At 39.7% G+C, this 144,179-nt stretch overlaps 1 protein-coding gene and 1 long non-coding RNA gene across 2 annotated transcripts; one reads left to right on the forward strand and one right to left on the reverse strand.

Annotated features, from left to right (window-relative positions):
* Window positions 1-10,446: 10,446 nt before the first annotated feature.
* Window positions 10,447-15,093, reverse strand: LOC137204117 (uncharacterized). The gene is made up of 3 exons (XR_010933428.1): window positions 14,195-15,093; window positions 13,659-13,879; window positions 10,447-12,598 (listed from the first exon to the last, which is right to left on the reverse strand). It is a non-coding gene; the product is annotated as an uncharacterized lncRNA (long non-coding RNA).
* Window positions 15,094-15,270: 177 nt separating this feature from the next.
* On the forward strand, window positions 15,271-114,974 carry KLHL14 (kelch like family member 14). Its single transcript, XM_067701415.1, has 8 exons — window positions 15,271-16,238; window positions 43,001-43,122; window positions 91,371-91,460; window positions 99,482-99,560; window positions 106,771-106,961; window positions 107,043-107,201; window positions 110,168-110,325; window positions 112,852-114,974. Exons 1-8 carry the CDS (start codon window positions 15,310-15,312, stop codon window positions 112,990-112,992), a joined length of 1,869 nt encoding a protein of 622 aa, XP_067557516.1. The 5' UTR covers window positions 15,271-15,309; the 3' UTR covers window positions 112,993-114,974.
* Window positions 114,975-144,179: the final 29,205 nt, after the last annotated feature.

A 144,179-nucleotide genomic window follows, 5' to 3' on the forward strand; every position in this document is an offset into this window, starting at 1 on the left:
TGCTTAGGGGCAGAGCTGGACAAGAATTTGGATACTGGGGACTGATGTTGTCGCCTTTGAAATATTTATAGGTGACAGCAAATTTTTTGCTTAGTGTTGGCACCTACCACCCGGCACCCTACTCTTGGGAGATATACAAAGCCACTGAGCAAACAAGTGTATGTATTCCTAAATAGTAAAATCCACGTAGATCATAGGACACAGGTAATATTTCTTTCTCTACTAAAGCTATTAAGTTGATCCTAAACCATATTTTAATAGATTATTCCCTCTAAGGATGGGTACAGTAATTCTTAAGTTTTACAAAGTGCACGTATACAGTAATTAGATATACTATATATGTATATCTATGTATTTAGATGTGTATGTATGTAAATATGAAATTCACATGTACACATGAATGCATATATGTGTGCACATATATATATGCATGCATACATACAAAATCACCAGGTCTACCCTGGAATAGAGAACTTGACCACTTAAATTGTGATTCAGATGTTTCGATCAACAATACATTATTTTCCAAAATAATTTGGCAGTTTTTAAATCACTTTAATAAATTGCATTTTTATTAGGAGATGCATTTAGCTCAAATAAACCCTCAGATTCTGCCATTGGAGTAAAGATATTTGGGGTAGAGATTGCTAAATTGCTATCAGGAATCTGTATGATTTCAAGAAAAGCCAGGTTAGGAGGTAAGATACCAGAAGAGTTTCTAAATTTCTGCAGATTTCAGACCCATATCGATAAATGACAATGTGCTTAAATAATCAAATAGTCAAATTTTCATACAGTGCCAGTTCTTCCGTTGCACAAACCTCAAAGCATTTGTTCTAAGGAAAAAACATATGAGTGCAGAGGTCACCTTACACATAACAGTAAATATTTTGCTGATGAATGAATGAACGATGAATGCATCGTGGAATCCGTCAGCACAACTGGAACGTACAAGTCCAAGTCAATTGCCTGAGTGGCTCCAGGGAGCAAGTTGAGCTCTTGGGAGCCACCAGCTTCTTCTAAGCCAGTAGGGAAGGAGCCGTACAAACAGAAGGAAGCTCTGAGAGGCTCAACTCTTCGTTTCATGGAGAAGATTCCTGAAATACAAAGGATCTAAAAGGAAATCTTAATTCAGTCTTGCATCTTTATACATCAGAGAAATCCATCTACTCCCACCGCCTCTTCTAAGAGACTTGGCAGGATCCTCAAAGAAGCAAATGTGGGGTACACACAGGAGCAGATACACATTCTCTGGTGCATAAAATTACAAATATTAAAAAGCTAGCAATACCACAAACATAAATAACCCATGAAAATCACATAATTTTAACTAAATAACTGACAAATACACACCTCCCTAATACTCTTTTCCCTGAAATTTTGGCTTCATAGTTTTCAATTAGCATGATGGCAAAGTTTTTGTAACACTATTTTCTAGAGAAAAAAAATATTAGTCTTTCTAGTCTTTCTTTTAACATGATTGATCAAAATTTGGGTTTTTTATTGTTGTAGCTTAGAACATTTCTTTCAGCTTCCCAACTTGTATGTGTGGGTGATATGCATATTTGAGAGAAGCTCCGTAAGTTCTTTCATATATGAGCTGTAAGATTTCAAATTTTCTTGTGCAGAGAACCATCTTAAATACCTCCATGTTCTTCAGGAACTGTTTCAATGGTACACACTCATATGATAATATAACTTCCATTCCTACACCTTCTTATCTCTATTTTGTGTGAGTCAGCACAGTGGGAAGTCAGAATATTTCTGTTGGTCCTTCTTTCACTGTGGGGGACTAGCAACCACTTGGAAGTGCATACAATCCCTGACTTATGTTGGTTCGACTTAACAATTTTTCGATGACTTACAATTTTTCTAACTCACAGTGATACAAGCAACATGCATTCAGTAGAAATGTTACTTCAAATTTTGAATTTTCATCTTTTCCCAGACTAGTGACATTTGGTAAGATACACTCTTGTGATGCTGGGCAGAGACAGTGAGCTGCAGCTCCCAGTCGGCTACGTGACCACGAGGGTGAACAACCAATACACATGCAACCGTGCTGTACCCAGACACCCACTCTGTTTTTCACTTTCAGCACAGCAGTGAATACCTTACATGAGATATTCAACACTTTATTATAACGTAGGCTTTGTGTTAGATGATTTTGCCCAACTGTTAACTGGTGTAAGTGTCCTGAGCATGAGGCCAGGCTAAGCTGTGGTATTTGGTAGGTTAAGTGTATTAAATGCATTTTCAACTTATGGTATTTTCAATTTATGATGGATTTATTGGGACATAGCCCCACTCTAAGTGGAGGAACATCTGTAATGGTGAACACATAAATACATCCTACTATCTCAATCTGCACTAAATTCCTGGATCACCTTCCCTTTCACCATCTCTCAAAAATGTTCAATGTCCCTCCCATACCATCTGACAGGAGGGAAAGTCAAAGTGGAAATAGCAATCCACTGATTGCAATTAAAATGTCTTGTTTTTGCAGATTTTACACATTGCCAAGGCCCCTCCCAGAGATTTGGAAGGGGCCTGTGTAAGTGAGGGTCTTTCCTACTGTAGCCTTCTCTGATCACTGAAGTGGGGGGAATGCATCATAGCTAAATTGAGGGGCCAATCCCTCTAGCTTACTTCAAGAAATTTACCCAGGTTCTGCATTATGAACTGGGAGTGCATTTCCCATGCCTCAATCAGCATTTCAAGGAAACAGAGATTCAGAATTTGAGGTTTAGAGCTGAAAAGGAAGTTAGCAACTGTACAAACCCCCTCCCCACTCCATAGATGATTAAACTAAAATCCACGGAAAGTTAACATGAGGATGGCTTTATTTCTCAGTTCTCTTGTGAATTAATTATTTGGGGTTCACCAAACTGATATTGAGTGTTTTCCATGTACGAGACATTCTCCCACCAGATTCTCACAATGAGTTTATGGGATAAATGAACCTCATTTATCTAGGAGAAAACTGAATCTCAGTGAAATTGTTTCTGGACCAACTTTACACAATTAGTAAACTGTGTCATTGGGATTTTAACCTAAGCAGTCTCTTTCCAGAATTCACTTTCTTGACCACCATGCTATATCACCTGCAACTACCTACATATGTGTGATCTCCTACTGTGAGGAATATAAATAAGAATACTTTCCGCATTGTTTTTTCAGTTCACAAATTACTTTCACATATGTTAGCTTTCTTGATCATTACACTGCCCCTAAAACATAAATATTATAGAAATTATTATTATCTTATTTTACAAATGAGAAAACCAAGGTTTAGAGATATTAGGATATTTATATTACTAACAAATGGTGGAGGTGACCCTCAAATCCATTTCTTTCTATTCCAAGTCCCATGTTCTTTCCTACTATTCCTACAGGACATTGAACTATTAGGTGAACTGTAGCTACAACCACCCCTCACTACCCCTCTTATAGGAACTTCCAGTGGTCATCAGGATCAATGGCCTAGAGAAGCAAGATCGGACTAGGCTGGGATGCTTTGTCTTATAGCCTCCTCCCAATAGAGCTGTGTTTGAAGTCTCCCTCTCAGGCTACAGAATCCTGACATCTCTCCTATTGAAAAGATATTGGACTTTGAAAAGTCCAACTGAAAAGATATTGGACTTCTGTTGCAAAGTATTCCTTTGCTGCATGTTACCCTAAAAATGTTTGAAGTATAACCCTATTAATAGTAAACCTGAAAATTGTTACTAAAGGATGTATTAATAGTTTCTTCCTCCGTTGGAGCCCTTGTTTACATCCTTTGGGAGTTCAGTGTCCTCTCTGGTCTCATCCACCCCAAAGCAGGGACACTGTTTTGCCTGTTCTTCCTTCTCCTCATGTTTTTCCCACATAAACCATTTTAGTTAAAATTAAGTTGGCTGTTAGTGGATTAGAGTTAGGGACATCAGTATGAACTCATGTTGAGCTTAATATAGATACAGATGGTTACATATAGAAACATGTATAGATGTGTACATACAGCTTGCTCTGTCAGCTGAGAATGTCTAAAAGAAACACCCCAGTATCAACTATCAATCTAATGTCCAGATCTTTGTTCCTAACACCAGTCTCCAAAAAGGCAAACAGGGTCCCTGGGAGAAACTGTTGATTCTAGGACTGGGGGATGAAATAAACAAGATGAGCATGCAGTATTTTGCCATGCCAGGAAGGAAGGAAGGAAGGAAGGGAGGGAGGGAGGAGGGAGGGAGGAAGGTAATGATGGGAGTATGTCAAGGAATATAGAAGCCAACAGAAAGACTTGCCCATGGCCAAAGCTGAACAGTTCCGGCAGCAAAATAAATATAGTAGTATTGGATTATAACCCAAAGTACAAAATAAATATCCATGAGCCCATACTGATATAAATAAATGACTAAATGAAGAAAAATAGATACAGGAGAATGGACAAATCTTCCTTGCAGACAAATGTCAAATCTTTTGTGTAGGTGCTCCACCCTCAAGGAGATGGAGCCAAACTCTCCACCCCTTAAGTGTGGGCTGTGAATAAAACTTACATCCTCTTTATAGAAAGAGGAGTAAAAAATAAAAAGTACCTTTACTGCAAATACCACCTCAGCCAGGTGATCAGGTTTAACATCAACTAGATATTCTGTGATTAAAATAGGGCTTTACCTCTGTGGTCCTCCTTCCCCTAACCCACAACCCCAGTATTATCATGAGAAGAACATCAGACAACTCCCAATTGAGAAACATTCTACAAATTATCTGATCCATATCCCTAAAAACTTTCAAGGTCATCAAAAACAAGTGTGAGAAACTATATAGCCAAAAGGAGACTAAAGAAATATGACAACTTAACGTAATGTGTTTATCCTAGATGGGATCCTGGAACAGAAAAAGGACATTAGGTAAAAAGTAAGGAAATTTGAGTAAACTATGGACTTCATTCACATAAAACGAGATAAAACTGGACAAAATATTCTTGCAGATGGGATTTAAGTCCCCACCGAGAATTTAAATCAGTCCTATTGGTGAGCTCAATAAGATGTAAAGACAAAATGAAAAGATTTCAATTCAGATTTATCGGGTTGTATTAGCAGTGGCTGCCTGTTACTATCAGATTTTGAGAAAACGTATCCATTAGGTAGTCAGTTGTCTTTAAAAAGTAAAATAAAATGAAATACCCAGCAGAATTCTTTATTTGTCACCTAAGCCAGCCGACTCCCAAAATTTATCCAAACTGTCAGACAGTTCTTCAACAATAAAACTATTAATGCACAGAATTTGAACAATTTGAAACTTTACTGAAATACTATGAAATATTGTATTATAAAACGTAATGTAATTAAAAATAGGATTGGGTATACTGGAAGGCATAGAGGAGTAAAGAGGATATGGAGAAAGGGATAAGACAGAGCAACAGAGAAATATTATTCGAAAAATTGAAAAATTGGGAAAATTTGCACTAATCAAAGAAGCTGAGAGCAGAAATAAACAGATATTTCAAGGTATAAACAGGTCATCTCTAAGGAAAACTGGACCTCAGTCAAGATAGTATGTCCTTGTAATGATACAATGATAATTAATGATTAGGCATAGAAGTATTTGACTAAAAAACTTAGGTCATTTTTCTCTATTAACTATAAAAAAAAATTTCAACGGGCTGGTGAATATTGCAACACAGCAATACTTACCTTCATTTTTAAGAATCAGTAAGAGAAAGAAAAAATATTGCCACAAATAAAAGAAATATTTGAGGGTGGAGAAGGTGATTAGGATAATTTGCAAATCTGGATGATAACTCTTTATGATAAAGGTACATTGTCTTGCTTATAAGGAAAGAGTTCCATGCCTTTCTTTAATGAACATTTGGAATAGGGCATTTCTACAGTAAAACAAATACTTTCCCATAAACTCCAACTGTTTGAAAATTTTGATGCATATAAAAGCATTTATTATAAAAGGGTTTCATCTTCAAGGAATTCATGGAAAAGACTGACAAGTACAGGTTTCTGGTAACTGACTATACTGCTGAACTGAATGAATAAGCATTTTCAGAACTCTAATGGAAAACTGATGAATTCATAGAAGTGCTAACAAAAGATCAAGATGAAAACAATTAATTACATGGGACTGAGTGAACTGATGAGGGTGATTATAATTTTTGTGACTTTCTGTTTGAATTTTTAAAAAAGCATTTATTTGTGAATGTATCTAATATAATTTCTGTTGATACACTCAAAATACTTTCAATTTTGGATTTGTTGTTTGCGTTTGACTACTTCCAGAAAGATGACTGGGTAAATACCTGTGGCCCCAAGCCTCTGGGCGCTTTTCAGGGAGCGAAGAAGATTTTTCTTCTTCTATTATCTAAATCTTCATCTCATTCCACAAGTCACTAAGAACGTTCCCAATTGTTCCTGGGGACCATTCACTCTAGCCACTTCCCCTCAGCGCAAACCTATACAGTCGTTAAATGAAGGAAATGCTACCTCTCTCCAAATGTTCTCTCTCTCCATATGTGGGGAAATTGAGACCTGGAGAAGAACAGTGATTTGTCCAGAGTCACAGGTAACATCAAAGACAGAAGCTATAATAAGGACCTCCTGTATAGCACAGGAAACTCTACTCAATACTCTGTAATGATCTATATGGGAAAAGAATCTAAAAAAGAGAGGAAATATGTATATGAATGACTTATTCACTTTGCTGTACAGCAGAAAGTAACACAACATTGTAAATCAACTATACTCCAATTAAAATAAAAAAAAAGACAGAAGCTGAAGTGCAACAACATCTTCCCTCATCTCAGTCATTGGCATGAAGAACTATCGCCAAAGAGCTGCTTTTCAGAATCAGGAATATATTCTGCCATCTATCATTAAACTATCATTAAACATAAATATCCTTACTTTTTTAGAATCTCAGTTACTCAAGACATGTATGTGAAATGCCAAATGTCCCCAAAGATAAAAGAAAGATGACTTTTAAAACTATAGGTAAACAAACTGTAACATAAAATATCTAAAATGAAAAGTCAAAAATAGAGGTTCTTTCGTTAAAGTGACCAGTTGCTTCTTGAACAGCATCATGAATCATTGCACCCCTGAGAAAAGTAGATGTCATTACTCCTTCCTCCATCCAGTATTTGTTGAGCACTAGACATAGTGTGCAGAAAAGAAAAAGGAAGCCGAAAAAGAAAAAAATCTTTAGCTTCATATGTTTATTTTTTATTTAACAAACATTCACATGACACTATGTGTCTGGAACTGTTCTAAGCACTTTTACAAATACGTACAAAAATTTAAGCATCGTGAAACCCTAGGAGGGCGGTGCTGCAACTATCCTGATCCTCAAGATAGGTAAACTGGGCAGAGAGCGATTATTTGCCCAAGGTCACACAGATGGAAAGAGGCAGAGCTAGGATTCAAATGCAGGTGATCTGCTTACAGAGTCCAGGCTTAGAAATATGGTTCTGTGCTATGTACGCTTAGTAGTTTAATATGTCCATACAAGTAGCGGCTCTCTTCAAGGATTTAGAGCACTTTGCTGAGTGATGATTGCCATAGGTGAGATTTGAGGGCAGCACTCACTGAGGTCCCATCAAACTCTTATCTATGTGCTGTGAACAGTAAATTGTTTACTTTACAATATTATAAAGACTTTTATTAATTTTTAGATAATAGGTCAATATAATCAAAGAATTGAATAATACCACTTTAGTCAAATGCCAAACACAGTCTCTGATTATAACATACCTCCTTGTTCTTTCTGCAGTTACCCTGATAAATTTGAAAATTTACCTTTCATAGTCCATCAACATATTTATTGAATAACTACTATGGGCGAGATACAGAGTCAGGCTCCATGGGAAGTTTTACCAGGCACTAGGCTCTTTCTACCCTAGAAACTTATAATCTAGCTGAGATCATAAAACATATTTTCCTAAATAAGCAACTAATAATACAAAGAAGTAAATAATAAATGTGAAAAGAATATTACAGATAATAAGTGCTATAAGAAAGTTAAGAACCTGCTCCTTTCTGCTCCAGTAGTTCATTACACATACCCTTATTAGAGCAATTATCACAATGTAATTACTCACTTGCTGTGTGTAATTTACCTGCCTGTCTCCTCCATTAGAATGTTAGCCCCTCGAGGGCAAGAATGCAGTTTTATTCATCATTGTATCTTCAGTGTTTACCACATTGTCTGGTATATAATAACTACTTGGCATATGCTTGATGAATGAATAAATGTAGGTCACAGGAGGCAGGCATTTCTTCTGTGGCCAGTGTAGCAGACTGACTCATCTCTAGAGTCAGATTGTGGGGTCTGAATCTCAGCTGTACCTTTGAAATGCTGTGTGACCCTGAAAAATTTACTTGATTTCTCTGCACCTCATTTTGTTCATTGGTAAAATGATAGTAATAGAACCTTTCTTTATCAGCTAATTTTACTATGGAACATATCACCCCCAAAACGAATAGCTTGAAACGGCAGCCATTTAATTAGCTCAGCGTTCTGTGGGGCAGTAATTCGGGGTGTGTTAGTTCTTCCGCCTCGGCTAAGTTCAGTCACACAGCTGAGTTCAGTTATCAGGTCAGCTGGGCAATGGCTTGGTCCATGTGGTATCTCATCCGCCACAGGCTAACCTGGGCTTTTGCACATCGCACCTGGCAGGGTTCAGAGAGGGAGAGTTGAATTAGACAAGGCCTCCTGAGGCTCAGACTTGGAGCCGGCACAAAGTCATTTCTGGCAGATTCTGTTGGTCAAAGCAAGTCACAAAACCAGCTCACACTCAAAGGGTGGGGAAATAGACTCCACTCTTGATGCGAAGGGCAACCAAGCCACATTATAATGGGGTGTTTCTATGGGGAAGGATGGAGAGAAGTAAGTCAGAAAGAGAAAGACAAATACCGTATGCTAACACATATATATGAGACTGGGGCCATTCTTACAATCTACCAAATTCTCATAGGATTAGCAAGAGGATCAAGAAAATAAAACACCTGAATGATTTAGACTAGTGTCTACCACACAAGTAATAAGCTCAATAAGTATTAGCTATTATTAGTCTGCTTGAAGTTGCCAGGAAGTTTCACCTTGGAAAGAAATCTGAGTTCTATCTTGAGAACTACGTGCGGTTTCTATACGTAGAGCACCAAGGCCTCTGATAAGAACACAACCTAAGCGTTGGCACTGTGCTGTGAAAGCGGGTTGTGTTCAGAAAACAGCTAACAACACACTTCCCAGAAGCATTAGAACTAGATCCTGGGAACCCAGGATGCTGGACAAGGAGTTGGATTTGACCCCAGGGCAATAGCAAAGCATTGGCTTTTGACTACGTGCTACTCAATAGCACTATTTCTTGACTTTTATTGTTATTTCAGATTTTTTGTTCTTCAGTAAGCTCCTTGATGCTGATGGTTTGTGCTATCTCAGGCCACATCTACCCAAGATTTAAAATAAAACACTAGAAACTTGCAAGTTTTGTCTGGGTTTTGCCACTCCCTGGCTTTGGGGAGCCAACAGATCCCTCCTTCCTCCATTTCATTGTAAAATGGAACAATACCTCTCTCCGTCCACCCATTTTACAATGGTGGCAATCTGAAAGGTCAGGCCACGGGAAGTAGTATTTACTAACCGAAAGACACACGGGGAGGCCAGGCTTTGATATTGATATAATTGGAGGAGAACTCGTAAATCTTAAAAGAAAAGTCAAGAACCAGAGAAGTAAAGTTTCAACGTGGCCGTCCCTTCCTGTTAGGCAGCAAAATGCTTCTTGAACTGCTCTGAAGATAAAATTAAGTTCACCCAGTCCGGTGAGATGGTCCGGAGCAACCTGAACCACAGATTGTCCTGGGTCCCTGTCACCCTGAAGGCTGACCAGCCTGCTCAGAGCTGGGGGCAGCTCTCGTTAAACTGCTCAGTGCCAGCAGTTTCCGCATCTTTCCACTGTACGTAGTTTAAATGCAGATTCACTGATGAATAAATCTGATAATTCTGTCAAAGTGTGAAGACTGTTTGAATTAGATGACTACATGATCATAATTAATTTTTTTTATAAGACAATTCTGGCTCCTCTTATGTCATGTGAAATCCATCCCGCTGAGTACTCTCGACTAGTCACGTCCTTCCTGCCATTTTAAAAACAATAGTGGCAGAGATGCAAGCTGCTGGTAGTACTCAGCAGGACAGATCAAACACACAGATGCAATTTCTGTACGTTGAACAGTGAAGTAAGATAAAATTCAAATACTTACAAACGCTTAGTAGCTAGCAACCGATTTTTGCAAAATTGAATCTTTCATAACGGGATTTATTGTAAATAGTGTCATATCATTTGTGAGTTCTGCGATAATTTCAGTCAAAGCCAGGGCAAGATATTGGAGGTATGTAATTTATATGATATAAACACTAGTTTACGCACAGATTAAGAACGGATTTTTTTTATTATCAGTATTCTTTTTTTAATTGCTTACAAAATAGCCATAAGTGTAATTTTTCTCTGAATGTTAAACATTCTCAAATAGTGTAACTTTAAAATCGAGAAGAAAACAGCCTAACCTCTTCATTTTAACAGCTGTTTTAGAATTGCAACCCCCAACCGGTCCCCCTTCCCTTCCGTCCAGGTTGTTAAATAAGCATTACAATTGTAGGTAGTTAAAATTTTTGAAATGTGGCTTTTATATTGTTTGAAAACAGCAAAGGTCCTAGTAATCATAATTATATATCAATATCAATATATCCTATCAGTAAGTATATATACATATATATATAAATTCAAAACTAAGATACTGCGAGGTCTACAAAACAACCTTAATCCCTAATTCCTTTATGATAAAATGGAAATATGGCAATAATTTAAGCGATCAATACTCTTATTCACCTTTGGGTTTAGTTCCAAATACTTCATTGGAAGCTCATAAAAGATCAACGGCAAAAGCGTACCATAAAATTATACTTTGCGTGGCAGAGAGTTTGGTGACACTTCACACACTTGCTAATGAAACAGAAACCCCAAAAGGTGTTATATTACAGTCACACAGTCTTCCTGTTCAAGACCTAAATAAGAGAAATTAAAAAAAAAAAAAAAGAAAAAACATAGAAGGGCCAGAAGATTTGGAAGATCTGTTCTCTTTCCTTCCCCTGCTCTAATCAAAAAGTCCTTTTCTGTTATTTTATCATGTATTGGAGCTTTTTATTATAAATATGAATATGAGAATGCAGCATCTCAGCAAGATCTGAATAAAGTAGTCTTACCCTCAGATAATCTAGGACCTTGATAGAGAAAGGCCTTTGTGAAGGATAAACGCTTCGCTATGATCCTTCCTCATCTATTCAAGAGTAAATATCCCATATGCATGTTAATGTTGATCATTTTAAATGGGGAATTCCCGATTTCTGAACCAAAGAATTTTCAGGTTTCCCCCTCCCTTAAGCAGGTGTCTTTCCATCTCTCACCAATCAAAGGGTAAGGTAAAAAGGCAGGCTTTCAATGAGCTGATGTGTATTTTAATAAGTTTACTAATCAGAGTACATATCAATTAGAATGAATCATGTTCATACATTTAATAGCAAACAAAACTCAATCTAACTCAAGTCCAGCTTTCTTCCATGTTCATTTTATTCAAGGGCATACCTTCTTTTTTCTGCTTTTTTTTCCCCTTCTTTCTCGGACACCTCCAGCCCCCATTGACAACCAAAATGCAGGGCTATAAATGTAAGGGTGCAATACATCATGAGGTAAGTCTAGAGAACATGTCCTCTACCAAAATGCACATGAATCTCTGGTACAGCAAAAATTCCAGAGTCATGCTGGGGTTCTTTCTGCATGCTAAGCAGGGTCAAAAATGTGACCTCTCTGTGGCCAACCTTATATATCAGATAAGCTCCAAAGTTTAAAGGTTATATTTGTGAAATTGCAGCTGGCTTTCCTAGCACTTGATTCTAGCTCCTGCAAATCAAAGACTCCTAATTGAAAGGCACATCTGACAATAAGCTTAATCTTCCAGTAAAAAAAAAAAAATTGTAAGTTCTGAATCCTTACTGTTGAAGAGCTGACAGAGAAGTTCAGAGATGGCTGTATAACCAGGGAAAATATGTTTTCCAACAAGATCATAAAGCTTGAATGGTGCAGGAAAACAAATGTAAAGCAAAGGGCTGTCCTCTATTCTGTCTACTTCCCCCACCCCCACCCCCGTTGTACACTTAGCCACTCACCTCTTAGGCAAGGGCTCCTGACTTCCAAGTCAGACTCAAACCCCAAATACCAAGACACTATAAAGTGACATCTTGGCATACTTTGAGATCAGATTGTTTCTGCATTTCACAGTGTGAGGGGTGAGGGGGAGGTGAAAGGGAAAAGCAGCATACCAATGTAGTGAAATCTGGAAACAACAGCACATACACAGACACAAAAAGTTTGCATATTGCACAGAGCGCTTGAAGATCATAAATCTATGCATGAGAAAGACGTAGTGGAAATTTTGGGGGGGATTAGAGTTTATTTTTGTCATCTCTGTGAGACAGCTACTCATTCATCCAGATCACAGCTAAGAAAAAAGCTGGTCACAGAAATTAGCAGTTTCAGCTCAGCAGCGAAGTCGCCAGCCTGTGAAGGCAGAGAGAAATTGACTAATTAGCAATGCGCACTAAAACTTGACGGTTCTTTATAGAGAGAGAGAAGAGAGAGGGAGAGAGAGGGAGAGGGAGGGAGGGGGGGCTCGCTTTTTCCCCTTCTTTCTTCCAAAGATGTTTGAAATCGCAGTCATTTACGCTCGACAATTTTTACAATAGCCTTGAGCCATAATTTTGCGAGTCTCTCCAGCATCCATCCCCCTGTATGGTCTCTCTCTACTGGCCAAGCACGACCGTTTCTCTCCCCAACCGTGGATTTCCTATTACTCTCGTTACGACTCACTGAGCCCCAGGCCCAAGGATAATGATGTGTTGTTTCTTGGTAGCATAATTTGTCACACGTACATTTTTTCTTCTTCTTCTCTTGCAGAAAGCTCTGCTCCCTCTCTCTCTCTCTCTCCCCTCTCTCCCTCTCTCTCTCCCTCTCTCTTTCTCTCTTTTCTCCCTCTCCTACATTTTCTTGCTGTTGCTAATTCATGGTGATCAAATGATGTACGACAAAATAAATTGTAAAGAGTGACTGCCCGGAGTTGGGAACCTGAAGGTGTTTTCCCCCCTCCCAAGGAGAGAGCAAACCTTTAAAAAGGAAGGACAATTGATTTTGGGGGGGAGCTTAAGTGAGCCTTGACTTTGCAGCTGGTTGAAAGCAGGTAAGTTTCTGGCCTTGTGTCTGCCTTGTGTGTGTATTTTGTTGTGTCTTTTGGGTTGTTGGCCGCGTGGGGAGGGACGGGAAGGGAGTCTTTCAGAGGGGTGGGGGGTGATTGTGTGGCAAACGCTCATAAAGAATAAAACTCCTATTGCAAGAAATAAGCAGATGAGGGGGGAAGGCAAAGGAGGAGAGCAAGAAGGAAAGGGAATAGGAAAAGATGGGGTGGGGGGGAAGACAACGAAGCGGGGAGAGCGAGAGGGAGGTATGACCGAGTCCACTTAAAGGGAGAGACTCTGGGAGATGTTTCAGGAGAGCCAGAGCTTTGGGGGCGGGGGGGGGGTCGGATGCTGCTGGGGGAGGGAGCTCGCGGGAGATTAGGGTCCACCTGGAACGGGATGATAAAGTGAGTCGAGAGGAGCCCAGTCCGGTGGAAATAGGAAGCCGGCGATCCAGGACTGGCGCCAGGCAGGGCAGAGTGAGCCGCAGTGGAAGGCGCAGGTCCGGCGGGATCCCTCTGAGCCGGGCGGCGGCGGCGGCGGCGGCGGTTCTCCCGGGCTGGCGGGCGCGCGGGCCGGGTGTGGGCAAAGGGTCCCTTTCTGCTCAGCCCTAGAAGGTGCAATTACACGTTAAGGACCTGGCGCATCGATCTCGCCGCCCCCCCCCCCATCCTGCCCTCCTCCGCCTGGATGCGGGCGGCTCAGACTTTTTGCACAAGTAGTTCCAGGGCCGGGGGAGTCGGGGTGCCCGAGTTGGGGAGCTCGGGGCGGGGGGGCTGTGCTGAGGGGCTCTGAAGGAAGCTGCGGCTTCGGCGGCAACGCTGGATCCAGAGATCCCGCGCCGAACTGCGTGCCCCCCCACCATCGGATAGCCCCCAGCCCCTCCCCCAACACCTGCCGCTTAACTTGAACTTCTCATAGTTACAGGAGTTAAAGCCACTGCGCCCAGTGCCTGGGAGGGAGAACCGTCCACACGAATCCCATCGGGTCTGCCGGCTCTTGCTCTAAATCCACCCCAGTAGCTCCACTGCCTTCCTCCTCATCTTCCTCGGTGCCGCCCCGCGGGGGAAGGGGAGATACACGCCCGAACTTCCGCGCTTTGAAATGCAGGAGGTGGGGGAAGGCGGGGGAGAGGGGGTCTGGGGCTGGAGGGATTCTCCTGCCAGGTTTAAAGGCGTCTCTGGAAAATTAGCAAAACTGAGTGGTGACTGGGAAGCCAACAGTTTGCGAAGCAGGGAAGCAGGCAGGGCCGGGGTGAGGGAAATGAGCTAGAATTGATAAGGACAGCTCCCGCCTCTGCCTAGTCCCCTGAGCTGGTCCTCACCGCGCTCCGCTGCACTTTCCCGGGAGAAGAAAGGGCTTTATCTGCTCCCTCAGACTATTAGTCTAGGAGTTTCTCGGGGCAGCACGGCTAATCGAAGGGGTCCCCAGCTTTTGGAGGGCTAAGTATTGCCCGCCCGCACGCCTGTCGTGTCCCCGTTCCCACCCCCCAAAACTGGACCAACTGCGAAAAGCAAAGCTGCGGGCGCGAGTTGACCTGGAAGCTCCGCCGACGGTCGCCTCTGCGCTCTCGGGCCACCCCCCGGCTCCCCACTCCCCGGCCTCTCCCCGCCCCGGCCGGGCATGGACACGAGCCCACGGGGTGTCTCGGCCTCAGCCGCCACTTTGCCGTCGCTGCTGCCACCGCTGTCGCTGCCAAGAGCCGAGCCCGGGTGGTTTTAGGAAAGTGGGGGACGAAGTGTGTGGGCGGTGGCGGGAGGCGTAGTAGGGAGCAGAACGGGCGCCCGGACCCCGGACAGGGCCCTTCTGGTGGCGCTCACGGATCCAGCGCCTTCAGACCTCCTCCGAGGGTCGGGGTCCGGAGGCCAAGCTGAGCACTGATTGTGGTTCTTCGCCCTCCCCTCCCCTCCCCTCCACACCCGTCCCCACGCCGACCCCACCCCACCCCCTCCACTACCCTTCTCCCCTCCCTCCCATCCCCCACCCCTGTCTGCCAGGTCGGAGGAGGGTTTAAAGCCAGGTGCGCCGAGTCAGCTCGCCATGTCCAGATCCGGGGACCGGACCTCCACCTTCGACCCCAGCCACAGCGACAACCTGCTGCACGGCCTCAATCTGCTGTGGAGGAAGCAGCTGTTTTGCGACGTGACCCTGACGGCCCAGGGCCAGCAGTTCCACTGCCACAAGGCCGTGCTGGCCTCCTGCTCGCAGTACTTCCGATCGCTTTTCTCCAGTCACCCCCCTCTCGGGGGAGGGGTCGGCGGCCAGGACGGTCTGGGGCCCCCCAAGGACCAGCAGCCGCCGCAGCAACAGCCGCCGCCGCCGCAGGAGGAGCCGGGGACTCCTTCCTCCTCCCCCGACGACAAGCTGCTGACCAGTCCTCGGGCCATCAACAACCTGGTGCTGCAGGGCTGCTCGTCCATCGGGCTGCGCCTCGTGCTCGAGTACCTCTACACGGCCAACGTGACCCTCTCCCTGGACACGGTGGAGGAGGTGCTGTCGGTCAGCAAGATCTTGCACATCCCCCAGGTCACCAAGCTCTGCGTGCAGTTCCTCAACGACCAGATCTCGGTGCAGAACTACAAGCAAGTGTGCAAGATCGCCGCACTGCACGGCCTGGAGGAGACCAAGAAGCTGGCCAACAAGTACCTGGTGGAGGATGTGCTGCTGCTCAACTTCGAGGAGATGCGCGCCCTGCTGGACTCGCTGCCGCCCCCCGTGGAGTCGGAGCTGGCGCTCTTCCAGATGTCCGTGCTGTGGCTGGAGCACGACCGCGAGACCCGCATGCAGTACGCGCCCGACCTCATGAAGCGCCTCCGCTTCGCGCTCATCCCGGCCCCCGAGCTGGTGGAGCGGGTCCAGTCAGTGGATTTCATGCGCACCGACCCGGTCTGCCAGAAACTGCTGCTGGACGCCATGAACTACCACCTGATGCCCTTCAGGCAGCACTGCAGGCAGAGCCTGGCCAGCAGGTATGAGACAACAAAGCGGGGGGGGGGGGGGAAGAGGCGAGAGGCCGGAGGGAGGGGTGGGGGCAGGCAGGAGGAGGATAGGGGTGGGCTGGGCGGGAGGCTCAGGCAGGCTGAAAACAAACAGTTCAGACTGTGTGGGGAAAGTTGATTTCAGAGTCCCTGAAAGGTCAACAGGAAACTGGCCTCACAGCATCCCCGAGCTCTAGAAAGCCCACGTTCTCAATATCCCCAGAGCCGGAGATGTGGGACTTGCGGGCTGAAACTGACAGGCAGGTGGGGTCAAAGGCCAGGCAGTTAGAAGTACAGCCTTGGAGCTCTTTTTATCCAGGCTTCCCTCTACATCTCAAAATATGCTTACTTAAGAAAAAGGGTTCTGTGATGAGAAGTCCCCACCCCAGTCCCCCTCTTTCCTGCCTTGGGCAAGCAGAAGTGCCAGGCGATGCTCGAGGAGGAAAGCTTTCATTCATTCTGACACTCAAGTTATTGTCTGTTTTTCAGCGACTGGGGTTTGCTTAGAGCTCTGAAAGGCTTTGTCTTTTAGGGTCGCTGTTAGAAATTCTGGCATCCCATACCCAGGCAAACTTTTCTATCTTATGAAAAAGCAAAACCTTTCCTTACAGCAAAGCAAGAGGATTCGGGATGTCAGAGTGAATCCTGCCTAGTAGTTCCCATGTCAGAGGGAAGCACAGTTGAAAACTGAGAGGAGGGGAAGGTCATCTAGCTGCAGTTAGGTCTGTACGCCTGCTCTGAAGTCACAAAGAAGTTGGAGAGTTGTTATTGTTGTTGTTGTTGCTATTTGGAATGTGTCCCCTGTGTGTATTGAACGTGGGATTTCCTGTCAAAGTTGAGAGAGAAACAATGCCTTTGAAAAATGCTGCTGAGATTAAAAAAACAAAAAGACTGTTGGAATTGGCAATCATGTTTTATTGGCTCCAATTTTAAACGCCTTTTTTAATGAGCCCTAGCAGAGGGTTGCTTTCTCTTTTTACAAAAGAGAAACAGTATCTTCTCAGTTTCTCATGATAAAACATCATGATTCCAGATGCCAGGCTATCCCAGTCTAATCCACCTAAGTGCTATGTTAGAAAGTACACAGTTTAAGAATCCACCATGGCCTTTTCCCACTCAGAACGATGTCTTAAACATGGGGTCCACTTTCTGCAGCCTTATGGAATTAAATGTTTATTTTTTCCATCATGATGTTTCTACCAGACCTAGGTAACTAAACTTTTAGGAAACTGGAAGATATTCTCTACAGTTGTTTAGGGAGCACTTGTATTCAGGTGAGGCCCACGGGAGGCATGGGAAATCTTGAACTTAGAAATCTTGTAAGTTGATTTTTCTACTATTTTCAAGAAATGAATTGTAGTGTCAGAACATGACAGTTAAGACAATAACACAAACGAGGATCCAAACTCATGTGATTGAATAGTGAACACAGGAGTCCAAGCGACAATAACATGGAATGTATTTTTGTTTTGTAAGAGTTCCAATTTGCCTAAAAATCAAGATGGTAAGCTTAATGTGACAGGCAAATGTTACCACACCAAGGAACATTGGTGATCAATATTCTGTTATTTTAACTTTTGTGACTTACAAATATACTTAACTTAGCATGTATCATACTATTAAGTTATAGTCCTGAACATACATTCATTCATATTTTTTAAATGTACAATCTAGTATAAATTCAGAAACTCAGAAGGATAATAAAATTAAGATTTAACTTGTTCTAAGAGTAATTTGGGGAAATAAGCATTATAAATTTGATCCAATAAGTAAGCTTGAAGTCCTCATTGCACTTTTACCTGATAAATATGTCCTAGGTTTCAGTGTTGGAAGAGTTGACTTTCAAAATGCAAAATCCATTTCCCACCTTAGTCTGGATTTAGCATGCCAGCTGGGGCCTGCTGGCTCTGTCCTGGTGGATGGCTGAGATACTAGGCTGCCTGGCTCCGTGACGACACCGTCCAGCTTCACTGGGCCATATCATTTGAAGGATATGTAGTGGCGTCTGACCACTGAATGCTTACAAGTGTCATGGATGCTGCAAGAATCTGATACTTCTGCCATAGGAAGAAAACTGTATTTTCCTTTAAAAGCGGAAGATACGGAAAATAGTTCATGTGAACCTATTGTTGATCTCAAAGTAATATAATTTAGACTTTGTTCCATTATTAGTAACTGAAGCATTTTAATTTCAGGGACTAATTACATTATTCTAATTTTAATTCACAGAAAGAATGCAAGAATAACCACCAAGATCTTAACTTAAATGTAGACAAAAATGTTGTAAGTTGCAACCAATAGTATGATATCAGCCCATTTGTTATAGCATCAGAGCAATATAAAAATGTTCTCTCAGTCTTACATGTAGTCTAACAGAGGGATAAATGTGTTAAACAATTGTTTTTGAAATTGCATCACTTTTATTGAAGACAATTGAATGGAAGGGCATTGTATTTATTACTTTTTATCCACCTGTAGTCTAAATATGAAAGAGTTCCTCAAATTCAGAGAAGGAGTGGGAAAATTTAAATTGGCCAGTCTGTTGGAATAAGTTCAAAATACAAGCATATAGAATAACTTCAGAAGGAATTTACTTGTTTAAGAATACATGTTATCTATAGAATGTAGGGCTATTAATATAATAACAATATTTTAAATATTTTTTAAATTATTGAGTAATTTTGAATTTTTATTAAGTCTAGAAAAATAAAGCAAACCAAGCATAGAGGCTTTATAAATATGCAAATTAATTTAATTTTTATCCTAATTGCTTAGTTTTTCTGATTATGACATTTATACTCGGATTCATATTTTATTTTAGCAAACTAAGCATTAAGGATATTAAAAATAATAGACTTATTATCTTATATTAAAGTATATACATAACTAATTTAAGACCACAGGACCTGGATGGACAAAAATTAAAATATTTTGAAGTCTTATTTCTTATTTTCATATTGCTTTATTGCAAGAAATGGGACACTTAAGAAATAAGTTTTGAAAAAGTTTCTGGGAAAGTCATTATTAAAGGCTTCTAAAGCAAAAAAATTTAATAGAGTGACATGACATGCAACATTTAGTGCATTAAGAAGTAAGTATCAAAAGACTTGTAGTGTAAGTTTAGCTTAAGTAACCCAAAAAGTTTTTTTATTTGTATTTAAAAAATTTTTATGCATAATTTAGTAATTGTCCCAAATAAATCAAATTGGACTGGCTTAATTAACTTCTCTTTTACATTTTCATTGCACCTCCCACAATGTAACAGTTAAATAAATGTTTAGTGAAAGTTGAAGGAACTAAAATTATAAAATAAGAAAGCCTCAGTGTTACATTTTACCAAAAGTTCTTCAACCTATGTTACTATTGCACATAACAAAAGTCCATTGAACCTCCTCCAGGAGAACACGTGTAATAGAAAAGCATTCATAAAAATAATTATATTTTTAAAATTTCCCACCTTAGTCTGGATTTAGTCTGGATTTAGTCTGGATTTAGCATGCCAGCTGGGGCCTGCTGGCTCTGTCAGCTATCCAGCTGTTACAGTCCTGTATACAGGCCTGTATTGAAGTATAATTTTGAAGAGATTATATTTTATAGATGATAAAAGGCTACCTTATAAAGATTTCACTTTCTGCAAAACAGTCTATTTAAAGATTTCATATAAATTAATGTAAAAATCTATTTAAACATCAGAAATACTAATTATCTATTTGCTAAAATGACTTGCAATGATTAAAAAGCCATTAGAATTCCTTAAGGCACAGTTTTGATTCCTGGTTTTGGTGCTTAGAAAATGTTTCTTTAAATGTAGGACAATATTTTCTATTGATTCCCTTCCTAAGACCTGAATAACAACCTTAACAAAGCAAACTAATCTTGTGTCCTCGCATCCTCTAAATTGTGATTTCCCTTTATGTCAATTAGATACCCTCAGATAAGAACTTGTTAGGTAGTTAGATTTTGTATCAGAAGTCACTCAACCATTCAGAATACAATTTGTTTATTATCTAAAACAGGACCATTGATTACAAAATTATATCACAGATATGGGAGCCAAATAGTTATATCCTACAATCAAAAAGCAATTAGAGTAGATATTAGTGCATTGCATTGGCTCAGAGGACTTACTGACAATAGTGGACATGTTCAAATTTTAACTCATCTTTGTTTTTTCCCCCATACTTATGAACACACTGAGGCTCACTCATTACCTTAGCTAATTTCTAAGTATCTCAAATTTCTTATCTTAAAAATACAGTGAAAAATGTTACTTTACTTACAACAGTTACTTCATACCAGGTGATATTCTAAGCCTGTTACAAATATTAAGTTATTTAATGCTCATAATAACCCTAAGGGATGGGTACCATCATTTGTTTCATTTTATGCATAGAAAAACTGATGCACAGAGAAGTTAAGCATTTTGCCCATGACTGCACAGCTGGTAAGTGGTAGAGCCCAAGTCTGAGCCCAAGCAGTTGTGGCTCTTGAGTCCGTGTTCTCATCCATGGTGTTCTGCTTCTTACTATGAGCCTCTCTATTCTATCATATAATCTGGTGATTGACCCTAGAGTTATATGTAGGTTTAAGACTTCCTTTTTGGAAAGACATTTGTGAGGGTTAAATTTTAATGTATCTGACTTTAAAAGAAGTTAAGGACATGTATTATTCTGGACCAAAGGTCAGCTTTTTTGTTTCTGTAAAAGGTCAAATAGTAATTATACTTGGCTTCAGGGTCACACTAACTCTGTTGCAGCTACTTCACTCTTCCTTGGTAGCACAAACAGCCACGGACAATATGTAAATGAATGAGCATGGCTACGTTACAATACAACTTCATTTGTGAGCATTGAAATTTCATGTAATTTTCACATGTTATGAAATATGATTCTTCTTTTGATTCTTTTCCACCATTTGAAAATCTAAAAACCATTTTGTGTTGGGGGGGTGCCGTATAAAAACAGGAGGCAAGCTGGATTTGTTCTGTGAGTCATAGTTTGCCAAAACCCATTTTAGGCACTTGGGATACATCAGTGAACAAAATGGACACAAAATTTTGCCCTTATTCTAGTGGAAAGAATCCCTCTGGTGTTCTTGCTTCTGTTTGGAAGGAATTCAAATCTAAATAATTCTATCATGCTAAGTTAAAATTTCAACTTTCTGTAGTAAGACTTAAGAATTTGAATAGCAACCCCAGGAAGGTAAATGGTGATTAATTAAAAGAGTGAACGCGTTGCTCATTTTTTTTCCAACATACTGGATGTAGAACCAACTAACATAGATTGGTCATTATTCAGAATAGGCTTTAATATCATTGATATGGTATTTTAATGATTTCCAGGAGGAAAGGTACATTTAACACACTGCTTTCTGAGACTGACATGTACATATCGAATAAACGAATCTAGGCATATGAATGAACATGTGACCAATTATTCTTCTAAATGCCAACCTGTATCTCCAGCTGCTGTGATCAAAGGGCATTCTTGGCAGGATTCCTGACTTCTGAGTGCATCAGCTGGATTGAGTATGTCTATAGAACCTCCCTGCCTTCTCCAAAGTGGGTAACCGCTGGAGGAGCGTGCGTGCTGCTGTAGGTTTGGCTTATGTGTCTATCTCCCCGACTGGACCAAGTGCCTGGACTTGACCCCAAAGTGTGAGTTCAGTATGAATGCGTATTGGTCTTAAATATAATTGTGGTGGACACTTAGGATTTGTTTCAGTTTCATGTGAATTGACAAAGCCAATGAAAGATAAAAATGGAGGTAATTTTAAAGATGATTACATACACACACACATACACGCACACAACTGCTGTTTGCCAGTAATAATGGTACCTATCACTAATTGAGCACCTACCATGAGTGAGCTTGACAGATTACTTACATTCTTTCTAGTCCTTTCAATCTTTTAACATATTAGACAGTTGAGGCTCAGAGAAAATAAGTAAGTTGTCCAATTATCTGAATAATGTTGAGTTGGGAGTCAATTGTCATCATCTGAAGAATAGTCTCTTATTATGAGTGCATATTGTACATATGGCCTCTATGAAAAGCAAACTCCAATCTACACCTCCCATATCTTTGTTTTACCACAGCACAGTAGTGATTAAAAGTTCCAACCCTCTAACGCATCTTCAAACCACCCAACCAATGAAGAAGAGTGAGAGGAAGATAGTAGAAAGCCCAGATTTTTTCCTACTGGTCTACCATACTCAATTATTCGTTCTGAGATTAAGGGGCTAAATAATGAGATTGCTGAGATTATCACTATGATACTGACTTACTAAAAATAAGATGAGCCAATATATTTTAAATAAATCAATAAAAATAAAAACTTTTCAGCTTAACTCTGAAAAATAATTGTGAAAATAAAACAAACCAAAACAAAGCCTTGGAGCTCGTATTGGAACCAAGAGATTGCCCCCAGCCCCCTAGATTTCTGTGCACTGGAGTCCTAGAGAAGCTATCAGCTTTGTTTCTGTGAAGACAAGAGAAAGCTCTTCACATTGGTGATACTTACAGGTGATAAATACAACAGGTAGAAGCCAGAATTATAAAAATACTCGTATGTTTTAATAACAGAAAATAAGATTAGTCTAATTGAAAATTTATTCTGCTTATCTTTTGTTTCAAGAAAATCATTTTAACATTCGCTACACTGTAGTGTTTATGCCTTCTGTCATTCATTTGGAATTTCAGAAAATATATTCAGTGCTATGTCATTTCCATCAACATCCAAGTTAATTCTTGATGCATGAATTACTAATGATTTCTCTTAAAAAAACCAAACAAATAAGCACTGTTATGATATGGGCAGGACAGTGAGTTAACCAGGGGAAGGACTCTCGGTTGTAACATATAGTGAGTATGTCTATTTTACTGTAAATATCAAAAGGGCTTATTTACTCGCAAGTATTAATGACAATCAGGTTAGAACTATTTGCAGCATTAGAAGTAAAGCAGAAATGCACTAGAGAAAGCTTATTGTAGTTGGGAAATGAAAATAGCGAATATTTGTGATAGAGAGAAAATAAATCAAAGGGAAGTAAAAAGAAAAAACAGCAGTAACAAAAATGCAAGGAAATATGGGAAATCAAAGAAATTATTAAGATATAAACCATCTGAAAAAGAAAGAAAAAGAGAACTAGTAGTAAAGGAGGACGGGCAAGAAAATTCTAGAGTTTGGAGAGTAGACGCTCAATATTTGCTGGACTAATAAGCACAAATTAAGAAGCATTTAAGTCACTACATAGTGAACATATAATTTGCAGAGTTATAGACAAAGTTCCACTAAAAGGAAAAAAAACCTCTTTTCCTCAAAAGAAAAAAATCTTTCAACAAGAAAAAAATGGTCAGTCATGGACCCTTCACTCCTATAATTTGATTCAGTTCAATAATTATATATTTGTAATCTGAGTTAAGATGTTTTATAAATAACTCTTTGTTCTTGCGCTAGATAATGCAGTAGCTTCAGAAGCATCAGGGTTTAAAGGGGCAGTCTGTTATGCCAACAGGAGGAGATGAAAATGTAACTGTATTCGTTGTAAATCTTGATTCTCAGTATAATTAGAGCTGGCAGCAGACCTGAGAAACAAGGGGACCTTCATGACCTTGGGCACATTTTCTAAACCCATGCCCATGGCCGTGCCACGCCCACGGTGGGAATTTGGGATGATGCGTCGAATTTACCACTAACAAGAAGTTCTGCCACGGAATATCCCCCAAACTTATGCTGAACATGTATAACACACCAAACTCTGTGCTATGCTCTGAGATACAGAGTGAAGAAGACAGACACATTCGTGACTTCACGTGGTTTACCGTATAAGGAAGAAGAAATAAGTACACAGATTAATCACATGGGTAATACATGCTATAGATTGGAAAAGTGCCATTTGCTGGGAAACGGTATAACACAGTGCTGTAACCTTGTCGGAGTGGCCGAAGAGTTCTTTCTCTACAGAAGAGGTTTAAGATGAACTTTGAGAGATGAGATATCCAGAGTAGTGGGTCTGGGGGAAGGCAGGGTCTGCAGGTGGGGAAGGCATAAGCTGAGAGAGGAGTACGTACACGAACACCAGGCGGCAAAGAGTTCGGTACCTTCCAGGGGCTGAAAGGAGGTGTGTGTGGCTAGAGATTGTGCAGGGAGGGTTGTCCAAATCATAGAAGAAGTTGTGGGCTGTGCCAAGGATTATCCACTGCATGGATGAATTCCATATGGAAAAATCAGCGTGCTTTTATACTTGAACTGAGTAAATGATCAATACTATATTGGAAACACTGCCGCCTTTGAATTCGTAAACCTAAGTGTGTATCTTAGCTCTACTTTAGCTGAGTCCCAAATCAGTAAAATGGGTTAAGAATTATAGTTCACCTTCCTGGGGTTTTGGTAAGGATCAGCTCAGAACGTGAAAGAACTCCAAACAGAAAGTGCTAGTTGTAATTGATTTCTTTTTAATTTTAAAAGATACACTAAGCAAAGTTACCTGAATACGTTTTTGCCCATCTAGAAAACTCTTGAACATATTTGTGATTTCACTGATAGCACAGAAATAGTCAGACTTCTAAGGGCCTAAGAGTGAAGTTGGAGGGACTCGAAGGTGAACACAAGGTCATAGAAGGAAGTGGGAAAATCAGAATTTTTGATTGCTCTAGCAATTTATATTTCATTCCTGAAAATGATGGCCTTTTTAGGTATAAGAGTCTCCATTTCTTCCTTTCACAGAGGAGAGTCCCTCCTCTTTTTAATCTCATACATTCGATGTAGGGCTTCGTTTGCTGCCGCTCGCAGAGCCTCTGGCGTCCGCGTCTGGCTCTCTGCTCCCACAGCGCCTGCGAGCGGGTTGGTAAGTTACACCTGCGCAGGGACCGGAGCTTCCTCCGAGCTCAGCTGGGCCACCGTATGGAGACTGGCTCACTGGAGGCTGCAGAGAAGTGAACTGAAGAATTACAGTCGGTTTCACTTCCCTGCCTTATGTGCCTTCAGGTGCCTCTGAAGACAGACGAGGCCAGTGAAATGGAGAGGAGGACGAAGAGAGAAAGACCTAGGTTAGAAAAGAAGAGTCCTTGAAAATGTAGAGGCATCGTTGAAAGATGCGGAGGGACGGATGTGTTTGCGTGTCTGCGTGCGTAGCCCCAGACACTGCGTACTGCGGGCTGCCAGCTTGAAATTTTCTGTACGGTGGCTTCTGAGAGGTGTTTTTATCAGCTAAAGGTCTATTTTGCGTGTGGGTGGGGCCGGGACAGTCAAAGATTCACAGTCTGGCACTGAGTGAGGAGTTACTGGGTTGGGAGGGTCAGTTTTTTGCCAAAAAGAAAATAGTCGTATTTTGTAAATCCTGCTTAGAACAAAGCAGCAGACTCTGTCTGGCCCTGATTTTTAGCACCCCTCAGAACCAAGCACACCGGAACATCCTGGGCAAATGGAAAGGATTAGAAGAGGGAATGGAAAATCTGTGTCAGAGAGGGAAACTTCGAAGGAAGAACTTTAATGCTTTAGGATGCACACCAGGACCTCGGCACTTCCTACCCCATATGCATTAACAGGGGGCCATGGATACTGTGAGGGATCCCAGCCAATACTGGTGTGTTATAGAGGCAGAAGTGTGAGCCTCCTAGCAGGGACCAATTTGGTGGATTGGTTACTATGACAACTGTACCACTACTGTCAGTGGCAATTCCTGTAAACTCCCTGTCTTAAGGTTTTCACAAGGGTTCACTCCAGAATAACATCTGTAGGTACAGACTACAGAATAAAGCTAGGAGATATAGGTATGGAGAGAAAGAGACTATGACATAATAGGAGGTACAGATAAAAATGTTATGTTATAGTGCAAATATCTTAAACAGTTCTATTGCATAGTAATGAAGACCTAAAATTCAGACAGATGCAGGTCAAATCCCACCTTGACCACTTAAAAGCTGGCTGTCTTTGGGGAATTTACTTAATCTTCTTTCAGATCGCTTACCTCTGAAATGTAGATAATGATACCCACCTCATCAGGGCAATTCTGAATGTTGGAAGAATGTATGTACTACACTTAACACAGTACCAGACGGTAAATACTTAATCATTGATAGCTTTTATTCTTATAGGAATAGTTCTGTTTATATCCAATTTGCCTTTCTGTTCACTTGTTAGGACTCCTAATTCCAGGAGTCCAGGATGTTCATTCTAGAGCCAGATTCTCACAGTCTGGGTCCCAAGTGCTGCTCTGATAATGATAAGGTTTAGCTGACAGTGTCCGTTTTATCCACCTTTGAGTAAACTACAGAGCTGAGGCCAGTCCTGAGTCTGGTCCATTCCCTTGTTCTATCCATGTCAGCAACTGGAAAAGTTAGAAAAGCCTTTGTGGATTCAGGTTGAACAGCTTTTGGGGGGTGTAATTTACATCCAACACAATTTACCCATTTCAAGTGTACACTCCAAGGAGCTGTAGTATATCCAGTGTTTGCCACCATCACCACAATTAATTTTAGAACATTTTTACCACCCCCTCCAAAAAGACCCCATACCTATTAGCAATCAGCCCCCATCTGCCCCTGCCCCTTGCAGGTGTAGGCAACCACTAATCTACTTTCCGTCTCCATAAATCCATAGATTTCCTTATTCTGGACTTTTCGTGTGGAATATGGCATCATGCAATATATGGTCTCTGGAGGTGGCTCCTTCCATGCAGCATAAGTTTTCAAAGTTCATCTATGTTGTAGCATGTAACAGTACTGCATTCCTTTTTATGGCTAAATAATATTCCATTGTATGGATAAACCACACTTTATCCATTCGTGGATGGACATTTGGTTTGTTTCCACTTTTTACTATTATGAATAATGCTGCTATGAGCATTTATGTACAAGTTTTTGTGTGAACATATGTTTTCAGTTCTCTTAGATACATACCTAGGAGTGGAATTTGCTGGGTCTTATGGTATCAGTTAACACTGAACAGATGTTTAACTTTTTGAGGAACCGTCAGAATGTTTTCCAAAGCATCTGCACTGCATTCTCACTAGCAGTGTATAAAGCCTCCCATTTCTCCACATCCGCGCCCACACTTAATACCTGCCTTTTTGACTGTAGCCATCCTAATGGATGCAAAGTGCTGTCTCGCTGTGATTTGCATTTCCCTAATGGCTAGTCATGCCGAGCATCTTTTCATGTGTTTATTAACCACTTGTATATTTTTTGGAGAAAAGTTTTTTTCAAATCCTTTGGCCATTTTTTAGTTTGGTTATTTCTTTTTCTTATTGAGTCGTAAGAGTCTTTTTGGCATTTTTAGGAGGGCTTCTTATGGTTCCTAGATCACAGCTGGGGGCACCTTCTGCAGGAATTGGGTATTCCATTTGACAAAAATGAAAATCAAACGCATGCACATGTACAGTGGAAAATTCTCTAGATACTTTCATGAGGCACATATGTCTTATTAAAATTCTTGGTTTTTAGTGTGGCAGAGGAAACTATCTGTGGTTGGTGTTTGTTTTCTTCTTCATTTGATTATTTTGGCTTTATGTTGATTTAGGCATTATATTCCTCAAGTGGTAGTTGCACTTGGTGTAGCAAATCTTTTATTCAAAGAAAAAATATTTATTACTCAAGTTATTTATTTACATTGTCTTAAAGGCACATCAGAACGTTTTATTCAAACTATGTTTATGCAATAATTCTTTTAGGGAAATGAGGTAAAATTCTTTGACTGCCAAGACAGTGATGACTCATAAGAACCACTGAAGAAGAAGAAGAAATGTTTTAATAAAACCTGAAAAACAGATGCTCTTATTCGAAAGGGGATGCAAAAGTGTTCCTTGTGGGGGTGAGCAGGAAACAGCACAGCCCAGGATTTTCAGTCATGGCTGACATTCAACTGAGGGCTTCCCTATACGTATCACCAAGGCAGTTTTTGACATGGAAGAGCTAAATTCATCATGAGAATAACTTGTCCGGTTTCATCTTCCTTTGCTACAGTGTCCTTGCAGTTTTCCTTAGGGACAAAAAATATCAACTGCTCTTGACAAGAAATTACTTTTACTGCTCTTAGTAGGTTAGGTTACTTCACTGACTTTTTTTTTTAAGTTTTTAATTTATTCATTTATTTTATTTTTGGCTGCACCATGCAGCATGTGGGATCTTAGTTCCCTGACCAGGGATTGAACCCAGGCCCACGGCGGTGGAAGCGTGGAGCCCTAACCGCTGGACCGCCAAGGAATTCCCATAGGTTACTTCACTAACTCTTGCTTTGAGTGTATGGATGTGGCAGAATGTTCAGCAAATCATTTCCTGAGCTTAATGTTTATGCTTCCAGATGGAACAATTTCTATTTTGATTATGAATCTCTTTGAACAATCAAATTCTTGCTTTCTGTTAAAAGAGTTACATGTCTATTACACGACAAAGAAGACTTGAGGCCACCATCATAGATCTGAGTGCAAAGCAGTAGAAATTTTAACGTGGATTTCTTATCTAGCTATTCAAAGGGACCAAGTGTTATTAAAAGCATGTGATAACTTCATAGGTTTTAGTAGCACTACCAACAGATCCCAGGTAAGCAGATAATTGCCTAAACTAGTCACTTTGTGTGTTTAGAAGGCAGGCACCTTCTTCCCTCGGCAGAATTATAGAGAAGATACCTAATTCAAGGTAGTCAGTTCAGAACCCTGAGAAGCCCAATAAACTTCATCTGTCACTCAGACATTATTTTTATTTATTTATTTATTTATTTTGCGGTACGCGAGCCTCTCACCGTTGTGGCCTCTCCCGTTGCGGAGCACAGGCTCCGGACGCGCAGGCTCAGCGGCCATGGCTCACGGGCCCAGCCGCTCTGCGGCATGTGGGATCTTCCCGGACCGGGGCACGAACCCATGTCCCCTGCATCGGCAGGCGGACTCTCAACCACTGCGCCACCAGGGAAGCCCTCAGACATTCTTATATTCAAAATTTGGAAAGAGAAAGCAGACAAAGCAAAAACTGAAATAGTTAAACACCACTTTGTTGCACTCAAACTCAAGATCTGTGATTGCTCCAGAGTTAGGCAGCAGCAAGCAAAAACCCATTCCAAGGAAGGGGCACCCCCTGTACAGGAAGAAGCCCCTCAAGTCTTGCATCAGCCTAGTCAAACTGAGAGCCCAGGTTCCAGAACACGATAGTCTTTTTGACCTAGAAAGAATAATCTCACCTCAGAAAGGTTTTTGTGGAGAGTGCTTCCCATTTTTTATGGCAAGGAAACTTTAGAATCTCAGAGCATGAGAAACGTTTAAAATGTCTGAAAGCACAAAGAAATGTATGTCTATAGCTTTACAGACACTAATTAGAGTCTGCTACAAAAGCTTATGGGAATCACTTCTCTCCTTTATCCATATCTGTTCTTATCCCTCCTGGTCGCCCTCCCTTCATTGGAACATTGTTAACCATTAACATTTACTGCATATGTAAGTAGGCGAGCACCAAGCAGAGGAGGAGATAAGGAGTCTGCCTCCCATATTCCAAATTCTCCATACGGTGAGGTTGGCTGCTATAAAATACAGCTGTTGTGTGGTGAAATTAAGACAATCCTTTCTTAAAGCAGTCGTGCAGGTTTTGACCATTGAAGCCTCCTTCTCAAGTGTCAATTCCCAAAAACGAGTGTGAGAGCCATTGGCATCATTCTGCCCTGTGTTTCTGTTGGCTGGTTAGTTCTGTTAAGGACTGTATTAGTCCGCTCGAGCTGCCATAACAGAATAAATATGGACTAGGTAACTTAAACAACTGAAATTTGTTTTCTCACAGTTCTAGAGGCTGGAAGTCCAAGATCAAGATCCAGCAGGGCTGGTTTCTGGTGAGGGCTCTCTTCCTGGTTTTTAGACAGCTGCCTTCTCACTGTGTGCTTGCATGGCCTGTCCTCTGTATGCAGAGCTGGGGGGTGGGGTGGGGAGAAGAAGAAGGGAAACTCTGGTGTCTCTTCCTCTTCTTATAAGGACACCAGTTCTATTAGATGTGGGCCCCACCCTTATGACCTCATTTCACCTTAACTACCTCCTAAAAGCCTTATCTCCAAACACAGTCACATTGGGAGTTAGGGCTTCAACATAAGAATTTGGAGACAACACCATTCAGTCTAAAACAAGGGCCAAGAACAGAACACAAGGAATTATAAAACAGGTTCGAGGCACTAACTGAAATGTTACTTTTCAACTAGATCTATAAGGCAAAATTATCTAGGCAGATGAGCAATTATCCAAGTCAGCAATGTGTTGATAGATCCTCCAATAATACAAACCTAGAAGAGAAAAAAAAAGTACAGATCTGTTTTCCTCAGTCCCATAAAATCTTGCCTAGATCAGTAGTTCTTTTTTTTTTTTTTGTGGTACGCAGGCCTCTCACTGTTGTGGCCTCTCCCGTTGCGGAGCACAGGCTCCAGACACGCAGACTCAGTGGCCATGGCTCACGGGCCCAGCCGCTCCGCGGCATGTGGGATCTTCCCGGACCGGGGCACGAACCCGTGTCCCCTGAATTGGCAGGCGGACTCTCAACCACTGCGCCACCAGGGAAGCCCATAGATCAGTAGTTCTTTGAAGAATCAACCATAGAACTTTTTTATTGAAACATATCTTCCCTAGTCCTACCCAGAGATTCTAAATAGATTGATCTGGAGCGTGGACCCAGGAACCTGCATATTTAACAACTTCCTGGGTGATTTTGGGACCACACTGTGAAAATCACAAGACTAAACAGATGCTTCTGTTTTCCAATTTGCTACGTATCTATGGACGATGGAAGAAAATACTGATTGCGATTTACTGGAAGATAAGTTTAAGGAAAATTTGTTGCAAAGTTAAAAGAAATCAGATTCACTGACATGAGAAAAAGGGAAATGAGTCTTAGGGAAAGTTATTGGAATTACCGGACTCTGGGGATTTGTTTCCGGATGATGAAATTTGGGTACCTACTGTGCTAGAGAATTTTCAGGATAATTCAAGCTGCACAGTATAGAGTCCACAATTCAGCTTCAGAGAATGTGGTGAATTTTCCCAGAATAATTTGTTTCTGCCTGTCAGAGATCTGATGATTGTAAAGGACAGTGTCAGGGATTGGCTGATCGGTGAGCCTCAGGGGCTTCTGCAAATTCCCCTTCCTGGGGGTACGTTGGAGAGCCTCCCAGATCCTGCAGATCCCTCGAGCCAGGGTTTCCTTTATCACTTAGCCCCTCCAGGGTTGGTGAAGCAGCAAAGAACAGGCTCCCCACAGGGAGGGAGAGGAAAAGAAGAGGAAGATAAGAAATTCCTGTTTCACCCACCGCAGTGAGGTGTCCCTAAGCTGGATCCCACAAGCCACACTTCATCGTCTCCACATCTCACACCCCAGGCCTGCCTCAGTCCCTCACGGCTTCTCTACCCCAAAATAAGGATAACTTTCATTTATCTTAATCCCAGGATGATTTCATAACATTATTCTTCCCCTAAAAATAAATTCTGGGCCCCTGTAGAGGGTATCAGCTACAACTCCCTTTTCTTGAAAATGGATACCTATTTATTGCCATGAATATTCCAAGAGAAGCATGGGGTAATACATTCAGTTACCAACTAACTTTTCTCCCTGTCTCTCTGCACGACCACTCCTGCAGTGATGCTCCAACTGGCAACAGCCTGCCTGGCGGGAGGCTGGCTCCTGTTACTCAGTACGAGCTTCCTACTTTCCCCATGAGAAATCTTTCCCTGGAGTTAGAGGAATGGATAAAATCAGTCTCTAGACCCATGAGGTGTCAGTCAGGCCATTGTCCCCTCATCCTGAATGGCTGAACTTCTATTTGGGGAACGTGATTTTGTTAAAGATTCATTTTTACTGTTAGGTCTGGAACTGTCAGATACAAGTAATTTCAGTGGGAGGTATGTAACATCCTGAACTTGGATTTTCAGCATCATCATGTGATCTTGCGTCTTTCTGCACTTTGTCTTGTGCAGCAGGTACCAACATTTCCTCAGGTCAGGAAGTCACTCTTTTCTCTTCAGAAAGGCGGCCAGATGGGAGGGAGAGAGAGAGAAGTCTCAGTAATGAGATTGGTTCTCAAGAGGCAGCGTAGTCTAATAATTGGCCTTTATTAGGGGTTTAAACGCAGGCATTACTTAGGAGTCCATCACTGGCATGAGAGTGATGCTTTATCGCTTTTCATCACTAGGCTACACAGAGCTTGAATAGCTCCTTGGTGACAGGCTGCACAGAACCACTTCTCTCTTGAGTTTTTTCCTATGACACAAACATTGGTGTCCCTGCCAGCGTGTTGGGTGGCATCTGTTTTAGTGAGTGGGGAGACCCCGAGTCCCACTTGGAGGCAGGAGGATTAGTCGAAGAGGTCATACTTGCCACACAACTTCCTCCCAGGAATAGGGAGGATTAATGAGATGCTATTCCCATTGCAATTCATGCTCCTCAGAAAGTCACTATGTACTAGGTATTAGAATTAGAGATTAGATAGGTAATCAAGCAAAGAAGATATGCAACTACTTCTAGTTACCAAAGGAAGCTTTCATCTAGGAGGTTGGGGGCGGGTGGAAATGCAGTGAGTATAAAGTTGGCTGGAAGCCATTTTTCCTCATGAAGCAAAGGACAAGGAGTGAAGTGTGAAATGCTATGTACAGTATAAAGATAGACCCATTCTGGCTTATGAACTAAGCCTTGGGGAGGCTTACATTTCATGGATTCAGATGAGGACCTTAAGACACTTCTGTCATATCTGCCTCTGCCATCATGAACCAGTCTACAGCTTTGGTGTCCAGAGAAATGTGGCAAAAACATCAGTAAACTACCCCACCTGCATGCTGGAGGAACCGGTGACATTCTGAGTTCAGTACGTGTCAGTGAAGAATTGTGGAAGAATGTCCTAGTGTGCTACGGGGGCTGGGGTGAGAAGTGAAGGAGTGGGAAGATGGTTCATTACAATTGTAACATGCAAAGCTCCAGTCATTCAACATGTTGAGCTTCTCATGGTCAAACCTATAAGAAGGGGCCAAGTTGGAATGTGACTAGGTTTTCAGAGTCACAGGATTTTAACATGTGTTAGAAGTAAAACACAGTTAACCCATGAAGTCCATGATTCATAAATATAATTGCTAGAACAATGATTGTATATTAGAACCACACAGAAAGCTTAAAAAGATTTTTAAAAGACACCGATGCTGGGTCCCACAGTAGATCATGAAATCAGAATCTCTGAGAGGCACCCCGACCCTAAATATTTTATAAAAGCTCTCCCAGGTGGTTCTAAAGAGCAGCCGCCATTGGGAAAGACTAGAACAGACTAGGGATTAAGCATTTTAAAGTGATCAGTTTTAAATAAGATATTAAGTAAATAATATACGGATATGGCAAAGATCATTAAAGCCCTGTATTGTGCTAATAACTGAAATTGGGTAAACTTCCCTGTATCGTGGGTAGCCCCCATTCTGGGGGACAACACTGATCCTAGGTAGCAGGTTAGATTTGGGGGTTAATCAACAAGACTGTCTGTTCTCCAATGTCACCCTCTGACTCTTCCACATTTTGGTTCAGAAACATGGCTTTTCCTCTTTCCCTTTTGCCTTTTGACACCCCCATCACCACACCCACTGACTAGACCTTAAAACAGATGAGGAAAAAAAAAAGGATGATAAGAATCTGTAATGACATATATCTGGATCAGTGGGATTGCAAATGACTTTGACTCTTTTCACCAGTTCGTTCTTTTATTCATCATTTCTTCATTCCTACAACAAGCATTTACTGAGTACCTATGTAGTACTAAGTCCTTTTTGTGTTTAACTATACTTAGAATTTTTCTCAGTGAGCCTGTGTTGTCTTTATGATCAAACGAATCGTAAAGTTACTTCCATTTTAGGAAAACTAAATACTGTATATGACTGACCATTCTCCAGTTACGCAGCCAGACTCCTGGCGGGAGATAAAGTGTCAGAAGATGGAAGCAAAGACATTTTCAGCCGTTCCTGAGAATCACAGAAGGGTTGTGTACGAAAGCCCTAGAGACATTTCCTCTGTGAAATGGAAGAAATAAAACCCATCCTGAGGCACTGGAAAAGGTGCCCAAACCCTTTCTCCTCTATTCTTTCATCTGTTAAATGGGGATAATGATACTTTATGTTTACCTACCTCAGAGAGGCATTACCAGGTCTATTTAAAGGCTCTTCTGATGAAAGCTGCTGTGTAATTACCAAGAACAGCTATGATAAAAAAAAAAAAAAAAAAAAAAAAAAAACCTAAATACAACAGCAAATCAGCTGGAACAAGTTCTCCAGGGAGTTTACTTCTCTGGAAAAATTTAAGAAAGGGGTAGCAGCTCTCCTCTGGCGACTTTTGGGTACCCTTCTAGCTGGAAGTTTAGGGAAGGCTAGCTGATCTGGAAAGTCTCCTCCTGGCTACTGATTTGGGATCTTTCTCTGTTTACTTTTCCCCCATGGTCTAAGCAGTTTCCATCTGAAATTCCTCTTTCAAGTTTTTCAGATCTTGACTCAGAAACGGTTTTATCCGTGAAAAGAATCTCAAGCAAGGCAATTACCTATGACAGAGAAAGAGAGAGAGAGTGTTTGAGAGAGACAGAGACAGAGACAAAGAGAGAAAAGGGAGGCTATAATGTAGAGGATATGTGCATTTTATCGAGGATAAGTAGTGGGGAATTCTTTGATAGTTTATAAAAAGAGGACCGAAGTAATCGATCATTAATGTCAGGCTTTGCTGAAATTCATTTGACAAAGTATGTAGGGTAAATTAGATGGGAGCAGAAGCTCACAAAGCAGGGACATCACTATTACAACCGCTCAAGAGAAAGTCAACCTAGCTGAGTCAGGCTACTGGCAGTTCGGTTGAAATGAAGAGATATATATTTTTTATATTGGAGTATAGTCGATTAACAATGTTGTGTTAGGTTCAGGTGTACAACAGAGTGATTCAGTTATACATATACATGTATCTATTCTTTTTCAAATTCTTTTCCCAATTAGGTTGTTACAGAATACTGAGCAGAGTTCCCTGTGCTATACAGTAGGTTCTTGTTGATTATCTGTTTTAAATATAGCAGTGTGTACATGTTACAGCTCTAGAATCCGTAGGATTTGGTACAACGTTGACTATAGCAGGAAACTGAGAGAAGAGTCAAGATTACCATACAATTTGGAGAGTTGGATATCATAAGGTTTGGGGACTTCCTTAACAGAAAGAGATGGCAGCCAAGAATGAGTGGGTTGAATTTATGAATGAGATCTAGACCAATGCCATTGTAGGAAGCCCAGTGGTTTTATATTTTTGTTAAACTTGCTTGTGCAGTAAATATTCTGACTGTTTATAAACGGTGCACCTATGGTACCTGAAAAGGCTTCTAAACAATAAAAGAAACTGCCAAAATTCCAAAGATGGATGTTCAAGTGAGTGCTTTGTAAGCTTAATAATTATGCATAATAATATTGTCATTTATCGATTGATTACTATGGGAACCACATACATATTTTCCATATGCAACTCAGATGTCAGCTGGTGGCTTTTCAGTTCTGGTAAAGATCTGGTAAAATTGTTGCAAACCCCTTCAATCCAAAGGCCTGTGGAAATCCAAAACCTTTGTCTCTGTGAATCCCCAGGGCTTTACATCTTCCCGAATTTCCCTGCCTCTGGATCACTACCAAACACCACTGCTGTACCACCAGATGTGAAATTGCCCATTCACTCACCGCTTGTATAAAATGCTAAGCCATCATAGGGTTAGCAAAGTTCACTGAAGTTGGAAAGTCGTGGGAAAGAGGCATAACTTCTTCCAGTCTTCTCCAGCCTCTCCCTACTGGATCATGTTGGGAGCATCAGTTTTTTTTGTTGCTGTTTGTTTTTATACATTTATTTATTTTTTATTTATCTATTTTTGGCTGCGTTTGGTCTTCTTTGCTGGGCTTGGGCTTTCTCTAGTTGCGGCGAGCGGGGGCTACTCTTCGCTGTGGTGAGTGGGCTTCTCATTGTGGTGGCTTCTCTTGTCGCGGAGCACAGGCTCTAGGCATGCAGGCTTCAGTAGTTGTGGCTTGAGGGTTCTAGAGCGAAGGCTCAGTAGTTGTGGCACACGGGCTTAGTTGCTCCGCGACATGTGGGATCTTCCCGGGCCAGGGCTTGAACCCGTGTCCCCTGCATTGGTAGATGGATTCTTAACCACTGCACCACCAGGGAAGTCCTGGGAGCATCAGTTTTTGTCTCCCCTCACGGTGCAGAGACATTCATCTTTAAAGGCAACAGCAGCACAAAGTGCCCTTCGTTGGTTGAAGAGACTATCTCTAGGAGGTGATTTTGTTTACGGGTTGCAGCCATTTCTTTTCCAAATTATGCTTAAATGACTTCATTTAACCCTCACAACATTCCCACTTTACAGATGAGGCAACTGAGGCTTCAAGAGGTTGAATATCAGCCCAAGTATATAAACGTATGAAGTGGTAAAAAGAGAACTTCAGTCCAGGTCTGGCTGATTCTTAAATTAAAATTAACTTGGCCTTTAAAAGATGGAATAATTATTATCTACCCCCATTTACATTGCCCCTTCAAAACTGCTTAGTTTTTCCATTACATTTTTGTTTAAAAAAAAAAAATGTCAATACACCTCTGAAGACCATATATGGGGAATTACAGAGTAAAAATCCCAGTATTTATGTATCATTTCAGAGAGAATGAGTTGGGATGACTAAAATATCTAAACCATGGAAATGTGATGCTATTGCTTCTAAGTGATACAATTTGGATGGGGACATGGGCTACTCGCTTATCAAACCTGCAGATTACACAAAGGAATAGCTATACTGAGGATGACGACGATGAGAGGAGGATGGTGATAGCATTTAATTAGCACCACTGTAAATGCTTTGCATATATTTTTTTAAATCCTGAAGATTAAACAAACCTATGCCTTAGGTCTATTCTTATCCCAGTTTTACACACGAGATTCAAGAGGACAAAGAAGCTAGCCCAAGGTCACTCATCTCAGAACAGCTGAAGCCAAAAGTCTCACCCCAATTGTGAGACCTACACTCTTAACAACCAGGCTGTCCTGCTTGGAGAATTGTGATATTTCCAATAGATGTCCCCACTAGAATGGAAGTAACTGCCACGAAGAACAGGGAATTTATTCCTCTTATTCGCACCATGACCTTTAGTGTTTAGAACATAGTAGAAACTGGAACATAGTAGAAACTCAATTAATAATTGCTAAATGATAAATTAATTGAAACAAAGTGTCTCAATCAGTAGAGGGTATAAAAGCATTTAAAAAGGGTAATGCATTGATATTTAAAATACTTAACTAGAAGAAAGATAGGATAGGGAAAAGCCTGACTTGACAACCTGGGTTGGTTTTTTTAAAAACAATCTGTATTTGTAGTCAGCTGGAACCAGCACTGCATTGTGACAGCTGAAAGACCATTGTGATTTTTAAAAAGCCTTAAAAAGATACATCACATCACATATCAATATCATATTTGTTATATTGTGTACAGTTCTAATAAGGTACATTGAGTACATTTTTAATAAGGAAAATGGAAATTTTTTCAGAAAGAAATGGACATTTTCAACATGCTAAAGAGAAGACATATAGCAACTCTCTGCCGTTATCGGAGGTGCTGCCATGACAGCACCTTGCTCTTTTTCTCTGAAAGACTTTGGCAGATTCTCAGCTCAGCCTAAGGAGAAAAAAATCAATCTAACACAACTGTCCAACAACTTTCCACAACAGCGTGCATTTGAAAAACTAAGGTCCATTTCATTATAAATTTCCAAATTAATAAGAATACTTACATAAAAGAAAAACGATTGAAAGGATTTCTACATTATGTAGAGAACTGGACCAAATCAGTGGCCTCAAGTCTGGCTGTGTGTCAGAATCAACCAGAAAACTGTGAAACATTATCGATTTTTAAGGCTTCATCCCACTGAATCATAATCTCCAGGAATTAGGACCTAAGAATCTATCTCAAGAATCTTAATTTTTTAATCCCCTCAGATGACCTTGATGACTTGCCAGACTTGGAAATCCCTGAACGAGATGACCTCAAAGTTCTCTTCTAACTCTCTGACTTAATGATTCTTAAGAATACTGCAGAACATTTTCTTTCATAAATAAATAATGATTTGTTATCTGCAAAATGAACTTAGCCTAAATGTACACGGGTGGCTCTAAGGTGCCAGCAGACCAGCTGATTTCTTAAATTGGTTAAAACGCTTCTTGTAATCTAGTTAATAAAAAATTTTTATATGTATCCTGGGAAGGAAAACTTTATCTGGCCTGTTTCCCAATTATTGAAGTTCCAAATCACTGAAATATAAATAAATGAGACTTTACCATACTTATAACACCAGTACGATGAAAAATTTGTTTACACCAGGAGGTTTTAGGTTATCCTTCAATCATTCATCCCTGGAACCAAAGTACCTATGCGCGCGAGCGCACACGCATACACACTCACACACATGCACAAATGTGACACATGGTAAATGTTGGGCAATTACTGAGCTGGAACAAAGGAGACCTTCAAATTCCATCGCCTTTTTAACCTTATATTTTTCTTTGCAAGAATCTAGGGACCCAAAGGCATCTAAATAATATTATTAATCACGACATACTCAGCTCTTTAACTTTCTCTAATTACTTAACTCTTAAATATATTACTTTGGTCTAAGTGGTGCTAAGATGAGGAGTAAAAAGGAGTATTTGTAAAATATTAACAGACTTAAAGAGAACAGATTAATTCTGGCTAAATTGGCTTCCTGTGTAAAGAGCTTCTAAAAAGTATACTATGTTGCCATATGAAGGAACTCTAATTATTGCAATATTGTAGATTTTGCCTAATCTAAAATTAAACCTGTAAGGCTCCACTGGAATTGTTTAGAAGAGAATAATTGAAACCCCCTTCAGCAAGTTAATTCAGATTCTTCTAATTTTACTTTTCTAGTTCACAAGGTATCTTTTTCATGGCGTTTTCAAATTGAAGTTCACACACATCAAATAAATGGCATGATAATCAGAGGTTTCAATATCCAATATGCATTCATTATTATCTGTCATTATTGTCATTGTCACGATTATAATTGCACACTGTAAAAAGAATGGAAGCTTTTCCACAGGAATTATTCACGTGTATTAGTTTCTAGGAGTAATTGAATAGTTGACATTGCATTTATATCAAAGTAAAATATGTGCTGGTTTTTCTCATTTGTTTTATTCTTAAGAAATAAGAAATGTAGAGTAATCTCCATTAGGTCTCCTTATTTGGATCCAGAAATGTTCACAGTTTTATGTGATGTCTGATGTATACTTTCTTATAACAAGGCTCAAGATAGCCAATATAATTAAAATGATAATTTTCTAAGAACATACAATTATAAGATAACAGCTAGGTAGTGAAACCCTCTTAATTAACTTGTATTTATATATATGAACTCAGCAAGTATCTCTATGAAAAATACTACTTTTCTTTTTTAACTAAGCAGGTTTGGCATAATGAAATAAAGCCCACATTGTATTGTCAATACTAAAGATAAATTAATAATAATTTACCTTAGAGTTTACATAGAACTTTTCACCTCATTGTTTTACATCATTCTCACGACAATCCTTTGAAGATGCAGATCAGATATTACTCCTCTATTTAAAGGTGAGAAAACATAGGCTCCAAGAAGCCAAGTAAATTATACAAAGTCACTCTGCTGAATAGCAAAATCAGCCCTAGAATCCAGGTCACCTGGGTCTTAACCAGAATTTACAGTAAAATTAAAATTTTTTAAATAAATTTGAATTTTAAAAAGATCATGGACCTGGTAGAGTTAGAAGGGCTAGGTCTGAACACTGTTTCTGCCACTTTATTTGACTCTAAGAACTTTCTCACTTTCCTATAAAATGGAACTATACCTATGACGTAGGGCTGTTTTGAGAGTCAGTGGAGAAAATGGTGAGAAAACCACTTAACTGTGTTTTGTTATTTTATGTGTTCTTTCTTCTGTACTATGCTACTTCTCACATGCTTTATCCTGTTTTTGCTTTCTGTGTGCTTCACCTTCACAAGGTAGAGTTTTAAGCTTTATTTAGAATTAAATAATATTAATAGCGGGTTGGAACATTGAGTAACACTAAACCCTAGAAACAAAATACTGCAAGGAAGAAAGCCATAAATTGAATGAATGATGATATAAATATAATAGTGCAAAAGCTTTAGAATGTGTCTTCACTCACTAAGAAGGCCAAATGTAATGAACTACTAGGAGAACTGTGCCTTTACAGAAAACACACAGCCAATGAGGGGAGCTGGGGTTTCCTTTACTTCCATGTAATTCTTCAGGAGGGCTGGGTGGTTTACAGACTTGTCCTAGTTGATGTGAAGTCTCTCAGAGCTGCTATGCCAGCTAGCCTTTAAACAGTGTCTTTGCTGGCAGGGTGGAAGTTGTTACCATTTGCCATTTGATCAGTGGTTTATTTATCGGTAATCTCAGTCCAGTTCTTAGGGGACAGATGGCAATGACTGGGTCTTTGGGCACAAAGACTCTCAATCTGCTCCCCATCTGCAGAGATGGTCCATCTAAGGAGGTGGTGAAAATCACCCATGGGATTGGTCCAGGGAAACTAGCCTTATCAATGAATGAAACGCCCTTACAAACATATTTGAGCCGTGAGTTTATCTCCCTTTGTCACTCATGAAACACATTTTAAAAGCAGTACATTTATTTAAATATTAAAACAAAGATTTAATTACATTGCTTTGGTCATACCACCATTCCAATGAGTCCTTGCCTCTATGTCTAACCGGTAGATACGGTCCATCTTTACCCACCTTCAGTCTAGAGCACATACATGTGTCAAATCACGACAGCCAATCGTGACTTCCCATTGAACAGGTCTGTCTACACGTGGAAACTGACAGCCATCTAAAAATATAGAGGCTTTCATCTTAACTTATACTCACAGAGTGGTTGATTATTTGAGCTAAACCTACAGGAAAAAAATGTCTTATATTAGTCCTGTAACCAGGCATTTAGGAGGTTATATGGCGCATGAATTATGTATTGTTTGCGAATAAAAGAGAGGTACTTACTGCACTGAATTTTCTTAACCCCTGTGAACAAACCACCCCAATCGTTGACATCCTCAAAATATGGAGCTCTTTGCCATTGTATTGTTTTTGTTTCCCAACTACTGATCTATAAGGCATATGGGTACACTTCCAAAGTACTTCAGCTTCAAAGAAGTCGAGTTTTTCTGTTCGTGGCAAAATTAATATTGCAAGCTGATATCACATTGAACATTCTTCTACAAGTACAGCTCCCCCTATGCATGAGTCCCTGATAGGAGGTTTTCCAGAAGGTATTTTTTTCTGCTGAGGCATATACGAGGCATTCTATAGCACCAGAGTTTCATTAAAGGAATTCTCTTGTTCCCTTCCTTCCCATGAAAATGTCATTAACTGTATTCAGTTAACTCTCCGAGTGTTAGGTTCTTAACCAACGAACAGTGCTTCTCCACTAGGGCGTACTTTGCCAAGCGTCCTTGAATCAGAACGACCAGGCTGAATATGTAATAATAGATTCTGAGCCACGCTGTGGGTGGTGAGCATATTTAAGAGGAACCTTTTACATTTACTGACTTCTTCCTTCAATCATGGTTGTTTCGTTTCTTCCACCACCACCTTCAGCCTTTCAGGTGAACGAAAGTTTCAATTATATGTAAAGCAACCGTTAAATCAGCAGGACCCTTGTGGGGGGCTGGGTCTCCCCTCCTCCGTCCAATCGCAAGTGAGCTCAATCCATTACTGTTCCCGAGGGTCATACATCCATTAGGTCGAGTGTGCCGGCCAGGGTGCGTCTTACAGCTTTTACTGCATATGAGACATTGCAGGCCTGTTCTCAGGAACTGCCGGGCAGACTGGGAATCACAGTCACGCTTAATAGCAGCGAATTGCTAGCTCTTGATGGGTGGGTAGTCACTCCTTTCAGTGGTTGCCCCCTGGGGGGAGAAGGTAGAAAAACAGAGGGAAGGAATTAGAGTGACTTTGCACAGCTGAGCAAGTTCATGCCGCTGGATCAGTGGCAAGCGTTGGCAGGACTCCACTCTGGGGAGGCTCAAAACAACCTCACAGTCTCATTTTTACCGATTGGTGCTGCTGTGTCGCCCCTGGTGCCCTGGGATGGGGGGAGGGAGGGGAGGGGCTGGGAAGAGGATGAAGGTGGAAGTCTCAGCTAAATTCAACAAAAAGTCCTGTTCGTGCTGGTGAACCCACCCCAGTTAGCCCTGTGCTAATTGTACCAAACTGGTACTTGAAGTTCGCTGGGTGATTAAAGAGTTGGCTCACAAAGTCTCTGCATAACCTTAATTTTTTCAAGGTTCTTTGAGTGGAGAATGGTTTATAATAATGATTTTGACTAATACGATTTTTGACATGCAACTTTAATGCTTAACCTTAGTACAACTCCAGAGCATTTCATGTGTACTCAGCTGTAAAGAGTGATGATTTAAAGGGATAATATAAGAAAAAGGTCGTTCTAGAATGAACCTCTAACAAATTGCATAAAAGGAGCTTATTATTCCTTGAGTATGGGGATATGCCGTGCTTCTGATCATTTTTCTGCTTGGTTCAAAAAAATTGTTGAGACATGAATGGGAGAAGAAACAGGAAAAAAATGAAATAGAAATCTGCAAGCAGGGTACATTCTTTTGATGGTTATGATTTTGTTGCCACTAAAGAGGCTCTACAATAATGTGGTTATTCATCTCCTCTTTTGTTTTGGGTGAAGAATTCGCTCTAACAAGAAAATGCTGTTGTTGGTTGGTGGATTGCCTCCTGGGCCGGACCGGCTCCCCAGCAATTTGGTTCAGTACTATGATGATGAAAAGAAGACGTGGAAAATCCTCACAAGTGAGTGCCTTTCTTTATTTACTTACCCACCTACTTATTTCAGGTTAGAGCTATCTTGATGAATTTGAAAACATGGTTAATCAAATTAGACATTTTATTGATCTGTTACCCGTTGGAGGTGTGTTTATGTATCACAGGGGATTTAAAGTCAAAGACTAAATTAACATTGCAGAGTGGCCGATTTGGTAGTGGAAGAGGCCTAAATTAAAAGTGGCCTAAAATCAGTGCACTTGAGTTGGTGTTTCTGTGTGTGTTGCCACAGAGGGGGAGGGAAGACCGAGATCTTCCAAAAGAAATTCTTCCATTATGGTTTTGCTCTTGGAAAAGGGAAAGCTTGGTTAATAGCCCTAGTAAATTTTCTCATGTCAAAATGATTGTTTAGTTCATTGTCTCTGTAACCAATGTTCATTGTCCCTGTAACTAATGTTCATTTTGCTTTTTAGGCATCTTTCCTCATTAACCTTTAATCTGTGGCCCCGGGTCTTTAGAGAACCATCCCCTTCCATTGCTCCACTGTTCAGATGGACAGATATACCCAGGACCTCTCCCTGCTGCATTAAATTGTACTTGAAACTTCCACCCAAGATTCTTCTCCTCCCCTCCTTAAAGGGTGATTGTGTTTTAGAGCAAACTCTTGCCTTGGGCACTGAGATTTGGAACTTATTGTTACATCGGTTATTGATTCCCAATCTGACTCAGTCATGGAATCAAAAATCATCGTTTCTTGAGTGCAGGGGACTGTGTGCACCGGTCCCCTTGTGGACACCGTGGCTGCACTGGTCAATAAAACTAAATTTTAACTGTCAAAATTGCCCAGAGCTATATAGATAAAATAATAAGTGAGCAATTTTGATCCATAAATCAAAGCCATACATTTAAAACTGACAAAAGTGAAAGTTAGATTTTCTTATTGCATGTGTCTTTTAAGCAGTTATATATTTTAGCAGATTTTTTAAAAAGTCATTTCCTCTCCTCTTACTGAAAGCCCTTTAAAATAACACAAACAGGACAACAGTTTGCCCATAAATTCAGGAAAGGAGCAAAGACATGTGAGGTGGTGCTTGAAATAATACATTTTGGAGCTGGCTTACCCCAGCAAAACCTGCAGTAGCGTCGTCCAGGAACTGCAATGAGAAAACTCCCCGGACACCTATACACTCTGGTTGTAGTAACAAAGTGATGGAGAGTAGAAGCCAGATTAGGGAGGAAGAAAAATAAGTTAGAGATGCCTTCAAATGATTTTCATTCTCTTTTTGACAAAAATACCGTTCATAGTGGTTTAAACATCTGAATGAGTTGAGCAAGCTGAATTTTCAAGATTCGTCAGAAACTCAAGCTAAAGTAAAACCAAAGAATCAATTTTCTGACACTTGATCAATAGAGAAAGCCTACACAGAAGTAGACATGGATACGGGGAGGAGGAGAGAGGAAAGAGGAAGAACAAGAGATTCTTGATGGGAGATGACAGAGGAACAGAGGCCAAGGGGCAGGGAGATATTACACCCAAGCGATAAATGATATTCACTCACAAATCCATCTCTTCTCCCAAATACATCAGGCAAGGTCCAATTTTCTAGTGGTTTGAAGCCCTACGTTAAAGGCAAAAAGATTAATTAAAGTATTATGAACAATACCTAAGAAAAGTCTTAGGCTCAATTCAAGCCTTGTTCAGAGACAGGGTGATCATCTAATTTATTGTTCAACCTAGGAGACTTTAGAGCATGAAATGGAGATCTGTTAATTATGCTGGGGCAACGGGTATAGACTGGAACATAGGGTCACCCTACTTCAATTTTTCATATTGCCTGATGTAACTCTTTCCTTAGCAAGATGTAGTAAGAAAGCATGAAGTTGAGTCGGTCAGACCTGGGTTCGGCCCCACATCTGTGACCTTGAGCAAGTCATATACATGTCCTGAGTCATGGTTTCTTCATTCTACAGCATCCTTTGAGTATTTTTAAAATAAAATTGTGTTTGTAAATCATCTAGCACATAGCAGGAACTCAGTGAATTGCAGATACTATTGCTATTGTTGTAACACTGTTACCAATATTAGCGTAAGAACTGTATGTACCTTTATACCTTGGAGGCCTCAGTCAACTCAAGCTCTCCAGGAAGAGGGGAGACAAATTACATTTTAACAGACACAACACAAAGACCCACTGCTTCAGTAGGGAGACCACTTTCTCTAGTTTTTATATGTTGAATGTAGTCATCTGCAGACTAAGAAGTAAAGATAGATGGGTTTCTGTTGACTCCATTCATCAGATTTGAAATGGAAGGAAATAAAGACATTAATGTATAGAAAAGTTCAAATAATGGGAACATTTGCAAAGATCTTGAATCGTTTTTCTGTACTCAGGCAGCTCACAGCTTTGAAATAAATGTCTACTCTACTTGTACTCTTCATTTCACTTGGCTTGTACTTTAAAAAATAGAGTTTATTACTTGCTGGGCTGTGACTACATGGTCCCGAGTGAAAGCATATTTTTTAGGTTTATTGGAGAAATATAGACAGTTTATTTGGATGATTTCTGCTGCTGGTTTGTATTTTTTAATTAAGGCATCTTATTTGGCTAAACTGAATAAATAAGTCTGGTAACTGATCAATTTCCACACTCTTTAGCCCATCTAATAATAAATGAAGAAATGTTTCTTATTGGAATAAGAAAGTATCCAAATTCTCTCCAAATCCAATGAAACATTAGGGATTGCAGAGCTTTCCACGGTCTTTTTTTTTTTTTTTTTGACCCCAAAGAACTGCCAAGCTAATTGGCAGGGAGTTGAGGATGACAATTAATGCTCGCAGACAGTTTCTGGTGTGGCGTCTGCTCATTTACTGAATGACTCTCTCCATAAAAACTAACAAATAAGCTAACCAGCAAAAACCGAAAACCTGAGATGAGCTAGAGCCTCTGAATCTTAGAATCCTTTACCCACTTGGCTTGAGCAAATATTTTCCAGCCTGTCTCACAGACGTGCTGCTTTTAGAAGGGTGCCATCCACGGGCAGGAGCACAGCTGCCCACTTATGGGTGTCACACCACTTACACATGTAATAAAACCAAGAAGAATTAAAAGGAAAGTCAGTCATAATTTTCTTTAGCTCTTATTCTGTTATGTTATTTATGTTTTAGAAACACTATATAAGGGGTCCACAAATAACAAGAAATTGAATGGAGTGGAGGTGAGTGGAAGTGAAAAAATGATTCTACCTAACATAAAGAAAACAGAATTCAACAGTCAGCTAACCAGTGGCTTGGTCTACCCAGACAGCAAAGGGGATGATTATTTTCACTGAAAAGACTTAGTAACATACTAACACAACCTTCATTTTTATCCTCCTCTTTGGAAAAAAAATCACTTATTTAACATTATAGAATTAATATTAAGAATAGTAACAGATTCCCCAGCCTCTATCAGCAAAGTACTGAGAAATACCCTGTAAAAATGACGGTAGGTCCTTTTGTAAATGTGAAATGTTAAGTGTTGGCGTTGTTCTCTTGACTGTTAATAATGAAAGGGAAGTTGAAATGCACTTTTGTTCATTTTTATTTTACAGTACTGCTTTTCTTGCATTTCTCACTCCTGCACGCAGTCTTCCATTTCATTCTTAACCTATTAGGAAGCAGTACAGGAGACATGAATACTAAAATGGCCAATGCAAAAAGCATGCCTCTTGCACTTTGCAGGTCCTAAATCCTTCGTTTAAAGATCAAACAAAACAGTTCCCATGGCTACTATGTACTTTCATAGCATATGACTGACACATCAAAGTTTTTATGAAGTCCTCATGTGGAAGCAGCTTACCTTCCTTCCCAGGAGACAGTACAGAGGGGCTGTCTATTCTATTTGGGTTCCCCACTGACCACGTGTTTCCCGGAAATTGACTTCCTTTTACCTACATTTCAGATAAGAGAGTCTACTTATTAGATGCTTCTTATTGTTTTCTGTGAGCAATACCAGGAAAAGGGATTTCAAAATATAGATTTATCTCTCCATGTGCTGCTGAGGAGTTCCCTTTAATAAGGTTAGAATAAAAACTAGAAGAGCTAGGTTAGAAAGGTGTGTTCCTTCTTTTGGCCACTTGCAGTTCCATTCATTAGAGGGAGGGGGAAATGCCTTTTTTCCTCTTCCTTTCAATTTACAATTCTGTTCTTTGCTTGGTAGTGCAAGGATTTGGGGACTTGGATTTCTTCATTTGTAGAAAATAAAAGAAACCATTGTGCAGAGGTTTCCTGGGTTGTCTTCTCTGGTTCATGGAGGACCGTGAACTTGATCCCATCCACCACACAGGAACAGTCCCGGGGCTGGGCATCATCGATTTCTTTTAGGAGAGTCACAAAGATCAGAGGCTGGTGGACTCTTCATTTTTTTAAAAAAAATATACTTTCCATAAATGTTGAAGAAAGACTACTGAGAAAACACATCTTATCTAAGACATTGAACTTCAGTTCCAAAAGATAAATATAGATTTGATGTTTATCTGATAATTGAGCAATGGAGAATGGTTTAATTGCTGGTTATTCAGGGAATAATAAACCTGCACATTGACAGTTTTTTTTGTTTGTTTGGTTGGTTGGTTTTTTTTTTTTGCGGTACGCGGGCCTCTCACTGTTGTGGCCTCTCCCGTTGCGGAGCACAGGCTCCGGACGCGCAGGGCCATGGCTCACGGGCCCAGCCACTGCACGGCATGTGGGATCTCCCCGGACCGGGGCGCTAACCCGTGTCCCCTGCATCGGCAGGCGGACTCTCAACCACTGCGAAGCCCGACATTGACAGTTTTGATCAGACTTTTTTCTTGGTCCTCTGTTTCTTGATTTCAGTTCATTTCCGTTCTTTGAGGTTATATTGAGAGGAAAGGCAAGTTAGTCGAAAACAATCATTTCTTATAATTTGTTTTGAAAGAAATAAAAAGTAAGCTTAATTGAGGGTTTTATACCTGTAGGTTTCCTCTATTCATATGATCTTTATTACCAAGAACCAAAACCCACAAATTGTTTAACTTAATTTAATTTCTAGACAGATAGGTAGGGTCTGTAGACAGTGCACTTCTCGTTGCAGGAGAACCTCAGAAAACAACTATGTGCTTCCAGAATGACTCAAAATGCCTGGGAAGAATTTAGACTTAACTACAGACCTTATTCCTTTATGTAGCAAGCAGTTATTGCATACCCACTCTGTGTTGGGTGGTAAAGTAGAATGTGATCATCTCTCCTTCCAAGAACCAGAGGAAGCAATGACAGTAAGAGTGTGCTGAGGGATAGACAGGGGAAGCTGGGCTGCTATGGGAGCACAAAAAGGGCCCTTCATCTAAACGTGGGAGGTTCGGGAGGCTTTCCTAAAAGTGACCTTCTGTAAAGCTGGAAAAAACGGGTAGGAATTATTGATGCAAAGAGGTGGGTGATAAAGTATTTTAATAAAAGGGTCCAGTACTGGGAGTGGCAAAAGGCAAGAGAGACTTGGTGCCTTCTAGAAACTGAAATGAATTTATGTATCTATAGGAGAGCCTGAGGTTGGGGAGGTATGTGGTGGGGCTGGAGAGTTAACCAAGAGCCCTATTGTAGGGGACCGTTTCAAGGAATTCCTAAGATAGGTTCAAGAATTAAGAATTGAGAGTAGACATACCCCTCTCATTTTTATTTTTAGTGAAAACACAGTGATCTAAAGGTTTTAAAAAATAGCATCACAGTTCTTCTCTCTTAGCTTGGAACTTTGAATTTCAATTCATGGAGTAATTGTTTCCAGGACATTGGACAAAGAAGAAAGAGAGAGAATTGTGTTTGGACTTTTAAAATATGTTAGCATCTAATTTTACCTTCAATGAGCTCAATTCTAATTTGGTATCCATGGCTGCACATTGCTATATATTTTGAATTATTTGCTTCTGTGTATTCATGCACCGGTGCATTAGTGGATTTTTCATAGATTTTTTTTTAAAAAATGTGTGGTGGTCACTCCATATACTGTATTTCAAGTAAGTTGGGTGACTAGAAAGACCAGTTGACTGTATTTCTTGTTTATATGTACCTCCCTTGAATACGGCAAATGCTTTTTCTCCAGAGAACAGCATGGGTACCAATAATTCTGAGGCCTTCTTTACACCCCAGCTGTGGTATTTGCTACTGAATCTGGCGTGAAGGAGGTGTGAGTGATACGGGTTGCTTGGATTTGCTCTGTGTCAATCCTAGGCAAATTGCAGGCAAAGTCCAGCAAACCGTTGAATGTGAGCACTGAAAGATTAAATGATCTTCTTACCCAACCCTCTCATTTTACACATTAATTTCATTCATTTAACAAATATAAGTGATACCTTCTATGTAGCAGGCATTATCCGAGATACAGAAGAAACAATGATGAGTCAAAGCAAATAGCATCATGTGTTCACCAAGCTTAGAGTTTAGTGGGGGAGTCAGCATTAGTAAATAATTCCGGATAGCAGTATAGAATAGCAAAATGTGATGGTGCTCTGAAGGAAGGGTATAAAATATATAAAGTCGTGTAATGGAGAGACCAGATCTAGTGTAGGAGTCATGGACGATATCACCAAAGAAGTGACACTTGAGCTGAGATCTGAAGGATGAGACAGAGGTAGCTCAGGTAAAGATACGAGAGACGATTGCTTCAGGTTAGTTAAAAGTAAGTCCTAAGACCCTGTAGGAAGAAGGTGCATGACTGAACTCAAAGAGTGAGGGGGAGAAAGATATGACATATGGCTAAAGACATCAGCAGGAACCAGACCACGGAAGCACTTCTATGGCACATTCACAATTTTGGTTTTTACTTTAAATGACTGAAAGAGCAGAGGTGTCGTACCCAGAGTCCCATGATGATTTAGTGGCAGGACGAGGAATAGAACACTGGTCTCTGTGTTTCTCTCAAACAGTGCTGCCTCACGTACCACACCAGTCTGTCTCACCAACAAGTGCTGTTAGTCAAGACTCCAAGCAGATGAATGGGATTTAATCTGTGCCGACCCACTGCACCCATGAAAATCTAAATGGATCCAATGCACTTGGATTAGTTCCACGTTCAGAGAGTAGAACTAGTACAGGTTAATTGAATAAATATCCTATTCCTAGAGGTCAAGAATATAATATTGGTTTATGAACTAAACTGCAAATTAAGACGTGTAAGTGATGAAATTTGCATGGAAGATTACTGACAAGCCATAATTCAATGAAGATTTCTTGACATTTTAAATCTGCCTTGGAAGCAGTGGCAAAAATGAAACTACACACACACACACACACACACACACACACACACACAGAGCAACATCTCTCAGGACAGACAGGTCTAAATGGAAATGTACCCCCAGACATTGTTGACCGTGAGCCTTTGGTCATGCTGCTTCGTCTCTGATCCTTGTCATCTGCACTGTGAATATAATTATACTCACCTCTTAGATTTATTGTGAAAATTAAATAAAGTAATACAATAAAATTCTGGGCTCAGCATCTGTAATATAGTTGTTTCCTTATACATTTTTTAAATTTTATTTATTTAATTTATTTTATTTTTGGTTATGTTGGGTCTTCATTGCTGCATGTGGGCTTTTCTCTAGTTGCGGCGAGCGGGGGCTACTCTTCGTTGCGGTGCGCAGCCTTCTCTCTGCAGCAGCTTCTCTTGTTGCAGAGCACAGGCTCTAGGCATGCGGGCTTCAGTAGTTGTGGCCCGGGCTCTAGAGCGCAGGCTCAGTAGTTGTGGCGCACGGGCTTAATTGGTACACGGCATGTGGGATCTTCCTGGACCAGGGCTCAAACCCGTGTCCCCTGCATTGGCTGGCGGATTCTTAACCACTGTGCCACCAGGGAAGCCCCTTGATACATTTTTATTCTATTTGACTCCATTTTGTATTGTTTTATAACCAAAAAGAAGTGAATCTTGTCTTCTGCTCCTATCATCAAAGGTTTGAGGAAGGAGACACACTTTTTTTTTCTTTTTGTAACAGTTATACATTTTATTTTTTAATCTAATTACATATATATTTTTAAATTTTATTGAAGTATAGTTGATTTACACTGTTGTGTTAATTTCTGCTGTACAGCAAAGTGACTCAGTTATACATATATTCTTTTTCATATTCTTTTCCATTATGGTTTATTACAGGATATTGAATATAGTTCCCTGTGCTATACAGTAGGACCTTGTTGTTTATCCATCCTATATATAATAGTTCACACCTGCTAATCCCACACTCCCAATCCATCCCTACTCACCCACTTCCTTTTCGGCAACCACAAGTCTGTTCTCTATGTCTGTGAGTCTGTTTCTGTTTCATAAATATGTTCATTTGTATTGTATTTTAGATTTCACATGTAAGTGATATCATATGGTATTTGTCTTTCTCTTTCTGACTTACTTCACTTAGTATGATAATCTCTAGGTCCATCTATGTTGCTGCAAATAGCATTATTTCATTCTTTTTATGGCTGAGCAGTATTCCATTGTATATATATACCACATCTTCTTTATTCATTCGTTGATGGACATTTAGGTTGTTTCCCTGTCTTGGCTATTGTAAATAGTGCTGCTATGAACATAGGGGTGCATGTATATTTTTTAATTATAGTTTTGTCTGCGTATATGCCCAGGAGTGGGATTGCTGGATCATATGGCAACTCCATTTTTACTTTTTTAGGAACCTCCATACTGTTTTCCATAGTGGCTGCAACAACCTACATTCCTACCAACAGTGTAGGAGGGTTCCCTTTTCTCCACACCCTCTTCAGTATTTATTATTTGTAGACATTTAATGATGGCCATCCTGACCAGTGTGAGGTGGTACCTCATTGTAGTGCATTTCTCTAATAATTAGCAATATTGAGCATCTTTTCATGTGCCTCTTGGCCATCTGAAGAAGACACACTTTTGACTCAGGATGAAATTTCTATTTCTAGCATGAAGCTATGTGTATCAGTTGGGATGGGCTAGATTATGCTGTGGTAACAAACAACTCCAAAATCTTAAACCAACAAAAAACTTAGTTCTAACTCATGCTACATGCCAGCACAGGTTGGCAGAGGATGTCTGAGTCATTCAGGGATCCAGGCATATGAGGCTCTACCTTAACAGGTATTTCTACCATCGGCACAGCAGGGGGAGAAATGAGCTGCAAGCGTCTTGCACTGGCAATTAAAAATGACATTTGTCATTTCTGCTCAGTCACAGGGTTCATTGGAGACTCCTCTTGATCTGGAAACCAAATAAAGAGACAAATTATCTGGCTCCCTAACACAAAATGCACAGTGATAGATTAGGGACAGTATGAACACGGCAAACTCTTTAATTTAGAAACAGCATAGCAATTTAGCAACCCCACCAAATAGGCATTTGGAAGGGTGCCTATCCAAAGTTGTGTTCCCTGATAAGAGTCCTCCCTAATTCTGCTCATCAGCCTTTGTTCTCCATGGCCATGGTTCCACTGTTCGGAAGATTCTTCTTTTTTCGTTATCTTCCTTATCTGAAGTGAACCTGAGGATTGTACACTTCCTAGGAGTGGAAGAGTTTTCTAAGTACACTTCATGTCTAAGACATTTAGGGGACAAGGGTTATTTTAAGTCTCTAATTGTCACAGGCTCTTGTAGTCCAGACTGGTGAATCTTTTGGTAATTCATCCTCTAAAACACTTAGCTGTCTTCTTATATTTATATTTCCATCTACTCCATGGCCAGTGACCATATGCACTTTTCTGATATACTTCTTATATTGCTTTTTCCTTTGTTTTCTTATAGCCATTTTTCTCTTCTCTCTCTCTCTCTTTTCTCTCCCTCCCTAATACTCTATATATTTGTCTATCTACCTGGCTCTTCTGGGAAAGCTCCCTTTTTACTCTTTTCCCTGGGTTACAAGAGTTTACTCAGTGTCTCTCCTTTCATTGAAACTTTCTTCTAAGATACTCTAAGGTGGTAAAATTACTATGAAAGCAATACTTTCTCTGTTTGTTTTTGGAGTTCGGAGCAGAGAAAGGTTTATTGGAGGGCCAAGCAAGGAGAACTGGTGACTCGTGCTCAAAAACTCTGAACTCCAAAAGCCGTACTTTTAATTTTCTTTGTCAGTAAGCTGAGTTTTTTTTTAATTTTTATTGGAGTATAGTTGATTTACAATGTTGTGTTAGTTTCAGGTGTACAGCAAAGTGAATCAGTTATACATATATCTACTCTTTTTTAGATTCTTTTCCCATGTAGGCCATTACAGAGTATTGAGTAGAGTTCCCTGTGCTATACAGTAGGTGCTTATTAGTTATCTATTTTATATATACTAGTGTGTATGTGTCAATCCCAATCTCCCAATTTGTCCCTCCCCACCCTTACCCTCTGGTAACCATAAGTTTGTTTTCTACATCTATAACTCTGTTTCTGTTTTTTAGGTAAGTTCATTTGTACCCCTTATTTAGATTCCACTATAAGCAATATCATAGGTTATTTGTCTTTCTCTGTCTGACTTACTTCACTCAGTATGACAATCTCTAGGTCCATCCATGTTGCTGCAAATGGCATTATTTTGTTCCTTTTGATGGCTGAGTAATATTCCATTGTATATATGTACCATATCTTCTTTATCCATTCCTCTGTTGATGGACAGAAGCTGAGCTGTGTTTTTAAATTTTTATTAGAGCATAGTTGCTTTACAATGTTGTGTTAGTTTCTACTGTACAGCAAAGTGAATCAGCTATACGTATACATATATCCCCTCTTTTTCGGATTCCCTTCCCATTTAGGTCACCACAGAGCACTGACTAGAGTTCCCTGTGCAGTACAGTAAGTTCTCATGAGTCATCTATTTTATACATAACATTAATAGCGTGGATATGTCAATCCCAATCTCCCAATTCATCCCAGCCCTCAGAAGCTGAGTTTTAATTTACCTTTTTTGCTCAAAATTCTTTTCAAGTTCATCTTTTCCCAGATGAGACTGAAAAACATTGCTTCTTCCAATGCTGCACGCTCCTAGATTTTGAGACTATTTCTTTCACTCCTACGTATAAATAGGCCGATGTTTTTTGTGAGATCACCTCTTCTTTGCAGATCTTGCCAAGCACAGCCAACAGCAACCAATACACACTATCAACATTCTGTTTTCCAACCTCTTCCCTTGGAGGTGGAAGTTTATTAAATAACTGATGAACCATCCAAGTAAAAGCAAACAACAGTTTTTACCTAGTGGTTTTCCATACCATAATGTGCACTTCCATCTTTCCACCTTCCAGCATCAGTTTCCTTGTCATCAGCCCCTGGGCCCTCTTAGAACCAACGCCTATATCTTTTAGAGGCTAGGCTAGGTTAGGCAGTCATAACAACAATCCCCAAATCTTAGTGGCTTATATAAGTAAAGATTTATTTCTTTTCATGTCACATGTCTATGGTAAGTTACCTAGGTCTGTATTCCATTTCTCCTCCTCTGGTACTCAGATTGATGGAAATTCCACGATTTGCCTTATTCCGGTTGCCAAGGCAGAGCAGAGAAAAATTTCATACTGACTCTTTAAGCTTCTGGCCTGAATTAACATATTCTATTGGCAAAAACAAATCACATGGCATGGCCACACCTAACTTCAAAGTAGGTGGAGAAATGCAACCCTCCCAAGCTCTCAGAAGGATAATCAAAATATTTGTTCAATAGCCCTAATGATTACAACAGTGCACCCTTACGTTCAACAAATATTTGGTTCACTCTTCTTCATGCAAAGTATTCTCACTCCTCCTATGAGCAGTTATCAGTCAGAGGTCATAGCTGCTCCATGCGTCTTTCTATCTCTTCCTCTATCAATGTGACATTATTGTCGGGACTGATCTTTATTCACAGAAGATTAGATGCCTCTACATTAAAGGAAAAGTTTTAAAGTACACTCCAAATATTATTATAATGCATTTGAGAGGAAATTTTTCTAATTTGGACTCCTCTCAAATAGTTTAAATATGTCCTAGTTGATGTAATTTTTACTAGTTCTACTGTTCATTATATGTCAACTAGTATGCATCTCTAATATAGTTATACAAAAACAAATATAGATATAAATCATATAGATACACATAATTCCCATAGAACAGAATGGTTTTTATCATTGAGAGAGATGATAAAAAAGGAATTGAAATGACTTTCAAAATTACAACAACAAAAAAATGAAAACCTAGGGCAGTGATTATTATATGCAAATAACTCCATCAAAATAAAGGAGTAATTAAGGCAGAGTGCAAATAAGCAAACTTCCTTTTCGGACTCACAACATGACTCTATGGTGGCATCAAGGAACTAAATCTATATTTTGTGACTATCTGGCCAGTTAGAGTTTTTGGTTTTGTGTATCATATAAAAAATGACTCCATTACTGGGGAATGATCATACTATGACCATACCTTAGTATTTATTAATGATATTGCTTTCGATGAAGCAAACAGTTATGCTTCATAGAAGATACCTGAAGGGCCTGTCTGTATTTAGCTAGCATTAAAGATGGTTTTGTAAAAGGGGAGTGTTGAGCAGATACTTTCTTATCTCTGTGTCTGGATGTCAAGGCAAACTACTGCTTACAGTGTGTGCTAATTATTAATCCCACTGACATGCCTTATTTGGTCGTTAAGTCTTAATTTCTTTAAAGAAAAAATTTTAAGATTGAATTCCAGTTATTCAGCTAGAACAATAATCATTGTGAGTTTCAAAGACGAAAATCTTGCCACATTTTTATGTTGAGAACCACAAAGCACTTTCAGAAAATCCTACTGCTAAGGCAATGATGTATCACTTTCACTTTCATTATATGTTTTTAATCAGAGCGTGACTTCACACTAGACAAAGCGATGCTTTACGCATGGTCTCACTTGTTTTTGCTAAAATCTTTTGACATGATTAATTTTACTTTAATGCTTTTGTCTTGTTGTAATGGTAAGGATGATGGGTATAAACCAGGCAAAAATACATGCTTTTCTATTATAACACCTCTGAGCATTAAAAATATCTTAGATGAAAGGGGAAAAAAAAAATCACAGGAGACTGGTTGGACTGGAATTAAATTTCTTGCTACTTGAGCACAGAGTACATGAGATTAAAAAAATGATTCAGTCACTGTTTTTAGTTTTATTTTTGGTATTTTTTATAGCAATTTATTCATCTATATGATTAGATCTGAAGAGAAGGAGAGAGATTGTAGCTCACAGATTTCTTGATCTCATTTGTCACTTTGTAGCATTTACCTCCTTCACAGTATTAAGGGACCAAAAGATTAACCGATTCTATACGAGGTGTATCTCGACCAGACGCAGGTAAAGTAAGCCATATTTTCCATAGTGATGCCTGGCATCGGACATAGGCTAGCTTTCTGTGGTACTAATTTTCAGTCTACAAAAACTGAATACAATATCCTTTGTCCAAATTACAGAAAAGCAGTGGTGTAGGTGACCTTAAGAAGAAAACAATAGGCCATTCAACAAGTGAGACCTCCTGTGAGCAGCTGTCCAAGTATCAATTATTCCATATGCACTTTTTCTTTTTTGCTTAAAAAATGGAGTTGCTTACCCGTATTATAAGAATACGGCACTTGCTTTTTTCTACACGAACTGTCTGCTTGTTTTACTTGCCTGCTGAATAAATCCTATTACAGTACAAATATCATCTAATGCTGTCTAATGGAACTTTATGCAATGATGGAAATGTTCTATATCTTCACAATACAATATGGTAGCCCCCTGTGGCTATAGGGCACTTTAAATATGGCTCATACGACTGAGAAACTGAATTTCTAATTTTAGTTCATGTTGATGAATTTAAATTTAGATAACTCTTTGTGACAAGTGGCTTCTGTATCAACAGCACAGCTCTAGATGAAGTTGTGTGATGTGGTCACAGTCACTTAGGAGAGCTGTCTGCTGGCCCAAACCTATCCCCTTTTAAGCAAGGTGAAAAAAATCGGTGACTCCATGAAATAACTAAATTCAAAGAACACCCAATGAACCACCTGTGAGCTCTCTTCTAGGTGCTGGGATTTCACCTCATTCTTTCCTAGAAATCCCCACTTTTTGTTTTTTGTTTTTTAATTGTTCAGGGTTCTCCTTAAGAAGTTATGGGGTTTTTTAAAATTTATTTATTTTATTTATTTGGCTGTGTCAGGTCTTAGTTGTGGCATGCGGGATCTTTCACTGCGGCACACAGGCTCTCTGGTTGTGGTGCACAGGCTCTCTATGTTGTGGCGTGTGGGCTCCAGAACGCGGAGGCTCAGTAGTTGCGGTGTGCGGGCATAGTTGCCCCGAGGCATGTGGGATCTTAGTTCCCCAACCAGAGATCGAACCTGCATCCTCTGAATTCCACCAGGGAAGTCCCACTTTTTCATCGAGGTTACCTGCTATATTCATTTCCTGGGGCTGCCATAACAAAGTACCAAAAACTGGATGGCTTAAAACAATAAAAATTTATTCTCTCACAGGTCTGGAGGCTAGAATTCCAAAATCTAAGTGTCAGCAGGGCCATGATCCCTCCAGAGACTCTAGGGGAATAATGCTTCCTCGCTTCTTCTTAGCTTCTGGTGGCTCCTGGCAATCTTTGGTCTTCTTTGGTTTGTAGTTTCATCACTGCAATCTCTGCCCTGTCTTCACCTGGCCTTTTTCCCTGTGTCACTCCTCTGTGTCTCTGTATCTAAATCTTCCTCTCCTTTCTCTTATAAAGACATCTGTCACTGGCTTTACGGTCCACCCTAATCCAGTATGACCTCATCTTAACTTGCTTATATCTGCAAAGACCCTATTTCCAAATAAGTTACATTCACAGGTTGCTTCTGGTGGTTAGAACTTAAGCATATCTTTTTGGGGGACACAGTTCAACTCACTATAGTTGGCAAATGACACACATCAGGAAAAAATATAACAAAGCAAAGAGCTATTAAACACTTGCTGTGTGCAAGGCACACATTCTAGGCACGTCACTCGCATTTACACTCTATGGTATTAGGCGCTATGATTGTTTCTACTTCAGATGCAGAAATGGAAGCACAGAAACATTAAGTCATTTGCTCAAGGTCACACAGATGGTAAATGGCAGAGCCAAAATGAGTACCCAAACAGAGCTCCAGAGCCTGCACCGTTTTCTTTTTCTCATTACTATAGTAATGACAGAGAGCAAATCGTAGAAATAGTTAAAGGTGAAGCAAGACTAGACTTCAGCATTTTATGCAGGATAAAGTGGAATATTCTCTGCACAAATGGAATATATTAATATCCTAAATATGCATGTTTCTTTGTTGAAACTTCCACTACCCCTTTGTTGTTAATTGAAGATTGAAGAAAGAATACGGTACATACTGGGTTATTTCTAGGTGAAAATTATTTTAAAAAGAGGTGATTTTCACTTCCTGGGGCCTTGCAGTTCCTTCCATTGCTTTCTGTGTATACCTTCTCACTTGCAAAAATTACAATTGTAAGGGCTGTGTGGCAAAATTCAGTTTCCTAAAGAGGGGAAAGCCGTGCATCTTGCTGTCTTGGGTTGGTCGTCTGATTTATCTCGAACTAATGATGCCGAGGTATTCCTCAGTCTGGGTATGTTGGTAAATCTCAGATCTTCGTTTCCTGTTCATTCATGAATTTGTTTGAAGTTTTTCATTACCGAAATCATTAACTTTACCAAATATCAGTAGCTGCTTTTGTGTGTGCATAAAATTTCCTAGCATTAAATTACTTAGTCCACGTTAGAGCTTTCATTTTTAAAAAAAATGATAAGGCATCTTTTTTGTCTTTATTCTTGTCAAAAACCCAAATCATTTTCCCCACCTGAGTGATAATCAAAAGATGTATGTGCAGATGAATTAAGGAGAAGTGTAATGGTTACTTGTTTTCAGTCTTATTATTAAATTTGCAAGGTTGGATATCCTGTATTGTGTTTGTCACATATACATGTAAATAGGTTTCCTGATTTAATTCGGAAAATAATCCACAATGTTCCTCATAATTTACATGTATCTCTAACGTCCATTTCGTTTGCTAATCTCAGCATTGGGGATTCATCTTCCATGTCTTACTCCAGCTAGTTTCAGCCCCGAACTGAAAAGCTTGAGTGGACGTGGGTAGAAGATGAAGCCAGAAGTGTGGTACTACCCAACTGTTTCATTGGAGGGAATAACCTTTCTTGGCCTTTGGAAAATTTTTAAATTTTCCATATTCTGTTTTATTTATTTTATTTTATTTTATTTTATAACTAAAAGTTTTTATTTTGAATTTTTTCACAGAATTAACCACATTACCTCTTTGAGATCAACATCCTTTTGAACATGAAACATTTGTTAATAATTTCTGTTCCCCAACAGAAATTTTGTTTGTTTAATTTTTGTTGAAATCTAGTTGATTTGCAATGTTATGTTAGTTTCAGGTATACAGCAAAGTGATTCAGTTATATATATACATGTATATATATTCTTTTTTAGATTCTTTTCCATTATAGGTTATTACAAGTTATTGAGTATAGTTCCCTGTGCCATACAGTAGGTCCTTGTTGGTTATCAATTTTATATATAGTAGTCTGTATATTTTAATCCCAAACTCCTAATTTACCCCTCCCTCCCCCATTGCCCCCTTTGGTAACCATAAGTTTGTTTTTTATGTCTCTGAGTCTATTTATAAGTACATTTGTATCATTTGCTTAGATTCCACATATAAGCGATATCATATGATATTTGTCTTTCTCTGTCTGACTTACTTCACTTAGAGTGATACTCTCTAGGTCCATCCATGTTGCTGCAAATGAAATTATTTCATTCTTTTTTGTGGCTGAGTAATATTCCATTGTATATATGTACCACATCTTTATCCATTCATCTGTCGATGGACATTTAGGTTGCTTCCATGTCTTGGCTATTGTAAATAGTGCTGCTATGAACATTGGGGTGCATGTGTCTTTTTGAATTAGAGTTTTCCCCGGATATACGCCTAGGAGTAGGATTGCTGGATCATATGGTAGTTCTATTTTTAGTTTTTTAAGGAACCTCCATACTGTTCTCCATAGTGGCTGCACCGATTTACATTCCCACCAACAGTGTAGGGGGTTTCTTTTTCTCCACATCCTCTCTAACATTTATTATTTGTAGACATATTCTGTTTGTTTTTTTAAAAAAAAGAAACAGAAAATACTTGTCTTTTTAAGAAGCAGCTTTTGTTCCTTTTACCAAACAAAGTTCAGTCATTTACAAATATGATAGCCAATGCCTGATTCTATCAGGTCTGAGAAAAGCCAGGGGTGAGAGTTGAAATCCCTTTACAGTTCACCTGGGTTCGTATGGAGGGAATTTTTTTCCCCAAACCACAGGCTGCACCCCAGCCAGCTCTGTATAAGCATATATGTCTATTGATAATGGAAGCCCATTGAAAAGAGAGGCTGGAAGGGCGCATATCCATTAACATTACTGGAAAGTAACAGGACATTTATTCTGCTGAAAGTAGGTTAGTAGCATCATCCTCATGCACGTTGCTTCCTTAAGCAGAACTGATGGGGGCAGGGAGAGCACAAAGCAGTACCTTCCGAGGTCTTCTGAGTTACACTTGTTTGTGGTGTATAATATGTCACTTGACAGAGTGCAAACGCTATAAACATATTTCCCCAGAATATTCCCCTTTTCCTTCTGAGAAAAATATGTTAGTAGTAGTTTTCTATCTAGGAATCAGCAAACTTTTTTCATAAAGAGCCAGATAGAAAATATTCGGGGCTTTGTAACCATAAGATCTCCATCGCAACTACTCAACTACCAATGTAGCATGAAAGCAGCCATAGACAATAAGTAAATGAATAAGCGAAGCTGTGTTCCAATAAAGCTTTATTTATAAAAATAGGTGGAGAGCTGGATATGACCTGCATTCATAGTTTGCGAACACTTGCCCTCTAATCTAAGGACATGTCTATTTTATTCACGAATCACACCACTTTGTAATAAAACAATACTTATCATGGTAAGCATGACTAACATTTACTGTCCTGACCAAGCCATTTATATGTATTAGCTCATTTAATCCTCACAGCAATCAATCCAATGATGCAAGTTCTACTATGACTCCCATTTTATAGAGGAGGAACAATGGCATAAACAGGTAAGATAACTTGTCTAACACCAGGAGTAAAAAGCAAAGCCAAGATTCGAACTCAGGTCGTTTCCCTCCAGAGATCACGCCCTTAAATCACAAGCCATACTGACCCTCAGGGAATATTTTGTGACCTTTATATTTAACTTTGAGACAGACTCTGTTCTGAACATAAATGAAGCACTTTCTCAGCCAGCAACATGGGGGCAGGCATTATATTTACTTTGTTAATTACCTCCATTCCCCTGCCTATTTCACAGGACATGCCCCACAAACACGGGACAAATGCTAAATCAGGAGATTAACTCACACTTGCCAAGGCCACAGGCAAGTACCAAAAGTAGCTAAACTTTGGCTCATTAGCTATGGGGTCCTCCAGGAGGTCGTACACTGCTTGCACTGAGACGTCAGCCTTTCAAAGGTATGTCCAGCCCTTCAATATGTGTAGTTAGGTTTTTCTGCTTACCTGTCTTTGAACTTGCAAATACTTGTTATGTAAACCAGCCTCTTTGTGGACTCTTCATGCAAAAGAAGTAAGGGATAAAATGACAAGGAAGGGGAGTTTGGATTTTAGCAACACCAAAATGATAATGACCGTTTTAATTGAGAACTTGTGTTAAGCACATTACATACCTCTTACTTGGTGCTCACAAGATTCCATTTCGTGTTAAGCACATTATACACCTCTTCGTGGTAAGAGGTATGTATCCAGCATTGTGTTAAGCACATTACATACCTCTTATTTGGTGCTCACAAGATTCCATTTTAAGGCAGATATAATTATCCTGATGAATATTATAAAAAACGAAAGCTTACAAAGACTAAATAACTTGTTCAAACTTACAGTTAGTAAATATCTGAGTTAATATTCCAAGGCGTGAAATTTTGACTCCAAAAGCTGGACGCTGCGCCCTCTCTGACCCTGGCTCTCTCTCCATCTCGTGGCTGAGGTTAATGTAGATGGAGAACTTCTATGTGTGAGACACTGTGCTTCATGCTTTACACCTGGGGTCCCCAGCTCCCGGGCCACAGACCAGCACTTGTCTGTGGCCTGTTAGGAACCGGGCCGCACAGCAGGAGGTGAGCGGCAGGTGAGCGAGCAAAGCTCTATCTGTATTTACAGCCGCTCCCCGTCGCTCCCATTACTGCCTGAGCACCGCCTCCAGTCAGCATTATGGTGAGTTGTATAATTCTTTCATTATATAGTACAGTGTAATAATAATAGAAATAAAGTGCACAATAAATGTAATGCGCTTGAATCATCCTGAAACCACACCCCACCCCAGTCTGTGGAAAAATTGTCTTCCATGAAATCGGTCCCTGGTGCCAAAAAGGTTGGGGACCGCTGCTCTACACGGATTATCTCATGTAATACTCACAGTACCAGTGTAAGGTTGAGATCATTATTATCCCCATTTTATCGTTGAGGCAACCAAGTCAAGGAGCGTGTCCAAGCTTGTTTGTGGTGGAGCCCAATTAATGAACCCAAACAGTTGGCTTCAGGGCCTGCCTCTTAAACTCGGCATTGCACTGCTTTTATCTTGTCGCTGTGATTTTAAGGGTAAGAATGGACATGGGTTGAGGGCTTTCTAGGATAATGGAACTTTATGTGCTTGTTTATTGGATAAATTATATCCTCATAACCACTCTGGGTTATATCCCTATCTAGTCCTCACAACTGGAAGGCACTTTCAAGTCTATCATTCACTGGGTCCCCCACAATAACAATGTGAGGTAAACAGGACACGCATTATTATCACTGTCTGACATATGAGAAAACTAAAGTTCAGAGCAGTTAAGTGACCTGTCAAGGTCATGTCATAATTGATGAACCTGTGACTCAAACCCGTGGGTTCTGACCTAATTTAGTTTAGTGTTCTTTCTACTAAGCCATATTCCATGAAACCTTATTAGGAGTTCTTTGACCTGTAACTGACATTATCTGAACTCTTTTTAACATGGTATTTTTTTTTCCCACTGGATTATTTAGAAAAGTATATATCAGAAGCTTTTAATTCACTCAAACCGTTTTGAATGGAAAAATAATTAATTCCTCGACTGCAAATAACACGGCAGTGAGAACTCACATGTGCCATATTAAAGCGGAAGCACATTTGGTGAATCACACAGGAAACAGAAGATATTTGATTATGAGTGAGTTACTTAGAGAGATGTGGGCAATGGTTAAGAACACCTCAAGGAGTAGTTTACCTCCTTCCCCGTCCCTCATTGCTAACACAGTGGGGCACTGTCGCCGCTCTTAGGGCTGAAAGGCTAGGGGAGGGAAAAGTTTCCAGAACAAGAGACAGAGGGCTGTGTTGAGATGACCATCTAATAGACACTTTATTCACACAAGGAAGGCAGCCCACACTGACCCAGAAGCAAGCTAGGGAAAGAAATACCCTAACCTTTCTCTTCTCCTTCCCTTGTCTTCTGAAACCAAATCCAGCCAGAAGCCAGAGAAAAGGGAGCCCTGAGATGTGAGCCCTGAGATATGGTCAGTAGCATCAGCGCCTGGAAGAACCAAGCAGGCTCATTGGGGTGGAGAGTGGATCTGCAGGGCAATCAGAAGATGCTCAGCATTCACTATTTTTTTTTTTTTTTTTTTTTGCGGTACACGGGCTCTTCACTGTTGTGGCCTCTCCCGTTGCGGAGCACAGGCTCCGGACGCGCAGGCTCAGCGGCCATGGCTCACAGGCCTAGCCACTCCGCGGCATGTGGGATCTTCCCAGACCGGGGCACGAACCCATGTCCCCTGCATCGGCAGGCGGACTCTCAACCACTGCGCCACCAGGGAAGCCCCAGCATTCGCTATTCATAAGCTACCTTTTATTAGACATCAAACTCTTCGATTGACAATGTCAAAATAGAGATATTTTCAGTTCTTTGGAACTGTAATACTTAGTGTGGCTTACCAGAGTTCCTTAAAACCTGAGCTGTATTATATTTTCTTCTGGGTCAAACTGGCCCAAATTGGAGTGGAGGCAGGTAGCAAGGAGACAGTGACATGGTACCACCAAGCCTGCACACCCATTACAGGTCAAGCCTGTAATCTGTATTATCCTAAGTCCATCCGCCATAGTAAGAATGACCAAGAATATTGGTTTGACTTTTCAAAGATGGATGACTTTTCTTCTTTCTTGCGATTCTCTTTGCCATGTTGAAGACAGTCTCCGTGGTACAGTGTTATGCTTTGCACACATTAATGTGATGAAGTGAAAATCTGTGGTTTGACTCACCTTTAGCAGAAAGCACAAGTGTGTTTGAGGTGAGAACTCAGACCACTGTCTTCAATGGCGTAGATCCCTGTTGAGCTCTGTGAGTTCCTTGTGTACAGAGCGCTGCCCTGCTGCCTTACTGCTTCTCTCCATGGTCCCAAGTTCCTTTTGGTTACATTTCTCTCTCTTTTTTGTCATTGTTGGTCATATTGCGTTAGACTTGAGCCTTGTTTCTGATCAAAAAAAGGCCCTACATATCTGAGGGATGGCATAGGTTTGAGCTGGGGCCTCCAATTGGCACTAAATGCTGAAGGAAAAGCCATTGTCGGGAGGGTCCTGTGGGAGAGTCACACTGTTTTTCAAGGTCAGATGGGTATTTGTGGATTTAAAATGGGTGAATCAGGCAAGTGGGTTCACTGTGCTTGAGATCTGAAAGCAGAAGGAGACTTCTGGAGAAGGTGTCCCCAAACTTGTGTCCACTGGAGCACTAAGCGTTCTAACACTTTCATCACACAGAGATTTTCAGGTCGGCGACTGCGGAAGATCAGCCATGCGAAAAAGAAGAGTTTGATTAAAAATCCATTTAAAACAAATGTGTCAGGGTTGGGGGAGAGGAACCCTTCCCTTCCCTGAAGTGAATACAAAACAGGTGAAAATGTAAATTTCAGAGGCGTCAAGCCTGAACAAATGCTCAGGGAATGTAGATGTCAAATACACATCATTTTTAATGAGTATTATTAACTTCAATATAAATCTAGTTTGAAAGCCATTTTTTTCCTCTCTTTTATCCCTTAAATATATGGTTTACCTCTTACCTATACAGTTTCTTACGATTTATGGTACCAGGGCTTCAGGGCTGGCAGACAACTGGCGCATCCCTGTGCCTCTCTAAAAGCCCAAGGGGTGCGTCACTCTGCAGACTACAGTTGACCCTTGAACAACGTGGATTTGAACTGCGTGGATCCACTTACATGCGGATAATTTTCAGTAGTAAATATTACAGTACTACACCGTAGTGTTTGGTTGAATTCCCAGATGCAGAGGAATCGCGGATACAAAGGGCCGACTATAAATTACACTTGGATGAATGCTCTGCGTTGTTCAAGGGTCAGCTGTACTAAGAAATGCCCAGCTTTCCTCTCGGCAGGGTTTTAAGTGTGACTTTGCCACTTTGGTTGTCCCCTGCCTCCTCATGTCATCTAAGTGTCCAGAGTCATGGAACAGAGGGTATAGTTTTTAGAGTGGTTTGGAAATTACCAGCCTCAGAGCAGCAGCGCACTCCTGGCCCACACGGGAGCAAAGAGCCTTCTCTCTAGAGAGCATGCTTTGTTCTCTCCAACTGTACTTTTCCTCCTGCCACTGTGCCATCTCACCATTCTCCCATATTTCCAGTTAATAAGACTAATGTGAAGGGGATATCTTTAAACACATGCGCTGCCAAAGGAGGGGAAGAGGAAGAACTTAAGGGAGAGGAGAGTCATGACAATTATTAACGCTGTTCGTACATGAGGAAGCTTGGTGGGCCTGGTGTTGAAATCAGGGAGTGTTTATTTGGCAATGACTTCTGGTCCAGAGAGCATCCGTTCTGTACTTCTAGTACTTCTAATATGCCTTTCACCTAGATGAAAATTGTGTCTGTCTGGTTAAGTCATCTTCTTACTCTGAAAATGTAACTTTGTGAAAAATGTGTTTTCTCAGTAATCCTGGATACTTCTTTTTTTAGTTACTCTGTAAGTACTAGTGTTTGGCAGAACATCACCCTGAGTCCTCTTCTCATCCTGAACACCCTTCCTGCAGCATGGCATCTGTTAACAGTTCATGATGGGCCATTAATCCTAACGCTAACCCTAACCCTAATCTGTATTTACATCCCAGAGCTCTCTCTTGAAACCAACTGCTATATTTCCAACTGCCTCCTGAACATCTCCACTTGGCCTTAAAATCGTTATCTTGCCTTCGACCCCATTGTCTTTGTTGGTCTCTTTTGTGGTGAATGGCGCCTTCATCTCCCCAGCCTGAAAACCCAGGTGTCATCCCTGACTTGTCCCTCTCCTCCAGTCCTTTCTTCATCTTGTCAACAAGTGTTGTGATTTTTATCGTCTGTATCCACTTTAATCTATTTCTTCATCTCAATTCACCTTGTCGATCCCTACCATAAAATCTTTCACAAATTCCTGAAAGTAGCTTCCCAAAAGATGAGCTCCAACTCATCAGCAGGGTTTCTAAAGCCCGCCTCCCTGGATTCACTTTATGCCCATTGTCCTGTCCCACACCTTTTCTCCAGCTTTTCCAAACTACATGCAGATCCCTGAGATGTAGCATTTCTGACACCTAGGCGATTGCTCGTGCCCTTTCTTCTGCACAGAATGCTCTTCAGTTCGAATTGCACATACAATTGGGCAGCTCTTGCTCTGTTTCAAGCTTTGTGCTTGGAACTTGGGATACAAATAGGACATGGCCCACATTATTAAGGTTGCCACAGTTTTCCCAGGAAACGTACATGACTCAGTTCTATATAATGTGCTAGGTCAGAATAAAAGTAGGTAAAGGTTGCTAAGGGAGCACATAGCAGTACACCAACCTGGCCATAAATGTCCTTCTGAGCAGGTGCTTTCTGACCCACCTCTAATAGAGAATTGATTTCTCCTCCGTGTTGTCACAGTTCCCTGCCCAGACCTACCTTAGAGAGCTTATTGTTTGTTTGTGTTGTAGTTGTTTAAATGTCTAACTTCTTGGGGAGGGGGAGATAAATTAGGAGTTTGGGATTAACATATACACACTGCTATATATAGAATAGATAATCAACAAGGACCTACTGTATAGCACAGGGAACTCTACTCAATATTCTGTAATAACCTAAATGGGAAAGGAATTTGAAAAAGAATATGTATATGTATAAGTGAATCACTTTGCTGTGCACTTGAAACTAACACAACATTGTAAATCAACTATACTCCAATATAAAATTAAATTAAATTTAAAAAAAAGAGAAAACCCAGTCATGAGACACAGCTCATGGTATATATATATATATACAAAGGGTATATATATATATACTTCGTGTTTTCTAATCTTCCACATGTATTTATTTTAATATGAAGTTTCTTCTAAAAGCAAAAAAGTTAAATCAACAGTATCTATAAAAGTGGGGGATGTAAAATACATTAGACTTTTTTTGAAATATTTGTATTAATATATTTGAGACAAAATTAAAAGGTCTAAATATGAAACAAAAATAAATAAATAAAATAAATGTCTACCTTCCTAGGCTGAAAGCAAGAATTACTGTGCCTTATGTTTCTTTATAGCCATTGTGTCAACTACATATAATAATCATTGAAGAAATGACTGAGTGGTACCTAAACTGCAATAGCAGCTTAAGCATCCCTGGAAATCAATAAACTGACAGACATCAAAGCCAGTTTACCTTCACATCTTATCCCTCCAATGATCAATTTGGATGAGAGTTACATCAAATTATTTGAGATATACATAACATGTTATACAGTGAGGCCCCAAGGTGCTTATAGTTGTTAATGATGAGAGAAATTCCAATTCATTCTGGTCTTCGAAGAGTGGACTTATGGGTTATACACATGTTTTATTTATAGTTCAAGTTCAAACATTGTGGGCAAGCTTTGAAAATGTATTCTTTCTTATGAAGTGTTTATTAAAACAGGTACTGCTAAATATCTGTTGAAATAGTGTGTTTCCACCAAATTGTAGCACATTTTGATGAAACTTGCCGGCGCTATTTTTATAAAATGTTCATGAAAGGTAGGCTGTACCAATATTGTACATATATATATATATATTTTTTGTATATGTATATATATTTTTAATGTATAATGTATATATATTATATATGTATATATATTATATATATGTATATATGTATATTATATATATGTATATAAGATGTATATTATATATATTATATATATGTATATATTATATATATGTATATTATATATATGTATATAATATGTATATTATAGATATTATATATATGTATATATTATATATATGTATATGTATATATATACATATATATGTATATATATTATATGTATATGTATACATATATATGTATACATATATATGTATATATATTATATATATGTATATATTATATATATAATGTATATATATATATTTGTGTGTGTGTGTGTGTGTGTGTGTGGTACACGGGCCTATCACTGTTGTGGCCTCTCCCATTGTGGAGCACAGGCTCCAGACGCACAGGCCTAGTGGCCATGGCTCACGGGCCCAGACGCTCCACAGCATGTGGGATCTCCCCGGACCGGGGCATGAACCCGTGTCCCCTGCATCGGCAGGCGGACTGTCAACCACTGCGCCACCAGGGAAGCCCCTGTGAGTATATTTTATATCACTGTAAAAATACACAAAGATTGAAAATAGGATGGCACCTACCATAGTGACTATAAAATGTTGAAATTATTTTTTAAACTCTGATAAGTATAATAAGTCCAAAGATATATGGAATTTAAGAATTGACTCTCTGTATAAAAGTTGCTCTTAGATAAAATATATGACACCATATATAGAGGGAAACCTATGCCTCAAATTCATTTTATTCAGTAAAAATGCTACACCTCAGTCTAGTCTGCTTTTTGGTGCTAGGGCCCATTGATGTTTAGTATCTGGGCTCTCCTACTAACCATAAGACCCTCAGTAAATTATTTACATGTTCAGAGCCCTGGCTGTTTCGGTTTTAAATTCTGGGAATGATCCCTGCCTACCTCATGGAAAGTGCATGGGAAAAATCCTTATAAACTGGAAAGTGACATACAAATATGATGAGTTCTTATTATTCCAGGCAGAGAGAGAACAACATAAACAAAAGCAGAGTGTGACATTGCATTTTAAACTTAGGAAGTTGCAAAGAGTTGGGAACTGCTGAAAAGTGGGTTGAGAGCAGGTATAAAGGGTCAGGTGAAAACCATTTAGATCTTATTCTATAGTCAGTGGGGAGTCACCAAAACTCTTTGAGCAGGGTAATAACATAATTAAATCTGTGTTTTAAAAGTTAATTTAGGGTAAATTAGAAAAGGAAAGGTTGGAGACAGGGTAACCATTTATTACATAACCCAGGCAAGGGATAATTAGGGCCTGATTTACAGCAATGGCTATGAAAACAATGAAAGAATGGCAAAATTAAAACTCATTTCATAAGTAGAGTTAAACTTCGTTTGGTAATGCTGGACACTAGGAGGTAAGAGACAGTCTGGCTTGATGGGCTAAATTGAGTTGATGCCTTTGCTCAAAAGAGGAAACCAAGACGATTCAAGTTTAGAGAAGGATGGAATAAGTTTAGTCTTAAACATTGAGCTGTGGTGTCCCTATCCATCATATTCAGCTTTGTGCCTGGTACGTTGTAATTGTTCAATAAATATTTGGTGAATGTATCAATGAAGGAAGGAAGAATTAAAGACTGAGAGAGATTTAAGGGAAGTTATCCAGGAAGGACTGGAAAATATTGGTCTATATGACAGAGGAGAAAAGACTGGAAATACAAATTCTGAAGTCAGCATATAAGCAAATTGAGATCTGAAAGGAAGAAGAGATGGAGTAAAAAAAAGAACTAACGAGGCTTCCCTGGAGGCCTGCGTATCGCAAAAAAAAAAGAACTAATGACTCTAAGAAAATAGGATTATGTATGTCCAACGCCTGGCATAGCATAGAGATCAATAAATAAATATTTGTTGAGTACATGAATGAAGGAAAGAATGAATACCAACTTTTCAGGAGCAGATAAAGGAAGAACAGCTGGGAGTCTTGTAGTAGCCCTTTGTTTTGCCTGAAGTGTTTGTCTGAATTGTAGACTAATTCTACAGTTCATCATCTGGCTCCCATGAGGAAATGTGAATTCTATAGCCTAAATTTCAGGCAACCATGAGGAATTTCTTCTTGTCCTTCTCACCTCCACACGTTTTCTTTCCAGTTCAATGTATTTACTTAAATCTATCATCAAACTGCAGTTGTAACAATTATTCTTTCCTTAAGACTGCCCATAATACAACAATGACAGGAACTGATAACACTTTTTCATGTATTAAAAATGGGCCAAATAGAACCAAAATACTCAGTGCATTCGTGACCCGTATATACAACATGTTGCATGAGACGTTTTGGAGCTATTGGTCTAATACCTTGACCATCGTTAATTAGGAAAGCCAGTTTGGCGAGAGAGGGTACTTCAGTCTCAATCAGAGTTGGCCTTTCTCTTACAGGCCCAGCCTAGACTAGCAGATGAGGACAGCAGGGTGAATAAGAATATGTAAATAATAAGAAATTAAACCTAAAGCTTTTAGGAGTCCTAATGAAAAAGGTTTATATCGACAAAAGCAGTATCTGAAAAATACTAGAAATATAAACTAGATACAAAACATAATGTAAAAAAACCAATTTCTAAATATTAATTGTATCAGTAAAGGGATAAAATTGATTGTTAGATTAAGCAAACTACAAATCTCACAATTTGTAAAATTTTAACCTTATTATCCCCTTTCCCCACCACACACACACACACGCACACACACACAAAATCAAAGTTTTTTCATAGCTGATACATGATTGATTTATTTGTATTTACCACTGTCCTTTGGCTTTACCTCCTCTCTGAAGAATTAAATAACCAAAGAGCAGGCAGCAAGGAGGTAACAGAAGAAATAATAATATTAGAATAATATAGGAACCAGACCACTGGTCATTGAATAATCATGAGGTGACTCTATTTTTAAAATAGAGTCATCATTTATCATTAGAGTCCAAGAATTCTTGTTTCTCAGTTAATAAAAAATTTTCCATTAAAATTACTTCTAAATGTCAAGTGAAATGTAATTCAAAAATGAGAACATAAAATTATGTCTGTTTTCAGAAGCACCATTAAAGCCTTTTTGTAATTTCACTGACTTTTTCGATTTTCCAACTGACGGTGCGCATACAGACATTTTTGCATCTCATTATTGTGTAGTGGAAATGAACTTGGTTTTTGTCAGCTCAAAGACCCCAGTTGGTTTGAATGATATTTCCCCACAAAGGATGATCATATTGATTTGCTACAGTCATCTTTGACTATTAAGGATTCAGAAAGTTAACTACCACTTGAGATGAGGGGCTGTGATTCACATAAGACCTAGCTTAATATGACAAGAAAGGGTAGAAAATGTGGTGAAACTACTTAATCCAAAAAGGATCATCCGTAGTTTAAATGCATGTGTTATTTGTAAAATCTGGGGGATTACTTTAAGGTAAGGAAGATGACTTTTTTATTCTTTCAACTTCTTCACTAAAATGTTTGCTTCTTAACTGAAAGCAACTTACTGTATTAAAGGACTTACCTGCAGATCTTTTAAGTTATTGGAAAATCTGGTCTACTTAAAAAATCTGTCTTTAACAATATCAGCATAGGATGTCTCTGCTAAGTATTTGGCCATATGAGTCTCTAAAAGAGAAAATAAACTATTTAGATTGCTTTCAGCACTGAAGTATGAAGTTCAAAAGTAGGTTACCATGAATAGCTAGAGAATGAGAGAGAGATTTTGTCCAGCTCAGATATTTGGAATTACTTAGGAGAAATGGAGTAAAGGAAATAACATTTATATTATTCTCTAAATCAGCATGGTCTGCATCAGAAAAAAAAAAAAACAACGGACACCGGAGTTTTAAAGAGATCCCCCAAATCTTGTCTTACCATTGTAGTTTTCCTCTTTGTTTCGTTGGTCTTACTTAGAGCCATATCTGAGCAGTTCTTGATGTTTTTTCTGGGGGGCCAGCAAAGAACAGTGTACACCATCTAGTGGCTTAGTTCAAAATTGCAGCAGTGCAAGAAAGGCTTTTGAGCAGAATGCAGCCAATGACAATCAGCAGACTGACTTCCACATTTCTCCAAGTGCCTGAGGAACGCTGAAGGGGTTGCCATGAATTCCAGAGGGAAGCCCTCACAGCACATAAAAAGATTCGATCAAGGAAGTTAATTTAAATAGCCCACAGTTACAATCCTACTCTATTCTGACTACATATCTGTAATCACTCTGCTTTAATGAGAACTTTTTACTTGCCTGTTTAGTACCAGAATTCATATTCCTACTGTAAAACTGTTATGTCAAGAAGTGAGCAACTTGGATGGGAGGGGAAATAGGTTCCATTTGTGATCACATGCTAAGTGAATTGCTTCTCTATATCATCAACCAAAGCTGTGGTTGCCAGTCTCTGGACTCCTGGGGAGCCATGCAACTACCACAAGAACCTTGAATCCACAGTCACAAGGCACATTTTCTAAAAATCAAATGTACAATGTCTTTTACATACACTGGACTCACACTGCAATTCAAATGTAATTGGTAAAAGAACATTACTAAATTATCAGTAGTTTATTTGTTATGTGATTTTCATCTATATAGATTAGCATATCGTGCTCATCTAGGAATCCAGAAAATGCATTTATTTATTTTTATACAGTTATATGTAAATTATATAAAAGATAGACTTTTAAGAAACAGAACGGTCCTGACTTCAGCAGTGCTACTTCTAAGATTTGTTCTAAGGAAATAATCATTCACATGTTCAAAGATATTCACATCAGTATTGTTTATAAGAACAATTAATAAGAACCAAACTCAGGTGTTCGACAGTTAGGGGTTGCTGAGTAAGTTTTAGTTTATCCATACCAAAACATACAGCATACCACTATTAAAAACGACCAATGAAAATCTATACTGTTTTGAAAATGAAAATACCATACATTTACAGGTGAAAAGAGATTAGGAAAGCATATATATCATATGCATACCATTTTTATGTATTTGTGAGTAGGCAAAGAAAAAGTCTAAAAGGGTATCTTTTATCCCATGAGAAATGAATAATTTATTTTGATCAAGCATAATATAAGAGAAAGAAAAGAGTCAAGGATTCTTCTACTAAAGTTTTTGTCCTGAGCAAGTGGAAGGTTAGAGTTGACACTGACTTAGGTGGAAGTGTTTGGATGGGAAAGCCAGGGGTTTGTTTGGAGGCATGTTGAGTTGGAGAGTCCATCTGGTACCCAAGTGGAGCTGTATTGAGGTTTTTAAAGTCATGTGGCTGGAAGGTCTCCGAGACAGTGAGTGATGGAGGTGAGAAGAGATTTCAAGGCCAAGCTCTGGGGGCATGCCAACGTTTACAGATTGAGTTGATGAGAAGCAGCCAGCCACGAGTCAAACTAGAGAACAGCAGTCAGGTAGAGGAGGATCCAGAGAGAATGGTCTCCCAGAAGGACACAGGTAGAGAGTGATCTGTGCTAAATACTGGGAAGAGATCTCATGAGATGAGGGCTGGGAAATGACATTGGTTTGAGCAACATGGACGTTAACAACAGCTGTTTCCATGCAATGATGAAGCTAAAAGCCTAATTGAAAAAGCTTCAGTGAAAATGGGAGGGGAAAAATTGGAAACCTTGAGTAAAGACAACTCTTCTGAGAATTATTTATGTAAGGGAAAACAGAGAAATGGGATAGGGAGGAAAACAAGGATATTGATTCAAGAACTTTTTTTTTTAAGGTGGCAACATATCAGCATGTTTCTCTGCTGATAGGAGAGACCTGATAAAGAGGGAAAAAATTAAAGACACAAGACATGATAAAATTGCTCAGAAAAATATCGTTGAATAGTCAAGAGGGAATGGGACACAAACGGAGGGCTTGACTTTAGAAATAAGCGTGGATGGTCCATCCATACTTAATAGCAAAAGGAAGCAAAAGGAAAGGCAAGTATAGATAATACTGATGCCAGTAATTTGGTTGGTACAATGCTGGGAGCCTGCGGGAGTTCTTTTCTAAATGTTCTATATTCTCAGTGAAATAGACAACAAGGTTATCAGCTAAAAGTAAATCAGGGAGCAGATGTTAAGGGAGCTGAGGAGAGAGAACAAGGTATGGGGTAGTCATTTAGGACAAAGGTCAGAAACCTTTTTCTTTAAAGGGCAAGGTGGTAAATATTTCATCCTTTGCAGGCCCTTAGGTCTCTGTCGCAACTATTTAAATCTGCCATTGCAGCAAGGAAACAGCAGTAGATAAAACGTAAACTGACGGCCATGGCTGTGTTTCAATAAAACTTTATTTACAGAAACATGTAGCAGGCCCAATTTGGCCCTTAGACAGTAGTTTGTTAACCCTTGGTGGGATAATAAATGGTGTAGGGGAACACAGTAGGAACTTCAGGCAACAATAACATGAATTTTAAATGATGGTATAAATCTCACCAGCCACATGCAGTTGTGTGGGGCTGGATATAACCAAGATTTGGTTTTTCTACACAAGTGTGAAGAACGGAAAACGGAGCAAGAGAGTTGAGAGTGTGTGCCAGGAAACTATTACAAGGTGAACATTGAAATCTAAGCTGAGTCAGGAGGGAAGTAAGGAAATGAGGGCTATGGGGTATGAGGGACAGTGGGAAAGAGGAAGGTAATGGATTTAGACCTCACTACTAGCCTTTGATGCTCAGATGCTTTTCCTGAGGGAAGACAACAGCTCATTGGCTATTTTACTGCAGAGTAAGAGCTAAACAGTGGTTCATACATTATAGAGTAACAATGCTTAGAGTAGTTATCACTCTGTGGGGTAGACGTAACGCTACTCCCCATTTTATCAACTGGAAGGGAAGGAGAATCCACATCGATGTGGACGCTGTGTTTGAAGGACAGTCTTGTTTACAATAATATCTAATTTTTGAGTTATTAGGACTACTCCCTCTCTTCTTCCCCTGTGTTATTATAAAAATGTTCTTGCTTAGTCCTCCACAAATAATCCATATATCCATTGGCATGTTTTAGTTAACGGTCTTTTTTTCCCCTCTTGATGTCTCCCTCTTCCCTTGTCTTCACCTCTTAGCCTTTACGTGTGGTTATGTTTTACCTTTTCTGAGTCGACACTTAAAGGTGCTTATTCTCTGCTTTTTTCTCCCTCTAGACCTTTCTCTTTTTTGTTGCGCTTATGATCTTTAAGATGACGGCTTTTCTTTATTTTAGTAGAAACATACGCAGGTGATGAAAGAATGTTAGCACCATCTAAGCACAGGCTCTAGCCCCTGTTCACTTGGTTAAGGCTTTACTGCCCTCCTGAAACCTTCACGGCCTCTCTACTGAGAGTCATTTACTGTTTGGTATTCAAGGACCTCCCTGACCTTGTCTCGCACTACTTTCCCAACTTTACATCCCATTGCTTTTCAAATCTTACTTTACACTCCAGCCCCACAAAACTCCCTAACAGTTCCCCAGCCACCATGCCTCTGTGCACACAGATGGCATTGACTGGAATTCCCCGAGCCCCTCTCCATCAGTCCATCTCCCATCCTTCCTTCAAGGACCCATCACAAATCTCCTTTTAGATCTTATTTTCCAAGACAACTAAAAAAATTACTCTTCATTTGCCTCATCCTTCTCTGTACTTTGGACTTATGTCATTAACTACAGTCTACTTTGCATTATATTTTCATGTGCACATAAATTTTTCCTCCATTGGACATGAGCCCCTGGATTCTTCCCTGTTTTATACACAGCACACAGTAGATGTCTGATATATATTAAGTAAAAACTAAATGAAATCTCTTATCTTCACAAAACGTGTTGTTAGGAAGTTAGTTTAAACCACATAAGGATCATCAACATACCTCTTGATAATATGGGGACCTGTGTCACTTCATCCCAGCCACAATCCTAATGTGAATCTTTTGGGGACCATACATTTCTACCCCAATAAGCCAAAACTATGTTTTAAAGTCCATTCCACATCAAATCCATGCTTTACCAATTTCATGCTTTTGTCAACTTGTTAATATTGCAAGTGAAGGAATTTTGCTTGTTTGCAGATTGTTTTTGTTCTTTGTAAAGTAAAACGACGTAAGAATATTTGAAGGAGGAATGAAGGAAAAGGAACAATAAAAGAACTAACTTTTATAGTTTGTCTGTAATGAGCCTGGTGCACTCCATAAGTTATTCAATTTAATTGAATTCTTCCAATAGCCCTGTGAGGTAGATATTATTATCCACATCTTACTGATGAAGAAAACCATGACTTCTAAACTCACACAGTTAAATGATATCAAACCTAGATCTGTATGACACTCTACTGTCTTCCATTTTAAAAGGCAAATTGCACGTAAGTCTCCAATATTGAACCTAGGAGCTAAAGCCACATGCTTATTACATTGTTAGTCTACCTTAACTAAGTTACTTTACTTTCTCCATCTGACATTTAAAAGTATTGGTTGCAAGTTACAGAAATCCAATTCAATCTAACTTAACTATTTTGTCATCAACTTAACAAATATTTATCGGGAGCCTTCTTTCTGTGTGCAAGACATTCTTCTAGGCACTAGGGGTTCAGTGGTGAACAAGACAGTCATGCAGCCACATGGCTAATATATTAGTATATTGCCTACCTATGCAGCTAATATATTAGTATATTGCCTACATACCTACGCAGCTAATATATTAGTATATTGCCTACCTACGCAGCTAATATATTAGTATGAAAATATTTTATAAACAAAAGATCTGTCGGACAGTTAAGAACTGTTAAGAATAACACAGCAGGGTGAAGGAATGGTGAATGAAAGGGCAGGCTTTTTATTTTTTTTGTGGCAAAGTCAGAATTTATTTTCAGGGCACCAAGCAAGGGAGTGGGAGATAAATCTCAGATCCACTCCAACTTGGTCTTTGAGTTAGAGGGTTATTTATTTATTTATTTTTCTTTTTTATTAATTTTTATTGGAGTATACTTGCTTAACTATTTCGCTTACATGTGAAATCTAGAAAAAATGGTATAGATGAACTTACTGGTAAAGCAGAAATAGAGTCACAGATGTAAAGAACAAACTTACGGTTACCAAGGAGGGAAGGGACGGTTGGACGAATTGGGAGATTGGGATTGACATATGTACACTGCTATGTATAAAATAGATAACTAATGAGAACCTACTGTATAGCACAGTGAACTCTACTCCATGATCTGTGGTGACCTAAATGGGAAGGAAATCTAAAAAAGAGTGGATATATGTAAACGTATAACTGATTTACTTTGCTGTACAGGGATGCTTTTTAAGTGGGATTGTCAGAGAAGATCTCCCTTTCTAGTAGACACTGAGTAAAGTGAAGGAGTTAGCCATGGGAATACACAAAGGAAGAACATATGAGGCAGAGGATAGCAAGTGCAAAGTCCCTCAACCAAGAATGTGTTTGGGATGTTGGGGAGATTCCCAAGGAAGGAATATGACCGGAGCACCACTGGGGAGGGGACAGTGGTAGGAAAGGCAGCTGGAAAGGTGGCCAGCAGCCAGGCCATATGGTCCTCGTAGGCCATTCTGAAAACTTTAACATTTATTTAAGGTAGATGGCAAGTAAGGAAAGGACTGACAAGAAGTGAATGTCCTCATCTGATTTGGTTTTTGAAGGATCATTCTGAGAGTTCTGTGAAGATTAAGCCAAAAGGGGACAAGAATGAAAGCAAGGAGACTGTTAGGGGGCTTTCATAAAAGTCCAGTGGGGAAACAGATACAGGGGCCACATAACCAGGAGGGCAGGGACGGGCCTTATGGACGATGCAGAAACAAAATTTCAAAACTCTGGTCTCATTTCTCCTCACTTCTCCTTGCTCAGACCTGCTTCTCCATTGCCCCACCAGGATCTGTGGTCAGAAAGGAAAGGTTTCTTCTTGTCGGCGCCAGGGCGCAACCCCCGCTGAAGGGCCTGGCTGGGTCATGGGACCATCTCAAGACCAAGCGCTCACTGTGCCCAGGACTGTGATTATGAGCCCAGATTTATGGTCCAGGGGATGGGGTGCTCTAAGCATACCTGGAAGGAGCAGTGGGATAAAGAAGTTTGCATTTTCTGTGTTTTGTTGTTTTTTTTTAAAAAAAAAAAAAAGAGATAAGGCAAAGCACCCTGTGAAGAAAGCAGAAAGATGTAATGGCTGGGGAGAGATTGAAGATTGTACATCGCTACCCGACGGAGCCCAGGCCCAGTGACTGCTCCTTTCTCCGGATTTCTCTGCCACAAAGCTCCTGGACCACTGTATACTCCTGACAGATGGTCTCCTATGTGTCTGTATTAGTGTTTCAAGTAATATAGTGACTGCACATTTCCCAAGAAAATAAAAAGGGCCATAGTGTCAAATAATCCAATAAAGCCTCTAGTACCTACGATGAGACAGTGTTGAGCATTAGCAGGTTCTCAGGCGATTTGCACATTGATTCCAACCAGAGGAAATGTGGAGCCCATGCTTACCCAGAGTCCAGAAGCAGTCATGTCACGCATATGTATATCCACGATCAGTTTATTGAAAGAACTTCACGTATGGGGCCAACCGAAGACAACTTCTTTTTTTTCCAACCACAGATTTTCCGAAACCTCTCTATTGGATGTCTCGTCTCTCCCTGTGGCTACACCTCAGGAAGTTCTTAAAGCAGCCCCAGGTGTCTTGGAATGTTCAATAGAAACCTTGTTCTCTAAATACACTTGAAGTTTCTCTGTCTCCTATTGACCCCCAAGTTCAGTGATGTACTAGGAGAACCAACAGGACCAGCATGTCGTCATACTCACAGCTATGAGTTATTACAGGAGGGAAGTATAAGGCAAATCAGCAAAGGGAAAGGGTGCATGGAGCAAAGTCCAGAGGAAACCAGGCTCAAACTTCCAAGTGTCCTCTCCCAGTGGCGTCACGCAGGATGCATTTATTTCCTCCAGTGTCCGATTGTGACAACACCTGTGAAATGTTATCTACCAGAGAAGTTCATCAGAGGCTAAGTACCCAAAGATTTTATTGAGGGCTGGTTAGGTAGACATCTGCCTAGCACATACCAAAACTCCATACTCCCAGAAGCAGGCGCTCAGCATAAATCCCATTTTTTGTACAACTTGGGCACAGACAGTCACTCTTAGTTAAGGTTGTGGGAACACTCTTGAAATCTAAGTTCCCTAACATCGGCCAAAGTCCAACCTTTCTAGGAAAGGCCAGGCCTTTCTAAGGATAGCGGTTTCGGGCCTGCTGTGTTAAATCTTTCCTGCACACTGACGTTGACATGAGGGTAAGAAAGGCTGACCCACCCTTGGATGGAAATCAGCCATGCAAGTAGTCTGGTTTAACCAGAGATAGAGCTGGAGGAGGGGAAGGCAAAGGGAGAAAAGCTCTTATTTGCCTGGTGTTTTTAGAACCTGGCTTTCAGGAGGTAAATGCGGTAACGTTGACTTTTGTTTTCTTACGAGCTGTCTTTATGGGCTCTGCTGTGAACCTTTTTCTGAAGACTTCCCACTGTCTACCACATAGCTTCTGTTAAGGTCACCTTGAACTAGCAATTAATCTTCTTGGGTGGGGGGGTGTGTCCTTTCATGGCAGTTGTAACCAAACAGACCCACAGCTCAGCCCACAGGGAGGTACTGGGTGATAGTGTTCCACCAAACCCAGAAATGCAGGCCATGTCTGCCCCCACTCTCTCCCTTCACACTCCCATCACAGACGGCTCCCACCAGCCTCTTGTCTTCAGACTTCACCTTTTGCTGGCCAAGCCCCAGGAAGCACGGAGACATCTGGCCCAAGATTCTTCCACCAGCCTTTGCTTTTGTTTTTGGGGTGGAGGATAGGAGGAGAATTCTGTTCCACCGTGGATGGAAAATGCCCAGTGGTTCCACAGTCTCCCACAACCACTCTCTTAAAAAAAAAAAAAAATCCCTACCCACTAATAGTCTTCCACATCATTGTATATGTAGACAAAATATGTGTGTGCGTGTGCGTGCATGCGTGTGCACAGTCACATGACCAGTGAGACACAGATTAGGAACCACTTTTAGAAAGTCTGGCATCAGTGGCCTGGCACAGACCTTTTTCTTTTTTTAAACAAAGCTACATTTATTGAGCACCAACTATCTGCCAGACATTGGCTTACGAAAGTGCTGCTTTCCATAGAAACGGAAGGAAGTAATTTACCAAAACAGTTTAAGGAGTTCAGTTTTTCTGACCCAATTTAAACATGACTGTTTGGACCAAGTCTTTTTGGGATTAGTGTGACTGTCGATGTGCCTAAGAATAATCTCAGAAGCATACTGAAATTCCAGGTTCCTGGACCTAACCTTAGAAATTCAGATTCAGAAGGTCAGGCCTAGGACCCAGGAGTCTGGGATGGGGCCCAGGTGATTCCAGTGCAGGTGGTCTGGACCAGCCTGTCCTAGCTCAGGGATGCTCAGACTTTAGAGTACCCATGGGGTCTGTAACATACAGTCTGACTCAGGATGTCCAGGGGGGTCCTTGAGATTCTGCACTGCTAATTTTCCCCCGGGTGAGGTTGATGCTTCAGGTCCATGCAACATACTTTGAGTAACAAGAACTTAGATGGTCAGTCTCCCAGAGGCTGGTTCATGCAGCACTTACCCGCCAAAAGGCCCGACACAACTCTTTAGATTAGCTTCAGCCTTAGGGTCTCAACCTAAATTCTAAGACAAGAAAAGTGCCAGATACTCATGCACGTTCATAAATATATTCATAAGTAAATATCACTTAACGTTCAATGACTATCTAGCTTTACCAGTAAAAAATGGTGCCCAAAAAAGAGAAAATGGAACTTCACTATTCATCATATTGCCTACGTGTTTCCCTGTTTGGATCTGCAGAGCTCCAAAAAGTTGTCTACTTTTTCCAGCAATACAGATTTCAGAAGTTTCTCAAGAGATGGTTCTAGGGGCCTTGTCATAGCCAAGACCAGGAGCTCATCTCCTGAGATCACTTCCCCTGTGTGTTATAAGCTACTGACTCAGTACAGTCTTCATTGCCCAGCCCGCCTGCCCTCGTGCTTCCCAGATCCAACACATACACATGGGTTCATGGGAAGGCACACATGCACACACCATGAAATGACCATGGAGGAGTATATAAGAAATCTTTCTGGATCTTTGCAATGAAATGTCCTTTGAAATCAAATAAGTGCAATAGCACGACGTACTGAAACTGCGAGCGCAAATGCCGTGAGGGGTGGTCTGAAAGGAACGACGGTGTTGCTCACTGTTCTGATAATCCTACCAACTGCTTCCAGAACCATCAGGTGGCTCCACATACCAGGAGAAATTCAATTAGGGTAGAGGCCATGACTGCTTGTTGTCTAAGGAGAGAGTGCTCCAGAGGGAATTTGAGTCGAGGAATAGGCTGCCCAAAAGGACAGCGGAGGTAACAGTCCACCCTTTTTATTTGCTCTCATGTTCCCCAAACACATTTTCTCTGGCCTGAACATAATAGCTGATATAGTATAGTGATCATAATATTAAGGACATTTTGGAAATTGATCTAATTTTAATAATCATTTTTATAAAAATAATCCAATTAAAATATATCCCTAGAACTTAGCCTAAGATCTGACACATAGTAGGAGCTCAATAAGTATTTGTTGAATCCATGTTCCTTTTACTGATAATGACTTTTGCTGCTGTGACAACCTGGAAAATCCCGTCTTGGTTTTATGATTTATCTTAAGTGTCACTTTCTCCCTGAAGTTACAGTCACTTCCTCCCTGAAGTTACAGTTGCTTCTTCCCTGAAGTTACAGTCGCTTCCTCCCTGAAGTTACAGTCACTTCCTCCCTGAAGTTACAGTTGCTTCTTCCCTGAAGTTACAGTCACTTCCTCCCTGAAGTTACAGTCGCTTCCTCCCTGGTGCTTCCATTGTTGTTCTTCTAGAACACTGTGTATTCGATTTCTCTGTTTATTCTCTCTGCACTGTGAGCTCTGAAATATAGGAATGGTGTCCCAGAGTTTAGCACAATAATTCCTCAATACAAATTTTTGAATGAAAAAATGAATGAAGAGGTTGGTAGATTCTTTTGCTGTCTCCCGGATTTTAAAGTGAACCACTAGAGTTCACTTTCCAATCCTGAGTATGTGTGATCTACATCAGAAAATGCTTCTTTACACATCCTCATTCTACGCACCATATCCATTTCCTTCTTCCTGCCATCAGTAACTATGGGGCCATCATCTAAGAGAATTTAAGCTGTTTTACGATCATTTTTGCTATCCTGTTGTCATATCATTCACAGTATAAATAGTCCTGGCTCCTTCAAACTTTGTCAAGGATCTTATTTTCACACGTTTAAATAATGAGTTGATCTTCTACTTTAATTCATTTACAGAGTTGACTATTCTTTTTTACTGAGCCTTTTTAGGTGTAGAACAATGAAAAGTGCAATTTCTCACTCCCCCAGGACATGATCAGGAAGACACTGTACTGGCACTTAGGAAAGGACAAACATCAAAGCACTAGCATGTTTCATCAATGTGTCTCTGAAAACACACTTTAAAAAACAGGAAAAAAAAAAAAAAAGAACACCTAGCATTTGGAAGAAATTGCAGTGTTCATTCCTAAAGATGTTTTACTTTCCAAAAGTGAAAATAAAACTATTTTAAAATTCTAACTATCATATCAAGAACTAAACAAAATAAAATATTTGGTACACCACATTGTAATAATAGAGTCATAATTTGAAAAGGGAGTTTTGCTTGAACAGCTAATAGAAGTCTTATTTTAAGTCCCCTCAGCTTCCGCTGGTTGTTAGCCTTTCCCTCCACTTAAGTGCTCAGAGCTAAAACTGTAAATCAACAAGGATTTATTGAAAACCTTTGACCTTGGCACAATTAGGCCTATGATAGATCCTAAAGAAATATGTCACAGTCTTTGAAGAACTTACAAACCTCCTTTGTTTAACACATGTATTGCATATAGGGTGACATCCATCCTAGATGCCACAGAATCCTGATCTAAGGCATATATCTTTCTCCCTTTCTTCCCTTTCTTTCACTTCTTCCCTCCTTCACATCTTCTGGTACCCATACATTTTTTACACCTTCCAAAGAAGTAAATGCCACGGTCTCTCTTAGTTATAGCATTCACTCATTCATGCTACTAACATTTATTGATTCATTAATATTTCTAATTACTTTATTAGGCGTAAAATCTGTAGCCATGCCTAAGGCTCTACTATCCTATGTACTGGGCATTGTGGTGGTCGTAAAGCTATAGAAATGACACAGTCTGGCCTCAAGGAGCTTACAGATTCTTTAGGGTGGGACACACAAAAGACAGATGACTTTAATGCACTGTATCATGACTTGGCAGGTATAGGGTAAAGGCATGCATTTACTACAACAGTGGCACAGAGGAGAGAGTCACAAAGCAAGTTTTCATTCTCAGGAAAACTCTCCCTTAGATACAATTTTGTATTATGAAAGAGAAGCCAACTCTCTTGTTCTTGCATAGCCTCCAAAACCTAACGCATAGGCACTTTTATTCAGATTTATACATTTCGAACTCACTTCAACAACTTTGTCTCCAGTGGGACTGTGGGAACCCAGCTCTGTGTGTGCAGAATAAGTTGGGAATGAGGAGAAAGTGTTGGCCACCTTTGGGTTAATTCAGAACCTTCACCAACTCTTCACAGGATTCAGACCATGTGAATTTCTTACGGGATTTGGTTTTCCAGACTCACTGTCCATAATGATCAAGTCGTTCCCAAATGCACAAAACATTCCCATTTATTTGCAGCTTACAGGGATAGTAACCATTCATATACAACAGAAAAAAAAGTAACAGAGCCTTTTCTATGCATTATTTATTCAATAATATGTATCAAGCACGTGCTTCATGTAAGATGTTTGACTATGTGTGTGTTTCTACCTCCAGAGAAGCAATGGCCAAATTTCTAGATCTTTGCAGAAAGACAGGATGGTAGGATTAAACTAGTGATTTTTTTTTTTTTTTTTTTTTTTGCGGTACGTGGGCCTTCCACCGCTGTGGCCCCTCCCGTTGCGGAGCACAGGCTCCGGACGCGCAGGCTCAGCGGCCATGGCTCACGGGCCCAGCCGCTCCGCGGCATGTGGGATCTTCCCGGACCGGAGCACGAACCCGTGTCCCCTGCATCGGCAGGCGGAGTCCCAACCACTGTGCCACCAGGGAAGCCCTAAACTAGTAAATTTTTAAACATTTATGTTTCTCAATTATACTTACTATAAAATTGAAGAAGATGTAAGAAAAAAATTTCTCTACAATCCTATGCAAGAAATACTCTTTCAATGTCATTAGACGGAGGCACCTTTCCTTCAGGTTATATTTGTTTTCAACAGCATGTAATTACTATTTGAATTTGCTTTAATGAGTAAATATTGCACAAATATATATTCTAGCAATACCATGCTTCCAAAATATCATTTATTTTGCCAGTTTAGATAATTCTATAGAAAAGAACCCTTTAAGAACAGAAATCACGTAACTATAGGCAACTTATGATATCAAGAAGTCAAAAACCAACAGAAAAATGTATACCATACAAATGGATTTGAAACATATGGAAAGATGCTCAACCTCTATCACAAATGAGTGGAGATTTAAATTTTAACTAGACACCAATTGTTCACCTACCGTGTTGGCAAAGGTACAGATATAAAAAGGGATACGATGTGATGCCATCCATTAAAATGTAAAACGCACCCATCCTTTGGCCCAGAAATTTCACTTGGAGGAATTAATCCTTCAGATAAATGCACGTGTATGTGTGTTGTCCACCCATGAGGACACTCGGCAGAGCACTGTTTGTAATAGCAGCAACCTTCAACACATCCCCTTCCCTCCAGCCCTAGCGCCCCTACCTCATCCAGCCTCCATCGTCCCTCATCTGGACCACAGGAGGGGCGCCCTGCTTGATCTTCTTCTTTTCCCTCTTTCACTCCTACAACATCCCTAGGAGCCAGAGTGATATTTTTAAAACATAAATCAGATCATGTCCTGCTGCTGCTAAAACCCCTCCAATGCCTTTCCATCATGCTAAGAATAAAATCGACACCACTTATCCTGGCTTCTACCCAGCCTCTGCCTGCCTCCTGACTTCTCTCATGCCTCTCGAGCCCTCACCCTCGGTGCTCTAGACACAGAAGCTTTCTCTGGGCTGCTCAGGCACATCCAGCTCATTCGTGCTTCAGGGTCTCTGCATGGATCCCTTCCCCTTATTTTCTTGCAATGGCCCTTTCTCAACCTTCAAATTTTACCTTCAACGCCAGTCCCCAGAGAGACCTTCCCTGACCACCTCAGCTAGAGCGCTAGCCAGGCACTCACTCTGTAACACACTGTCCTATTTTTTTTCCTTTTTACATTGTCTGTCATCGCCTGGCTGTGTTCCTGTGCATTCCACTGTGTATTAGTTTACATTCTTCTTTTCCCTGTCATTTAGGTCTCGTTGAGCAGGGATGCTGTCAGCTTCATTCGTTGCTTTATTACCAACCAGAAAAGTATCTGCACATAATGAGTGTTTAGTAAATGTTTGCTGAGTGAATTAATCAATGGCCATCAGAAGGGGCTGGGACACATTATAGGACACCCACCGGGTGAAACAGTGTATGGCTGTTGAAAAGAATGGGCCGGTAGACGATCCAAGTGTCGTCCTCCGACCAAGACTGCACACCGCACAGATCCGGCCTCGGTCTCCCTCCGAGACCTCCTCTCAGATGCTTCTGTTCTTGGTCTTCTTGCTGTTCTTGCTACACTCCACACCTGTGCCCCAGGGCCTTGGCACTTGCTTTTCCCACATCTATGCCTACCACTACCCCTGCATGGCTCCCTTGCTCACTTCTGTCAGTCCTCTGCTCAAAAGTCATCTGTTCAGAAAGCCCTCCCTGACTACTCTCAAAATTCCTCACCCTGTCCCTTCCCCTCCTTGGACCCAGCTTTACTTTTCTTCATTGCACTTATCATTTGAAACAAAAGTGCCTATTTATTTGTGTCCATGTTTATTACATGCTTCCCCTGACTAGAACGTTCCTTGATGCTGTCATGACCTCCCCAGCAGGTAGAACCTTGCCTGACATACAGTAGCAGCTGAACAGGTCTTTGATTGGTGAGGAATGAATAAATGAATGTATTCTTGAGTGCAAAAAAGCAAGGTACTAAACAGTGTGCTCATAGAATGCTGTGTCAATTGTATTTTTAAAAAATGACCCGTATATATAATCTCTCTGGAAGAAAAATCCAAGAACACAATAACAGGGGTAGCTTCTGCAGTAGGGAACTGCAAGGCTGAGAGGCATAAGAGGAAAACTTATTGTTCCTGTATATCATTATTTTTTATAAGATTGTATTTTTACAAAACATGGGCATTAATTACTTTTTCCAAAAAATTATGTCATATTTGACAGTTTTGTAAGTTTATGTATTTGAAGCCAAAAGGAAATCAAGGACCTCATAAATGTTACTTGAAATGATAAACATTCAACAGCCATGTATTTAACAATCCTATAAACTTGTCATAGCCCTATGCAATCTCGTTTGGATGTTCATGCACATCTGCGGTTGCAAAAGATACCTATACTTTATGTTGGAAGGGGTATATATATTCCTCAGATATAAAATATGGGAGGAAACAGGAGTGTGAATCTTAAGCAGAACAAGGCCTTCGTAAGTGCAGCAAGACCCCTGCACATTTTATATGCCAGGAAAAGGGCCTCTGTGCCCAAGATACTTTGAATCTGCTTGCAAGGTTGAAATATGCCCTCGCTGTTCAACAAATAAATAGAAACCCTCTGCCAATAGACTCTACCCATCCTTAACTAGCTGATTTGGTCAGTGTTTTTCTGGCTCCATCAAATACATGTAAATGTGTCTTCCTTTAAGAAAATCCACTATTTGAATATGTGGATTTATAGAAAAAAAATGTAAAGGAAGGTCCACTTGCTTTATTACGGATTCTTTCAAATATGAAAATAAGAAACATTTAAAAGTGATTCAATAACAAAAAATTATACAGAAATTTCAGGAACACCATCATTGAACACACAGGTACTCGGTAATTACTTGCTGGTTGGATGAACATACCTATTGAAAATCAGTAGAGTGAAATGGATGAGAGCATGGGTTGGGATCCAGATATCCCTGTGTTTGGATTCTATCTCTGCCATTCATTAGCTGAGTCTGACCTTCAACAAGTGCCTTAACCTCTCAAGGCCTCAGTATTTCTTACAGAAATGAAATGAATGACCAATGCCTCCCTAATAGTTCGGTATATTAAATGAAAGATATGGGCAAATAAAATATAGATATATTTTATCATGTATTATAATACCATATATTATTTCCTTCATGTAATTTCTGCCTGATTAGGAGCAAGTAAGAATGAATCATAAGTGCTGTTATATTTTCAGAGATATAATATAGGTAACTATATATAAATATAATTACATATACGCATAAGTATATAGCACCTGCACAGTGCCTGGCACATAGTAAATGTTTGGTAAATGGTGGTTTCTATTGTGAAAAGTAACACAAAATACTCTGAGAGTTTGACTCTTCATTTTCATATCCACAAAGACCAATTTTGTGTACCACATGCCAGTACATTTCATGTCACTGTACAGGGAGGGGTAAAAGAATTTGTGTCACTGAGATTTCTGTGGCCTTAACATTATGGGAAAACATTTAACAGGTGTGTAAGTGAATTGTGGCAGAGGTTCAACTTGTAAAATGGCTAACATCTATTGAGTGTGTGATGATCAGTCATTCTGCAGAGTAAATACTGTGACTTAGTATCCTCTCCAAGGATGGCCCGCTTCCTACTTTCTTAATTAAAAATATTAAATGTAAATGTTGTATTGAATTTCCCAGACTAGAATAGAATAGCAGGTATGTGGAGTGGGAAAGGCAAAAATGGTACAAATTGCTTCAAACTTAGAGACTAAATGAACGTGCTCCCTCGGATGACCAAAGGTTTCTTCCTTTTCAGTTTTCTGGCTTTTTTTCCCCTTTCCTTCTAGCACTTCGAGTTTGTTTAATAAAGTTGAGAATTTTCACAAAGGGCCTTATGAACACGTGTTAGTAGATTTTAAATCTGATTTGAAAGTGCCTCTCTCCTCCTCCCTGTGAGTAAAGTGACCTTTTTAAATGGAGGGAAGTGGGTTTAGATGACAGTCATGATAAATGCGGTCATGTTCACTCAATAAAATAAGGCCCAGTGCATTTGAGGATAAATCAGTGAAATGTACAGCCCCACCTGTCTGTCTCCATCATTCATTTCCACTGTCACTTTCACAGTGGCTGATGGATCACAGTTGCTGTAAAATTAGACAGCCTTTAATCTCATTTCATCCTGATTAGCTTCTCTTTACCCTTTCCCTCTAACTCACTGACTGACACGCTAAAAACTCACACCGGGCTGTATATGAACAGGGAGTACAAACTTCTCCTCCAGTACCTGCTTGTGAGGGCGAGGCCGGCGAGCATCCCTAGAGAAATCTGGAAGGGAGAGGGCATGTCTTCCTTGTTATTTAAAAGATAATCAATAATTGCGGTACCCAGTGCCATTTTAAGCAGATGTTTTCTCTTGATCACTGCCCTCTTTATTTTGCTTTCGTTCAGGTTTAATCAGAAGCCAAAGAAATGAGGTCTTTTGCAAAACTCAAACATTGATTTCACATCGATTTTTTTCTAATAGATTTGGAGCGTTTTACATTCAGGATAATCCCCAAAAGTTATCTGTGTGTATTTGTAGCCTCTCAATTCAGAAGAGTTGAGTAAATAATAAATCAGAAGAGACAACAATTCAGGAATGAAAATGCTGAAAGAGCCAAGAAATATAGCATACAAGGTTTTAAAACAAGAGTAAAAATGGGTAGATAAATGAGAATATCTTCAAGCAGCCTTTATGTTAGCATTTCAAAGACCTTCTCGTATTTTGAAGGTTTCAATAGTTAGTTTAGTGCAATAGTTTCGTTTGTTTGCATAAAGCATAACAATAGAGGTAATCAAATGAGAAAGAGGTTTAAGAATAAATTATGTATTCTTTCCTTCACTTAATTTCTGCCTGAATGGGAGCAAGTAAATGGACAAACACAACTGTTGTTCTATTTTCAGAGTCTGTGCTTTATTATAAAGCTGGACTTCCGGTTAAAAAGAAGATAATACGATTTTTTATTACTTATAAAATGTGGGCATTGAACTGACCAAAAATTTTAAATAAATATTGGAAGACTGGTAGTCATAAAGTAAGTTGGTTGGATCAGTGGCCGCTGTTCTTACACGCATGTCTTATATGAGTATACGCTTACAGGTGACAATGCTGTAAGTTTACTGCCCACATGGCATTGTGATAAACCAGAGTAGCACCAGGCTGTTCACAAAATGCACAATATACATAATATATGGGTAGCATAGCTTTGTGTTTGGTATAATCCAAACAATGATGAGTTAATTTAAGAAAAGAAAAAAAGATGTTCCAAACATATCCAGTCACCCAATTTTAGTTGCTGCGTGAACTCAACATATACTCTGCCCCAGTGGACTCTGAGAAGTGATGCCTGCAGGAGCTATATGGTTAAAAGCATTTTCCAAAGAGATAACTAAGGGTTGAGGGGCAGAAGGACGTTGCTGAGGTGACTCCTTAAATCAGTTGACCTCATTCATGGGCCACACAAATCCATGGCACACCCAATTTCTACATGATCCCAGAAATCCAGGGTTTCCATACCAATGTCTTCTCCCTTGTGGCTATAAGTTCGAAAATAGTGACTATTCACAGTAAAAGTGAATACATAATAAAATAATGAAAATTCCTAAAATCTTTTAATATGAAGCTTAAACGACCTGATTTGCTCTTTCAGAAGCTGTGTTACAGGTTTCAAAGCTATGCCTGTTTCTCCTTATTTTTGTTTACATATCTTAGCCAGCATAAGCGCATTCTGAGAAAAAAGATAATAAAAACAAAGTGAAATGAGATATATATCATCCAAAGTAAATTGGGTATAAGATAGGCTCTTTCTCTCTCTCTCTCTCTCCATTGGCAAAAGAGTACAGAGTACAAGCTGGCCCTGACTCATATTGATTTCCCACTGCACTGGTTTCTTAAGTGCTCTGTTGATCCGTGTCAAGCAATAAGTTCCCTGCCTGAACATGCATATCACCTCCCCATTTGTCCTCACCTAGATTTAAGGTGCCCATATGATGAGCTGAACAAGGACATCATTTTTCCTACTGGTGTCACTGGGCCCAAACCACTGCCTGTGATATGATAACGAACGCTGTGTAGGTTTACATTCACCATATGATATAATAATAGCAGAGACTGACACTGCACTGCACACGGGGTGACGGGGGTGTCCTATTCTTGTTGTGTGTGTCCCCAAAGAAAATGTAAATGAGAACAGATCCAGCGAAACCTTTGGTGAGTTTCTGAATCACTCCGCCCTCCTCACAGCCACCACATTTGGGGCAGAGCAGGGCAGGACGAGGGGAATGGGTATTTATGACGTTCCTGACAGTTTTTATCTTTGTTCCAGAAGAGCTCTTAAGCAGATAGATAGAAAATGTGTGATTGTGCTGCTAATGACATTGTACAGGAAATTAAGCGTATACATTTGGAGAAGGCATTAAATCAGCAGGACCTTAATTTAAAAACTTAACACTGTATGGAAATTCAGCTTGCTCGTTGCTGTGGAATAGAAAGCAACCAAGCACCCTGAGTCTGTTTGTGGAAAGATTGCCAGCGAGCCAAGTTTGGGCAGAGCAGCTTAATGGCTCCAAGTGGATGCTGGGTTATTTCTTCCAAGAAATAACCCCAGCCCCAGCCCTGACCATTTGGGAGTGTCAGTCATTGTTGTAGACTGCACGATCCCCATCATCAGGCAGGTGAGGAGGACTTAAGAATTGAAAGCAGCCCGACAGGTTGTTCTTGACTAATTTGCAGAATAACATTATGTAAAATTAATCAAAAGGGGTGGGGTTGGCAATTGCTGGGAACACACCGCTGAGCTACTGTGGATTGGTGGGTGCCCCACTCTGCTTGTCTATGTGCTTTTCTTCCTTCTGACTTAGTCTCACGTTTTATACATTTTGGTGAAAGCACATAGCTAGTGAGCCAAGGTATCAAGTCCTAAGATGGAAAATTTTATACGTCTTTTTTTTTTTTTCTCAATTCCAGTTATGCCATACAACAGTGCCCATCACTGCGTTGTGGAGGTGGAAAACTTCCTGTTTGTGTTGGGCGGAGAGGACCAATGGAACCCTAATGGTAACTATTGAACCACTTAACAGTAGGTGCTCGACACGTCTGTGTGTGATGAGGGGTGCCAGCGGCAGTCCATTTTGTAATTACCGTGGAAAACATATTTCTGTGCAGCAGGGACAAACGAAGTAGTTGGTGAAGTGGGCTGGCAGAGGACACACGCAGCAGTGCATTCACTCATGGACTATCTGGGGATTTGGCTCCACCGTGATGCCCAGCCCCTCTCCTGATCCATCCCCTGAGGAGTGCCACCAGTGTAAGCCCAGACTCCCTCAAGGGAGGTAGCAAGCGGCAACTATTAAGAATTCTCACCACCTTCTCCACCACTTTTCTCCCATTGTATCAGGATAATAATATGCAGTTTCAATACATAAGCGTTATCTGCTGTCACGCTGTACATGACCTGAGCTGAAGTGCCTTTGCAGCGTTTATTACTTGACACCTGTTCTGGCTGCTGCATCTTCTGCAAGGGCTTCGTCCACAGATTATCCACCATCTTCCCTGTTGATGCGATTACTTCATAATTGTATCACAAAGAGAAAGTCAACATTTGAATACACTTCCCAAGTCTAATGTAGGGAGTACACTGCGCCTTGCAGAACACGCAAAATTATCAAGATATTTTTGGAAATCTTGCACGTGAAGGAGGGGTTGCAGTTGTAGCCTTCTGTGTAACAGAGATCATTATGAGTGAGAAACCATAAAACAGCTTGCAGGTACACATTTTTGCTTTAAAACCCCAGAACAGCCAGCTGAAATTACATATACTGCATATATTTTATGGTGAATGTTCTCTTTCAGCATCTGCACAAAGGTAAATTATAGAAAATTGTTACATCTGTTCACTCTAGAAAATCTTAAAGGAAAACAACCCAGGCCACCCTCCAAGAACATTTCTTTGAAGGGAAAGGGACATTCTTTCTCCAGATCAGCTTTGTTGGTTCATATCTTTCAGTTTTGGAAAGATGGTTCCGGGGCTTTGGGAGAAACAGATTTGGAACTAAAATATTTAGTATCTCTCCTCTAACTTATCTTTGCAATGACTGATTTGATATGTTAAAACAAAACAAAACAAAAACCCTGGCCCATATACAACCCACTGTAAACTCTCCATTTCCTGTTTAACCTCTTCTTCCGAGGAAGTGATTTGAACAGAATAGAGCGTTTGTAAGGAAACAGTACACAGCCAGCAGGTTTATCTAAAAAAGAATCTGCAGAACTTCGTTTTGGGGGTTTTGTTTGTTTGTTTTCTTGAAGGCCAAATGAAGACTAACACATAACAAGACGAGGCTGGAAAGTCCTGTTTCTTTCCTTTTTTTTTTTTTTTTTTTGGTCGTACTGTGCGGCACATGGGATCTTAGTTCCCCATCCAGGGATAGAACCCCTTGCAGTGGAAGCGCAGAGTCTTAACCACTGGACCACCAGGAAAGTCCCATGGAAAGTCCTGTTTCTAATGATGGTCCTTTCTCAGCCCACCTCCGTTCCCACGTGGGATAAGCCTCTGCTAAAAGACCAGTCTTGGGGCGACAACTCAGTTTTCACAAATCACTATGAACCTCCCATTCCTGTGAGACAGACCTTAATCAGCAACACAGAAAACCCACTCCCTGGGTTTACCCCTGCCCCCCACCCCTGCCCAAAATAACCTGCCACTGCTTACTGTTCAACTTCTATCAGACACACAACCGAGAGGATGGGTGGGGGGATTAGGGGCGAGTATAAGGGACATATTCCTTCCTCTAGTCTAGAGAATCGAGATTTTATCATTGAGCTAATTCAGATTCCCATAAAACTACACCATTGGACCTCACTGATTTGCCTCCCCCCGACTCCTGAGAGGAGCAGTGATTCAGTTTAAATCCCTCAACAAATATGCTGTGAGAAAAGACTACAGAAAGCACAGCATTGCGTTTCCTGTGGGGGCACCTTTCACTGCCACCACTCAGCGTGCTCTATGTGAAGACCTGCGTGACAAGTCCTTGTCAAACCAAAGTACTGAGGCATGGTGTGCTTTGAACAATTACTTCTAACGCCAATCATATGATTTAATGTGTCTCTTTTGCTTTAGCCGCCAGGAGGCTCAAAATTGAACTTCAGTAAAACTTTAATTACTATATTTTGTTTACTTTTAGTCTCCATACGGGCCTAGCAGCTCACAACTCTCTCTCTCTGTAAGACCCTTATTTAGAACTTTGGGAGTTCCACCTGCAAATCTGAGTCATTCCGTCCCTGACTTGTTTCGCCTTTGAGGTCATTTAGTATAGATCGGGGTAAGTGCTGATGAGCCACTGATTAGCATCTCCTAAGCACAGGATAATTGGTCACACTGTGAGGCAAGCAGGCCAGTCTTTTGTACCTCATGTCAACCAATCAGTCATTGGCTGAGGCCTTCCCCCAGGTGGGGGTGAGGGTGGGCAGTGAAGTGGCCTGTTCAGCTGAGGGCAGTTCTCTAGAGAGGGAGCAGCTGTGACCATAAACAACCAACAACCATCAGCTAGGGAACAGGTGTACCAATCTGGTAAAAGTATCTCGGCTAGGTACCAAAACACACATCCACCACCATCCCTTAAATGGTTTCCATGGACTTTCATATTCCATCCATCTGGTCAACCACAGCTGACCGTTTTGGTATTAGTCGTAGTATTTATTGAGTAGTCATTATTTCCCAGGAACTTTGATAAGCACTCATCTGCATCATTTCACTTAATCCTCACAACCATCCTATGAGGCCTGTTGCATGATTGCTCTAGCTTTACTATGAGGAGTCTAAGCCCTAAGAGTTTAAACAACTTTCCAGGACACACAGCTTGCAAGAAGATGAGTGATTCCAACGTAGGTCTGTGTGACTCCAGAGCGTCAGCCTTTAACCAGTGTATCACACTCGCCACCTCACATAAACATATGTATTTAGTTAGATATTAAACAACAATTGTGCATTTGCCTTTGATCTTGTGAAATTAAATCAGTATTGTATCACCATGGACAGTGGCTCTTACTGGCTCCCAAAGAGCTCTTCATTATTTCCCGTTTAGAAAACCATGAAGGGAAACCATCATCTCAAAACTATAGGATTTTCATTTTATAATACCTCATACAACTAAAAAGGAAGCAGTTAATACCAAAACTTATAAAGAACAGCAATCCTGGGCTTCCCTGGTGGCGCAGTGGTTGAGAGTCCACCTGCCGATGCAGGGTCCGGGAAGATCCCACATGCCGCGGAGCGGCTGGGCCCGTGAGCCATGGCCGCTGAGCCTGCGCGTCCGGAGCCTGTGCTCCGCAACGGGAGAGGCCACAATGGTGAGAGGCCCGCGTACCGCAAAAAAAAAAAAAAAAAAGAAAGAACAGCAATCCTATAATAATATACAACATGCTTTAATTTCACTACTGACAGGGAGGAAGAATTTAAAATCCATGAGTTTAAACGTTATGTATACATCAGTTCCAAAGATGAAATCTTAAGCTAAACTTTAGTTCTTATGAAAATGGTGCCTGAGATGCATGTCTTTGAATGAAATACAAAAATGTACATTTCAACACATGCTCATAAAACACAAATATGTACTCATAAAATACAAATATAATTTTATTTACTGATTATCTTGATTACAGGACCAAAATTTGAAATCATAAAACATATGAGTTACTGGAAATATAAGCAGGATACATACATTTTGTTTCTACTCAGCTATAGATATTAACTCCTATTAACTCCCTTCATGTCATTAGTGATAGACTGCATTGTAATATGCTAATATACATGCATATATTCCTTCAGTGCTCCAACTTACAGAGAACCAATTTACATTTGTCACTTACTGATGATTGACTCCCAAAAAAACTGCCTGCAGGTGATGTCCTTTTCATCCTGCTTCCTTCCCCTCCACCACTGGCTGAAAACTGCCCCCCCGCCCCATTTTACCTATCTCCCAAATGATAGTCAACAACAGGGTCTGGTGACAGCACATCATCAAAAAAGGGAAGAAGTGGAGGAAGGGTTAGAAGAAAATGGAAAAGATGAGAAGAAACCAAAGGAGTGAAGAGTAATCCAAAATTCTATTGCATGTGGCTACCCCTCTCAGGCTTCTAAGTAGTGTCGATGAAAGCCACAAGGAAGAAATGAATATCCCCATTTTATCTCAGTTTCCTCACTCTACCACACTCATTCCTTCTGACATTTATTATCCCCTCTGCACATCCTTTGCCAACTTTAGAACATTTTTCTTCTTTTTATCTTCCCATCCTCCATCCTTGCCCTTTTTTCACACCATTGACTCTGCCTCTGGAAACCCTTTCTTCATCTTCCATCGAAATCACACCAGTCCCTGCTTAGCCTTTTCTCTGAGTGAAGGCCACTGGCATTCCCACCAATAAGCAAAGCAAATAGCTGATTTCCACCACCAGTGCTCAGCATGTGACGGCATCTGTCCCATTGCTGAAAGGAGGCAGATGTCTTCCTCCAAATGGAAATTCTAAACCAAACTTCACAGAGAAACACTCTTATACATGGCGTGTATAGTCTACATTCCTCTTAACAACACTGATCTTCAGATACATTTGGGAATTAACCTTGAAACCTGACTATCAAGAATGGTTTTTTTCTACAGGGAGATGATTGCAAATTCTACGAAAGCTTACTTATAAACCAACTCTAGACATAATCCTTCCTTGGGTTGGAGCCTCCCGTTGTGGGATCCAAGTCTTTTGGGTCATACTCACTCCTGGCACCTTAACTCTTTCTGCAATCCCCAACTCTTACTGTAATCCCCAAATAAAACTTGACTTACCACCCAACCAGGCCATCCAAACCCTCCCATGCAATCCTTGGAACTGATGATCTCACATCAACAAGATCCCTATAATCCTTAAACTCTTCCCTAAATGGTCCCTTCAGCTTCTTTTCTAATCAAAGCCTGGCTATTCTCTGAGAGGACTGTTTTCCCAGCCACCCTCTTCAATGGGGACTAGGTTCTGTTCCCCACCCCCACCCTTATATTTCACATTATTGGAGGGCGATAGCTTTTCTACTTCTTCTTCATTGCCACTCCCACATCCTTAAAACTCACCACTTTAAAGGATGTCTTCAGATTTTACCACCTGCTGCCCCTTTATGTGGCAGCTACCCACTGTTATCCTGCAAATGCCACCTCCTTCACTCTACCCTACCACTTTTTCATTGTCCATCATCCCCTCATGCCCTTACTTCCCTCCTTACTGAGCTTATATTCTGTTGCCCATCCTTATAATCACATTAGTGCATACACCTGCAGCCCTCGTGTCCTTCTCTTCTATGATACTTGCCTGGTAAAGCCCTGGTCCTGGTTAAACCCAACTTGCTTCCACCTCTCCCCTCCCCCTGAGCAACTAAATGTGGACATAGAAAACCGTACGGCCATGCTGGCTACTAATGAACCATGCTGGCTACTAGCCAACTCCACTAAGTTTCCCTGGTCAATGCACTCTTCCACCCTCTGAGTTAATTATTTCACACCTTCTCTCTCCTCAAATACCTTTCTCCAAAACCTCCCTCCTCACTCTCAGCTGATAGCCTTGCTTTTTAGTCCAATGAGGACAGAAGCAATCAAAAGATAAAATCTGCATGTTGCTACTACCAAATCCATTGCTACCCGTATATTTTAGATAAAACATATCTCTCTTATTACTGTTTCTGCTCCAACTTAAAGCCTATTCCTCATTCCCTTTTGCCTACTCAAGGACTTTGGGGTACTTCTGAATTGAAAAACACAACCAAGAACTAAATAAAATTTTCTCTCGATGCTGCATCTTCCTGCTATAATCTTCTTTTCGTGTCAAAAGTCCTAAGAAGCATTGCTTATCCTCTTGCCTCTGCTTTCTTACATCTTAGTCTCTCCTGAGGAGTCCCCACTCAGGCTTTTATGCCCTGCTGTCCACTGAAACAATGCTTGTCATGGTCACCACCAACCCCCATGTTTCCAAATCCTATGGTCAGTTCTCCGTCGCTCACTCCTCTTTTCCTCCTGCTTCTGACAATTCCTTTTCTTTGCTAGTTTTTCTTCTTCTCCCCCAGGGCTCATTTCCAGCACTCATTATCTTCCATTTCCATACCCTTTCCCTAAAGAGTTTCATCTTGTTCTTTGATTTTTAAACAGTATCTCTTGACTAATGACTCCAAAATTTGTACCTGCAGCCTCATTTAGCCAGTGGCCTACCAGCCACTTATGCTTTGAGATCCGATATTCCTCTCAAGGTTAAATCCAAAACGGAACTAATGGCTTCTCTCCCTAACCCCCCAACTACCCCTGCCTGGTCTTCCCCACCTCGGCAAATTGCACGACATTCCATCCAGTTCCGCTGGCTAAAAACCTAGCAGTCGTCTTTAATTACTCACTTTTTCTTATACCAGTGCTCAATCTATCAGAAAATTGTATTGGCTGTGCCCACAGAATAGATCCCAAACTCGACCATATCTTGCTTCCACCTCCACTCAAGCCAGCTCTTGCCTTGACTGTTGCGATGGCCTCGTGACAGGTCCCCCACTTCCTGAGCAGCCCTTGTATGGTCTAGTTTTTTACACAACAGCCAGAGTGATCATGATAAGAGGTAAATTAGGCCATGTTTCTCATTTGCTCAAAACTTTCCAGTGACTTCCTAATGTTCTTATGACAAAAGACGAAATTTGACACCAGTCCACAAGACACACCGTGTCTGGACCTTGATATACTTCGACTTCTGTCCAAGTCACCCCAGCATTCTTGCTGGTTTTGAATGCTTGGCCAACCCAGGGACTTTATACTCACCTTCCCCACTGCCTGAGACGCTAATTCTGCAGATATTTGCGTGGCTTGCAGAAGATATCTGTGAGCAGGTGACCACCCTACTGAAACTGGCTTCCCCTCTATCAATCCCTGCTTTATTTTTCTTTCTGGCATTTGGTAAAGAAAATATAGCATTATTATATATGTATTTATTTACAAGTCTGTGTTTATTTATTTACAAGAACGAGGACTTTGTCTTTCTCGTTTACCAGCATATTCCCAGAACCTAGAACACATAAGACACATAGTGAGCGCTCAATATATATTCTTGCAATTAATAATTGTGTTGTGTATACATGCCCGTGTGAGTGCGTGTACACACACACACACACAATCCTATCTGTTTCTTCCCGTGGTGAAGTTTGGTACCTATATTTCAATGGTTAGTTACACATACATTAATGAAAAACATACTTTTAGAGTTAAGCCTTCAGGCGCTTTAGATGACTATCATCTCAGTTGCTACACAGAAAATGGAATACACACTTTTGCTCCTATTTCTTGCTTTGGTGTCAATCTGTATGTAAAACAAGATTCATTTTCATACCTTGGAGGCATTACTGTGTTTCTTAGGCTCAACAGAGGAGATAAGCTGGTTAACCAGCTCTGAGGACGCATGTTTCCCATTTCAGTAAATGTACTTGTGATACATCACAGCAACTGTGCTTTCCCCAAATGCACAAACAGAACTTGCATGACGGTCATAGCCTACAACTGACTTCCTAATGCAAACTCTTATGGTAGTGATTGCTATTGTTTCCCTGGAGACAGAGTGGACTCTTCCACTGCTAGAATTCTTGGATCATTTAGAAAAAGGTTCTATCCAGAGATATCACACAAGTTAGTCTCTGGAACTGATTATGTATAGACAATAACTTCATGTTTTTAAAACCTATAAACACCAAAATACAGAAATTTTACCCTACCTTTGATAGTCTGATAAACATACTTGCTTTTATTATTATGGTTGAATTATTTTTATTCCAACTCATCCCCACCCCACAGAAAAAGTGGAGGAGAAAAGAAGAAAAAAAGGAAAAACGTTTGAAGAGGCACATAAATTTTTCTTCTGACTTATCACTTCTCATACTGTGTTAGATAGTCCCTCTACTTAAATCTACTTAATTCATCTGTTTCTTAAACCTGAGAACAGAGGCATCTTATAAAATACTTTTAAATGTGCAAAACAACAAAGGAATTTAAGTTTTAAGTGTCTCAAATATATTTTTACAGGAAAACACAGTACAAATTTTGTCAGCAGATATGATCCCCGATTTAATAGCTGGATACAACTTCCGCCCATGCAAGAAAGGTAAGTGTCTATTTCTTAGGTCTGAAACATTTGTGGCTGCTTTACTGGAAGCAAGGTTGCTGAATGGTTTTCCATGATAAGGTACGCTAAACAGAGCCAGTGAAAGTCACAGGAGTCAAATACAAAACCTGGCCTGGCCAACTTAGACTAACTGCCTTATTAACTCAATGGAAAAAATAATCAAATAAGTCAATTATTTGTCCCAATGGAGGAAGAAAAAATTTGTATGACTTGTCTTCCTTTTTTTGTTACTAGTTAAAGTTCACTTTTTTATTGAAGTATAGTTTCTATACAATATAAATGTACAATATAATGATTCAAATTTTTAAAGGTTATACTCCATGTATAGTTATAAAATATTGGCTGTATTCCCTGTGTTGTACAATATATTCTTGTAACTTATTTTATACCTAATAGTTTGTACCTCTTAATCCCGTACCCCTATCTTGCCCCTCCCCCCTCCCTCTCCCAATTGGTAACCACTAGTTGGTTCTCTATATTTGTGAGTCTGCTGCTTTTTTGTTATATTCAATAGTTTGTTGTATTTTTTGGATTCCACATATACATGATATCATACAGTATTTGTCTTTCTCTGTCTGACTTATTTCACTTAGCATAATGCTCTCCATGACTTGTCTTCCTTTTCCACGTTGAATTGGTTTTTGCTTTTTTTTTTTTTTAACAAACAGAGCTACAATTTCACTGGCTATTCCACTCTTCTTAGTTATAATATATTTAAATCTTATCATTGAAATATAAAACACCATTCTCACAATGATATGTATATACTTTGATGCAGAAATTTCAATATTGATGTTTTTAGGTCTCACAATCTCAAATTCATTGCATTTACCTCCTCAAATATCTCCCCGTCATACATTCAAAAACAGTTGATTTGTTAGCTTAGAAATAAGAGTTTTGCCAAGTGTCCTCTCATTTTTAATGTATGCAGTGTTTATCTCAGCCAGTTCTCCTAGTATCAAAGGACAATAAGGCAACTATGTTTATACATATTCAGTTCTCCTGACTGTTACTTAGGCAGGACACCGTGTCTTAATAGGCGCATGTAAATTCACATACTAAAGTTTGAACACTTGGTTCTTTTCAAATAATATCTCAAGATCCTCTTGAGCAAATTTTCCAATATAATAGTAAGGATAAGCTGCAACCTGTTTCCTCTTCTCGATTGGACTAAGAAATAATTTTCTTTCTTATTTCCTTCCTAACCTTAACATCTCCTCCTTTAAACATTTAATCAGATTACCCTGAGATCAAGTTAAATCCTTAATCATAAATTCAAAGTTAAAAAGAAATTTTCAAATCATACCATTCCTCAAAAAGGTACATTACTACAGAAAGAGAGTATGAATCTCTGCTATAAAGAAACAATATCTAACTTCCCATTCCATGTAAGCATATTAAAACTCTCTTTCAGGAGACTAAAAGCTATACATTGAAAATGATGAGGCACAGTATAGTCTAAGGACCCTAGACACTGTTAGGAATGTCTAGCTGCAAGGTACCTCAAGAAATTATTCTGAGTCAATTAATACCCTGACAAACTTCTCAATCCTCCTGTTGTGTATACATGTATATATAAAAGCCTCTCCTGATGTCTTTCTCCAAAGTACCTTGTTTCTCTCCTTTTGGGGTTATTTTCTAGTTGCTGTTATTGTAGCTGCATCACTTTACCCTTTCATCAAAACCATTCCAAAAAATTTTGTTAAAAAAACATTTTAAAAATACACATCAATAACATGTTTGAAATGTCAGCATCTCATCACTATGGTCGCCTTTCCTGGGGGCTGTTCACCACGATAATTAACCTTCACGCCTTGGGTTTGGGAGGCATAACTCACGTCACGGTCAATTATCTCACTGTAGAGCCCCTAAGGATGAGAAGTATTGCTGCAAAACCTAATTAGTAATTTTTTAAAATGTGTATTGTTTACTTGATATTCTATAATGACTTCCTCTGAGGCATTATGGCCTATCATGGCAGGGTCCTACTTAGACAATTTTTAGCAGCTCATTGACCTGATAAAAAGACCTGCCATGGTCTGTCGGCGCCTGGCAGCCACCGTTGACAGGATGGACTGTTTAACGTTTCTTTCGAAGTCATTATGGTATATCATGTCAGGTCCCTAGTAAAAGAAGGTTTTTTTTAGATTTAGAACAATCAACTCGATAGACCAAATAAAGAGCTCCTTCCAGAGCTGAATGGGAAAAGGCAGATCTCACAAATGCCCAGTCAATCTTCTAGCTCCATATCTCCTAGGGGTTGGTTGACCTAGGCAGCAATCCATAACTGAAAATGAAATTTTTCTGTCATCGCCGAGCTTCCATTCAACATAGCAAGTACAGTTAGCTACCAGCATGGTTTAATTGGTGATTCAACAAAGAAGGGAAAAAATACTAAAATATATGAAATACTCTTCAGATCAGAAAAGAGGTTTCTTGAGACATTTAATTGAGTTAATTTTGCATTGTCTGGACCATTAGTCAAACTCACCAGAAGTTTCCCACCTCCCTCCTTCCATTAGCTGCTGCCTAACTGCTGAGAAGTTACCAAACTGATTGAGAATAATAGAAACACATTGAAAGCCACCTCTGGGATCACCCACTCTCACAGAGCTGGCTGGGCAAATTCCTAGGATTATCTTACCTAATCAGAGCTTCCAGAAGAATATAATAAAAGTGCAGAACACCCTCCCAGTTCAGCAGAGAAATGGGCACGTGACCTCCAGGCTCACTCAACCATAGGTCAACTCAAGAGTTGTATGCCTGCTGCCTATGGGGTTACTGACAGAAGTGATTAGACAAAAGTACAAAGATAAATGTAAAGCTATGAGTTGTTTTGCTCTCAGATCTAGGATTTGATTCTTCAGTAAGAAGAGGGCAAAAATGAACACTTGGATCAATAAAAATGCTTTGGTGACTTTAATGTTGTTTTAAAAAAAAGTAGACATTTTAGGTATTATTCTTGTGGAGATATTACCCCCTAGCTAGTCTTGGAAACAGAAAAGAAAAAGAAGGGAGGGAGGGAGAGAAAAAGCCATTTGGAGGCACCAGTAACAAAGCTTAAGTTTCACAGACTAGGTGAAAAGCTGGAAGCAAATACAACAAAGATGTTTCCAAATTTAAATACTATGTTTCTAGCAGCCTTACAAGAAACAATGGGAGACAATATTGTGTTTTTTAAAATCTGTTGTTTTTAACCTGATGGTAGAAGTCAAAAGTTGAAACTGAGATACAATCTCAGTTTTCTGACCTAAGGGTCAGAAAGAACTTTTAAAGTTCTTTAAACACAGGTTTAAAGTATATTTGTAGAGGTCATTGGTAGTCTTTTTAAACTTATCTCAATTCATTGAATATCCTCTCTGGCATTGGGACGGGGGTGGAGGGGTGGAGGAGGGAGAGAAGAACAATTTGTAATACAAATAGTGTAATTCCATTAAAAAATCTTCAATAATCTTGAGCTTCCTTCCCCCCCCCCCCCCCCGAAATAAAACAGCCTAATCAGGTGTGCTCTTCATGTGGGTAGGTCGGGCAGGAAGCTTTTCAGGAGAGACCTGGTATGGTAAAATTTTAGCCTCGAGCAAATGTTCACAGTTGCTGATAGACCATTAACTATCCAGTGTTTCTATAATGCATTTCGTGAATTCTCACTTTGGGCATGCAAGGGAATAAGTCAGAGACTCAGAACCTTCGCTATTAAAATTTCTGCATAAAAATGCACTTTTAGTCAGGAAGTGAAACCTACTGATTTTTTTTTCCCCCGTTCAGAACCTAACAGTGACACTGTGTGGATAAAGCTAGGAGTACACGGAGCATCAGATTAAGAACGCCTGGGCTAAAAATTGAGAGTTCCGACAGGCTCCCTCGGGTTAAGAGAGGAAGGAAGGAACCAGAACAGAAAGAGTGAGAAAACTGAACTTTAGACAAGATAAAAGGAGTTCACACTGCCAAAAGAAGATCTTTCTCTTATTCTCCACTATCTAAACTTCATTAAATAGAGGATTTTCATACTTGTCATGACTAACATTTTTCTCTTCTAAACCGGAATATAGTACATAATACATAGAAGAACTCAGAATATAGTATGTTACCCACGTGGTCCAAACTATGGTATTGGCCCACTAAAGATAGCCTATTAGTAAAATTAGTAAATTAATTATTTCAGACGCTCCAAAACCTGTCATAGAATCATATGGAAGAGGGATACTGACCTACCCTGGTGGCAATGATGCAAAGAAATATCTGTGTTACTTTAGTACAGATTTTTGTAGACATGAGTCGGTCTTTTCAATCAAATATTTTAACTTGAGAAGGTAAAAGCGCTAGTAAAATAACCTTGACCTATCATATTCAATAAGAGAGCAATTGAAATCTGGTTAGAGAAATGGAAGGAACCAGTGGTCCATCTGTGTGCACTTAATTTTGCTATTGTTATTAAACCTAATTTTATATTTAGATGAGTTTTTACTTCTTTACACCAGGAAATCCCAAATTTTTTAGGTTGTTAATCCCCTTGATAATATGATTAAAAACTTCCCCCCAAAGTCTTTCTCCAAACATATTCCAAAAATGCACATATATACATATATATATATATAATATATGACATTTTATTAAAAAATTCTTTTTACAATTTCAGAGCTTCATATATCCCTCAGAAGACATGGGCCCAGGATAACAACAACCCTTATTTAATGAAATCTATCTCACTTGTTCTTTATTCTCCTTCCTACTTTTATCCTTCTCTCATTTTCCTTTCATCATCTTTCTGTGTTTTGCACAGCACCTATTTCTTTCAAAACCATCAAGAAAATATAGGAAAAAAAAACATAGCCAAAATATTACTCTCAAGCTACCAATGATGCTAACAATTCTAGGACTATCCAGAAAAACTGAACCTTACGATCTAGCGATCCCACTTCCGCATATACTGTATCCAAAGGAACCAACATCAGTAACTTGAAGAGATATCGGCACTCCCATGTTCATTGCAGCATTATTCACAAGAGCCAGGATATGGAAACAACCTAAGTGTCTGCTGACAGATAAATAGATAAAGAAAATGTGGTGAATATATAGAATGGAATATTATTCTGCCATAGAAAAGAAGGAAATCCTGCCATTTGCATGACAAACATGGTTGAAACTGAAGGTGATCATGCTAAGTGAAATGCCAGACTGAGAAAGACAAACACTGTATGATATCACTCATACGTGGAATCTTATTTTAAAAGTCAGACTTAAAGAAACAGACTAGAATGGTGATTGCCAGGGGATAAGGGTGGGGAAAATGGGGAGAGATTGGTCAAAGGGTACAAACTTTCAATTATAAGTAAATTCTGAGGATCTAATGTACAGCATGGTAACTACAGTTAATAATACTGTATTGTTACTTGAAATTTGCTGAGAGAGTAGATCTTAAGTGTTCTCACAAGAAAAAAAGTTACTACATGAGCTGGTGGATGTGTTCATTAATTTGATTGTGAAAATCATTTTACAGTGTATGCACAAATCAAATCATCACATGTACCCTTTACGTGTATTACAGTTTTGTCAATTATGCCTCAGGAAAGCTGGAAAAAATAAAATAACTGCATCGATCACCATCCATAACATATGCCATACATTTATGGTATAAATTATATAAAAACGCTGAAGAATTTAGTCATCACTTAAAATACTATTCGGAAAAGTTTATATGCAAACATCTTGATAGCTGATTTTTAAAACCTTTTTATCCAAATAATATCAACCGTTAGCTCCTGAGTATGAACAAAACGTTGGACACTATGACAAACACTTTACGCATGTGTTCACAAATAACCCCATGAGGAAGGTACCGTCATAATCTCTATGTTACAGATGAGTAATCTGAGGCTGAGGGGGTTAAGTAACATGTCAAAGCCCACACACCCAGTAAGTCGTACAACCAGGCAGTCTGATTCCAGAGAACAAACTGTTCATCAAGATGCTATATACTGCTTCCCAGAGGTTTTGACACTTAGGAAACACAACTTGGAAAATCTCCAAACAATATAGGTTTACCTGATTTAAAACCTCTAGGGCTCCTCATTTTGCTGTTGACATGGCCCAAGAGTCTTGGCATCAATTTTTATAAAGACCATTAATTCAATAAACATAAATTATGTTCTCTGAGGGGCTTGGCACTTTACGATTGTTCTTTTTCAGTATTGAACCATATGTTATCCTTATGAAGTATATTATTCCAGTAGCGTGAATGAGAAAAAAAGAAGCAAAAGGTCAAGGACTTGCTTAAGATTTCAACCTAGTCATTCTAACTCCAAATCTTTGAGTCCTCTTCCAACCTCTTTTCTCCCTCAGCTCTCATATATTATTAGTAACTAAGCCTTACATCCTCCTTTAAAATATCTTGCATCACCTCTTTTCATGTCTTCTACTAAAATTCTAATTCAGGTCCTCAATCTCTTACTCCTAGATTATTTTCTCCCTCAGAACTGGCCTCCCTGTCTCCAGTCCTTTCAACACAGCATGCATGTCTTTTGCCTTTGATGGCAGGTGGGATAACTTAATAAATAGTCTCTCTTGCAAAGAGACTTTAAAATATCCTTAGAGGTTCGTGAGAATCAACACCAAAAGCTACATAGATGAAGTTCCTAATATGGGTTATATAAGAGCAAGATTTCAACACTCTATTCAGTTGAAAAAGTTTCTCTATTTGCAGTCATACTGGGAGGAAAAAAGAAAAAATGATAATTGAAGAAAAATTTTGATGATGTAGTTCTCTTATAAATTGGGAACAATGACCCTTGAAGGACCATAAAGAAAGTGAATGTCAAGATAATTTATTATTGTTGCATTATCTACCTCATTTTTCACTTTGTCTTACTGAGCTGTGATATCCTTACAAGGTACCAAATATCCCAAACATTAGTGAACACTTTAACAGTGTATAAAAAGCAAGATAAAAGAGCTGAAACAAAGAGTTGGTGAATTTCTCCTCTACTGTGACTTTAGTATCCATAATCTTAACCAGCATGGGCACTGCAGATGGTTGCTGTACAAGGTCTCAGATTTAGAAGGGAGCTATACGTGTAATTTCCAAAGGTCTGCACCCCTTTCTGAAGCAGGCTGTCCTCGCTTCCCGTGACTGACTGGGCTCCTTTTGTGATTTACATTGGGTTGTTTTGTTTTTTGGTTTTTTTCATTGTAGAAGAGCCAGTTTCTATGCATGTCGGTTGGACAAACATTTATACGTTATTGGTGGACGGAATGAAACTGGCTACTTGTCCAGCGTGGAGTGCTATAACCTAGAAACAAATGAATGGCGTTATGTGTCCCCCTTGCCACAGCCTCTGGCAGCTCATGCAGGAGCAGTGCACAATGGGAAAATATACATTTCAGGCAAGTCATTCATCCACTTTGTGTTACAAAGTTCAGTTCCAAGGCATTTTCTTGACTTGTGTGTCTATGCTTAATTCACAGGGGGTGTACACAATGGAGAATATGTCCCATGGCTATATTGCTATGACCCCGTCATGGACGTCTGGGCTCGAAAACAAGATATGAACACAAAACGCGCCATCCACACTTTGGCTGTAATGAATGATCGCTTGTATGCAATTGGAGGAAATCATTTGAAAGGTCTTTTTTTTTTAATCACAATAACATTTGCATCTCATGTTTCTTGCTAAGGGGGTTTCTCGTTAGATAATCATAGTTTACCAAGTAAAAAGGTTGACCAAATGAAATCTACTCTTTGCAAATTAGCAGTACCCTTGGGCAAGCACTTATTTTGGCTCTCCTGCAGATAGGATTATTTTGAAGTTACCACATACATTAAAGAAATGAATAATGATGTCTACAGAAAATTTAAAAAACTAGAGCATTAATAACTGAAAAGCACAATTTTTTGTAACAATGAATTCAGTAAAATAAATTATTCCTTATCACCAAAATTATAGTAATGGATTTTTTCCAGAAAATTGTTTTTGTAATAATCATAAAGAACTTTAGTCAGAGAAGCACAAAGAAGCATGTATGTGATTTTTCTTAAAGAAAACAGTAGAATTTCATGTCTAAATTTAGAATTATTTCTTTGAAGGGTTGAATATCAAGCCATCTATGATTCTCAATTCTTTCCATTTGCTTTTTTAATCAGTAACATTTAAAGCAGAGTCTTTTTAGAGCCATATTTTGGCTTGTTTCCCTCCTCGTGTATGTATGTGACTGCAACTTTTTTGTAGTTTGTGTGCATGTGTGTAACGCTGAATTTGACAGGAAAGCGGAGAGACCTGTGATACTGAGAACATCATTGAACTGCTTTGAGCTTCCGTTTTCCCATCTGAAAATGAAGAAGGTGGTCAAGTTGTTCTCTAAAATCTCTTCCAGCTCTGACTGTCCATGATCTTTGAAATTGAACAAAGTGAGAAACAGGCCATCTGGGTATGGCACATAAGGCGATTCTGTGCGTTTATTTTCCAGTCATATACCCATCTTAAACCATGAGTTAGATATAGACATTTTTTCTCTTTTTCATAATCCATATTTACCCCTAAATGTAATAAATACTGGACACATATAATTTTTAAATAAGTATTTCCAAGTTCCTATTCAATCAGAAATGACAATATTCTGGTCTAGATCTGCTTCTCACCTTAGAGTCTCCTCAGTGGAAGGGAATTTATCTTTACTGCTTCAGACGCTTCCCATTTCATTCTTTTTTGCTTTCACTGGTGCTCTTTCATGTCAATCCATACTCCATTCATTCCTTTACATCAACGTATTTTATATTAACTTTGTAGCTTTCTGCATTAAAATATGACTTCTACTAACTTCTTTTGCACAAGAATGCCTCATATTTTAGGAACTTTTAGTATTTAAGGTTATACTTGGACAGAAGAGACTTAGGTAATGACAACCTAAATGAAAAATAGCACATGCACATCAGAATTAGGTTAGCTCAGGAAGACAGTGTGAAAGGGGGAAAGAGTATGGATTTTGCATCTAAGCCTGGGTCTGAATCCCGGTTATGTACTTAGAGTTGTGTGATCTTACTGTAGACATTTACCTCGTGTCTGTAAAAAAGGGGTAATTATCCTTTCCTTGGTAATTGTGAGGGTTATAGTCAACGTATGTACTCGGTACAGAGAAGGCACACATATCCTCATAGATGCCATTAGGGAAACTTGCCCAAATCCCCATTTCATATAAATGCTTCAACAATTATCATCAAACTCTTAATGTTAAAGGAAAGGATTACATCACAGGGTCGCAGTAAGCACATTGCTCTGTTGCTCTCTTATGTGATTTATTTTATGTAAAAAGTTAGTGGCCTGCGCATAGCACAGGGAGATCAGCTGGGTGCTTTGTGACCGCCTGGAGGGGTGGGATAGGGAGGGTGGGAGGGAGGGAGACGCAAAAGGGAAGTGATATGGGAACATATGTATATGTGTAACTGATTCATTTTGTTGTAAAGCACAAGCTAGCACACCATTGTAAAGCAATTATACTCCAACAAAGATGTTAAAAAAAAAAAAAAAGTTAGTGGCCTGAAATAGTCTGTCCACCACTTCAAGAGTGAACATTTTTCTGATTTTTGGCCTATCTCTTTAATTACTTTGAAGAGACCGGTATGTTGACTAATTTACCATATGTGTTGTGATTGTCAGCTAGCCAACATCCATAGCATGTGTTTAACCATTAAAAAAAAAAAGTCCTTAAGGGTTTGGTCTGCTCGGTGACCCTGAAGCTCCCATTAAGGATTTTTCACTCCCTAAATGAAAGGCAGGGCTTCAGTGGAGTCTGGGGAAATGAGTTGTTCTCTGCAACCTAGTTACTGCTCCAGCCACTGAGAAATTTTATCAAAAGTGGGAAGAGTCTTTCAGAGGACGATAACCCCCTACTCTAAACCTGGATCCTTAGTAGATACTGGAAACCATTCACATCATCACAGCTGTTTATACATATAGTCAGACTGTAAAAAAAGAAAACAAGTAAAAGATTTTGAGAGAACTGAATATTCACTTAAGAAAAGCAATAAAGTCTGTTCACCCGGATTCAAATCTCAGCCTATCTAATGGCTGTATGACTAACTCAGGTCATTAACTCCCTCTGTTCCTCAGTTTCTCCTCTATAAAATGAATATAATGGTATCTATAGGATGCTTGAGGGGGTTAAATGAGCTCCTTTATACAAAGCACTTAGAAAACAACCAGCTTATTGTAAGCAGTCTATAAAATGCTTGCTTTAGCTATTACTATTTTAAATCTTTTTAAATAAGGTTTAAATAAACCTTTATTGATACTCCAAGGTAAATCAGCTTCTACCAATGACATCTAGCCAGGCATTTTTGCTTTGAAGTAATCCAAAGCATCCAGGCTTGGAGTGTCGGTGGCGAGGTGGAGTGGGGGCGGGGGGGAGGGTTGCCTGTTTGTTTCTTAGGTCTTTCCGACATGTCTCCCAATTTCACCAGTCAGCTTATACATGTGTCTTCAAAGACACAATTATCTACTTCTTGGCCCTAGTCCTTTTGCAAAAAGAAGCCCTAGCCTTAAATTGGGACCCTGAGAGTTTATTCTTTGGTGATTCCATTTTGCTATGTCACTTAGGTTTCTCCCACCTCGATGTAATGCTCGTGGAATGCTATGACCCAAAAGGTGACCAGTGGAATATTCTCCAGACTCCCATTTTGGAGGGTCGCAGTGGTCCTGGCTGTGCAGTGCTAGATGACAGCATTTACCTTGTGGGAGGCTACAGCTGGAGTATGGTAAGTGTCCACATTTACCTCCTCCTCCTTTTTATTTGTGCTTCCTTTTTGTTTCTCTCCAAATGTGTTACCACCCACACAAGTACCTTTTAAGAGTAACATGTTTATATGCACGCAGTAAATTGCTTTAAGCTGTAAAATAAACTCAGTGCGGTCGCTGTAGAGCTGTCTTGCTATCTGGTCAATTGTATCCGGTAGCTCTCTGCTTCCCTCCCACCCCCATGCTCTCCAACTAAAAGTCGGACTGAAGTGGTTTTTACAAACGTTCTATTAAAACTGTTTGACTGGGAGAGTGAAAAGTTTCTGACCAGCTAAGCATAAAAAATGGAAATTAATTGTTCAGTTACCCACAAATTCTATTTAGGATTATGTAATTTGCCATTGCTTTCCACTTTCCCCTCGCTTTATGATGAAAATTTCTAAACATACACAAAAGCTGAGGGTTCAATGGGCCCTTGTTAACGCACCATCCAACTTTGACATCCATCAGTGCTTTACAGTACTTACTTCATCTACCCTCCCTTTGAAAAATTTTGGTTGAAGCAATTTGAAGCAAATTCTAGACATGTTATTTCACCCTAAATGCTTCAGTATTCCTCTAAAAAAAAAAAAATCACTTGTTTATATAAACACACTATCATTATCACACTCAGTAAAATTAACAATAATTCCTTTATATGCAATCCATTTTCAAATTTATCCCATTGACTTGAATAAAAATGTATTTTTCAAATTGATATGTTCAAATCAGGATCCAAGAAGTCTCACTTGGGGGCTTCCCTGATGGTGCAGTGGTTGAGAGTCCGCCTGCCGATGCAGGCGACACGGGTTCGTGCCCCGGTCCGGGAAGATCCCACGTGCCGCGGAGCAGCTGGGCCCGTGAGCCGTGGCCGGTGGGCCTGTGCGTCCGGAGCCTGTGCTCCGCAACGGGAGAGGCCACAACAATGAGAGGCCCGCGTACCACAAAAAAAAAAAAAAAAAAAAGTCTCACTTGTATTTGGTTATTATATCTCATACATCTCTTACAATCTGGAGGATTGCTCCTGCCCCTCTTCCTGTCCCATGCCATTGTCTTGTTGAAAAAGCAAGGTCAGTTATCTTATAGAATATCTGATACTCTCGAATTGCCTAATGATTTCCTATGTTGTCATTTAAAAATAGCCCTCTGTCTCCCTATTTCCTATAGACTGGAAGCTAGAGATAAGGGCTTAAGTTCAGCTTTTCTCTGTTTTTTAAATTTTTTTGTTATTTATGTACCATTTATTTATTTGTCTATTTATTTATTTTAGCGAGAACACGTAAGGAGGTGGCTGTGTAATTCAAATAACATCACATCAGAAGACACATAGGGTCTAATGGTCTACACAGTCACTTTTTAAATGATGACCGTTCCTATATTTTCCTATTTATGTGTGTTGGTTTTATAAGATTAATTTGGGATTTTAATAATATTAATTAGTTTTATTTCTTTTGCATCCAACAAGATTGTTATATAAAGTTTGGAGGAGCTTTAAAAAGCTATTAGTTATTTGGAAGTGAATGTGTATTGACATATATCACTAGATATTGGTACATGTGATCTTTTGCTAGTGGAAATTGATAGCTGCAAGAGTATGTATGTTTAGAACCAGACACCAGGAATACACTTTCAGAAAACGACTATGTTGGTTGGGATTTTTGTTTGTTTCTTGCCTATGGTAAAAACAAAGCTACTTTGGTTTAGGAAGGGAAATATTATACAAGCACTAGCCTGAGAGATTGACAAAGGAAACAAGATTAAAGACATTTTTTATTTCTCATGTGGCCTTTTAAAAATAAGTAAGTCAATGTGTGAAGAATTTGGCACGTCTTCATTTCCAGTTTATTTTAAACTGGTTTTGAACCCCATCTCTGATTCTCTATAGTAGTAAGATAAAAATGGAAAAGTGAGGTGACAATCTAAAATCCAATTTACTTCTTTTATTTGAATATTTAAGATAGGGCTTCCCTGGTGGCGCAGTGGTTGAGAGTCCGCCTGCCGATGCAGGGGACACGGGTTCGTACCCCGGTCCAGGAAGATCCCACATGCCGCAGAGCGGCTGGGCCTGTGAGCCATGGCCGCTGAGCCTGCGCGTCCAGAGCCTGTGCTCCGCAACGGGAGAGGCCACAACAATTAGAGGCCCGCGTACCGCAAAAAAAAAAAAAAAAAAAAAAAAAAAACAGAATATAAAAGATAAATTTTTTTTAAAACTTAAACCAGAGGGATAATTTCCAACTTGAGGTAAGTTATCATAAGGGATTTATAAATCATCTAGGGTGTTGTAGGTGTATGACTTTTATTATTAGCCACACACCCATACAAAAACCCAGATTTTGAAATCTTGCCAATCCCAAATTTTTCCTTAGAGTACAATGGTTTAAGATCCATTGCTTTCATTTGGAATTTTTTTAGCAAGAGCAGAGAAAAAATATTGTCTTCTTAATGTAAATGTGATAAATAAGCTTGCTGTGGTAATTCTCTAAAGGCTGTCTTCTCTGCTATTCCAGGGAGCCTACAAGTCATCTACAATATGCTATTGTCCAGAAAAAGGCAGCTGGACAGAACTTGAAGGAGACGTAGCAGAACCACTGGCAGGCCCAGCCTGTGCAACAGTTATCCTGCCTGCCTGTGTACCTTACAACAAATAACACCAGGAAACCCTGGAATGAACAGTATCTCATTCTAGGAAGCAATGACAGGTGACATCCCTATTCTAATAGGAACAATACATCCTAATGGTACAACTGCCGAAACTCCATTCTTGGTTTCTGATGATTTACAAGAAGCTACAAAAGAAAAAGACCTGTCCTTGAACAGGTACTCTGTCTGTAAGTCGGATTACACTGAACTTCCTGTGGTGATAGACTCTTCCATTTCAGACTGGTTTTAACTTGTCCCAGCTTTATAAAAACTCCTCACATGGATCTCAACTTTCAAAAGGAGAAAGATAAAATACAGGAGCGTGCCCCCCAGAGAGACCTAAGATCAGTATTGTGCATTGTAGTCTACCTGCATGTGATCTATGTTGAAGTTTTGGGGATATTGTGTTCATGAATGATGCAAAATTTGACCCACTAAAATACTCACACTGCATTACAGAAATTGCCACTCAATTCTGTATTCCTAACCTGTGGCGACTTCACAGATTCCGTAGGCAACACAGTTATAGAAAATCATAAAAGATTAAAGAGGAACATTTTTGTTTCCATATAACTTCATTTCATATACCTTTTGCCCCTTACAGCACCTCGTGGGAATGTAGAAGAGAAAGATATTGGCTCTTGTAGCAATTGCTTTCTGCCCTGTAGGTTCCAGGCTAGCCAGAGTCATAATTTCTGTGTCCTCAGTTTTATCCGAAAGATTAAGACAAAATACGGTGTGTCACCATTCAGTTTATAGAGGCTCACTCTTTCTCATTTGGAGCAGCATATTAAGTCATGAATACACCTGGTCTTTGCTTCGAAAATATAGGACTGACAAAGACAGTCATGCAATATTGAATATTCTGTAAATAGCACATCTGGCCCAAACTTAACCCCTAATGAAAACTGAGAGATTGCTTTCGGAAATTCAGGGACGAAAAGGCAGATTTCTCTGAAGAACTGTCCCCTTTTCTCTCTGTCCCTAAAACACACAACTTGAAGAGCCTCAGGAGCAAACCATAGCTCCTAACAAAATACCTCTCCCTCTTCCTCACCTTCGGCTCTAAAAAAAGCTCTAGATATGGCTCTAGAAAAGCCCATGACGGACCCTCCTTCTTTCCCGCAACTCATCACATTTCTTTGTTATCACCAGAGACGCCTGGGCTCAGTTAAGCGAGCAATAGCTAGCTGTCTTGAGAGGCATGAGGAATTTAAGAGCAGAAGGTCAGGAGAGCATGAGACAGTGTCCACGCGGGCCATCAAAAGAGAAAAACTAGCAGGAACACGGATTTGCTTTTCAAGCTCTTCAGAGCTGGCACAACAATAGTTAGGAATAAATCAAAGCCTAAAATATTTTGTGAATCACCCAGAGATGTTGTTGAATCCCTCAACAAGTGTGTCTTTCAAAAACAACCTCACAGGGAAGCCACAGGTTAAAAATGTCTTGGTGATAAGTTTTCACCGTGGAGCATGTCCAGATGGATGAGTGTACTAGAATCCAATGCCGTTTCTACAGTAAAGTGCAATCTTTGTTGTTTTTGTATTTATTTGTATGTTCAGATCCAAAGGATCCGTTGTAAAAATATATATATAAATATATATATATATCCAGTGCAATCAACTTTCATTTCTTTTTTCCTTGATCGCATATGAGTATATAGAAAAAAAGAAAAGTTACAGTACTTTGTGAGAAAATCCCATCTGACGTCTTGAGGAATACAAGGTCTCCTTCAGAACCTTTTATCGTCAACGGTCCCCATTTCTTCTGAAAGTCACCATTTATACAAGGGTATTTGCTTTCCTTGGACTTGCTCATTTAATTTTTATTTCTAGCCAAAATAAATAAAAGCATTTATGAGAACTATAAGTAAAGCTTTCTGTATTTCAGAAAGGCACAAACTATTAGAAAGTGAAAAGTGAATAAATAAGTCACAGAGAATGTAAATTTTGTACAGTATTAGAATGTGTAAATGAAGCTTGCTTGGAAGGGGAAAACTTTAAATAAAAACTTTATGTACTAATTCAACTGTCTCTCCTATTCTGACTTATAAAGCATGTTTATAAACCTACACATTAACTTGTTTGAAGGTTTGTAATAGGTAAATGCATAAATATTTTTATTCTGCAGATATACTTTACAAGTTTATTTAGCTTCCTGGCAGTATGTAGTATGTACGTAGTACGAACAATGTTAAAAATTACAAAATGTTTCAGAGAAAAGTGTTGTGAGTTAAAAATCATGAATTGAATCTGGTTTTTCCACTGTAAGAGTGTTGCAATAAGGCATACTTACGATCTGATAACCAAGTATTTATAGGAATTGTTAGAAGCACCGTATGCGTTAAACAATACTTGCACCCTTAGGATAAATGAATCCCGTATTTAATTAGGTCAATTATCTAAAAATATAGTGTTCCATTTTACTTTCTTTTTAGAAATCTGGAAAAGAGGCTGTGCAGGGCAAGGAAAGGACTGGGCTATGGAAGACAATAGGAGTAACTGAGGCACGTGGCTGCAGGTTTGGGCAAGCTTCCAGGTAAAGAGCCTGAAAGCTAGAAAGAATTTAATGCTTCCCAGCCAAATATTCCATTATTAATGATTAAACTGATAATTAGAGGGTCATTTGACCCTCTGTAGTATTCTACCGAAGCAAGAGTAATGGAGTTTCTTTTGCCCACTGAATCTTCAGCTCTCCATGCTAGTGTAGCATAGCAGAAAAGGCCCTTCTCTGTAGTAGCTTCTTATCCTGAACCAATGGCTAGTTGTTGCAGAACTTCTTTCATATACTGTGAAGCCCCAGAAGCTATAGTGCTGACCAGTTATCATGATCAGTTAAGCAAATATACTTGGCCTTTTCCTAATCCCAAGGAATCACCTATTTTAAGTTCATAACTAAACTAAAACTGGCTAAACTTGGAGGAGTGAGTATAGGACCAGATTTTTTAATTACTTAGGCTGTGTCTGTGGTCTTAAAATTAGTACCTGTGTTTGTTCTCCCCTGTAAGGGCCAAATTTCTATTTTCCTAGCTGCTTGACACTTACATCACTTAACAAACTCATCATTATCAACATTGTAATACCAAGTATTTATTGAACATATCCCAAAAGGCATCACTGTAAATGCCAGGCTTCTGATTAAACCTGGTTCTCTAGGTTAAAATATTTTTAAATGAACAAGCAAACCAGCTAAAATAAGGTTGGTAAACATACCAAAGCCAATTAATACACACTGCTGGGTATCTTAACAGACTGAGTTCCCGTAGATGAGGTAGGAGGAAGACCATGACTGATCAAGCCTGACTTTCTAGAAGTGCCTGACCTAGAGGATGTTGGAACTTTGGTGGAAAACAAAATGGCAATAAGAAGCAGCAGAAAGGTCCATATAAGAAGAAAATAGGACTTCCCTGGTGGCCTAGTGGTTAAGAAGCCACCTGCCAATGCAGGGGACACGGGTTCGAGCCCTGGTCAGGGAAGATCCCACATGCCACAGAGCAACTAAGCCCGTGCGCCACAACTACTGATCCTGCGCTCTAGAGCCCTCAAGCCACAACTACTGAGCCCGCATGCCACAACTACTGAAACCCACGCACCTAGAGACTGTGCTCCACGACAAGAGAAGCTGCCGCAATGAGAAGCCCGCACACCACAACAGAGTAGGCCCCGCTCACCACAACTAGAGAAAAGCCCACACACAGCAACCAAGACCCAATGCAGCCAAAAATAAATAAATAAATAAATTTATATTAAAAAAAAAGAAGAAAATATCCAAGTAGTTAGTCTGTTTGATTTGTATAGCTGTAAAGGGCTGCTCTGCATCAAGCATTAAATATGGGCCACATATTGGGTGGGGTTTCTTAATGGCGTTATTGGCTGGCTCTATTTGGTGCAAAAACACAGGGTTCAGTTCTAGAGATAGGTCCTGATAATGTGCTTCAAGAATGCAGCACAATGGGATAGGACTCAGGAAAAAGTCTTCTACAAATTGAAGCTTGAGTGGCTTATTCCATTCTATTCCAGGCTGTTGCCTAGCATATATTAAGGACTTGGTAAATGTCAGTTCTTAACACTAACACGAGTAGCAGCATTACCTTCGTGTTTTCAGCTCACTGAAGATGTTCAAAACAAGATGGCTGCAGTCAGTTGACATTTAAGACTGTCTATTCAGGCTCAGGGGAATTATATCACTTCAGGCAAAGTGATCCTTGATTGTGACCTCTCCTTCCATTTTTTCACTTATTAAGTGGACTCTTCCTCTGTGACCTTCCAAATCCCCTACGCACAAAAAAATGACATATGGCAATAGGCAGGAGGGAAGGTGAACATTTGGCTGCAGGACAGAGGCATCCTACATTTACAGAGAAGGCAGGCTCCTGGCTTCCCATCAAGTCCCTCAGATCTGGGCCATTTGGGAAGTGATTGAACTAAATTAGGGAAAAGGAATAAAGGAATAGGGTTTAGTTATGAATTCAAAGTTATATCAGCAATATTATAACAAACATAACACTTCCACTAACTTCACGTTTGTTATGGGCCAGGCATTCTTCTAGGCATTTTATACATGTTTTCTTATTTACTCCTCTAAACAGCTCTATAAAGTAAATGTTAGTTGTATGTGAAAGGTAAGGACACATGCTCAGAAAGGGTAAACTATCTGATAAAGTTAAACAGCTCATAGGTAGCAGAACAAGGATTCAAACTAAGGCTTTAATCTTAGGCCACCTCAAACCACCATACTCTCCTGCTCACAGAATAAATTTCTTAATCATTTGAAGTCTCATAGGAATTCCTGGTAGATTGACTGATTTTTCCAAATGCAAATAGGACGTGTTGGAGGGGAAAGTGAACAATTAATGATGGTGCATTATGGCAAATGCTATATTGTTGTTCTGAATGAACCACTGGAAAGAGTGACCAGAGGAAGGAACTTGCTCTGTGACCCTGGGGAATCATTTAGTCTCTCCAACTTCAGTTTTGTCATCTGTATATGGAGTGATAATCTCATCTTCAAAACATTACTGGGAAAATCATATGTAAAGAATGTGGAGATGAGACCTTCAAGTTGGCAGAGGAGTAAGACGAGGAGATCACCTTCCTCCCCACAAATACATCAGAAATACATCTACATGTGGAACAACTCCTACAGAACACCTACTGAACACTGGCAGAAGAACTCCGACCTACCAAAAGGCAAGAAACTCCCCACTTACCTGGAGAGGGCAAAGGAAAAAACAAAAATCAGAGACAAAAGAATAGGGATGGGACGTGCACCTCTGGGAGGAGGGAGCTGTGAAGGAGGAAAAGTTCCCACACGCTAGGAAGCCCCTTCACTGGCAGAGATGGCAGGTGGGCAGGCGGGAAACTTCGGAGCCATGGAGGAGAGCACAGCAACAGGGGAGCAGAGGGCAAAGGGGAGAGATTCCCACACAGAGGATCGGTGCTGACCAGCACTCACCAGCCTGAGAGGCTTGTCTGCTCACCCGCTGGGGCGGGTAGGGGATGGGAGCTGAGGCTCAGACTTCGGAGGTCAGATGCCAGGGAGAAGACTGGGGTTGGCTGCATGAAGACAGCCTGAAGGGGGCTAGTGTGCCACAACTAGCCAGGAGGGGGTCTGGAAAAAAGTCTGGAACTGCCAAAGAGGCAAGAGATCATTGTTTCAGGGTGCATGAGGAGAGGGAATTCAGAGCACCACCTAAACAGGCTCCAGAGATGGGAGCGAGCCATGGCTATCAGCGTGGACACCAGAGACGATCGTGAGAAGCTAAGGCTGTTGCTGCAGCCATCAAGAAGCCTATGTGCAAGCACAGGTCACTAGCCACACCTCCCCTTCCGGGAGCCTGTGCAGCCCGCCACTTCCAGGGTCCCGGGATCCAGGGTCCCGGGATCCCACTTCCAGGGTACCCTGGGAGAACACATGGTGCACCTCAGGCTGGTGCAACATTATGCTGGCCTCCGCTGCCTACAGGCTTGCCCCGCATTCCGTACTCCTCCCTCCCCCGCGCCTGAGTGAGCCAGAGCCCCCTAATCAGCTGCTCCTTTAACCCCCTCCTGTCTGGGTGGGAACAGATACCCTGAGGCAACTTACACACAGAGGCGGGGCCAAATCCAAAGCTGAATCCCAGGAGCTGTTCGAGCAAAGAAGAGAAAGGGAAATCTCTCCCAGCAGCCTCAGGACCAGTGGATTAAATCTCCACAATCAACTTGATGTACCCTGCATCTGTGGAATACCTGAATACACAACAAATCATCCCAGAATTGAGGCAGTGGACTTTGGGAGCAACTATAGACCTGGGGTTGGCTTTCTGCATCTAATTTGTTTCTGCTATTATGTTTATCTTAGTTTAGTATTTAGAGTTTATTATCATTGGTAGATTTGTTTATTCATTTGGTTGCTCTCGTCCCTCTTTTTTTATATAAAGACATATATGTTTTTTTTCCTTTTTCTCTTTTTGTGAGTGTGTATGTGCATGCTTCTTTGTGTGATTTTGTCTGTATAGCTTTGCTTTTACCATTTGTCCTAGGGTTCTGTCTGTCTGTTTTTTGCTTGTTTTTTTTGTTTGTTTGTTTTGTTTTTAGTATAATTTTCAGTGCTTGCTGTCACTGGCGGATTTGTTTTTTGGTTTGGTTGCTCTCTTCTTTTTTTATTACTTTTTAATTTTTATTTAATTTTTAATAATTATTTTTTATTTTAAAAACTTTATTTTATTTTTTTCTTTCTTCCTTTCTTTTTTTCTCCCTTTTCTTCTCAGCTGTGTGGCTGACAGGGTCTTGGTGCTCTGGCCGGGCATCAGGCCTGTGCCTCTGTGGTGGGAGATCTGAGTTCAGGACATTGGTCCACCACAGACCTCCCGGCTCCAAGTCATATCAAACAGTGAAGCTCTCCCAGAGATCTCCATCTCAACGCTAACACCCAGCTCCACTCAACGACCAGCAACCTACAGTGCTGGACATCCTATGCCAAACAACTAGCAAGACAGGAACACAACCCCACCCATCAGCAGAGAGGCTGCCTAAAATCATACTAAGGTCACAGAGACCCCAAACACACCACCGGACACAGTCCTGCCCACCAGAATGACAAGATCCAGCCTCACCCACCAGAACACAGGCACCAGTCCCCTCCACCAGGAAGCCTACACAACCCACCAAACCAAATTTTGGCGTCTGGGGATACACACCAAAAACAACGGGAATGACGAACCTGAAGCCTGTGAAAAGGAGACTCCCAAACACAGTAAGTTAAGCAAAATGAGAAGACAGAGAAACACAGAACACATGAAAGAGCAAGGTAAGAACCCACCAGACCAAAGAAATGAAGAGGAAATAGGCAGTCTACCTGAAAAAGAATTCAGAGTAACAATAGTAAAGGTGATCCCAAATCTTGGAAATGGAATGGAGAAAATACAAGAAACGTTTAACAAGGACCTAGAAAAACTAAAGAGCAAACAAACAATGATGAACAACACTATAAATGAAATAAAAAACTCTCTAGAAGGAAACAAGAGCAGAATAACTGAGGCAGAAGAACAGATAAGTGACCTGGAAGATAAAATAGTGGGAATAACAACAACAGAGCAGAATAAAGAAAAAAGAATGAAAAGAATTGAGGACAGTCTTAGGGACCTCTAGGACAATATTAAATGCACCAACATTCGAATTACAGGGGCCCCAGAGTAAGAAGAGAAAAAGAAAGGGACTGAGAACATATTTGAAGAGATTATAGTTGAAAATTTCCCTAATATGGGACAGGAAATAGTCAATCAAGTCCAGGAGGTGCAGAGAGTCCCATACAGGACAGGAGAAATCCAAGGAGAAACACGCCAAGACACATATTAATCAAACTATCAAAAATTAAATACAAAGAAAAAATATTAAAAGCAGCAAGGGAAAACAACAAATAACATACAAGGGAATCCCCGTAAGGTTAACAGCTGATCTTTCAGCAGAAACTCTGCAAGCCAGAGGGAGTGGCAGGACATATTTAAAGTGATGAAAGGGAAACATCTACAACCAAAATTTCTCTACCCAGCAAGGATCTCATTCAAATTCAACGGAGAAATTAAAACCTTTACAGACAAGCAAAAGCTAAGAGAATTCAGCACCACCAAACCAGCTTTAAAACAAATGCTAAAGGAACTTCTCTAGGCAAGAAATACAAGAGAAGGAAAAGACCTATGGTAACAAACCCAAAACAATAAAGAAAATGGTAATAGGAACATATATATCAATAACTACCTTAAATGTAAATGGATTAAAGCTCCAACCAAAAGACACAGACTGGCTGAATGGATACAAAAACAAGACCCATATATACGCAGTCTCCAAGAAACCCACTTCAGACCTAGGGACACATACAGACTGAAAGTGAGGGGATGGAAAAAGATATTCCATGCAAATGGAAATCAAAAGAAAGCTGGAGTAGCAATTCTCATATCAGACAAACTAGACTTTAAAATAAAGACTATTACAAGAGACAAAGAAGGACACTACATACTGATCAAGGGATCGATCCAAGAAGAAGGTATAACAGTTGTAAATATTTATGCACCCAACATAGGAGCACCTCAATACATAAGGCAAATGCTAACAGCCATAAAAGGGGAAATCGACAGTAACAGAATCATAGTAGGGGACTTTAACACCCTACTTACACCAATGGACAGATCATCCAAAATGAAAATAAGTAAGGAAACACAAGCTTTAAATGAAACATTAAACAAGATGGACTTAATTGATATTTATAGTACATTCCATCCAAATACAACAGAATACACTTTCTTCTCAAGGGCTCATGGAGCATTTTCCAGGATAGATCATATGTTGGGTCACAAAGTCAAGGCTTGGTAAATTTAAGAAAATTGAAATCGTATCAAGTATCTTTTCCAACCACAATGCTATGAGACTACATATCAATGATAGGAAAAAAATCTGTAAAAAATACAAACACATGGAGGCTAAACAATACACTACTAAATAACCAAGAGATCACTGAAGAAATTAAAGAGGAAATTAAAAAATACCTAGAAACAAATGACAATGTAAACACAACGACCCAAAACCTATGGGATGCAGCAAAAGCAGTTCTAAGAGGGAAGTTTATTGCAATACAATCCTACCTCAAGAAACAAGAAACATCACAAATAAACAACCTAACCTTACACCTAAAGCAATTAGAGAAAGAAGAACAAAAAAGCCCCAAAGTTAGCAGAAGGAAAGAAGTCATAAAAATCAGCTCAGAAATAATTGAAAAAGAAATGAAGGAAACAATAGCAAAGATCAATAAAACTAAAAGCTGGTTCTTTGAGAAGATAAAAAATTGATGAACCATTAGCCAGACTCATCAAGAAAAAATGGGAGGAGACTCAAATCAATAGAATTAGAAATGAAAAAGGAGAAGTAACAACTGACACTGCAGAAATACAAAGGATCATGAGAGATTACTACAAGCAACTATATGCCAATAAAATGGACAACCTGGAAGAAATGGACAAATTCTTAGAAAAGCACAGCCTTCCAAGACTGAACCAGGAAGAAATAGAAAATATAAACAGACCAATGAGAAGCACTGGAATTGAGACTGTGATTAAAAATATTCCAAGAAACAAAAGCTCAAGACCAGATGGCTTCACAGGTAAATTCTATGAACATTTAGTGAAAAGCTAACACCTACCCTTCTCAAACTCTTCCAAAACATAGCAGAGGGAGGAACACTCCCAAACTCATTCTACGAGGTCACCATCACCCTGATACCAAAACCAGACAAAGATGTCACAAAGAAAGAAAATTACAGGCCAATATCACTGATGAACATAGATGCAAAAATCCTCAACAAAATACTAGCAAACAGAATCCAATAGCACATTAAAAGAAGCATACACCATGATCAAGTGGGGTTTATCCCAGCAATGCAAGGATTCTTCAATATACACAAATCAGTCAATGTGATACACCATATGAACAAATTGAAGGAGAAAAGCCATATGATCATCATAATGGATGCAGAAAAAGCTTTCGACAAAATTCAACACCATTTATGATAAAAAGCATCCAGAAAGTAGGCATAGAGGGAACTTACCTCAACATAATAAAGGCCATATATGACAAACCCACAACCAACATCATTCTAAATGGTGAAAAACTGAAACCATTTCCACTAAGATCAGGAACAAGACAAGGTTGTCCATTCTCACCACTATTATCCAACATAGTCTTGGAAGTTTCGGCCACAGCAATCAGAGAAGAAAAAGAAATAAAAGGAATCCAAATCAGGAAAAATGAAGTAAAGCTGTCACTGTTTGCAGATGACATGATACTATACATCGAGAATCCTAAAGATGCTACCAGAGCTAATCAATGAGTTTGGTAAAGTAGCAGGATACAAAATTAATGCACAGAAATCTCTTGCATTCCTATACACTAATGATGAAAAATCTCGAAGAGAAAATATGGAAACACTCCCATTTACCACTGCAACAAAAAAAATAAAATACCTAGGAATAAACCTACCTAAGGAGACAAAAGTCCTCTATGCAGAAAACTATAAGACACTGATGAAAGAAATTAAAGATGATACAAATAGTTGGAGAGATATACCATGTTCGTGGATTGCAAGAATCAACATTGTGAAAATGACTATACTAGCCAAAGCAATCTACATATTCAATGCAATCCCCATCAATCCCCATTGATGCATTGCAATTGGCATCAATGGCTTCCCTGGTGGCATAGTGGTAAAAATCCGCCTGCCAATGCATGGAACATGGGTTTGAACCCTGGTCTGGGAAGATGCCACATGCTGTGGAGCACCTAAGCCTGTGCACCACAACTACTGAGCCTGCTCTCTAGAGCCTGTGATCTGCAACTACTGAGCCCACGGGCCACAACTACCGAAGCCTGCATGCCTAGATCCCATGCTCGGCAACAAGAGAAACCACTGCAATGAGAAGCCCGTGCACTGCAACGAAGAGTAGCCCCTGCCCTGCACAACTAGAGAAAGCCCGCACACAAAAACGAAGACCCAGCACAGCCAAAAATAAATAAATTTATAAAAAAGAGAAAAAAAGTACCAATGGCATTTTTCACAGAACTAGAACAAAAAATTTCACAATTTGTATGGAAACACAAAAGACCCCGAATAGCCAAAGCAATCTTGAGAGAGGAAAATGGAGCTGGAGGAATCAAGCTCCCAGACTTCAGACTCTACTACAAAGCTACAGTAATCAAGACAGTATGGTACTGGCACAAAAACAGAAATATAGATCAATGGAACAGGATAAAAGCCCAGAGATAAACCCACGCACATATGGTCACCTTATTTTTGATAAAGGAGGCAAGAATATACAATGGAGAAAAGACAGCCTCTTCAATAAGTGGTGCTGGGAAAACTGGACAGCTACATGTGAAAGAATGAAATTAGAACACTCCCTAACACCATACACAAAAATAAACTCAAAATTGATCAAAGACCTAAATGTAAAGCCAGACACTATAAAACTTTTAGAGGAAAACATAGGCAGAACACTCTATGACATAAATCACAGCAAGATCCTTTTTGACCCACCTCCTAGAGAAATGGAAATAAAAACAAAAATAAACAAATGGGACCTAATGAAACTTAAAGGCTTTTGCACAGCAAAGGAAAACATAAAGAAGCCGAAACGACAACCGTCAGAATGGGAGAAAATATTTGCAAATGAAACAACTAGCAAAGGATTAATCTCCAAAATTTACAAGTAGCTCATGCAGCTCAATATCAAAAACACAAACAACCCAATCCAAAAATGGGCACAAGACCTAAACAGACGTTTCTCCACAGAAGACATACAGATTGCCAACAAACACATGAAAGGATGCTCAACATCACTAATCGTTGCAGAAATGCAAATCAAAACTACAATGAGGTATCACCTCACACCAGTCAGAATGGCCATCATCAAAAAATCTACAAACAATAAATGCTGGAGAAGATGTGGAGAAAAGGTAACCCTCTTGCACTATGGGTGGGAATGTAAATTGATACAGCCACTATGGAGAACAGTATGGAGGTTCCTTAAGAAACTAAAAATAAAACTACCATACGACCCAGCAATCCCACTACTGGGCATATACCCTGAGAAAACCATAATTCAAAAAGAGTCATGTACCACAATGTTCATTGCAGCTTTATTTACAATAGCCAGAACATGGAGGCCACCTAAGTGTCCATCGATAGATGAACAGATAAAGAAGATGTGGCACATATATACAATGGAGTATTATTCAGCCATAAAAAGAAACGAAATTAAGTTATTTGTAGTGAGGTGGATAGACCTAGAGTCTGTCATACAGAGTGAAGTAAGTCAGAAAGAGAAAAACAAATACCGTATGCTAACACATATATATGGAATCTAGAAAAAAGAAAAAAAAAGGGTTCTGAAGAACCTAGGGGCAGGACAGGAATAAAGATGCAAACGTAGAGAATGGACTTGAGGACATGGGGCAGGGGAAGGGTAACCTGCGATGAAGTGAGAGAGTGGCATGCACTTATGTATACTACCAAGTGTAAAATAGGTAGCTAGTGGGAAGCAGCCACATAGCACAGGGAGATCAGCTTGGTGCTTTGTGACCACCTAGAGGGGTGGGATCGGGAGGGTGGAGGGAGACGTAAGAAGCAGGAGATATGGGGATATATGTATAGCTGATTCACTTTGTTATGAAGCAGAAACTAACACACCATTGTAAAGCAATTATACTCCAATAAAGATGTTTAAAAAAGTGGATACTTTTGTCTTTGTATAAAATAGATAACTAACAAGGATCTACTATGTAGCACAGGGAACTAGACGCAGTACTTTGTAATAACCTATAAGGGAAAAGAATCTGAAAAAAATAGATATACATGTATGTAAAACTGAATCACTTTGCTTACACCTAAAACTAATGCAACATTGTAAATTAACTATACTTCAAGGAAAAAGAAATTTGAAAAAGAAAATCATACTTGAAAAAAAAAGATTTTTTTTCCTTTGGTTTTCAGGAATTTTAGTATAATGTACGGTGTGATTTTCTTTTTATTTATCCTGCTTGGGGTTTGTTGAGCTTCTTGAAACTGTGGGTTGACATTGTTTAACAGTTTTGGAAAATTCTTGGCCAATATACCTTATTATACGGCTTTTCTTTTTTCTTTTTTTGCGGTACGCGGGCCTCTCACTGTTGTGGTCTCTCCCATTGTGAAGCACAGGCTCCGGACGCACAGGCTCAGCAGCCATGGCTCACGGGCCCAGCCGCTCCGCGGCCTGTGGGATCCTCCCGGATCGGGGCACGAACCCGTGTCCCCTGCATCGGCAGGCAGACTCTCAACCATTGCGCCACCAGGGAAGCCCTATATGGTTTTTCTGTCATCTCTCTTTCTTTCTGGGACTGTAATGATACATATGTTAAACCTTGTAAGCATGTACCAGAAGTCTCTTTCACTTTATTATATGTATGTTCTTCCTATTCTTTTTTCTCTTTGTGCTTCCTTTTGAATATTTTCTATTAATCTCTCTTCAGGTTTTTCAGTCCTGTGTTCTGCTGTGTCTAATTTTCTGTCAACTCCATTCACTGAGTTCATATTTTAAGATATTAATATTTTTTTAGTTTTAGAATAAACTTTTGATTCTTTTTTTTAAATATTTACTTTATATTGGAATATAGTTGATTTACAATGTTGTGTTAGTTTCAGGTGTACAGCAAAGTGATTTAGTTATACATATACATATATCAATTCTTTTTCACTTTCTTTTCCCATGTAGGTTATTACAGAGTATTGAATAGAGTTCCCTGTGCTATACAGTAGGTTCTAGTTGATTATCTATTTTATGTATAGTAGTATGTATATGTTAATCCCAAGCTCCTAATTTATCCCTCCCCCCAACATTTTCCCTTTGATAACCATAGTTTATCTATTTTTTAAAACATTTAAATTTTTTATTTATTTATTTTTTTGGCTGTGCTGCACAGCATGCAGGATCTTAGTTCCCCAACCAGGGATCGAACCCATGCCCCCTGCAGTGGAAGCGCGGAGCCCTAACCACTGGACAGCCAGGAAATTCCTGGTAAGCATAAATTTAAAAAAATAGATTCTAGTACTTTGGTGAAATTCTCCATTATTTCATTTATTTTGTTCACTTTTCCTATATTTTATTTAACATATTGATCATAGTAATTTGTTTGCTAACTCAAAAATCTGGATCAATAGAAGGTCTATTTCTATTGTCTTTTATTCTATTGGTTATAAAGCATATGGTGCAGTATTTTTTTCAAGTCTAAGAATTTTTGACTGAATACACTGTTTTGTGTATTAAATAATGTACTGTAGTGACTGGATATAATTTTATGTTCCATTAGAGCAGGTTTCCTCTTTTTCTTTTATGCAGGAAGAATGCGGAGGTGACTATCTCAATTCAATATGGACCGAGCTTGGCTGTGGTCCATCTTCCTAGCGCAGGTCTTCCTAGGCTTTTGGCTGAGACTCTGCTCTTTGTCTCCTCGGCCCTGAAGTCCAAAGAAAATTCAACTCTTCCCTTTAGCACTTTTCAACTTAACTTTTTATCATTCCAACTCATACAACTTTAAAATTTTCAAATGTCTTAAGGGGGTGGGCAGTCATGTATTTGAAGGAATTCTCTTTACCTGGCAAGTCTTGAATTCCTAAGTGCTGTGAGATTGTGGGAACAATTTCCTGTTTTCTAGAAGTTTTGACCTAGTTCCCCATCCTCCTGTACAACACCAGAACTCCAGAAATTTCCCTCCAGGGAAAGTTGGCTGTGTGTTTAGGGCTCCTCAAGTTTTCATTGTATCACCCCAGTTCTGTGTGATAGCTAAAGTTAGCTGGCTTCTCTTTCCCACAGGATTGGTCCTCCGCCTGGGCCAAGGTTGATCAACGCGTGGCCAGGACTTGAAAATGTCCCCAGAGAAAAAAATACTGGCCATCATCAGCTCACCTTAGAACGCTGCTTCCCTCTCTAGATTTTTAGTTCACCTAGTCCTAATTGCTTTTATAGCTCTCTAACGCCTTGAAAAATATGGAAGTCTTGGCCTGCTGTGGACTAAGTCATTCTCTCTAAACATATAAAGTCCTTGCCCTCACACTTTTTCATTTTCTTCATCAATTATACCACCATTCAATACACTAATCTAGAGATGATTATAAAATCTTTTATCTAGTAGTTTTCCATATGAAATTGGCTTAGTTGTTATTTACTGCATTTTCAAGGATTATCTTACAAACATTAATTGAAAACAAATCCATTTATTTTCTACTTATTCTTCAGGACTGACTTTATATACTTCCTCTGCCGCAGTCTGACTCCCTGATTTCCCTAGTTGGACATAAATTCTTCCTTTCTGGAGTTCCCACATCACCTTATTTGTATGTCATTATTGTACTTCCACCTTGCATTACAGTTACTTACGTATATTTATATCCTTCACAGGGAACATCATAGAGCTTTGTCCACAGTGGAAGGAATAAATGAACAAAAGACTGACAGTATAAAACGTAATAACGCTCTGGGGATACCAAGAGAGTTCTTACATACTCATCCTTGTTGCTTGTGAAGAGATCACCCAGGAAGCAATATTTGTGAATGTTTTCTGAGCTGGGGGCCAGAATTACACCAGTATTATCCCATTTGTGTACTGGGACAAAGAATTTCATAAGAGTGAGGTCTTTATACAAAGAAACAAGGGTTTCTTCATACAAATTCTTGCTTTCACAGTCATTAAATAGGGGAAACATGGTTAACATGACAAAGGCAACTAGCTTGCACACACAGTCAAAGGCTATTTGCAGGGTCTGTCATATTGGCAGCGGTCAGAGTAGTCCTTGAGAAAATCCACGTAAAACTTACATTTTCAAGAATATGAGCATAGAATTCCTGAGTCAGAAATGACTCTGCTACTCCAGGGATTCTAATACTTCTAAAATCAACCACTACCCATTTACTGAGCTCCACAGTGGGCAAAGCATTGTGGGAAACATCCCATTTCAGGCATTGTCTATTCTACACCAAGGGGATTATTTAAAACTATCCATAAATATATTATACAACATCATCAATATAATAAAATACGTGATAGGTGCTATGTGAACAGTATAGATAGTAAAAATTCTAAGGATTTAGAAAAGATGATGACCACCCTAGGGATGGTCTAGGGAGACTTGGATTACATTTTCTCATCAGACACATAGCCTCAAGGGCCTTTGGCTTTAAAGTTCTTTCCTTTTCTTTCTTTCCTAAGAGTTGGTCTAACATGGCCAATCATGTTGGAAAATAAATGACTAAATTTAATATGGCATCCAACCCCAGCTGGTTTTAATAGTCTGAATTGCTTTTAAGACAAACTTGTAAGAACAAGTAAAGAACTTCCTGCCAAACTATATGAATGCCATCTGGCCTGAAGTGAGATCTTGGTGGTGGTCTAAGTCCTTTCACAAGGAGAGTACAATGTACCACAACTATTCTGGCAGAGCTTGGAGGTCTGTGGGGGGGAGTTGCAGAAATCTCACTAGAAATGTTAAATGAGGAAAAGGACCAGAGATGACTAAATAAACAATATCTCTGGAGAGCCAGGGTCTTTCATGTATTTCAGAGAGTTTGCTATGGTGAAGCCATATTAATAGTTGAGGAGAACACGAACTGTGGAGTGAAATTAGTGGGAGGGAATCAGAAAGAACACAGAAGAATGCTGTCTGACGATTGTATGTGACACCAGTACATAAATCAAAATTTGCCAATTTTGAATGTTTGTTTAGCATACTATGAAGTTATTAAAAATGACCATAGAGACTACCTAGTCACGTGGAAACATGTTCATGAAATGCTAAAAATTTAAGAGATAAAGATATAAGTTCAGAGGTACAGAATGCAAAAGTGCAAGTGAAAAAGACTGGGAAGAGTTTGGACCCCAAAAGACAAGCTATTGTGCTGCATGATGGAGTAAAGGTAATTTTCTTTCATCCCCTTGTATTTCCTAAAATGTCCATAACTTGATTATATTATTTTAGTAATTTAAAAACACAGTACCTTTATTCAATAAATATTTCATGGTTTTTTCAAAGACATATTGTTTATTATCTCTAACCTCAAAGAACACTGAATCTAGTAAGGGAGTAAGACATAAAATCTTACAAGTAGTGTGGAATACATAAAGTAGGAGAGCCATAGGAAGTCAGATGAAAAACATCACGTAGGACTGTCGTGATCATGAAGGCTTAATGAAGGCAGTGAAGTTTGAACGCGACCTTGAAGGACAGGATTTTAATAGATTGTGTTGAGCATGAAATTGCATTCTCTGTGGAGAAACTGTGCAAGCAAAAGGGCAAAGATGGAAAAGCATAGCTGTTTTTTGGAAAAGCAAAGATTCATATTGCTCAATGAACAGAGTAGCAAAGAAAAATGTGACTTGAAAGTGAGGCTGAGGCCAGATATTAATGTATCTTTGCCAGGCTAGATGTTGGATTTACTCATTTCATCATAATACCTGAATGTGTATTTTCCTTCAGGGTTTACAAGGTGCAAAGTGTTTTCACATTCTATTTTTTTTAAAACATTTTTATCGGAGTGTAACTGCTTTACAATGCTGTGTTAGTTTCTGCTTTATAACAAAGTGAATGAGCTATACATATACATATATCCCCATATCTCCTCCCTCTTGCGTCTCCCTCCGTCCCACCCTCCCTATCCCACTCCTTTAGGTGGTCACAAAGCACCAAGCGGATCTCCCTGTGCTATGAGGCTGCTTCCCACTAGCTATCTATTTTACACTTGGTAGTATACATAAGTGCATGTCACTCTCTCACTTCATCCCAGCTTACCCTTCCGCCTCCCCATGTCCTCAAGTCCATTCTCTACGTCTGAGTCTTTATTCCTGTCCTACCCCTAGGTTCTTCAGAACCCTTTTTTTTTTTTTTTTAGATTCCATATATATATGTTAGCGTACGGTATTTGTTTTTCTCTTTCTGACTTACTTCACTCTGTATGACAAACTCTAGGTCCATCCACCTCACTACAAATAACTCAATTTTATTTCTTTTTATGGCTGAATAATATTCATTGTATATATGTGCCACATCTTCTTTATCCATTCATCTATCGACGGACACTTAGGTGGCTTCCATGTCCTGGCTATTGTAAATAGAGCTGCAATGAACATTGTGGTACAAGACTCTTTTTGAATTATGGTTTTCTCAGGGTATATGCCCAGTAGAGGGATGGATGGGTCGTATGGTAGTTCTATTTTTAGTTTCTTAAGGAACCTCCATACTGTTCTCCACAGTGGCTGTATCAATTTACATTCCCACCAACAGTGCAAGAGGGTTCCCTTTTCTCCACACCCCCTCCAGCATTTATTGTTTGTAGATTTTTTGATGATGGCCATTCTGACTTGTGTGAGATGATACCTCATTGTAGTTTTGATTGGCATTTCTGCAACGATTAGTGATGTTGAGCATCCTTTCATGTGTTTGTTGGCAATCTGTATATCTTCTGTGGAGAAATGTCTGTTTAGGTCTTGTGCCCATTTTTGGATTGGGTTGTTTGTTTTTCTGATATTGAGCTGCATGAGCTACTTGTAAATTTTGGAGATTAATCCTTTGCTAGTTGTTTCATTTGCAAATATTTTCTCCCATTCTGAGGGTTGTCGTTTTGTCTTCTTTATGTTTTCCTTTGCTGTGCAAAAGCCTTTAAGTTTCATTAGGTCCCATTTGTTTATTTTTGTTTTTATTTCCATTTCTCTAGGAGGTGGGTCAAAAAGGATCTTGCTGTGATTTATGTCATAGAGTGTTTTGCCTATGTTTTCCTCTAAGAGTTTGATAGTGTCTGGCCTTACCTTTAGGTCTTTGATCGATTTTGAGTTTATTTTTGTGTATGATGCTAGGGAGTGTTCTAATTTCATTCTTTTACAAGTAGGTCTCCAGTTTTCCCAGCGCCACTTATTGAAGAGGCTGTCTTTTTTCCATTGTATATTCTTGCCTCCTTTATCAAAAATAAGGTGACCATATGTGCGTGGGTTTATCTCTGGGCTTTTATCCTGTTCCATTGATCTATATTTCTGTTTTTGTGCCAGTACCATACTGTCTTGATTACTGTAGCTTTGTAGTAGAGTCTGAAGTCTGGGAGCTTGATTCCTCCAGCTCCATTTTCCTTTCTCAAGATTGCTTTGGCTATTCGGGGTCTTTTGTGTTTCCATACAAATTGTGAAATTTTTTGTTCTAGTTCTGTGAAAAATGCCATTGGTAGTTTTTTTTTTTCCTTTTTATAAATTTATTTATTTTTGGCTGTGCTGGGTCTTCGTTGCTCTGTGTGGGCTTTCTCTAGTTGTGGAGGGCAGGGGCTACTCTTCATTGCAGTGCACGGGCTTCTCATTGCAGTGGCTTCTCTTGTTGCCGAGCATGGGATCTAGGCATGCAGGCTTCAGTAGTGTGACCCACAGGCTCAGTAGTTGCAGATCACAGGCTCTAGAGAGCAGGCTCAGTAGTTGTGGTGCACAAGCTTAGTTGATCCGCAGCATGTGGCATCTTCCCAGACCAGGGCTCGAACCTGTGTTCCCTGCATTGGCAGGCAGATTTTTACCACTATGCCACCAGGGAAGTCATTGATGCCAATTGCAATGCCACTGATGGGGATTGCATTGAATCTGTAGATTGCTTTGTGTAGTATACTCATTTTCACAATGTTGATTCTTGCAATCCACGTACATGGTATATCTCTCCATCTATTTGCATCATCTTTAATTTCTTTCATCAGTGTCTTATAGTTTTCTGCATAGAGGAATTTTGTCTCCTTAGGTAGGTTTATTCCTAGGTATTTTATTCTTTTTGTTGCAGTGGTAAATGGGAGTGTTTTCTTGATTTCTCTTTCAGATTTTTCTTCATTAGTGTATAGAAATGCAAGAGATTTCTGTGCATTAATTTTGTGTCCTGCCACTTTAACAAATTCATTGATTAGCTCTGTTGGCATCTTTAAGATTCTCTATGTATGTTATCATGTCATCTGCAAACAGTGACAGCTTTACTTCATTTTTTCCGATTTGGATTCCTTTTTTATTTTTCTTCTCTGATTGTTGTGGCCAAAACTTCCAAGACTATGTTGAATAATAGTGAGAATGGACAACCTTGTCTTGTTCCTGATCTTAGTGGAAATGGTTTCAGTTTTTCACCATTTAGAACGATGTTGGCTGTGGGTTTGTCATATATGGCCTTTATTATATTGAGGAAAGTTCCCTCTATGCCTACTTTCTGGAGGCTTTTTATCATAAATAGTGTTGAATTTTGTCAAAAGCTTTTTCTGCATCTATTGAGATGATCATATGGTTTTTCTCCTTCAATTTGTTAATTTGGTTTATCACATTGACTGATTTCCGTATATTGAAGAATCCTTGCATTCCTGGGATAAACCCCACTTGGTCATGGTGTATGATCCTCTTAATGTGCTGTTGGATTCTGTTTGCTAGTATTTTGTTGAGGATTTTTGCAACTATGTTCATCAGGGATATTGGTCTGTAATTTTCTTTCTTTGTGACATCTCTGCCTGGTCTTGGTATCAGGGTGATGGTGACCTCGTAGAATGAGTTTGGGAGTGTTCCTCCCTCTGCTATATTTTGGAAGAGTTTGAGAAGGATAGGTGTTAGCTCTTCACTAAATGTTTGATTGAATTTGCATGTGAAGCCATCTGGTCTTGGGCTTTTGTTTGTTGGAAGATTTTTAATCACAGTCTCCATTTCAGTGCTTCTCATTGGTCTGTTTATATTTTCTATTTCTTCCTGGTTCAGTCTCGGAAGGCTGTCCTTTTCTAAGAATTTGCCCATTTATTCCAGGTTGTCCATTTTATTGGCATGGAGTTGCTTGTAGTAATCTCATGATCCTTTGTATTTCTGCAGTGTCAGTTGTTACTTCTCCTTTTCCATTTCTAATTCTATTTTTTTTTCTAACTCTATTGATTTGAGTCTTCTCCCATTTTTTCCTGATGAGTCTGGCTAATGGTTCATCCATTTTCTTATCTTCTCAAAGAACCACTTTTTAGTTTTATTGATCTTTGCTATTGTTTCCTTCATTTCTTTTTCATTTATATCTGAACTGATTTTTATGACTTGTTTCCTTCTGCTAACTTTGGGGCTTTTTTGTTCTTCTTTCTCTAATTGCTTTAGGTGTAAGGTTAGGTTGTTTATTTGTGATGATTCTTGTTTCTTGAGGTAGGATTTTATTGCTATAAATTTCCCTCTTAGAACTGCTTTTGCTGCATCCCATAGGCTTTGTGTCGTAGTGTTTTCATTGTCATTTGTTTCTAGGTGTTTTATATTTCCTCTTTGATTTCTTCATGATCTCTTGGTTATTTAGTAGTGTATTGTTTAGCCTCCATGTGTTTGTATTTTTTACAGATTTTTTCCTGTAATTGATATCTAGTCTCATAGCACTGTGGTTGGAAAAGATACTTGATATGATTTCAATTTTCTTAAATTTACCAAGGCTTGATTTGTGACCCAAGATATGATCTATTCTGGAAAATGCTCCATGAGCCCTTGAGAAGAAAGTGTATTCTGTTGTTTTTGGATGGAATGTCCTATAAATATCAATTAAGTCCATCTTGTTTAATGTTTCATTTAAAGCTTGTGTTTCCTTATTTATTTTCATTTTGGATGATCTGTCCATTGGTGCAAGTAGGATGTTAAAGTCCCCTACTATGATTCTGTTACTGTCGATTTCTCCTTTTATGGCTGTTAGCATTTGCCTTATGTATTGAGGTGCTCCTATGTTGGGTGCATAAATATTTACAACTGTTATACCTTCTTCTTGGATCGGTCCCTTGATCAGTATGTAGTGTCCTTCTTTGTCTCTTGTAATAGTCTTTATTTTAAAGTCTAGTTTGTCTGATATGAGAATTGCTACTCCAGCTTTCTTTTGATTTCCATTTGCATGGAATATCTTTTTCCATCCCCTCACTTTCAGTTTGTATGTGTCCCTAGGTTTGAAGTGGTCTCTTGGAGACTGCGTATGTATGGGTCTTGTTTTTGTATCCATTCAGCCAGTCTATGTCTTTTGGTTGGAGCTTTCATCCATTTACATTTAAGGTAGTTATCGATATGTATGTTCCTATTACCATTTTCTTCATTGTTTTGGGTTTGTTACCATAAGTCTTTTCCTTCTCCTGTATTTCTTGCCTAGAGAAGTTCCTTTAGCATTTGTTGTAAAGCGGGTTTAGTGGTGCTGAATTCTCTTAGCTTTTGCTTGTCTGTAAAGGTTTTAATTTCTCTGTTGAATCTGAATGAGATCCTTGCTGGGTGAGTAAACTTGGTTGTAGATGTTTCCCTTTCATCACTTTAAATATGTCCTGCCACTCCCTCTGGCTTGCAGAGTTTCTGCTGAAAGATCAGCTGTTAACCTTACGGGGATTCCCTTGTATGTTATTTGTTGTTTTCCCTTGCTGCTTTTAATATTTTTTCTTTGTATTTAATTTTTGATAGTTTGATTAATATGTGTCTTGGCGTGTTTCTCCTTGGATTTCTCCTGTCCTGTATGGGACTCTCTGCACCTCCTGGACTTGATTGACTATTTCCTGTCCCATATTAGGGAAATTTTCAACTATAATCTCTTCAAATATGTTCTCAGTCCCTTTCTTTTTCTCTTCTTACTCTGGGGCCCCTGTAATTCGAATGTTGGTGCATTTAATGTTGTCCTAGAGGTCCCTAAGACTGTCCTCAATTCTTTTCATTCTTTTTTCTTTATTCTGCTCTGCTGTTGTTATTCCCACTATTTTATCTTCCAGGTCACTTATCCATTCTTCTGCCTCAGTTATTCTGCTGTTGATTCCTTCTAGAGAATTTTTTATTTCATTTATAGTGTTGCTCGTCATTGTTTGTTTGCTCTTTAGTTTTTCCAGGTCCTTGTTAAACGTTTCTTGTATTTTCTCCATTCCATTTCCAAGATTTGGGATCACCTTTACTATCATCACTCTGAATTCTTTTTCAGGTAGACTGCCTATTTCCTCTTCATTTCTTTGGTCTGGTGGGTTTTTACCTTGCTCCTTCATCTGCTCTGTGTTTCTCTGTCTTCTCATTTTGCTTAACTTACTGTGTTTGGGAGTCTCCTTTTCTCAGGCTGCATGTTCGTCATTCCCGTTGTTTTTGGTGTCTGCCCCCAGACACCAAATGTTGGTTCGGTGTGTTGTGTAGGCTTCCTGGTGGAGGGGACTGGTGCCTGTGTTCTGATGGGTGAGGCTGGATCTTGTCTTTCTGGTGGGCAGGACTGCATCCGGTGGTGTGTTTTGGGGGTGTGTGTGACCTTAGTATGATTTTAGGCAGCCTCTCTGCTGATGGGTGGGGTTGTGTTCCTGTCTTGCTAGTTGTTTGGCATAGGATGTCCAGCACTGTAGCTTGCTGGTCATTGAGTAGAACTGGGTCTTACCGTTGAGGTGGAGATCTCTGGGAGATCTTTGCTGTTTGATATGACTTGGAGCCGGGAGGTCTGTGGTGGACCAATGTCCTGAACTCAGATCTCCCACCACAGAGGCACGGGCCTGACATCCAGCCAGAGCATCAAGACCCTGTCAGCCACACAGCTCAGAAGAAAAGGGAGAAAAAAGGAAAGAAAGAAAGAAAAAAATAAAGTTTTTAAAATAAAAAATAATTATTAAAAATTTTTTAAATTAAAAAGTATTAAAAAAAGAAAAGAAGAGAGCAACCAAACCAAAAAACAAATCTGCCAGTGACAGCAAGCACTGAAAATTATACTAAAAACAAAACAAACAAACAAAAAAAACAAGCAAAAAACAGACAGACAGAACCCTAGGACAAATGGTAAAAGCAAAGCTATACAGACAAAATCACACAAAGAAGCATACACATACACACTCAGAAAAAGAGAAAAAGGAAAAAAAATATATATATATACGTATATATTAAAAAAAGGAGGAAGAGAGCAACCAAATGAATAAATAAATCTACCAATGATAATAAACTCTAAATACTAAAGTAAGATAAACATAATACCAGAAACAAATTAGATGCAGAAAGCAAACCCCAAGTCTACAGTTGCTCCCAAAGTCCACTGCCTCAATTTTGGGATGATTCGTTGTGTTCATGTATTCCACAGATGCAGGGTACATCAAGTTGATTGTGGAAATTTAATCTGCTGCTCCTGAGGCTGCTGGGAGAGATTTCCCTTTCTCTTCTTTATTGGCACAGCTCCTGGGGTTCAGCTTTTGGTTTGACCCTGCCTTTATGTGTAGTTTGCCTGTGGGCGTCTGTTCCCTGCCCAGACAGGATGGGGTTAAAGTAGCAGCCGATTAGGGGGCTCTAGCTCACTGAGGCCGGGGGGAGGAAGGAGTATGGAATGCAGGGTGAGCCTGCGTGCTGCAGAGGCTGGCGTGATGTTGCGCCAGCCTGAGGCGCGCCGTGTGTTCTCCCGGGGAAGTTGTCCCTGGATCCCGGGACCCTGGCAGTGGCGGGCTGCACAGGCTCCCAGGAGGGGAGGCGTGGATAGTGACCTGTGTTTGCACACAGGCTTCATGGTGGCTGCAGCAACAGCCTTAGCTTCTCATGACCGTCTCTGGTGTCCACGCTGATAGCCATGGCTCACTCCCATCTCTGGAGCTCATTTAGGCAGTGCTCTGAATTCCCTCTCCTCATGCACCCCAAAACAATGGTCTCTTGCCTCTTCGGCAGTTCCAGACTCTATCCCAGACTCCCTCCTGGCTAGTTGGGGCAAACTAGCCCCCTTCAGACTGTTTATGCAGCCAACCCCAGTCCTCTCCCTGGCATCTGACCTCCAAAGCCTGAGCCTCAGCTCCCAGCCCTTACCTGCCCCACCGGGTGAGCAGACAAGCCTCTCAGTCTGGTGAGTTCTAATCAGCACTGATCTGCTGTGCAGGAATCTCTCCCCTTTGCCCTCTGCTCCCCTGTTGCTGCGCTCTTCTCCGTGGCTCTGAAGTTTCCCACCTGCCGTCTCTGCTTGTGAAGGGGCTTCCTAGTGTGTGGGAACTTTTCCTCCTTCACAGCTCCCTCCCAGAGGTGCACGTCCCATCCCTATTCTTTTGTCTCTGTTTTTTCCTTTTTCTTTTGCCCTACCCAGGTACGTGGGGAGTTTCTTGCCTTTTGGGAAGTCTGATGTCTTCTGCCAGCGTTCAGTAGGTGTTCTGTAGGAATTGTTCCACATGCAGATGTATTTCTGATGTATTTGTGGAGAGGAAGGTGATCTCCACATCTTACTCCTCCACTATCTTGAAGATCTCCAAGACAAAGTATCTTAAAAACAGCTAGAGAAGAGAGTTATATTGTTTTCAAAGTATCAACAATGAGACTTTCAACTTAGTTCTCGACAGAAATGATGGAAACCAAAAGATTTTATAATAACATTTTTTTAAATAAATTTATTTATTTTTGGCTGTGTTGGGTCTTCTTTGCTGCACACGGGCTTTCTCTAGTTGTGGTGAGCAGGGGCTACTCTTTGTTGCAGTGCGTGGGCTTCTGATTGTGGTGGCTTCTCTTGTTGCAGAACACAGGCTATAGGCATGCAGGCCTCAGTAGTTGTGGCATGCGGGCTCAGTAGTTTTGGCTCACAGGCCCTAGAGCACAGGCTCATTAGTTGTGGCACACGGGCTTAGTTGCTATGCATCATGTGGGATCTTTCCGGACCAGGGCTTGAACCCACGTCCCCTGCATTAGCAGGCAGATTCTTAACCCCTGCACCACCAGGAAAGCTCCTATAATAACATTGTTAAAGTGCTGAAAGAAAACAAAAGCCAACTCAGATTTCTATCTCTCTTAAAAAAAAAAATTCCCTCAAAATTGAAAATAACAATAGATAATTTCAGACAAATAAAAACTGAGGACGTTTATTAATAGTGGGTCTGCACTAAAAAAAATACCAAAGAGAGATTTTCAGGAGAAAAAAATGATCACAGATGGAAACATGGAAAAAAACAAGAATTAAGAATCCAGAAAAGGATACATATGTGGGTAACTATAAATGAGTATTGACCATACAAAAAAAATTGTGAAATTTAAAATATATATATAATTAAATGTATAAAAAGAATAATTCAAAAGACAGGAGGGAGTGGTAAATAGAGTTCAATGTTCTAAATTTCCAGCAGTATTAGGAAAGAGATAAAATATAATTTTAATAAATCAAGGCATGTTGTGATCTCTAGGTTAACCATTATACAACTACTAATGATAATAATAATAACTGTAAAATTAACGAATGAATAGGAGGAAAATGGAATACTGAAAATATTTAATCAATTCTATAAAAAGCAAGAAAGGAGGGAAAAGAAAATATAAAGCAGACCAAATTAAAAGCAAATAGTAAGATGAGAGATATAAAACCAAATATATCAGTAATTTCATTAAAGATAAATGGACTAAATACACCAAGTAAAAGAATAAGATTGTCAGACTGGTTTAAAAATAACTCATTTTGGGCTTCCCTGGTGGCGTGGTGGTTGAGAGTCCGCCTGCCGATGCAGGGGACATGGGTTCGTGCCCCGGTCTGGGAAGATCCCACATGCCGTGGAGCGGCTGGGCCCGTGAGCCATGGCCACTGAGCCTGCGTGTCCAGAGCCTGTGCTCCGCAACGGGAGAGGCCAGAACAGTGAGAGGCCCGCATACCGCAAAAAAAAAAAAAAAAAAAAAAAAAAAAAACTCATTTTATGATCCTAACAGGAGACAAAATTTAAATATAAGGATATACCAGAAGAAAGGTGATGTAGCTATACTACCAGTAGGTGTAATAAAAATTAAAAAAAACAAAAAACAGAATAAACAAAGTTCATGTAAATGGGCATGAGTTCTTTCTACATTAAAAGCCTAGTATTTCTGGGTTGATAATATTTTGGCATATTAGATGCTGTTTTACAAATTATAAATCTGTTGTAGCTAATCAATGTTTTAAGAAATTATTGCACATGAAAGAAAAAAGGAAAAAAGAGAGATGATAGATAAATAGGCAAATGGACATGATAGATGATAGATAAAAAGATACATAGATAGATAAATAGATAATAGACATGTCTTCTTGCATATTCATTTTACACTCTCCCAGGATTCATATCTGTGGCTTAAAATTCTAACGTAATTCTTAGACCTATAGGCCCTCCCTCACAGTATTGTTTCTTTAAACACGGTTCATAATCTCCAGGTGGTCTGCACTTGCACAGCCCCAGTCTCCACCCCCACACAAACACACAACTCTCTCAGCAATCTGAAGAAGAAAAGAGACACTGTGGCTCCAAAAGCCCTAAAACCATTGGGTGGGGGGGGCGGGCAGGGAGTAAAGTAACACTGGAGGCAAGATGAGGTATTCTGAGAATAAAGAGATAGGAGCTTACTCTGTAGAAGTAAAATATATAAAAGTAGTACTGTTATCCCAAAGTGAAAAAAAAACGTCCTGTTTGGGGATAAAAAGCCAAGGAATATGTCTGGTATATATCACCATGGATGTCAATTAAGTCTCAGATTCAGGTTTGACTCTTTAAAACGCTAGCAAAGGAAGACCAGATGGAGTGTGTGAGAAGTGAGTAGTTAATGGACGAGGCAGAGAGTGTTAATAAATTCCAAAGGACTTGTTCCAACAAGAAAGATTCCACTAATCTGCAGCAGCCTAAGTCACAGGACCTCATAAGACACATTCTGTTAGTGTCAGTGTTCCACACCAATTACAGATTTCTGAAGGGCCATCAGAGCAAAACTATACCCTTCATATGTAAGCCGACACTGCTGTAACTAAGATTGCAATTGGACTGGGACAAATCTCTATGATCTTGATATATGAAAATCCAGATAGATGGTTTCCATAGAAATGAATAAAAACATTTCCAAATTACTTATTCAGGATTAATCCACTGCAGCTCTGCAAAGCAAATACATTTGATGAGGCTCAGTAAAGCAGCCAATGAAAAATAAACTACAATTGTCCAATAAGGTAGTTCCTTTCACTGACAGAAAATCCATGCACAGTTAAAATGTGCTTTTAGGCAAAGTGTTATCTTTTAATTTCAAGTGTATAAATCCATAAATTAATCATTGAAAACACATTAAAGATTACTGAATACGGTTTTAAATGGATGAAAAGAGCAAAGACTATAGCCACCAACCCTTCTATCCAAATCTTGATTCTATTATTTCCTAGCTGGGTTAACTTGGGCAAGTTCAATTCTTCTCTCTCAGCCTTAGTTTCATTATCTGCAAAATGGGAGTGATAATATTTTTCTCTTGGGTATAATGAAAATATTTTACACTCTTCAGATGAAGACAGCATAATGCAGAGAGATGAAGGGTTGTATTCAACACCATCATTAGTAAGAGAAAGAGATAAATTCAGAAGCCACATAACTGCCTTCACCATCCCAAAACAACCCTCTTCTATTATTGTTCGGTTTTCTTTAGGTCCATATGGTTTCCATTTATACAAGTAAACCGAGCTGGAAAACTGGAGAATTGTCCAAACTAAATGATTTTTCCTCAAATGTTCTATTGATACAAATATACTCTCCATCCCACTCACCTCCCCCCACCGCCAAAAATGCTTTGCTTTCAGATATCTGTTATTAAATCAAATACTCTAAAATTTGAACCATGGCATGTGTAGCAGGATATTAAATGCAATTTTTTCCTATTGTCTCAGATTAGAATTTTGGCTAAGTCCTCAAAACTGAAGACAGTGGGTATTCAGTACCTGTATGTGTTAGTTTAGGTTCTCTGAGAAGCAAACACCAAGACAGGTGTAGACGTGAAAGAGATGTATTGAGGAAAAGGTCTATTAGGGAAAAGGGGAAGGCAGCAGGGGAGACAGGAGGAACCTTAAGAATGCAATTCATGTCTGACCATGGTAAAGGGGGGAGGGAAAAAGGAAAGCTGGGTAGGAAGATTCTCAGCCTCCAGCTAATCTCTAAGGTTTGAAGAAGTCCAGTCGAAAGTTCTGGTGCCAACACCACTTCACAAAAGTTCCCCACCTGATAGGCCTGTCTCAGTACCCTTGACACACACGGTCGTTGGCTGGGAGTAGTCCATGAGGACTTTGGCACAAACAGGGACAGATTCAGAGCACAGGCTCTCGTGCTGTCAGTCAAGTGAGCTCCCTGCAGCAGGAGATCAGAGTGGCACGTTTTCATGACAGTTACACCACGTCTTCTCTATGTGAGGGTCATATTCCCAGGGGTCTTGCTGAGGAGGCAAAAGGGTCCAGTGACTTATAACCTTCAAACACTTGTGAAAGCAAAGACTATGAATTAATTAGGGGGAGACCTTGAAAGGGAATTTGTAGTAGAGAGCGCTGGGGCACTTTACTTCTCCCCAAACACTCATGGAAATTGGAGCCAGTTGATTGAATGGAAGCTGAGATCTCTACTTTCTACCCAAAGGTATGTGCATTCTATAGAACACCGAGCCTGCCCTGTCCTGCTTCCAGAGCAAAAAGCCAGAGCATCCTTGGAAAACCTAATATGCGCCCCCACTGAATTAGGGACCAGAGAGCAGCGCCTTTCTTTATCCTGGTGAAACCTGGAGGTGGGATTCTGATTAGAGAACCACTGGCATATACATTTTGGACATGCCCTCTTCACATCAGATTTCTCTACTATTTGAGAGAGAGTGTGTGCAGCCTTAGAAAGGGCAAGAGCTGCAATTGCACTGTTCATTGTCTTGCCACTTGCCTGTGACTTGAAGTAGATTATTTTACTCTTCTGAGCCTCCATTTCCTCATCTATAAAAGAGAATAGTAATTTCTACCCCCAGAATTTGTTGTCAGAGTTAAATGAGATAATGTATGAAACAGCCCAAAAAACCTCTACCAATAGTAAATATATTCCCAAATATAGAAATAGAGTGCTCTGTAATCCTGTCCTATTGTACATTTTGAGGAAAACACAGATTTTGTAATTTAAAAAAAAAAGTACTTTTACGGTAGGTCTTTTGTTGGTTATCCTTTAAAAAATATTTTTTTTGTTGGAGTATAATTGCTTTCCAATGTTTTGTTCATTTCTGCTGTACAACATAGTGAATAAGCTATATGTATACATATATCTCCTCCCTCTTAAACCTCCCTCCCACCCACCCCCTCCATCCCACCCATCTAGGTCATCACAAAGCACTGAGTTAAATATAGCAGTGTGCACATGTCAATCCCAAACTCCCTAACTATCCCTCCCGCCTGCCCCCCCACTCTACCCCACCCCCCTAACCATAAGTTCATTCTCTAAGATTGTGAGTCTGTTACTGTTTTGTAAATAAGTTCATTTCTATAATTTTTTTTAGATTCCGCACATAAGCGATATCATATTTCTACTGTAGCACAGGGAACGCTCAATATCATGTAACAACCTAATTGGGAAAAGAATTTGAAGAAGAATAGATACACGTATATGTATAACTGAATCACTTTGTTGTACAACTGAAACTAACACAACATTGTTAATCAACTCTACTCCAATATAAAATAAAGTTTTGGGTTTTTTTTTTTAAAAAAAAGCACTTTTAAAGAACTTGCTGCCTGTAAGGAATTTACTGAAAACCTGAAGACTCAGTGGGACTAAGAACAGCTAATGAGCTTTTCTCAGTATTCTTGTAATTTGAGGACAATAATAAGTCCACAATGTTTTATTGTTTAAAGACTGTAAATTACTCTACAGTTTGCTTGGAGTTATTACATGTGACAGAATGATGAACCATCCCAATTTGCCTAGGACCTTTACAGTTTTACCACTCAAAGTGTCATATCTCAGAAACCCCTCAGTCGCAGCAAACCAAGACACTGGGTCGGCTATATATGAAGTTCCTAGAACTTTGCCTGGAATATTTTAGGCATTCAGTAAATGTTAACTATGGTCATTTTCTTTTATTGAAATTTGAATTCATCCTCTATCAGCAAGACTGTGCTGAGCTTTGGAGTACAAAAGTGAATAAGACTCAGGGTCTCCCTTGTAGCGCTCAGAGATTGGCAGAGAAGGTGGATGAATGGGACTAATAGAATTTACTCCCAAAGTTAGGTTTTGATGCAATGTACTCTATAACTCCATAGAAACTTTATAGAGTAAATGTAATATGTATACTTTCTTAAAAGTGCTGTACTAGCTGGAGTCCTCCAGAGAAACAGAGCCAAGAGGAGAAATATATATATGAGAAGACTTATTACAGAAATTGGCTCATGAAATTATGGAGGACAAGAAGACCCCAGTTATCCC

The sequence above is a fragment of the Pseudorca crassidens genome, chromosome 12, assembly GCF_039906515.1.
Source record: "Pseudorca crassidens isolate mPseCra1 chromosome 12, mPseCra1.hap1, whole genome shotgun sequence".
In the NCBI taxonomy this organism is placed as follows: Eukaryota; Metazoa; Chordata; class Mammalia; order Artiodactyla; family Delphinidae; genus Pseudorca; species Pseudorca crassidens.

Excerpts from the sequence above, each read along its gene's own strand:
- KLHL14 (XM_067701415.1), top strand. The coding sequence starts at position 15,310 with ATGTCCAGATCCGGGGACCGGACCTCCACCTTCGACCCCAGCCACAGC. Across the intron at positions 99,561-106,770 it reads CTTCCGCCCATGCAAGAAAG|AAGAGCCAGTTTCTATGCAT; the intron begins GTAAGTGTCTAT and ends TTTTCATTGTAG. Across the intron at positions 107,202-110,167 it reads TGGAGGAAATCATTTGAAAG|GTTTCTCCCACCTCGATGTA; the intron begins GTCTTTTTTTTT and ends TATGTCACTTAG.